The following is a 144,179-nucleotide window of genomic DNA, read 5'->3' on the forward strand; positions in this document are numbered from 1 at the left end:
AGGAACGCTGTACACTGCAATTAAAAAAAAAAAAAAACAATCACATTAGACACTTCCATGAGAAGTGTTATATAAAAATAGGGTACTTGTGTAATATCTGGGCGCCTAATGTGATTGATTGTATGCCTTAACTTAAGGCATACAATCAGATGCGATGGATGCGATTTTCCAGAAAAATTGCGTCGATCACATCGCATCGCGACCAAATCGCATGCGATGCGATGGACGCAATTTTTTCATAGAATTCAATGTTAAATGGTCCTGTTCATATCCCCACTATCCAAGTGGGCATGGAGTTGATTTTATATAGTGTGACGAGCGCACTGATCCCAAAGCATGGCGAGCGCATCGAGCCCCGTGAGGGGACGCGGATTACTTAAAATGTATTCCGCGTCCCCTCGCGGGGCTCGCTGCGCACGCCACGCTTTGGGCTCGCTGCGCTCGCCACGCTATATAAAATCAACTCCATGCCCACTTGGATAGTGGGGATATGAACAGGACCATTTAACATTGAATCCTATGGAAAAAATTGCATCCATCGCATGCAATTTGGTAGCGATGCGATCGATGTGATTTTTCAGACCCGATCAAAAATCGGGCACCCAGATATTGCACAAGTACCAGTATTGTTTGCCTAAATGTGCTAGTGGCCTTCTTCCACCTGCATTCTAGCAACATTCTGCAACAGATACTGGGCCTCATCCCATCCCACCCCACCCACAGGTGGTATTTCAGTGATTTTACTATGTGAAATTGGTGTAAATATAAAGAATGTCTACTTACAATTAGAGCATAATGGAGTGCTTTGATTGGGGTGCGCCATCTGACTGTTTGCTTCCACGGCATCATCTATGGCTACTTGGACGCTGTCAGAATGCATTGAAGAATCCATCATATTCTCTGCTGCGCCATCATCACCAAACAGCAGCAGTGAAGCCAGGCTCATGTGTGCTGACATCTGCGTGGCTTCAGAAGCTGGTGAGAACGACGGGGACAGCTGGGAAGCCTGGGCAGTCAGTACGTCATGGCTGTCCTGGCTATTGTCCATCTGGCTGCAATGCAGTGCAATGGAGGAGGACAGGGCTACTGGGTTGCAGAGTGCCGTGTTCCCAAATGCACTGTAGCACAGGTCATAGTGCACCCAATCGGGTCTAGCAGCACCGCTATTTTCTTGCGCTTCTGGTCGTTCACTTTGCTGAACTGCTTCTGTAGAGATTTCATGAATACCTCTGGATTCCAGTAACTCCGCAATATTGCAATACACCACCGCATACTGAACGGTGCCGGTCATCTGATGCCGAATCTTCTCATCTGCCCTGATTTGCAGGAGCTCACGTATCTTCTTATCAGACCAGTTGGATGTAGTGGAAATGATGGTGCAGGTCAGGTTTGGGGACTGCCAAATAGTCAGGCTGAGGGTGATGCTACGGGACACACTGCGTGAAAGCCAGCATGTGTAGCTGCAGATGAGGCTGTAAACCCACTGGGGAGAGTGCTTCCAGCACAGACTGTTGCTGTAGTGTAGGGTACAGGCTACAACCTGGTAACGCTGCTTCTGCTGTGATGCTCCATGCGCTGTCCTGTGCGGGTCTCCGGCAGATTACATTATCTGCCAGAGCCGCAGAAGCACCGCCTTTTTTCCATGCCAAATAACCCGGATAATGACCATTTATCCCGCCCGAGCCCCAGATAAGCCCAATGTCCGACCATGAACATTTGCCGGGTCAGATTACCGGGGAACAGTGCCGGCGTTATTTTTTTTTCAGCCCATTTACACCGCGCCCTTCCTCGGACTGGAGCGGCAATATCCCGGGTCCTTCCTCTGTTGTAAAAGGGGTATAAGATGTGTCTATTTGGCTATGAAGAAGAAGCTGATAACATGACAGCATTGGAAGTCATTGATCCAGTGGTAGAAGCCCCCCTGGGTGTCGCTCATGTACGCTTCTGCCAGTGGCGTAACTATAGTCCCGCAGCCCCCGCAGTGGCGGGGAGGCGCTGAGAGGGTGTGGGCGCCGGGGGGGCTGCGGGACTATTATTACTCACTCCCTTCTGCCACCATTGGTTTTGTCTGCACCGGGTCCCAGCTCTCCCGGCTACTGCTGCAGCACTAATACAAAAAGTGACACATGGAAAATGGCTGCCCCCATACTGCAGACAGTTTTTCATCTGCAGTATGAGGTAGCCATTTTCGTTAGCAGCAGTAGCAGGGACCCGGTGCAACCCGCATCCCTCCCCCCCGCACCCCTGCTCCCCTCCGCCGCACCCCGGCTTCCCTCCGCTTGCACCACTCATGGCCGCGGCTGCCTGTCCCACCACGCGGCTGGCTGCGCTGCGGTCCTCACCAGGGCACACTCTCATTGAAGAAATATTAATGAGGTAACGGCCGCATGGGGGTAGGCGGGGGGGGGGGGTAGGGAGGGTGCCCCCCTGCATTTTTTGCAGGGGGGCGCAGAATTATTAGTTACGCCACTGGCTTCTGCAATGACCTTGTACATCTGGATAAAGATCTGATGAGACTGTATTACTCTCTCAGAACTGTGGAGCAATTAACAGCTGATATGCTGAGTACAAAAAAATGTACCACTCTGGATGCCAAATGTAGATTAAGACAGATCACACTGGACAAGGAATCGTCTTTGCTCAACACAGTCATGACCCCAGTGGGAAGGTGTGACAGCAGGGGCAGCTCACCCAAGTACAGTTTGCGACGCCCCTGGGATTTGTGGAACTTTCCCAGCACCACCACAGAGTGCTCTAACAGCGAACCCTTCCCCTACCCCTCCTGAGCCCCTGTGCTTTTCACTGCCCCTTATATTTTATTCTCAATAAATTTCTTTGTATTACAAGTACCCTCTCATCTCATTTGCCTGACCTATACAGATTTGTACAGCCAAGCACTTATACTTACTGTCACCAGCATATTTAAGGGTACACACAATCCGTTAATCCGTTATTTCATTAGCGCAGGTCTCCATACCCCCTGCTTCCATTATTACCTATTGGAGGGTGGCCCCCCTCCCCTGGAGACCAGCAGCTGCAACAAGATCGCATTGGTGAGCGCAGTGTCTATACGCATATCTCCATAAATTATAATCCAGTTAAACCGTGACTAGTTTCATCTCAGTGCACATAAGTTTCTGTATGTTGACCATCAGAATAAAGATATATCCAGTAACACACAAACGCTTTGGGATTCACAAAAAGGTTCAAAGCAAGTGTTTCAATTACACGAATTAAAAACTTTAGAGTTCCAAAAAACATGAAATTGAAAATTCCTTTCATACGGTGAGTGGACTAGCAATTCCAAGATGACTGTATTCCCCATGGACAGTTTCTTAGACTGTGCAGAAAAAAATATTTGTTACTCACAAATCTAAAAAATGTCTGACCATTTCAAGACTATACCTGGCCATACACATCTGCAGATTTATTGTCCTATCTGGCTGGTTGGAACAAAAACCTGGCAATACTGTATTTAAATGACAGTTTGTCAGTTTTCCAGCATTTTTAAGCAAATGGTCAACTGTTATTTGCTCTGATCCATCACCAGGTTTTTGTTCCAACCAGCCAGATCAGACAATAAATCTGTAGATGTATTGCCATCTTAAGGGCTATGATGCGCCAATTAAGGAAGCAAAAGAAAAAGTTGATAAAATTAACAGAAATTACCTTCTTAGTATCAAGACAACTTCTAAATCAAATAGATATTTTGAGTGGTCCTTTTATAACAGATGTTAACCCTTTTTTTTAAAGAAAATTGAATACATTTTTTTGAAAGATTTGGGCAGTTCTGTTAAAGGATCCGGTTATTGGTGACCAATTCCCCAAGGCACCTGTTTTTATGTATAGAAAAGTACCTTTGGTAAAAGAAATGCTAGTGAAAAGCAGTCTGGAAAGCATCCCAAGATCGAGTGACCGTAGGACGGTCTTTCATAGATGTTGAAAAATTTTAACATCAATGGAATTTCTTACAAAATGAATGATTTTATTACTTCCGAATAAATTTTATTAATTCCGAAAATTGTATTTATTATTTGGAATGTAAGAGCGGATTAGTCTATGTTGGCAATACTACAAAAAAACTAAGGGTGAGTATGTCTGAGCACATCTATAATATAAGAAAAGGATTAGAAAACCACACATTATCCGCCCATTTTAAATTTAAACAAGAATCCAAAGAATATAATTTAAAATCTTTCTGTGGGATTGAACAAATCCTCCCAATTTGGCATACTAAGAACATTGAGAATAAATTCGCTCAAACAGAAAATTAGTGGATTTTTAAACTAAAAACTTTAGTCCCAAAAAGTTCTTAATGGGAGACTGAATAAAAATGTTTTTTAATCGCCTTTTCAGTACGGTCACCTTGCTTTTTATGTTCTTAATCTTGAATTTATATGGTCACAAAAATCTTTATGTTGTGATTAATTAAAATTGCTTTATAAATGTCACCCTTTTAATCATGAATGTAACACTATTTTATTTATTTTTATGTTTTGTGGAGTTTAATGGACAAAACTGACTAGTATATTATTTATTAACAGTTTCTTATATAGCGCACACAGATTACGCAGCGCTGTACAGAGATCATTTTGAACATTCACATCAGTCCCTGCCCCAGTGGAGCTTACAATCTATATTCCCTACCACATGTACACGCACACGCAGACATTCTAGGGTTAATTTTGTTGGGAGCCAATTAACCTACCTGTATATTTTTGGAATGTGGGAGGAAACCGGAGTACCCGGAGGAAACCCACGCAGGCACGGGGAGAATATACAAACTCTGCACAGTTAGAGCCATGGTGGGGATCGAACCCATGACCTCAGTGCTGTGTGGCAGTAATGCTAACCATTACACCATCCGTGCTGCCCACGGATTACTCCCTAGTATATAGGGAGTAATGCCCACGGATTACTCCCTAGTATATAGGGAGTAATGCACATCCCTAAAAGGATAAAAAGGAGGTGGTATTAATTTTGGTACCTCTATTGATCGAAATCCATAGAGGTCCTGATTACAATAAAAAAATCGCCAATTTTTGATTTAACGGAATGCAGAATGTAACGCATATTATGAGTAGCCACTTCTTTCTGGGTCTGTGAGGAGATGGATTGCAAGGTGAAATGCATGACACGTCTGCCATCTTGTTTCCGATTGCCTGATGATGCGCTTCTGCCTGACGAAATGCAGAAATGGTGCGGAATTTATGCTTTTTATCAATTAAAGAGACAATAAGTGAGGTTTAAAAACTCCTTCTGCCACACAGATCACGAAGCTTTTGAGGAAGGACGTGTGGTCTGAAATGCATCAATCCTGGTGATATCGTGGCAGGAGGAAATAAAGTGCTGTGTGAGAGCCATCCCTATCCTGGTGTTTCCGCAGGGAGAGCTGGCCTCACGGAGCTCAGTCAGTGTGGTGGGCGGGGCCAGCTCTGCTCCTTCCGATGCACAGTCACACCTTGGGGCAGATTTATTAAGCTTGGAGAAGAGATAAACTGGAGATAAAGCGGAGAAAAGGTAAAAAGAGATAAAGCACCAGCCAATCAGCTGTGTTTGAAAAAGACAGTTGGGAGTTGATTGGCTGGTGCTTTATCTTCTTTTACCTTTTCTCCGCTTTATCTCCAGTTTATCTCTTCTCCTAGCTTAATAAATCTGCCCCACAGTGACTTTCTGTCGGCGGTAACAGCAGCTCGGCCACTGCTACCCAGAACCTCGCGGTGGCCGGCTGCGAGCCCCAACCCCACCATTTACAGATGCGCGCATGCACAACCAGTAAGTTTGTGGATGGGGTCCCGAAAACCGTGAGGAAAGAGGGGGGGTAGGCAAGCCTGGTTTGTGGCCTCCTAGTTCATAGGGCCATTATAGTTCACTGTGATCAAGTGTTTTGAGGCTCTGCTCTTAAATTCTTAATAGTTCTTCTTTTGGTTTTAGCGTTCATGAAACAATCAGATGTGATCATTCCAGGACAAGCTAATATTGTGATTTTCTTTGTAAGATCCTGTTTTTGCAATTGCTGTATGATTTCCAGATGCCCTGGCCATCTATGCTTCATATGAATGTAATTATGTCTGTGTGTGCCTGTTCTTTTGAAAATGTGGAGATGATACAGGTATTCATTCACTTTGGCTCTAGCTATACGTTCATTGTGTTAGTGATGACTAAGTGCAGATGGAATGCAGTCAACATACTGACAATCAACAAAATACCGACCACCATTGACTGACAGTCAAAATACCAACATGTTCAAATGCTGGCATGCATTATGCCGACATGGCCAAAATGCCTACATTTAAAATGTCGAGATGTCTAAAAGATTTTTTGACATGTTGATATTTTATTGGACAGCCAGCATAGGTGTGTGCATGAGTTGTGAACCGTCACACCCTAATGTAGACAGCAAGCAGTGCATGAATTTGTGGTTTGGGTTTGGAAAAAGTGTGGCGCTCCTTGGGTTCTGCTGCCTTTTTCTCGATATCCTGGGATCAATCCCTATTGATCCTATCATAGGTTGGAAGAAGGGGGAAATGGATATAGAAAAGTGGCGCTGAAAGGAAATACTTATCTTTTTCTTTTTTCCTCTTTTTTTTCCTTCGCTGATTCTTAAATGATATTAGTGATCCTCTCCCATGTCACCGAAAATATTCGTATGAAAAAGATGGGATACAACAATGGGTTATTATTTTGTTGTGTTGTTCCAAAATTGGAAGGATTACATCCACTTCAGGTGCCAGCAAGGGGGCGTACCTTACTTACACAGAAAGGGGATGTATGACATATATAACGGTATCTTTTGAAGGTTGGGTGCGTACCCGTACTCACGATGTGTTTTGTTCTTTCACTCCCATAAAGGTTTCTTTTTTGTGTTCTCTGTCTGTTTTATGCAAAACTTGTATCCAAGTGCTTTTGTATAAAAAAATAATTTTATTAAAATACAGACAATAAAAAAGTACTAAAAATGTGTAAGTTCCAATCTTTCGGGCAATGAGGGAGGTATAGAGATAGGTTGGGGATCCACGGTGCTAACCGGTACACACCAAGATGTTTAAACAAGTTGGATCCTACCTTCTCTCCAGCCTGCACCTCAGAGACACCTCCTGATGGAAAAAACACCTTCCTCCTGCCAACGCGTTTCGAGCTGTTGCTCTTTATCAAGGCATGTATAAGGGTATGAGGGGAGGGGGGCAGGCCGCGAGGCTGAGGAGGAGCAGTGTGATTACAATGAGTGCCATTCAGGGTGTTTGGTGCATACATTTGACAATGATTCAACATTCATTGTATTGCATGCAATGCACCTCCCAACTCACCGAATGCATTGCAGCATTTACTAACACAGTATGCATTAAGGTGATCACAAAGGACAGCTCTTGAGCTTAGTCCTGTCTGCGCATGTATCAAGTGCTGACAGGGATCTGGTTGTATCCCCCTCAGAAGGAGAAGTGCAATAAAAGCCCCCAGGCTTCTATTGGGACACACTATCTGAAGATGGCATTTCCAACTAAATATAAATAACAGGACAGGGCAAGGCCCCCCCCCACACACACCGGAACCCGCCCCGCGATGTGGTCACAATACTTTGGGGTTAATGTCTTCCATTCATTTTTATTGCGTATGAAAAATACTTTTTCCAAATGATTTTGGCAATCTCCTATTATTTATGTATTTCATAATTACAACAAAGTGTTTTTGTTTTTTGTTTTTAACTTCAATGCTGTTTATTACATTTTTTTTTAAATTAATTCATTAAGAGGGTACAGAAACAAGAAAGGGGAAGAAAGAAAAACAAGGGGCAGGGGGGGTTACATACATATGAGCAGAATTATAACATTGCAATAGTGCATACAGATCCATCAAACAAATATAGAGGCTAAGTGTGCAATGATTATCATATTATGGCAAAAAAGACATATAATTATAATTGATAGAGGCAGAGTAAGAGTTAAGGTGCCCTTACACTGCTGCGATGTCTCCACACCTCTTGAAAGATCTGTTTAGTTTTACAGTAATATAAATTGTGTTATAATTACCAATATTTGTTTAACAAACCAGAATGTTCAGCCATAATATAAACATTATTATCAGCACCTATTCCACACAATACCCCATTGCACACCCGTCTGCTCTGGGATCTGATCCAGCCCACCACACCCTACTGTTGCTAATAGGAAATTGATGTGATCTCCACCATTCCCCTTTGGTGATAATCTGCCCACGTCCAAACATGCTCCTTTCATAGCCACTTATTGGCCAGTGTACCACGTGGCCTCTTGCCTTTAGATCCTCCTGGACATCGCTTGCGATCCCCTCCTCAAGATACAAGTGCCATTTGTGGTCTAAAAGAAACACAAAATATACATAATGTATCGATAATCGGAAATTGTTACTGGGCAAAGCTAAGTATTTTCCAATTGGCTACAATCATTTTAAATCCTACAGATTTATTTTAGGGGGTTTCATTGTCTGGTCTGTTTTCATGAAGAATTTACATTGCCATCTTGTCCACACAAATATATTCTAGGAAACTTGTGTCATGTATCACATCTCCATTCCACATTCATTAACAGAAATGGCTGCAGTTGTGATGTAATATAAACTATAAACCTACTTGTGCAATAGTGATATACATAAAGTGGTATACTGTACACAGTATAGAGAGTGCATGACATAAAGTCTAGGGAATTTTATTAAGGCCCATATTAATTTTCTCTAGAAGTCCCACTGCAAAAAAATAGCTCCACTATTTGTTTATCTTGAAACCTTCAATCAGACATCTCAACCGCCACATTCCATGATTCCATAACCATACCTTCCACTCACACCTTCCCTACTGCAAGGCACCCCCCAGTTGCAATATTTCCCCTCGAAGACTCCAGATAACCCACCTGCTAACTCACCCTCCATACTGCAAGACATCTCAATTGCTAAACCCCTTCATGCTTCCAGATACCAAACCTGCCACACTCACACTTCTTGCTGCAAGACACCATGAGGGTGTCTGTCCCTAGATACCCCCACCTGCCACACTAAAGAAATGCTACATTCTCTCCACTGGATGCCGGATGACTGCCTGACAGATTCTGATAGTCAGTACTCCGACATCGGAATCCCAACTGTTTAAACTCCCGACAGTCAGGATCCCGCCTAACAGGGGCTATTCTCCCTTGTGGGAGGTCCACGACCCCCATAGAGGGCGAATAGAACCTGTGGCGAGTGAAGCAGAGCCTGCAAGGGGCTTCTTTGCGCTCACCCCCGTCGGAGCACCAGCAGTTTGGATTCCGATGTCTTTATACTGACCGTTGGGATCCCGATTGTCAGACCACCATACCACACCCCTCCCCACTATGCTTTTAAATACCAAACAAACAACACTCACCCTCTCGGTGTCAAGACACACCAATTCCAGCACCCCCCCCCCTACATGCTGCCAAATACTTCCACATTCCCCCTCTTTGCTGTCAGAAGCCAAGTCTTTATATTCGTCCACTTTGCCAGTCACCCAAGCAATCACTGGCACAACCAACACATTTCTTCTCTTTTCTGCCAGACATCCCTGAATGCTGCTATTAATCTGACTCCTTTCTCCCATAATAGATTCTAGGCTGTTCCGCGCACCCTCCTTTCATGGCTGCATTGGTGAGAGATGAGAGAACAGAGAGAGAGAGAGAGAGAGAGAGAGAGAGAGAGAGAGAGAGAAGGAAAGAAGAGATTATCATACTTTTACTTTATATATTACTATTGTTCTATATACAGTACAGGTTGAGTATCCCTTATCCGGATATATGTTACCCAAATTCATCCTGAAAACCATAGTTTCCGGAATGTACTTTTATTTATTTTTGTTGTTGTTGCTAAAAGCACTACTGGGGACATGATATGTAAATGGCACTACCAGGGACATCTGTTACGGGCACTACTGGGGACATGATATGTAACTGGCACTACTGGGGACATGATATGTAAATGGCACTACCAGGGACATGATATGTAAATGGCACTACCAGGGACATCTGTTACGGGTACTACTGGGGACATGATATGTAACTGGCACTACTGGGGACATGATATGTAACTGGCACTACTGGGGACATGTGTAACTGGCACTACTGGGGACATGTGTAACTGGCACTACTGGGGACATATGTAATGGTCACTACTGTAGACATGACATGTAACTGGCACTACTGGGGACATGATATGTAACTGGCACTACTGGGGCCATATGTAACTGGCACTACTGGGGACATATGTAACTGGCACTACTGGGGACATATGTAATGGTCACTACTGTAGACATGACATGTAACTGGCACTAAATATGTACGCGAAAATGATTCAGTGCGTAAACACACTTTGTTTCATGTTTTGAAACCTTGGTTCATGCACACCTAAAATATATTTGTGTGTATTTTATTTTGTTCTTGCATTTTAGGTTCACACATGGGTCCCATCCTCAAGATTTCTCATTGAAATATAAAAATACAGCTTGAGTATCCCTTATCCAAAATGCTTGGGACCAGGAGAATTTTGGATAACGGATTATTCCGTATTTTGGAATATTTTAATATTTCAATGATGTATCTTGAGGTATCTTGCATTTATGTTGTACATATACATCAAACACATGAAATAAACACAAATATATTTTATTTGTGCATAAAACAAGGTTTCAAAACATGAAACAAAGTTTGTGTAGAATCTCAGACACTGAAATTAAATGCCAAACAATCATTGTCTTGCACATATATAGTGCCAGTTACATATCATTCCCTCAGTACTGCTGTTACAAATGTCCCCAGTAAGTTTTTAGAAAAAAATAAAAAAACTTTGTTCACTTGCTAAAATGTATGGTTTTCGGAATAATTCGGATAACGGATATTCGGATACGGGATACTCAACCTGTATTCATATGGAAAAATCTGTTATCCAAAATACTTTTGGTCCCAAGCATTTTGGACAAGGGATACTCAACCTGTATATATTTCTAAATTTTAGAAATAAAAAGCTTTTCAGTAGCAACATATTTTAAAGAAACACAATATACAACATATTATAGCAGCTACATCAATAACAACTATCAAAAAAAAAAATAGCTGAACCTCCTTTGGTACTGTAGGTGGCCAATAGTCAATGTAGTTCTTTATTGTTAGATTTTTTTGGTACTGTCTTTAGCCCCCAAAGTTATTTTTCTTGTAGAAAAGATAAATTCACTTACAGTATTTTTACATAGGTTAAAATTTAAAGCAGTCGAAAACTAAAAAGCTTTAACAACTTACGCTGAAGATACTTTTTACATTTTAAAATAAAAAATGTACGTTTGAGCTAGTGTTTCATACAGACTTTACTTCTCCATCAGAATGCTGGAAACCTTTTACCTTTTTTATCATATATCACTAAAATTCGAGGGGCATCAACAGCCTGCTGAGGATTCATTCCAAATTCTGACATGTTTAAAAGAACCTGAAAAAATCAAATAAAAAAATAAATCCAAAGAGTACAGTATGCAGTGGAAGAGGAGAAAAAGAACCTTCATATTGGAGTACATCAGAGAGCAATACAATTATAACATTATCCATGAACAAGAATGTCTATCTGAGCCTCATTTAAGGGCAAATGTATCAAAAATTACATACCTCCCAACTGTCCCGCCTTCCGAGGAAACGTCCCTTTATTGGGGACGTTCCCGCATCCCACCCAGGACTGGCAGTGTGCCGCAGTGTGGGAGGGGCAGTTCGGAGCCCTCCTGTCACTCAGCTGAGTGGAGGAGCACAGAGCGGAGGAGCATAGATGCTGTGCGCATGCGCACAGCATCTATTCATGCAGGCAGAGGGGCGGGGGGCAAAAAATTTAGTGTTTTGCATGTCCACCAAATCGGATCTACCTATTGACTGTATCTTTTTAATGTATCTATCAACCATATATTAAGATCTCAATATCTGCCATGGTCCCTCCATTTACAACAGCAGCCGCTGGAGTCCACTGGCAACTGCAGTAGCACTGCCAAAATCACCAGAAAAAAAGCACAGCTGCCATTTTTCCGGTGATTGGAATATGCACAGTGGAGTCTGAACACTGTAGCGCTCAGACCCCACGATGCAGAGCTGCCGACGGCATTCATGACTCTTACTGTTAGCCTTGTGGGGGTCTCAGAAAATTAGGGTTCATATCCTCTGGTAACTAAACATCTCCCCTTTCATAAGATCCCTGTTTTGAGCTGATTGGACCAACAAAATCCGAGAAATTAAGCTTTAAGCCCATTTTAATTCATTCATTGTTCGTGTTTTAGCTAGAGTAATGAGACGCTGCTTAATGCTGGCTGGTCACCCCCACCTCTCAACTCCCCCTTCCCCCTCCCCTGGGAGACTGCTCTTATCACAGTTAATGAAGTCAGTGTGAATACTCTAAATTGAATCCTATACCCCTAGCCAGAAATCCCTGCAAGCTGGGCAGATAATTGGAGGGGACCCCACCGCGGTTGCTTGCCGCTTCCCATCGTGGATCTCAATTTACAGTAGTGGAACCTATACCGATGCTAGCTGTATAGTTGTGGGCTCCCATGAAGCCCTGGCTGACACTTGGTAGCCGTTTTTTAACCCCTGTCTGACCTGCTCATACTATATGACATTCCTAGTGTAGAGTAAATCTGTATTTAACCAGTGTGGCGTGATGAGCCGCATGGACAGCAGTGCCCTTACACAAGTGGAACCTACAGTATGGATCCGCGGTTGTCGTTGCTGCTTTCGCGATGCAGCGACCCATCTTGGCGCGTCATTTGCCAAGAACGGGATGCACAAGCATCTCACATGCATGTGCCCCATTCTCTGCGAAAGTACTGTATACTCACTCACTTATCCACATAGCCCTTTATAAATATAAAAAAATGAGACACAAGTCTATGCAATAGTATTTTCAGAAAAAAGTATCTATGTAACATTCTGAACAGTACAGTAATATACAGTAAAGTAGTTCTTGCATTATAGTCAGGGCCGGATTAAGCCCTCAGGGGACTTGGGTCACGTTAGACAGGGGGGCCCCATCACACTTGTCACTACTGCCCGCAAACTGCACTGGAGAATATTACACTGTCAAAACACAGAGTAAAGGAGTACTGACCCCATCCCCCCCCCCCCCCTCTTTATCCGGCCCTGGTTATAGTACATTTCAATGGACACTTCACGCACACGCAATCCAGGTTATTCCGCTATGTCGTGTGCACAGTGGTGATTTTAAAAAGCGACATCTGGTGGATGATCACTGGTGTTGCACTCATTCTGTTACGCCATGCACCAAGCTGTGCTCCTTATTTTGCTGCAGTGTGACAAAGTGCGCTGTGACGAGCTGGTGGGCCAAATGCCATAGGCAGGCTAGATAAGCGTGGCTCCATCTGTATGTCAACATGGACACTGTGTAAATGTACCGAGTCCCCTTGCATAAGTGTACAGAGTCCCCTCGCATGGCACGCTACGCTTGCCATGCTTCGGGCACGGATAAAGAGAGTGTGTCGTGTCTATAGTCCTGCTGGGAGGGGGAGATAGCCACAGAAGCGATATAGACGGCTTTCAATTAACTAATTCAAACTCACAAGGGAGGAGAGGTGCCCCCTTGGGAGCAGGAGCCCGGCAGCAGGTGACTCCATTGCCTTACAGAGTTATGCCTCTGATGGAATGCTTAACTTGTTTGGGAACACACAAAACAAAATAAATAAAAACTTTAGGACAACACAATAGATGAGGGTTAGGGTCAGCTGCAGCGGCGTAACTATATCACCGCAGCCCCCGCCACCGCGCGGGGGGGCGCTGTGCATGGCGGGGCGCCGGGGACTGCGGTGCTATAGTTACACCCCCCCCCCAATCCCCCGCAGACTTACCTATCTCGCTGGTCCCGGCGGCTCCGTTCTTCTGCTGAGGACCACCACAAAATGGCCGCCCCCATATAGCACACAGTTCTCTGAAACTGTCTGCTGTATGGGGGCGGCCATTTTGTGGTGGTCCTCAGCAGAAGAAGAACGGAGCCGCCGGGACCAGCGCGATAGGTAAGGCTGCAGGGGATTGGGGGGGGGTTTGCATGGGCGGCGGGGGATTGGGGGTGCTTGGCGGGGCGGCGGCGGGGGATTGGGGGGGGGCGCCCCCCTAACGGTGGGGGGGCGCTCAAAACTTAGTTACGCCACTGGTCAGCTGACCCACAGTTTGGGCATCATCCTAATTTTCATAAATGTCAGTAGATATATCAATAAATGTGCCCAGCTGCCTAAAGATCTACACAAAACACAAAATAAATAAGTTATGAACAGTAAATAGTTAGAAATAACATATTGAATCTATTGTACTTAAAAATGAGCAATCTGTTTAATGCATGTATTCATTCATTTCCCCAACCGTCATGTTTCTGCACCTCTTATCTCTCATAATACTTCCTATTAGCATTGGCAGCAGTAATTATGTATTGAGCAAATATAAACAGTGTCACACAGGTGGGGCTGTAGTAATTATAGGTGTGTCATTACTGCAGGTGCCATTTTGAAAATGAATCATAAAGTACGTCACAGAGTTCACAGCTCTCTTTCAAGGTGCATACCGTGAAACAAACGGGGTTATTAATAATCTTATTAAGATTTGCAAGTGGTATGAAAACATGTTAACGAACATAAATAATATATAGTAAACAGCTTATATAAACTTCATGACAACTTATAAATGGAAGATTCTTATTGGCCCAATACATTTGCAGACAGTTATGTTTCATTTATTTAAATTTTTTTGTGAAATAAAGGATTGTTGGATTTAACACTTATTTTGCACAAAGCCGGAGGAGCCAGGAAGTGGGGGGATGGGGTGTTGCAACAGTGCCATGCCTTAAGGTTAGGCAATGTAGGTAGAGCCTCACCTGTCCTATTCCAGAGTTTTGCTGAAAAAATATTAGAATAAAGAAAATGTTTACATATTTATTACTTATAAATGAGTGAACAGAAAAAGGTCACCCGGTGCTCTATCTGGTGACTAAGAATGGTGTTCTAGCACTGCAATTTGTTTCTCAGCCAAAATCTGTTTCACAGACCGAGCTGTGTGGTGCATTGTACCGATAGTGGAAAAAACATTTTTCCACCACTCTGGCCCCTTTCTTCTGATTCTTTCCAGTAAAAGTTTCTAGAACATTTCTGTAGTAACAGGGTATGGATCAGTGTAAAGGTTATTAATCTGGCAGGGGATCCAGATTATAGTTTAACAATGTATAGGTCAACACCAAAAGACTGTGCAGTCTGGTGTAAACTGCACTCTCCATGGTGGCATAGAGATTCCAGGCTTCTGATTGGTCCTCATCCCTCTCACATTCTCACCATTTAAAAGTATAAATGACTCCACCTTATATTTTGGAGTTCAGTGTATTCTAAAAGCAGAAGAGAGGTGATCTGAACAAATACAGTTGTAAGGTTTAGAGCTAATAAAACAAATCCACACACAATACACATTGTATGTGGTGTGCAAGGGAGCTTGTCAAAATTATGAGCTTTTTTCATTTACATACACCGTAGCCCGGCTTACCTGCACGTGACCTTGTGGTTGCATGAAGCCACCCATCACACCAAAGGTGCATAACAAATCATCATTATGGGCAGCAGTGGCCAGAGCTGGGATGATTGTGTGAAAAGGACGTTTTCCCGGGGACAGACAATTGGGATGAGCAGGAGACAAAGAGAAACTGTTCCCTCGGTTCTGCAATATCAAAAAACAAATATTACAATAGAAATATTACAAGGAAAATGCTTGCAGTCTCTAGGATATCTATACAGTCATAACATGACAACGCATTACATACCTCCCAACTGTCCCGCTTACCGCAGGAACGTCCCGGTAATTTGGGGACGTTCCTGCATCCCGCCATTGTCCCGCGGTGGTGGGGGGCACTTGGGAGTCCCCCCCCCAGCCTGAATAGGATAGACACTGTGCGCATGTGCACAGCGTCTATTCAGCAGTGCAGAGCGGCGAAGAACAGGGGTGCGGCCTTAGGACGCGTCACCCAGTGAGACCACGCTCATTTTCGTAGGCCATGCCCCCTTTTTGTCCGCGCACCTATCCCGACCCAGCAGGACATAAAGTTGGGAGGTATGTGCATATGTTAAATCCTTTCACATGCATAGGAAGTGTTCAAAAAAAATAAAATCAGAGAAGCAGCATGGAGATAGCCTGCTACAACAGCCATACTGGCCAGGAAAGGTAAGAGTTTGTTTATTACCTTCCCCAGTGCCATTGTCTGCAGTTGTGTGTATACATGAGCCAGGTAGCAGGCTCACACACATGGGCCCTTATTCTGGTTCACTGGCAAAGGCAAATTTCTTCTCAAATGGACAAAAACCATGTGCACTGCAGGTGGGGCAGATGTAACTTGCGCAGAGAAAATTAGATTTGGGTGGGGTTTTCCTTCAAAGTGAGATCTATATTGCAGTGTAAAAATAAAGCAGTCAGTATTTACCCTGCACAGAAGCAAAGTAACTTACCCAAATCTAATTCTCTCTGCACATGTTACATCTGCCCCACCTGCAGTGCACATGGTTCTGTCCATTTGAGAAGGAATTTGCCTTTGCCAGTGAACCAGAAAAAGGCCCATGCAGTGTAGCTCAGTCCACATTAAATACATTTTCTTAATCTAAATTATTTAAATAAAAATATTAACATTATGAAATATTGATTTACGAGACCTGCTTTATTTTGCTTACTGTTAACAGAAGAGTATATGGAAATTGCTAAACTGAAATTCCCCATTCCCGGTACAGCTATGATTTATGTGAGTGGCCACCCTAATGTTGATTTGGCTGATGATGTATTCTGTCGTATATATTTATATAACGTATAACTTATACAATAACTCTCCTCACTGCTGGTCATATCTACAGAATGATATCAGACCACTCCCAGGTTCCAGCTTATCATGTTTATTTAACATTGCAAATAATGTCAATATACAGACAGGATGTTAAAGGAAAATTATAGGTCACAACCAAAGGCACAACTCAAAGTCAATACCCGGACTTCAGTGTAACCTATTATTACACCATGTCAATAGTAAATGTAGACATACTGTACTGTACAGCCCTGTTTCCTAAACCACACAATTACAGTCCAAGTTTTACCGATATCCATGCTTGAGCACAGATTAATTAGTCAGTTTAATGTGACCATCTAGACTCAAGCATGTATATCCTTAAAACCAGGACTGTACTGGAAGAGTGGAGACTGCAGGGATGGATTCAGTATGAAATCCCGGCAGTCGGGATCCCGGCGTTCAAAATCCCGACGCCGGAATCCCGACCGCCGAAATCCCGACAAGGGGGGGACGTGGATCGCTCCCCCTTGCGGGCTCGCTGCGCTCGCCACGCAGCGGGCCCGGTGCCTCGCTACGCTCGGCACGCTAACTTATTCTCCCTCCAGGGGTGTCGTGGACACCCACGGAGGGAGAAAGTGTCGGGATTTCGGCGGTCGGGATTCTGAACGCCGGGATCCCGACCGCCGGGATTTTAACTGCATCCCGCAGGGATGTAGCGTCAAGATACTTCTTACTGCTTCAGAATGTGGTTTATTTTTAGATGCACAAACATGTACATAAAGGTTCAGGAAATTATTAGAAAACAATTGAAATCCTGTATAGCAATGACATCTAGTATGGTATGAGAATGTGTCATGTTTATATATGTGTGACTCATGATGGAATAGGTGACACATTATCATACACTTCCAGTATCAGAACTGGGAATCCCAATTACAGTTTCCCTGTACACGTACCAGCCCCTGACCATGTGCTGGCCTTGAGCAGTGTTTTTACTAGATTTGTGGCGATGCTCCTTACCCTTGGCCTCACCCCCACCCCACTCAGGGGCAGATTTATTAAGCTCGGTGAAGTGATGGACTGTCTGGTTTTTATTACCGGCCAATCACCTCCTAACTGTGAAGTTACAGGCTGGATTTCAAAAATGACAGGTAGGAGCTGATTGGCCAGTGATAAAAACCAAATTATTTATCATTTCACCATGCTTAATAAATCTACCCCTCAGAGCTGGATTACAGTTCTGGATGGCCCGGGGTACTTAAGACAGGGGGCCCTGAGATCCAACAGGAAAAGCATAATACAAATATATTCATACTGTATAATGCAGGGGTTTTGCACTCTAGCTATGAAATAAAGCGTGACAAACTGTTTCTTTGATCCGTGCTTCGGTACTTATGTATTATCTGGGCTCCCATGTTAAATGCACCCCATTTTTTTCATACCCCTACTATCCAACTACGCATGGAGTTGATTTTATATAGTGTGGCGAGCGCAGCGAGCCACCGTGCCCGAAGCGTGGCGAGCGCAGCGAGCCCCGCGAGGGGATGCGGTCTCATAAGAAAAACGGGAGCCCAGATATTACATAAGTACCCGTGCTTCTTTATCTGTTCTATCATCAGGATACAACCAACATGAATGAAACAAACGTTATAATATTAATAATAATAATAATAAAGATATTTATATAGCACGTTTCTCCCAATAGGACTCAAAGTGCTTCACCATTGTCTTTACAGCTCAGAATACACAACAAGCTTAACAGTAGATGTCAGTAAAATGCGTGAGTAAATTGGTATGCCTTTAGTCTATTTTTAAGGGGTTCTACAGTTAGGGCTCCTCGCGCTATGCAAGTAAGAGAGTTGACAGCTCGACCCCCAGATGAATTTAGGGAAATTCTGGGTACTGTTAGTAGTCCTTCTTCAGTGGATCGTAGTAATCGAGTAGGACAGTAAGGAATCAGAAGCTGCTGCAGGTACCTTGGGCCCTGGTCATGTAGGGCCTTGAAAGTGAGTAAGCCAATCTTGAAAACGATTCGCCAGTTTATTATACACTTATATATTCATTGTACACCTTACTATCAACGTATCAACGTACAAGGATGCCGGGCGCTGATCTCTAAACCTCCAGTAAGTAGACAGATGTCATCATGTAACCCATTACCAAATCATTAACTAATTTCTTATTGATATGCAGCTAAAAACCTAAAAATACACAATGCACTGATGACATCATCTTCTGTCTGCTGAGTGGGAATTTTGAGTTCAGCGCCCGGCGTGCTTGTACATTGCTAGTAAGTTGTATATTGTTTGCTTCATTTATGTTGTTTGTATCCTGACGATAGTGCGATTAAAGAAGCACTAAAATGTTGATCAAATAGACAGATTTTTTGTGTTTTATTTCCAAGCCACACCACTGCGTTCTGTACTTGCGACACTGTTAAATATACATCATGATAAAAAGGCCTTTTTATCGTGGTGTATAGTGCATGGATGTGCAGATCCAGAGGGCACCGGAGCCAATTATCCCTTGCAGGAAACCAGTGTGCCAGAGGTTTGTGGTATATATCCTTTTTTCTTTAAAAAGGATACAGGAATATCTAAAATGCATTGACCCAGAAGCCTCCCAGAGACACAGCTAGAATACCCTGCACACTACACTGCTTTGTAAGAATGACAGTAATTTATTTCCGTGTGTCTGCAGCACCGGACTATCAGCATTATACCACTGTGCACCTGTTCTAGCTGCGCTGCTATTTTATATGTACCTGTTGTGTTGCTATAAATTCTGTTAACCTGTGGATCATGGTGAAGTGTCCATTCTCAGAGGGATATAAAAAGATACCTCGATATGAATGCCGGTTGGAAAATAAACGTAAGAATTTTCCTTGCAATGTCTTGTTTGCTGATTGATTTTGTGACCATCCTGAGCTGCAAAGATACCTTTACAATTACGTAAGTTACATGCACTCGAGAACTAAATGGAGAAATAAGTAATAATGCCACTGTATAGGTCATTGGTACAACCTCACCTAGAGTATTGTGTTCAGTTCTGGAGGCCATATCTCCAGAAGGATATAAATACATTAGAGACTGTACAAAGAAGAGCAACTAAAATGGTGCATGGCCTACATCACAAAACGTACCAGGAAAGACTAAAAGATCTTAATATGTATACTTTAGAGCAGAGAAGGGAAAGGGGGGACATGATAGAAACTTTCAAATATATCAAGGGCTTTAACAAGGTACAGGTGGGAGACATTCTTCACAGGAAGAGGATCAACAGAACACAAGGGCATGCACTGAAACTAGAGGGAGGAAGATTCATGGGAAATGTGAGGAAGAATTACTTTACAGAAAGAGTAGTGGATAAGTGGAATAGCCTCCCATCAGAGGTGGTAGACGCAAATACAGTAAAGCAATTTAAACATGCTTGGGATAGGCATATTTATATGCTTACAAAGAAATAAGAAATTTGGTTTGAGGTAACATGTTGAAAAAAGAGGCAGACTAGGTGGGCCAAGTGGTTCTTATCTGCCAACAAATTATATGTTTCTCTATGACTTACCTGCAAAGTAAACCCACAGCCTTCTGGTACTAGTCCTGTGCCAAAATCCATGTAGTTGCTATTGATAAATGAACAGGCATTGCCATGTGAATCTACCACAGTAAAGTAAACAGTGTCACTCCCCATTTCGAAAGGGCTTCCATGTTCATTGCCTTCTGATGCTCTAATGAAACAGAAGAGTACAATGTGAACATACTGTACTACAAACATACATAAACATATTAGATATATAGTATACATACATAAATAAAGTTATTAAATATACATACATTTATACATACATGAAGCTATCAAAGATACATACATGACATTCATTTAACAATTCTATTTGAGAATGTTCATTTACAGGACTTACTATTACAGTCAACTGTTTGCACTACTGGTGTTGCTTAGCGCTGTATAAAATTACATTACTAAAATACTTAAGACAGCTGCAGGCACGTTTACAAATTTACAAATAAACATAATTACGCCCCACACAATTACATTGATAAGACAATAGGAGAGGGGTCACAAGAGAGTTTACAGTCTTGTGCAGGCATTCCCAACCACGGTCCACAAAGCACACTATTGGCAAAGGTGCCACTTGCCCCTGTGACACCTGGGGTTAGATGCACAAAGCTTTAAAGGTGATGAAATGGAGAATGATAAACAACCAACCAATCAGAACCTACCTGACATTTTTTTAACACAGTATGTGACATAGCAGGTAGGATCTGATTGGCTGGCTGTTTATCCTCTCCATTTTACCACTTTTGAAGCTTAGTGCATCTGGCCCTTGGTGTGGCTGAGAGCGATCTACACCCTTTCCCCTGTTTCCATCACTCCCAGGATCCCCCTTCTGATGCTACTGACCAACAGTCCAGGTTTTAGCAATATTCGTGCTTGTGCACAAGTGAATTACTTAGTATTTCAGTTCTTTTTATTTAACTATTTGTGTTGAAGCCTGGATATCACTAAAACCTGTTAGTATGCCTTGAGGACCAAGGTTGGGAATTCCTGGTCTAGAGGAATGTACGGTACTTGTTTCCTAGCACGGCGCCCATCGCATACCGTACATAGTGGTATGCGATGGTATGCGATGCGATATTCGCGTAAATTAACAGGAATGCACAATTAAATATCGCATATCATCGCATGCCAGCAAATGGCATGCAATGTGATGCGATGCGATTTTTAATTGTACAAGCACCCTGATGGGTGCTTACAATGTTAAATGCACCCCCATTGTAAATGCCACCCCCACTATTAATGCCAACCCGAAGCGTGGCGAGCGCAGCGAGCCCGCGTGGGGCGGCGGTACGCGTCCTCCGACCCTTTTCATACCCCCACTATCCACGTCGGCGTGGAGTTGATTTTAGATAGTGTGGCGAGCGCAGCGAGCCATCGAGCCCGAAGCATGGTGAGCGGACGCCAATTACATGTAAAGTAATCCGCATCCGTTCGCCGCGCTTCGGGCTCGGTGGCTCGCTGCGATCGCCACACTATCTAAAATCAACTCCACGCTGACGTGGATAGTGGGGGTATGAAAAGGTCGGAGGACGCGTACCGCCGCCCCTCGCTGGCTCGCTGCGCTCGCCACGCTTCAGGTTGGCGTTGATAGTGGGGGTGGCATTGACAATGGGGGTGCATTTAACATTGTAAGCACCCATCTGGGTGCTTGTACAATTAAAAATCGCATTGCATCGCTATATTGCATGCAATGCGATGCGATGTACTGCGATGAAAATCGGGGGCACCGTGCTAGGAAACAAGTACCGAATGTACTGTACTTCAGTTGGCCATACACTACTGCGATGTATCACAGCAGTGTATGCCAACCTCCGTCTCCCACCCGATTGGGATGGGACCACAGATAGGATCGTATGGGATGTCAAACACATCCGATTTGGGCAGACTTCTGCGCCCAATCCGTCGGATTCAGATCAAGTCAGTCCAAATCAAACTAGATTGTGGTGGCCTTCAGAATCAGGCCACAACGAGGTTTGGGACCAATTACTTTTCAGATTGAAGGTGAGATATATGCAATGCATGAATGCGGTAACTGTAGTTCCAGAGAAATACTGTATCACTTATTTATCCCCATATGTATATTTAGAGCAGTATCATAGGGGTCATTGATCTGGCCATCTGTAATAAGTTAAGGAAATAGTTGCTATATCCCAAGAGCTAACTCCTATCGGCTACTTTTGACAAAATTTGGATCCTGCCGGTTCTAAATTTAGAAGCAACTTCATCGCCAGGTAACTGTATGGAGCATATGGCGAATATGCAACTCCATCTATATATGTCATTGAATATAGAAAACTATGGGCTTCCTTTCAGAAGAATGCCACAGAGAGGGATGCAAACAATCCCTTCCCATCCTCCACGCCTTGCTCATGTGATGGCCAATGGTTACACATGCACATTAGGACTCCAGGGTCATAAACCTGGAGGTCAATTTTTTTTGCTGCATCGACTCTCTATTGAATAAGCTAGTGAATACGGATGAGATGTATTTGCAATGCGTGATACATCCTGCCTTTAGACTTTTTCTACTTTGTTTTTAAAACATATTTATTTATAACCAAGCCTCGTAGTCGTACAGGAGACTGTTAGGATTCTCCTATCTCCAGCACTGATTGATCCAAAGTAATGTCTAAACTAAAAGTGATCGAGAAGAAGTAAGTTTGAAATTCTTGTGCCATTTTCTCAGAGATCCAATATATTTCCCTAGTAATTATTATAAAAGGATAACCCGACTCCTTTGTGAAATACTGCCATAGTGCTCCCTCTACAGGAAGCAGAAGCACATGAACGCTGCAAGCACTGATCAGCTACCCAGGCTGTAAAACAGTTTGTGGCCTATAATGCTGCTTTCAGACCGCAAAACTGGCTTTGACCAGGTATTTTAAAACATTTCTAAAAATGGGTCTGCCAGCTAAAACCCCTTTCACACCGCATGTCTTTAAACGGTATTTCAATGCAGTTTTTGTTCCTTCAAAACACTGAACCCGTTTTAATCCATAGAAATCAGTGGATGAAAAAAACGTGTCTGAAACGGTTAGGACCCTGCTTTATTACCGTTTAGAAATACCAGTTCAATAGAACCGGTAAATTCACTCTGCAGCTTTCAGACTGCACAAATTACCATTTTAAAACAGTAAAAAATAAACGTGAAAGGGGCAACACTGATGCCTCTGCGGTGAAACAGTCAGGTTCATTAATCCATATTTTTCAGCAATCATAAATATAAAGTTGTTTTAAGACATCTTTCAGGCAATCTTGATTTTCCTACTTATGACATAAATAAAACAAAGCACTGTACAACTTTATATATACAGTATAAACAAAGCAAATGTTTACATACAAATATTAAGAATGTAAAAATGAACTAAATGTTTCATTCGTTTGGGTGGAGTTCCTAGGTGGCACTGCTGTCTCATGTTTTGGCTCATCACAAAGGATGACTGTTCTGCTAGAACAGCAAAGAGGTTCCAAAGTCTGCGGTCCTTTTTTATGACCAGGTAATTTCCATGGTGCAACCCAGTTAGTTAGGTTGAGTAAACATTTTTATCTAAAGCACACAAAGCTGTCTTACACACACTGGTACCAGCATCACAGGGCAACCTGTGGTCATAAAGTCATCCTCCAGTACAACGTAACAGCTCTAAAGGGCAGAAGCTACAACAACAATTTACCTTTCAATAAGGCTTGTGTGTTTAGTGCAAAATGATGGCATTTATTGGCACTTATATTTGGTTAGAAATCTCTTTCCAGGACATGCAAATTCTTTCTTATATAGTCATTTATTTATTTTTATTAATTATTAGCCGCAAGACAGCAATTAAAATAATATAAAAGTACATAAAGGTGATATTCTGCAGCAATATGGTCCTAAATGAAAATAAACAGGTTGAAGACATTACAGAAAGTAATTACAGAAAGTACACAGCTTACAGCAGCTTCAGAGACCTTCATGGCACCGGCGTTACATGTTTCTAAACCAGAAATAGTCATCGGTCATCTGCAAATAAGTTAGCCGCCGCCCGGACAGAAAGAAAACCAGCCTGGTTTCCCCAATCTGTGCAAATGTAAGATGCTCTGACCGTCCAACAACTCGGCGGCAGAATCAAGCGGATTGAGGATGGCCCTGACATCACAAACTCTCACTTAAAACACCTGCCTGCATTTTTCCTGACACTCCCAAAAACCATCAGGTGTCTCCTGCAAATAGCTATGTGGGGCACCAATGCTGGGATCCGCACAGGACCACGCATTGCATCGGACCTGCGGTCATTCATATGCAATATTGGGTACTTGTGTACTAGCACAGTGCCCATCGCATCGCAGACCATAAGGCATACGATGATATGCGATGCTGTGCCATGTTACGCGATGGCAGGCGATGTTATACAATTTTAAATTGTATACTATCGCATTGTATGGCATTGTATGCCATTGTATCGCATATACAATGGTATGCGATTTTAAATTGTATAAGCACCCTAATGGGTTTTTCAATGTTAAAAGTGCCCACTATAAGATAATTAACCGTGATGGGTGCTTAGTATGTTAAAAGCACTCCCAATGGCACCCCCACTATGAACGCCAACCCAAAGCGTGGCGAGCTCAGCGAGCCCGCGTGGGGCGGCGGTACGCGTCCTCTGACCTTTTCATACCCCCACTATCCACGTCAGCGTGGAGCTGATTTTATATAGTGTGGTGAGCGCAGCGAGCCACCCAGCCTGAAGCGTGGCGAGTGCAGCGAGCCCCGCGAGGGGACGCGTATTACTTTTACATGTATTGCGCGTCCGCTCGCCACGCTTCGGGCTCGGTGGCTCGCTGCGCTCACCACACAATATAAAATCAGCTCCACGCAGACGTGGATAGTGGGGGTATGAAAAGGTCGGAGGACGCGTACCTCCGCCCAGGGGCGGATTGGCCATTATATCTACCGGGAACTTTCCCGGGAGGCTGACACTACAGAGGCCGCCGCCGCTGCAAGTTGCGCATGCACACTTGCACGCTGACCGTCACAAATTTAGTGACAGCCAGGGCTGCTCAGCAGCAGGAGGCCTTGCCCAGTGTGCGGCCCTTCATCCTAATTGGTGGGTGGCTGCCGTACATCAATCAGGTCAGAGATAGTGGCCCGCTCCTCCCGTCCACTGTACTAGGTGAAGTTGCGGGGGGGGGGGGGTCAGGGGAAGGGAAAGGGGTAGGGGTTCGGAGACAGGCAGGGTAGCTCAGCCGCCACTGCAGGAAACTAGAGGGGGGGGGTAGGGTACCACAACTGAGCTGTCTTGCCGGCAGCGAGGACACTGACAGGGGAAGAGGGAAGGCAACAGATATAGAGCTGCCCCAGCGCTGACATGGAGATGCTGGCAGCTTAGCACGGTAGCTAGAGAAACCACAGCTGCAACGAGTGCAGAAACGGGAGGAGGCCGTCACGTTGGAGAGCGGGTACAGCGTGGAGGACAGAGCTGCCGTGTGGCGCTGTGAAGAGACATGAAGCGCCTGACACTACAGGTCAGAATGGGGGATGAGACAGAGTTGCACTGCCCTAGCATACTGCAGGGACTGGCTGCGTGTTAATGATGTTACAGTAAAGTGGTATGGGGGCAGCATCATTGTTTGTTATTTAGCCTCCAGGTACCTTCTGCATATTAGGGGGTGGGTGTTAGGATGGCAGTGGGAGTGAGATGTTTGGTTGCGTTGCACCCCCCCCCCCTCACTGCAAGCTCCCCCCCCTGCCCATACCACTTTACTGTGGGGGAGCGGAGGTGCAGGGGGGCCACCTGAGTCGGATGTGGGGAGAGGGGAATACAGTGCCCCCAAGAAGAGCCAGATGTGGCCTCCTTCTGCCTTGCACTAGGCTAGGCTGCTGCTGTGACTCGGTATCTGGGGTCAGTATGGCCCTATACCTTGTTAGTAAGCAGCGCCCTTCTATATCCAGTCCCCACTACAGAACACCAAGCCCAGACCCCAGAGCTGTAATCCTCCTGGGCAACAAGCAGTTAAACACCCCCCCCGCCCCCCCCCCCCCCATGGCAAGGAGTATAAATGCCCTGACAACAATCATGTATTCCCCTGGGAATGAGGATGTATATCGGAGTATGTATGTATAAGAATGGTGGAGTATGTATGTATGTATGTATGTATGAGAGTAGCGGTGTATTTATGTATGAGAGTGGCAGTGTATACATGTATGTATGAGAGTGCCGGAGAGTGGCAGTGTATGTATGTATGTATGAGAGTGGCGGTGTATACATGTATGTATGAGAGTGGCGGTGTATGTATGTATGTATGAGAGTGGCGGTGTATACATGTATGTATGAGAGTGCCGGAGTATGTATGTACTGTATGTATGTATGTATGTATGAATGAGAGTGGCGGTGTATGTATGTATGTATGTATGTATGAGAGTGGCGGCGTATGTATGTTTGTATGTATGAGGGTGGTGGTATATGTATGTATGTATGTTTAAGAGTGTTGGAGTATGTATGTATGTATGTATGTATGTATGAGAGTGGCGATGTATGTATGTATGTATGAGAGTGGCGGTGTATGTATGTTTGTATGAGGGTGGTGGTGTATGTATGTATGTATGTATGTTTAAGAGTGTTGGAGTATGTATGTATGTATGTATGAGAGTGGCGATGTATGTATGTATGTATGTATTTATGTATGTATGAGAGTGGCGGTGTATGTATGGATGAGAGTGGCAGTGTATGTAAGACAGTGGTGTATGTATGTATGAGAGTGGCGATGTATGTATGTATGTATTTATGTATGTATGAGAGTGGCGGTGTATGTATGGATGAGAGTGGCGGTGTATGTAAGACAGTGGTGTATGTATGTATGAGAGTGGCGATGTATGTATGAGAGTGGCGGTGTGTGTATGTATGAGAGTGGCAGAGTATACATGTATGTATGAGAGTGGCGGTGTATGTAAGACAGTGGTGTATGTATGTATGAGAGTGGCGATGTATGTATGAGAGTGGCGGTGTGTGTATGTATGAGAGTGGCAGAGTATACATGTATGTATGAGAGTGGCGGTGTATGTATGTATGAGAGTGGCGGTGTATACATGTATGTATTAGAGTGCTGGAGTATGTATGCATGAGAGTGGCGGAGTATGTATGTATGTATGTATGTATGTATGTATGAGAGTGGTGGTGTTGTATGTAAGACAGTGGTGTAAATATGACATTGGTGTATGTATGTATGAGTGGCGGTGTATGTATGTATGAGAGTGGCGGCGTATGTATGTTTGTATGTATGAGAGTGGTGGTGTATGTATGTATGTATGTTTAAGAGTGTTGGAGTATGTATGTATATATGAGAGTGGCTATGTATGTATGTATGTATGTATGTATGAGAGTGGCGGTGTATGTACAGTATGTATGTTTGTATGTATGTATGAGGGTGGTGGTGTATGTATGTATGTATGTTTAAGAGTGTTGGAGTATGTATGTATGTATGTATGTATGTATGTATGAGAGTGGCTATGTATGTATGTATGTATGTATAAGAGTGGCGGTGTATGTATAAGGGTGGCTATGTATGTATGAGAGTGGCGGTGTATGTATGCATTTATGTATGTATAAGAGTGGCAGAGTATGTATGTATGAGAGTGGCGGTGTATGTAAGACAGTGGTGTATGTATGTATGAGAGTGGCGGTGTATACAAGTATGTATGAGAGCAAAGTATGTTTTAATACAGGATTACGGTTAACATTTAAGTTGCTTTGTGGGCTAGCATTAAAATCATAGGTAACACTAACAATGGTTCTTGTACGGCACTAGCCATAGTGCCGTAGTGTAGTCGTTAGTTGGGGTGGCCGGGGGCCTGGCACCAGCAAGCCTGGCAGGCCATTGTTGTATGTGGTATACTATGTAATGGGTGTGTGACGTGTGATAGTCATTACGGTGTCCATGTTGTCCCAATTTTACGGACATTTGTAAAGCCCTGACATGATGTGTAAGGGCATTACGGTGTGTTGCGGTGTGTGGCATTAGTTTTGCCTGTCAACAATGTATATAAGTATTGTGATGTAATAATCCTGCCTAGTGTTGTTGAATCTGCCCTTTATTGATTTGTTGCCGCCCACATGAGGCCACTTTCAGAAATTTTCCAGGGCCACTTTTAGTCCCCAATCCGCCCCTGCCTCCGCCGCTCGCCACGCTTCGGGTTGGCATTCATAGTGGGGGTGCATTTAACATTGTAAGCCCCCATTAGGGTGCTTATACAATTAAAAATCGTATAGGGGGCTTATACAATTTAAAATCGCATTGGTGTGCATCGGGTGTATGGCATGCGATGGCATGCGATGCGATGCGATTATATGTCGTACGACTTAATATCGTGGGCGCCGTGATAATACACAAGTACCCAATATTGTTTTTTCATGTGATTAATTGCCATAATCGCAAGAAAAAGGCCCAAATTGCCTTTATATCAAATTATAACATTTATGATTTGTAGGGTGTGTTAGTTTAAGTACAGTATGTGCTCAAATTAAAATACTACCATTATAATAATAATGCACACTGATTAAGGAAAGCTTGAAAGTAGTGGTAAAGTTCAATCACAGGATGTTAATTGGTGCCCGTGTCATAACTTTTATTTCTTCATGTATTCCTATTAATATGATCTTCATACTCTGCATATACTGTAGTTGTTCATCCTGCATTTGTGTAGATGCTGCTGCACTGTGGTAGTTACTAGACGTGTCCATAAATAGATGGTTTTGGGATCCTGGAGCTTGGAATGCCAGCGGTCAGGAGACCAACACTGGCATCCAGATGGTCAGAAAATCTAATACATTTAGGTATGTATGATAACCCTATTCCCCTTCAACCTTAACCCTCCCTACATGTAGCCTGACCCCACAGCCTAACCCCAATCAACCCTTAGTGCATAACCCTAACTGCCCCCACCCGCAGTCTTACCCTAAGAGTACCCACTTAGGGGTAGATTTATTAAGCTCAGTGAAGGATAGTGCATGGTTTTTATCACCGGCCAATCAGCTCCTACCTGTCATTTTTCAAACCAAGCCTGAAACTTCACAATTTGATCAGTGTTGGGATTCTGGTGTCAATATTCTAACTGCCGGCATCCCGATCGCCAATTTATGCTAACTGGATCCCCCATAATCAAGTGCAATGAAACAGTCATAAAATAAAGTAACAGTATTATCCTCATATCCTTTGGTGTATAATTGTGAGTAAAACATATGCATAAGTAAAAACTTTATATCCTGGAAAGAGTTCAGATATTTTATATTGAATGTAAACTATTCCATGTAGTTGCCTGTCATTTTCCTGTGTTGTCTGTCATTTAAATCACTAAAAATCAGGCAAAGTCTCTAATAATGACCGGATAAATTTGTAAAGAATATTAGTATAATTTTTATATAATACTTACTTTTTCAAATCGATACGTTTTGCCTGTCTTGTAGCGTACACCTTACTAATGAGGTCAGTTGTGGGCACCGGGTAAAATGCAGGATCGGCACAGTACCAATGACAATCTGAAATACTTTTTTTTAGAACTTCGGTTATGACATGAATATAATCAGCAGTATTATGTCCCATCTCTGCAAAATGACAGATTAAATAGTTATTACATTTACTGTATATTATGGAAGATGCTAAAATACAAATGTTATACTGTAAATAGAGATGTGCATCTAGGTTTCCATGCAAACTAAAAAACCACCCAAATTTCTGATTTCCAAATCTTTCCCGTCTCAGTATTTCCCACCGGGCTCTGATTCGAAAATGAGGCAAAAAGTAATTGTCCCTTCATCAGATTTTGCATGTTTTAGATTCATTAAAAGTCCTTCCCTCATGGTTTGGGTGCCAGTTCACATAGAGGGGCAGATGTATGAAGCAGTGATAACGGAGGTACAGTATATATTATACAGACCAGCTGATGGTTGCCACAGGCCACTTCTACACTGGCTCACTTCTCCTCCCTTATTACTGCTTCATACAGCTACCCCATAATGAGGTAGAGGGAGAAGGTGGAAGGGCTGCAGAGTGATACACTGTGACTGATAATAATACCATTATCCAGTTTGGCCAAATTAGACCAGATCCAGCTTGGTTCTTTGGCTAAATGCCTCACAAATGGGATTTGGGCCTGTAAGTGCATACTGGTCATCTTTGATTCACTTTTTTTTTACATCTGTAAAGGCCCATACACACTAGACGATATTGGTCAGAATATCGCTCAGGAACGGCTTTCTGAACGATATTGTGGACAGTATCACCTAGTGTGTACACTCCCTGTTGCTAACGATTCACACTCCCAGGCATCATTAACAACGCCGTCCCTCGTCCAAGCATGTCCGAATGAGGGAGGTCATCGTTAACGACATCCATGCTGCAGCGGTAGCAGGGCCTTCACTCCCCCCGCTGACGCTCACCTTGAAGCAGGTATTGGCAAGCGTCACTGGAGACAGGAGTACTGAAACGATTCCCATCCATGACCTCCGTACGCTGCACCAAGTTACCTCACTCCTTGCCCCTGTAATCTATCCTACCCAGTTTGTGATATTATTTAATGTTTATTACTGACTGTATGCTTTGTACTTGTGCAGTATCCTACAGCTGTGTGTTGTACTTAGGTCTGAATCTGTTCATTTGAAATGTTTCTATGTTTACCAGGGTGGTTATAAGAGAGAAGAAGGCCCGTGTCAATACCCCCTCCTCTCTAGCTACCAGCACTGTAGAGCCTGAGCACTAAGGGGTCAGACTAAAATGCATGCGCAGATCTCCCAAAAAATGGCGCAGTGGTCATTTGCCAGCATATTTCTCTATTGCACCAGTGAAGTTTACATTACACAGCACTGATAACATTTTGTGATGCCTTGGACATAAAAATGTATAATAATAATCTATGATATAATGTGTTTAATGCCTGTCTAGCACCTGCACGCTACAACCAGAGGGAGACCCTGCCCCCTCACAGCTCTGAGTGTCTGCTAGGGATGAGATGGAGTGAGACCCCGCCCCCTGCTTATGTACCCTGAAGCACTGCAAATTAAATGGATGCTTGATGCCTGAACACAGCCTCCCTTCTCCCCACAATTGTGTATAGATGTACAGAATTGTACCCTCCTGTCAGCACCTGTAAACCAGCTCCTCTATATCTTGCTCACTGCCCAAGTCCCTCCAAACCATAACACTAATAACATAGAGGAGAGTGAGTGTGAGATATGTGGGACAAAGATGATTCGGACAGGGGGGGCAGATGTAAGCCTTAACAAGAGATAAATGCAAGGGTAATAAAGAGAGATAAACGTCCAGCTCCTTACTGACTTTTTCAAACACAGCCTGTAACATGGAAGTTAGCACGTGATTGGCTGGACGTTTATCTCTCTTGGGGCGGGATGTTGTAACATCCGCGCCCATTATCGCCGGCTACCGCATTATTAATAACGGCATATGCTGTAACATATGCTGTTATTAACGCAAGGGACAGCTCTTGCGATAAGAGCTGTCCCTTGCGATGCGGTGCCGGCACTGGACTTCCAGGTCTGTGACCCGGGAGTCCATCTGCGCATGCGCAGACCCCGGCGCCGGCCGCAGGGCACGCTGGGAGGGATCAGTGACGGATCCCTCAAACAGCGCTGCGGTAAGAAGCCCATATGCTTCTGCAGGGAATCGCCAGCTTTTGCTGGCGATTCCCTCCGCAGCGCTGGCACTGCGGAGGGGGCATATAGCATATAGAAATGCGGTAAAAACCCCGAAAACTGGGTTTTAACCGCATTTCTGCTTTACAGAATCTCCCCCTCGATCACCCTTGTATTTACTAGATCTCTTGTTAAGGCTTAATACATCTGCCCCAGGGTGAGAAATAACCAAGGTGAAAGATGAACAGGGAAAGAAAGGAGAGAAAGGGCGGACCTTAGAAAAGTCAGGTAACAGAAATGAGAGAGATGACAGGAGGGGGACAGAGATGAGCGGGCAATCATGAGAGAGAGTGTGGCAAGGTGGGACAGAGATTAAAGAAAGGTGATAGACAGACAAGGGGCTGACATGTGATAGAGAGAAATGGGGTGAGGCTTGAATGATGAGAAAGAAAAAGACAGTTGAGCGCATAAATGGCAGAAAGATGGATTACAGAGATGAGAGAGGCAGAATTGAGGCAAAGATGAAAGAAAAAAATGGGGAGAGTGGTAGTGGGGTCTTAGATGAGAGTCAGACATACATATATAGGGAACAGGAAGGATAGAGATAAGATAGATAGAGAGAGATAGAGAGAAAAGGGGGCAGGGGACAGAGATTGGAAGATGGGGCAAGGTCAGATTATGTGACCTGTACATTTTAATAAGTAATAAGTATCAAATGGGGTTATAACTATCAAAGAGTAAAGAAAAACGCAGACAGCGCACATTGAGGAGATACATGCATCTGATGCATGTATCTGCTCCAGCACAGCTCCTGCAGCACCACAGGCTGCTCCATCACAGCTGAGACTTGCCATGAACTCAGGGATAGACACAGCTACTGTCGGCCATCATTGCTGCAAAGCTTGATGCAATGATGTCCCCAGCAGTCTCCACCCCCTCTTTTGTGACCTCATCCTTGTCATTCCTTAAAAAGGGCCATTTCTAATGACATCCATAGGGAAAAGCAAGGCTTACCCAGGATCAGTGTGAATGGGTCTTATATGACAATATGCCGGGTCGCAGTGCAGTGAAAATGTGTCGAAAGCCGTGTCCGTCTCTGGCCAAATTCCCAGGTCTGATCTGGGATTTTGGTGTGAAGCAGTATAATGGGCAGATGTATCAAGCTTCAAAAAGTGATAAAATAGGGAGTGATAAACAACCAGCCAATCAGATCCTACCTGTCATTTTTCAAACCTAGCCTGTAACATGGCAGGTAGAAGCTGATTGGCTGGCTGTCTATCACTCTCTATTTTGACACTTTTTGGAACTTGATACTGTACATCTGGCCCCAAGTGAGATACGGTAAGCTAATGTCCTGTGCTGCAGCTAGTTGCCTTGTGTTGGAATTCCTCTCTCATATGTGAGTCAGGATTTTTTGTTTAGCAGAGCTGATAACGCTCTTAACCCCCATGAAAAAAATACAGTGGTGAAAATTGTTAAAATATTTTAAGAAGCGTAAACTCTATTTTAGGACTGAGATGTACAGTACTACCCATTTTATTTAAGCAACACATTTTCCAGTTCATAACAGTGTACTGAAAATAGAAAACTTATAATAGTTGACAGTTGATTAAATATAATATAGCCTGACACTCCCTGTTCTCTCTGTGTCATATATCATCACTAGGATACTCTTTGCATTGTATATTGGTTACTTTATCTCTATATAAAACAATCTGGATGAGTCAGTTGAGTTTCGCCATCCAGATGAGTCTGTAGAGAAGCTTCAGGGCATTTGGACGTTTGGACCACTATCACTTTCCAAGTTAGGGGAAGTTTAAAGAACAAATCAACATTTACTGCAATGGTTTTTCCTTAATTGTATACCTTTGATGGAGAAGTTTTCCAACATATTCGAAGCCATTAGAGCAGTGATTCCTTGGCTGTTGGGTGGTACTTCCCATACTTTTATTCCCTATGAAAATAATACAATAAATATCAATATTATTAAGTTCTCTGCAGACAGGTATACAGTATATCCAGGCACCACACACACACAGAATACTACCCGGAAACACTGAAGCATTATATTGATGGAGCATTTGGGGCTGTTTGTTGTTGTTGCTGTTGGATGAATGGAGTGACTGAGCACCTACCAGGGGGGACACATACCTCCCAACTGGCCCGGTTATTGCAGGAACATGTTTTTTTGGGATGCTCCCGCATCCCTCCTGGGACCGGCAGTGTCCCGCAGCGGGGGGGGGGGGGGGGCAGTTGAGAGTCCCCCCTGCAAGCAGAGGGTCTGGAGGCATAGCCAGCAGCATAAGGAGCTGCTGGGCATGCCCCCACAGTGATAAAAATGGGGCGTGGCCTCGTGGCAGTATCGCGAGAACAGGCTACACCTCTAAAAAATTTGCGTGCGCCTAGTCCCTCTTTCACAGAATGAGAAGTTGGGAGGTATGGGGACATCCAATGTGATGTTCGCTCTAACTCATCAGTATAATGATTAGGTGGACTCTGAGACTCAGTGACGGACACTGGACCATCAGAGATGTGGAGGCCTTTATGAGGCACCTTAAAGTGGCGTAGATGGCTGATGCCGTGACTGATGCAGGCATCGGATCTGAGATGCTGACACTGGGTGCGTTGTTACACAAGGCGTCTCCTGCAGCATAATCATCTCTTCAGAACCCACCTCTGAATCAGGCTCTGCGTTAGTACTACTGGATCTCTTCTGTTCAATAGAATATTCTTCTTTATGATTGTGAACTTTAACGGTATGTGATTGTATCTTTACTGCAGCCTTTTCAATATTATACATTTATCAGCATGGAAAAAACTTCTGTTATTAAGAACAAAAGTGTAAAGGTCTAAAGATAATGCTAATGAAATTTCATTCCCTTCATTTACAGCACTATTCACTGACCTATTGTGCAATCATATTATCACAATACTACACAGATCATTTGCACGTGCTTAGTACAGTATATTAAGTTCCAGTGGCGTCACTAGGCGGGTGCGGGGGGGGGGGGTGCGGCCCACTGGGTGTCACCAAAATCAGCCACACTCACACACAACACCCACCTGCCACGGCATCCTACCTCAGTACGTGTCGAGCACCCTGGGCCTGCCCTGTCACTCAGTGCGCAGGGGGCACAGGAGACACACAGCGAGGCCAGGCACCAGCAACCAGGGAGCCAGGTAGAGTAGGTTGCCCAGGATGCAAGGGAGGAGCTGTGCCCTTGAAAGGTCTGGACTGCAGGCGGCGGCTAGGCTCGGGATTGGCTGGGAAGCTCTGGCTGCCAGACACTGGGGGAACTTTGAGTTGCAGATTATTTCAGACTAAGCAGTCTGGCTCTGCAGTAGCAAAAGCAGAGGATGTGTAGTTATGTTTCCATGTCACCTGCTGTACAGGCAGCGACTCATGCACAGGCCACGCCCCCTTCCGATAGACCACGCACAAGCCTCCCGTCTCCAGCTTCCAGAAAGTTGGGGGGTGTGACACCATGAGTTACTACACCAGGTGACACCAACCCTACTGACGCCACTGTTAAGTTCTAATATTTCCATTGTGGAACCTTATATTTTAAAAAGAAAAGTTATAAACTGATCATCTACCAAAGGAAGATATCCAGAAAAAAATACTATAAATCACAATACATTAGTAATTTAAAAGTAAATTTCTTAATCACCAAACCTACAAATCAGCAATGTTCAAAATCTAGCCCCAAAAGGCCATATAGATCAAAATTAGACGCCACTGATATTTATTTGCTAAATATAAAAACAGTTGAAACATTGAATGATTCAATTGTCCCAAAACTAATAACTGATTTATGGAGGTATTCAATCAACGCCGATATTTCCTGACAGGGGAAATATCGGCACTCACCTATTCAATGCTGCTGTTAATGACAGCATCGAAGGGTGTCAGATCTGCTTTTTAAAAAGATGGATCTGTTTTGATGGAAACAGCTGCAGATTCTCAAATTCATGGCTGTTTTTACTCGACAGCAGGAACATTGAATTCTAGCTGTCCAGATACAGTCGGAAGATACGAAAACAGCCCAGTATTCCGACTGTCGGGATGTACCGACAGTCAGAATCCCGGTTTAAATACCCCTCCTTAATATAGAAAACAAAAGCACTTGCTTACTTGCTTACAAGTAATATATGGGCAACTTTTTGGCAAAGCTCTAAGCTGTGTTAATTCCTCATTTACCAACATCAATTACTATATAATTTGTATAAACTGCAACATCTATATATATCAGGGCTCGGCAAAACTCTGGGGCCAGGTCACTACAGCGACCAGATTCTGCTTCCTGGCGACCAGATTTCCACGGGCAGAGTGGTGGCTTGTGATAATGGCAGCAGCCGGGCAGAGCGGTGGACAACTCACCCGGCTGCCGATGTATCAGAGCAGGTGCGCGGCTATGTCAAAACTCAAGGCGGTTCAGCAGCCAATCAGGAGTGAGCCAGCTTGAGTTTTGAAATAGCCGCCACGCAGACCTGCTCTGATATAATGAGTTGTCTACCACTCTGACGGGACACCCTCCTCTAGGCAGGGACGGTTAGAGGGGGCGCTGTGCAAAGCAGCCCAGGGTGATTTGGGGAGAGGTTGGGGGTCTCTCCCTGCTGCCACTCTACGAGGCCATTATCCAGCGCATCACTGCTACTACTGATCCAGCAGTGAGCATGAAATCTTCCCATGTGCTTGTATTGTGAAAGGGGATGGGGATGAGGAAAGGGGGAGGGTTGGGGTCTGAGGAACACAGCCATAGCTATATTGGTGGTGTATATGGTGATGCAGGTTTCTCTCCGTGCTCCTCTCTTCTTTCCATTATTCTGCTCTTCTGCTCTCTCTCCCCTCCGGCCTTTTCTTACCCCCTCTCTCTCCACTCCTCACTCTTCCTCTCTCTCACTGGCATCACATACAGTACCACCCCCTTGCCCTATAATGGTGCCTTCCCCTGTCTTTTTTTGTGGATCTGCCCCTGCCTGGCATTAAGCAAGGAACCCATAGCAACAAGCAAGTAGGTAAGAAGCACTTATGTGACATAATATGTAATAGGCATTCAGTGTGTGGTATTATATGTAATGGGCATTATGTGTTTGACATAACATGTAATGGGCATTGTAGCATGTGGTATAATATGCAATGGGGGAAATTTACTAAGAATACAAATACGATTTTTCATATTCAGATTCTTAATACAAATGAATTAATAATAAGAATGTTATAGCCATATGCAAATTCATATTCAAGAGGGTAATTTACAAAGCAGTCAAATACGACTGCTTTGTATTTACCGATGGCGTATGGATTCATATTAGCGGCCGTATATATGGCCGCTAATACGAATTTGTATAGGCAGCCTGCATGGATCAGTCAGATCTGTGCAGGCTGCAGTGTAAAAAATTATTGAAAAATAAATACATTTTAAAAACAGCGTGGGGTCCCCCCCACGGGCGTAACCAGCCCCAGGCTCAAAGAGCCGGTCCTAGTTTTAATAAATCTGGGAAAAATCCAAAGGGCTGGTCCTGGTTCCCAAAATATGAGGGACAAAATGACTAGGGGTCTCCCGTATTTTAAGAACCAGCACCAGGCCCAACCAGCCAGCAGGGTAATATCACAGCCGGGGGAAGGGGGGGGGAGAGTCCCCCCAGCCAAAATATTACCCCCTGACCGGTCAGCCTGGGCAGGGGTCCTGGGGAGTGGGGACCCCTCAAATGAAGGGGTCCCCCCATCCAGAATTTACCTACCCAGGCTGAAGCCAGGGGCTTTCCCCCGATCAGGGCCAGTGCAAGGCACTGGAGCGCCCCAGGCGGGGGTGTTGCCCCGGCGCTCACCCGCTCCACGAAGGGGGGGGGTGCCGGGTGATGCAGTGTCTGCTCACCTCCTGCTTACGGAGGCCGTGCTGCTGCTGCTGCCGAGTCACTCCACGGGGGGTGCAAAGCGGCGGGGGCACCTGCAAAGTCATTCCACAGGGGAGGGGGGGGGGGGCTAGGAGGAGAGTGTCCGCTCACCTCCTGCTGCCGGGGGCCCTGCTGTTGCCGCTGAGTCACCCCACGGGGGATGGGGGATGGGCGATGCGGCAGCGCGAGGTCACTACACAGGGAGGGGGCAGAGTGTCCGTTCACATCCTGCTGCCGGAGGCCATGCTGCTGCAGACCTGGTCACTCCATGGGGGGCGGGGGGATGGGCGATGCGACGGCAGGGACGACACCTGCTCCAACTTCCGCCCTTCAGTGGCCGGCGCCCTGGGCAAATGCCTAAAGCTGCCTAGTGGTGGCGCCAGCCCTGTCCCCGATGCCCCTGGGCTTTGGGTATCGGGCTACTAAAAGTGTAAAAACTATTGTATATTGCTGTGGAAATATGAGTCCCAGCAAGCCTCCCCCACATGCAGGGACTTGTCGTTCCACAGCAATACAAATAGTTAAATAAACACACTGACACACAAGAAAAAAAACTTTATTGCATACATAGCCCACTCATACAGATACTTACCTCTGTTGAGCCCATAGGTATATCTACATCCGTCCATCGGTGCGTCCTGAAGAAATCCCTGGGGTACCTGTGGAAGCAAATTATACTTACAAGTCTCCTCCTGCGTCCCGCGAGGGGATGCATAAAACGAGCCCCACGTGGTGACGTGGATTACTTGACGTGTATTCAGCGTTCCCTTGCGGGACTCGGTTTATGCGTGCGCTCGCCACGCTTCGGTGGCTCGCTGTGCTTGCCACACTTTATAAAATCAACTCCACCCCGACGTGGATAGTGGGGATATGAACAGGTCGGTAGGACGCTTTCGCCGCCCCTCGCCACGCTTCGGGCTGACGTGGATATAGGGGTTTTAAAATGGAGGCATTATGGAGCACTAGCAAATGCATCCTTTATTGTGCATGAGACGCAAGCGCGACCGAACCCCTAACCCTGACCGTCTCCTGGACACGGGCAGGGTTGCCATACGAATTACTGAGATGCACTTGTGTATTGAATGCTCGTGCGACTTAGGCAGATGGAGCGCCTCTCCACTGGTGCCCGCACGATTGCCTCTCTGCCGGTGTCCGCCAGCGCAGGGGATCTGCCCGTTACCGTGTGAGAGGCGCTCACTAGGCTTGCCAGGGATGCCGGGGACAGAGCTGCAACTCCTGAGGGGCACAGGGAAGGAGGTTTTATGTGCAGTTTGGTTTTTGTCAGAAGATGACCCTTAATTACAATACAGACAGGGCCGGTGCAATGTTTACTTGCACCCTAGGCAAACTACTTGCACCCTAGGCAAACTATCATCCGCCGCCCCCCCCCCCCCCCCCCCCCCCATTGCACCCTAGGCAAACTGTCAGCCACCCATCCCCCCTACCCCCCCCCCCCTCTCCAATACATGCAGCGTGGGGGTTCATATATGCTGGCAGGTGTGCAGACAGGCAGGGAGCTGCAACCGCCAGTGTCCATGCCTGGGAAGGGTGACACTGGTGCCCTAGGCAATTGCCTAAAGCTGCCTAGTGGTGGCGCCGGCCCTGAATGCAGATATTTAGTTTTGTGGACCTCGATCAAAATAATTAGAAATATAATTAGAAATATCCGGATGTTATAAATTACTTGCCTACCCCTGTCCTAAAGGGATCAAATGTTTCGAACAGCAAACCGTTGCTTGGGTGAAACTGGGCCCATCAGCTAGTTCCTATTAATTCTGTAATGTAATTGCAGCAAATGCTTTGTAATATTCATTACAAATCTCAGTGTTAACTGGTTGACTGAAAAACTTTCCAATCTGTACTGTGGTGGGAAATAAATTCTCCTGTAGACCCCAAAGTACACCAAAACACAAACTGCAAAAAGTGAAATATTTAGGGGGAGATTTAGCAAAACTTATAGATAGGTAAAGTGGAGAGGGGGAAAATTACCAACCAATCAGCTCCTAATTGTCATTTTTCAAACAAAGCCTGTAATATGGCAGGTAGGAGCGGACAGCTCTCTGCAGGCTTTGCTAAATATAGTTTAGTAAATATAAATGTAGTATTCACTGGACACATTTTAAAATATGTACAAATGTCCGATTATGATATAACTCTCCATTTGGCTTTTTATGGAAATGTTCTTATACACTTACATTTTTCAGTGGAGTAGAAACACCATTAAAAAATGGAGAACATTAAAACGAAGGTAAAAATATCCTAGGTTTATTTTAGGAGACTTAAACTCCTTTTCCACCAAAGTCCCAGCTCTGATCCAGGATTTGGAATATGGGCCCTTATTCTGGTTCACACGCAAAGGCAAATTCCTTTTCAAATGGACAAAACCATGCTCACTGCAGGTGGGGCAGATGTAACTTGTGCAGAGAGAATTAGATTTGGGTGGGGTTTTACTTCATAGGGAGATATATATTGCAGCGTAAAATTAAAGCAGTCAGTATTTAACCTGCACAGAAACAAAATAACTCACACAAATCTAATTGTTTCTGCACCTGTTACATCTGCCTTCCTGCAGTGCACATGGTTTTGTCCATCTGAGAAGGAATTTGCCTCTAAGAGTGAACTAGAATAAGGCCCATGATTTTGTCCATATGAGAAGGAATTTGCCTTTGCAAGTGAATGAGAATAACCCTCATGGTTTCCAAACAGGTCAGATGTGGGATTTATCCTGTTCCACTGCGGAGATGACCAGGTATAGTCCTGGCGGGTGCAGTGCTGGTGCTTGAAGATGACATTGTCTCCAAGCACCGGAAACCACAGATCTCCCCTGAATGCCAGACCAGGGACCTACAGATCAATGTGGTTGGCTATGCTCACTGCTTGCTCTTTTGACCCTTCTGGTGTCAGTCTGGGAGGGTGTATGATGTCACAACTGTAAGGGCTGGGAGAGATTATAGCCTCCTTGTATGAAGTGGCAAAGGGGTAAAAAAAAAACGCATGGTCAAAATTTATTTTGTGAAATGCTCTCTAACATGCCCTGATGGTGATACTTTATATAGGTGTGCCTATTGACATAGCAGGTTACATTGTGGCTCTAGAAGTCGATACTCTGACTCAGATAGTTTGTACTTAAGCCAAAACTCTCATTGTAATCAGGTGTTCTGTAATCTCAGAGTTATCTGGCTTTTAATATTCCTCCGTGGATATTGTAATGAATTCCAAATGGTTGTGGTGTTGGTTTTATATTCCTCTGGTATTCTGTCCTCAGAGACAGCAGTATCATGGGAATCAAGCAGGGTGTGTCTAATTACCTCATGTGAAGTGATCAAGTCAATAACTATTTTCAGGTTTATGCAACGTCAGAACCTTTCCCACGTCTGTAATGAAAGGATTGTGCTTTGCTCGGTACAGAAAGAAATAATTAGAGAAGAACGAAAAAGAGATTATTTATTTGGTACTCTTTAGCTATCACGGCGCCCATCGCGGGCATCGCGGGTACATTTATGTCTGGCCGCGACTCGACCGACGCGATGCCCGCGATTTCCCATTGAAACCCATGTTAAACATGGAAATCGCGTCGGTCGCGTCGCGGCCGGCCATAAATGTACCCGCGATGCCCGCGACGCGATGCACCCGATTTCCCATAGGAATCAATGTTAAATGGCCCGACCGACGCGATTTTACTGTTAAATGCCTCAATGGACCCGATGTGGCCATAGAAAACAATGTTAAATGGGCCACAGAGGCCAAATAGGCAACCTTGACTGGGAAATGCCCCCCCCAATTGTTACCGCCACCCCACGATCAACGTGAACCCGAAGCGTGGCGAGCGCAGCGAGCCCGCGAGGGGCGGCGGTACGCGTCCTCCGACCTTTTCATACCCCCACTATCCACGTCGGCGTGGAGTTGAGAATAGAATAGTGTGGCGAGCGCAGCGAGCCACCGAGCCCGAAGCGTGGCGAGCGCAAGGGGACGCGGATACCTTCACAGCTATACGCGTCCCCTCGCGGGCTTCACAGGTGTCCATGGCGACGCGGACACCTGTGAAGCCCGCGAAGGGACGCGTTTACCTGTGAAGGTATCCGCGTCCCCTCGCGGGGCTCCCTGCGCTCGCCACGCTTCGGGCTCGGTGGCTCGCTACGCTCGCCACACTATTCTATTCTCAACTCCACGCCGACGTGGATAGTGGGGGTATGAAAAGGTCGGAGGACGCGTACCGCCGCCCCTCGCGGGCTCGCTGCGCTCGCCACGCTTCGGGTTGACGTTGATCGTGGGGTGGCGTAAACAATTGGGGGGGCCATTTCAGAGTTCAGGGTAAGTATTTGGGCTCTAAGGCCCATTTAACATTGTTTCCTATGGTTAAATCGGGTCCATTCAGCCATTTAACATGAAAATCGTGTCCATCGGGCCTTTTAACATTGATTCCTATGGCAAATCGTGGGCATCGCGTCGCGGCCATCGTGTGCACATTTATGGCCGGCCGCGACGCGACCGACGCGATGTCCATGTTTAACATGGTTTTCAATGGGAAATCGTGGACATCGCGTCGGTCGCGTCGCGTCCGGGCATCTTTAGCCCGCATACGACGCGACCGACGCGATTTTTTACCTCACGATGCCCGCGATCAAGATCGTGGGCGCCGTGCTAGGGAAAGAGTACCATTTATTTTTTATGTTTGTCATAGATATAGCTCAGGACTGACTAGAAGTCTAAAGTCTGACAGAACTGCGATTTGGTCCGATTTGACCAGATTGCGAGGGATCAAGCCGATAAATCGGACCAAATCGCATGTGTTTGACAACCCATCCAAACCGATGCATAGTCCTGTGCGCATTGGATTGGACTCTGCAGGTCTGGGCAGCGGGGAGGGCAGTAGCTGCTAAGGCCCAGGCAGCTTAATGTATACGGGCCTTTATTCTTCATATACAAACTTGTCCTGTACAGGGGGGTCTTAAAAAAAAAAACATTTAAAAAATAACATTATTGTTAGGACATGGCACATCTGATGTTGGTGTTAGTTTACACAATTGATACATACATACACACACACACATATATATATATATATATATATTTATTCCAATTGTCCGGCACTCAGGACAAATAGGGAAACGCCGGGGTGCCTTCTTATTATTAGATAACTTTGCACTGAATGATGGAATAAAAAATATATCCTTAAAAAGTCTGTAGAGTGCCGTCAGGGGGTAAGGGACTGTATACATATACACACAGTATATATTCTATATATATTCCTCTATACAAATCTGACATCTGCAATTGCTTTAATAGAATAAAAATAGCAGGTCTAGACTAGACTTGCTGGGATGGTGTCACAGTGACATCACAGGGTTCCATAATAATAGTATATGTCCTATGAGTCAACAGGGTTATTTCTGACCTTTAATTCTATTAACAAACCATTTGTCTTATATTTACCTTGTATGTTGTACAGACTGGTTGCACTTCTTCTGTCTCATGTTTTGACAAGTCCTCGAGATCTAAAACCCCACCATTGCTCTGTACAACTTGGACAATGGCTTGCGCAATTCGTCCCTCATAGAATGCCTTTTTACCCCCTTTAGACAATGCCTGTAACAACAAGATCTCGGTGAATGGATGGAAATACATTTCACTTGAAATATTATTATTTGGTTTCTATTAATGTCATTATTAGTTATTATAATTCTATTATGTATACATTATATTGACTTACCAGATCCACAAATGTGACCATAACATTTTTAACTACTAGTATTTCCAATAGCAAATTACTAGGTACAGTAAACAAATATGTTGCATATAGAGGAATGATGTTGTACTGTAGCTATAAAGCCCATTTAGACTGTAGGGAACTGATACTGAGAACCAAATTCACTCCCCTTATGTCAGCCAATGAAAAGAATGACTGAGTCGCTGAAGGATGGAGTAGATAAAGGAGAACAGTGTGAAAGAAGATGATTGCTAGACAGATGGAAGAATACTACAGGACTTATAACCCCAGTGGCGCACTCAGGGGGGTTTCCTGAGTATCCAGAAAACCCTCCAGGAATCTAAGGGCACTAGTCTGAAAGCTGAGGGTCCCCTCTTTCCATGGGTACAAGAGTGTAAAAAAAATCGGCCCTGGGGAACCAGAGATATCTGACTTCAAAGCAGTGTTCCCCATCCAAGCCTGTTAATTGCTCTCCCCAGTCAGATATTTCAGGTTATGTCTGACTTAGAGTTTTTCTGAGGGTATATTCCAAAAGCTGGGACACTCCCCCTTTGATAGACACTAGATCTTGTATCTACTGTGCCCAGAACCAGAGATATCAGCCTTCCAGCAGCTGGTTACTGCTCCAGCTCCACTCACCTGGTATGTAGATTTATATACTCGTTGGCAGATTGCTCTGCCTCCTGAACTCTGATCCCATAGTCCCCAATACCATTTGGTAGGGGAGATTATCTAGTTTTTAATTCAATTAAAAGCTAAGAAATCTAGTTCCGGAAACTGGAGATATCTGCAGTCAAGCAAGCTGTCCTCCCACCAGAAAATCATGAATAATAAGCCCACCCCTCTAAACACCCCTCCTCTGCGTATTAAACATCCTCTACCACCCTGGAAGTTATGTATCAGGGCCACTTCGTTCAGCCCAATGCCCCCTTCTCCCACCTCATCTCCCACCATCTGTGCAGTAAAGAGGTAATTAGTGGAAATTACTGATCCAGGCCCTACATGCTGAGCGGTTGATATAATACCCCCTACCACCCGCTGGACATCAAAGCTTCTGCTCATAGCACCACCCACCCCTACCGCTGGAGAATAGGTAGGGTCACCAATACATTGCTATGCCCAGGGGGGTCTACACTACTGTTTTACATATATATATATATATATATATATATATATATATATATATATATACACACACACACAAACACAGGGGGCCCAGCACTCACTACAACCAAACTAACTCACCTTAACATTCAAATAATCAATGAAATAAATAATGGGGTTTTAGTTCATGAATTGATCAATGCATTTAAGCTTGCAGCCCGTCGCCAAGGGACCCCATTTCACTGCAAGTCCTACACTAACAACTGATTTTCATGGGAACCTGGCAACTGTTTGCACATCATAGCTAAAATGAACATGTGTTATTTTCCTGGGTTAAAGCTCAACTGCCATGTCCTTATGGCTTTTAAAGGTGAGACCATCCCAAACACAGCACCTGAATTAGTATTAAAGGGGCAGCTGTCACAGGTTTCAGGTAAATGAGCTTATCTAGTGTGCATGATAAAGCTATGATCACAGTAACAGAGGTTAATTAAAAATCAACCCAAATATATAGATACAGAAGTACCAACACACTCGCAATTCCTAAGAATGGGGTGCAAACAGCACCCACTTCCCAGGATGGGGTGCATTGGCCTGTGACCACACACTCTAGTAAATACAAACACAGGGGGCCCAGCACTCACTACAACAAACTAACTCACCTTAACATTCAAATAATCAATGAAATAAATGAATGTTAAGGTGAGTTAGTTTGTTGTAGTGAGTGCTGGGCCCCCTGTGTTTGTATTTACTAGAGTGTGTGGTCACAGGCCAATGCACCCCATCCTGGGAAGTGGGTGCTGTTTGCACCCCATTCTTAGGAATGGCGAGTGTGTTGGTACTTCTGTATATATATATATATATATATATATATATATATATATATATATATATATATTTGTGGTGTGCGGTCTGGCACTCCTCAGTGCGTTAACTGACCCTGATGCCCTCAAGTCTGGATGTGTAGTCTTGTGGGAAGAAAGAGGCACTCTTCATCCCATTCATTGGATGTCTTTGGCTCAAAGATCCTGATAAAATCGGTCACAGATTGTATGTTGAGCCAATCTGTAACCTCACAGCAACCATAGAGCTGATCCCTCTAGTGACATCCAGGACTTCGCCTGCCGTTTGGACTCCATCTAAACGGGACTGCTGCTATTTGCTATTTTGTTTTTATGGTACAATAGGGCAGTGGTTCTCAACCTATGTCCTCAAGGGCCCCCAACAGTGCACGTTTTCCAGGTCACCTGGCAGGTGAACAGGAGCACTCATTAGTCACTGACACATTTTAAAAGATCAAGGGTGGAGCTAATTTTCACCTTTGTGTGTAGAGACCTGGAAAACGTGCACTATTGGGGGTCCTTTAGGACTGAGGTTGAGAACCACTGCAATAGGGGACTGACCATCCCCCTAATAAGCAGCAGCTTTAAGTAAAACTCCTGAATTAAGCGCTCTCCTTTTAAATTCGAGTTAAAACCTTTTTCCTGCACTTTTTACCAATGTTAGCTTTGCTTTTCAAGGTTTAAATACATAGGTGTCAGATCATAGCCCCATTAATTATATAATAATGGTGAACTGTATTGCTAATTAGCATTCTGCAAGAGATTTCTGTGAAATCTGCTGCATTATGCTATTACATAGCCACAAACTACAAACATTTGCATAAACTTACATAATTTTATGGAAAAAGCTTCAAACAGATTGCTGTTATCTACCAGAAATGACTTGTTATCGATATCAGATATATAAATCATGCAAGCTTCCCTTGTGTCAATATTACATTCTTATTCATTGATGAGGACAAGGTATCTCCTGATAAATAGCTCCGTAACATACTGATGGAATGTGTTATTGCACCTTATATTATAAATCAGGAGTTGAAGGTGCAGATTATAATCTTACTATGTTTGTGTGCAGATGTGTTTCACCCAAGTAATGACTGATAATCATCAATACACAGAATCTAGTTCTAGGGACAGAGATGAACCGATAATCTCTTGCTCACATGGTAATAAAGGATGTGTACTCATTCTGATATCAGAGGAGAGACTAATATACTGATCAGCATCCTCCTTAAGGAGGGTGTTTCTGTTGCTTACGATGCACATAATGGCTGCCTTTAATTTTGTTTGCAAACATGTAGAGGACATTGAAATAGACATGCAAATTAGACATTAAAGTTTAATAGTACTAATGTAAGAGACGTGTACAGGCTGTATGATTAATGCATAATAACCGCACACTACATAGAAAATCCCATGTGGAAACAGAAACCAGCCACGGAATTTACAAGGAATTTGTTTAGAAACAGGTCAACATTCATTTGGTCGACAGGCCGTAGGCCAGCACCCTCAAAAGGTTGACATTGAAAAGGTTGACATGGGTTTTTCATGGTTTTTTTTAGCCGACATGTGCCGACAGGTGGTATTTTATACCCTACTATCCACTAGGGCAGGCATGGTTTAACAATTGCCCTCCAGCTGTTGTAAAACTACAAGGCCCTTTATGCCTTGGCACAGTTTTTCTATTAGGGAATGCTAAAACTATGGCAAGGCATGCTGGGATCTGTAGTTTCACAACAGCTGGAGGGCTACCGTTTGGCCATGCCTGCACTAGGGTGTGGAGGGAGAATAAAAGTGTCCGGAGCGTAGTGAGGAACCGTGCCCTAAGCATGGCGAGCACATCGAGCCATCCGAGGGGATGCGGTGCACCCATACGTTGTCCATGTCGACATTCGGGACAATAACCGTGAAAAACCCATGTTGACCTTTTGACTTCCCTGTGTCGACCTAATGGCCCTGTCGACCTAAACCCATTTGAGGGTGTCGTCCTGATGATCTAATGAATGCCGACCTTCTTGTGGTCAACCCAATGATCCCAACCCTTCTGGATGGGACTGCTTTAGATTTCCATATGAATCTTGTGCTGTAGATGACATTACCGATTACCCACTGCTGTCGCGAGAAGAATGGAGTCTAAAGTAAATAGGTAATATTTTACTGGCAGCACACAATGCACCCCTTCTGACGGTATGCTAAAGGGTGGGAATACAGAAATAAACTGTCACCTGACCATGGAACATGGCCCTTTAGGTGCAATAATTACTTTTTACTATTCACTAAAATCTCGACCCTCTTATGCTTGAAAACAAAATAGATTGGAGCGATTTATCTAGTAATGGTGGGGTTATTAGGGAAAATAATACATCTAGGGGCCTATTTATTAATTTAGTGATAAATGTCCTGAAACCCAATGTTCCTATTCACAGACAATTTGGTTGGGGTTTGGGGCTATTTATCATGCCCCTAGATAAGTAAACCTTTGCACTGCGGAGTTTTGTAGTGGAAGTGTTAGTGTGTATTCACACTAAGGGCATCAAGAGACAGAAGGCTCGAAATAGATTGATGCTCTTCCCATAGTGAGCTAATACCATCTGAAGGTGGCGCCAGAAGTGGATTTTCCACATAAGTGCTTGCCTAGGGCCCAGCAGGTCCCATGAGGCCCCATAAAGATATCCTGGCCATCCAAAATGTCCTCAGAAGAGCACTGAGCTCATGACATCACACGGCCCTGCCCAAGTCCCTTTGATGTTCTTTGATAGGATAAAAAGTATTTGGACACACAATGTGGTCAGTCAATTTACATTAAATGTGAGCTTACGTCCAAAAGACCTAGAGCCTTAATCAGATATGTACGCAATGCCGATAATCACGCAGCTGAGCATTAATCGGTAGACAATACATGTGCCAAGGTACTCTATCGATGCCACCTTCAATCAGTAGCAAAAATATAGTTCTATGGGTTGTTTGAGGAGGGCCTTAAACCAGTATCTTGCCTGGGGCCCCATGAGGTCTAAATCCGCCTCTGGTGGCTCTGGTTCCACAAGTCAAGATGAATAAATAGTACTACATATCCCATACATTGTATGGGGATTGCGGTGTGCTCCTAATGGCTGTCATTCCATCTGTATTTCTCTTACCTTTGATACCATTACTGTTTTGTAGCAGGCTCTTCATTGTGACATAGGGATATACGTATTTGGCTACTTTTATTTTCACCTGTTTTTAAATTGTTTATCATGTTTTCGGATGGAGAGTTCATGTTATATTATGGCCTTTAATATTGCTGTTTGTGTGTTCGCATCTTACTTTTTGCTAAATACAACCTCTCAAAGATTAATAGGTACTGTACAGTTATAATAAAAAAAAATCCCCCAAATAATCACCTTGTTATACATTTTGCAAGGCTTTATGGGGTTCTGTTTACTTGGTGCGTCTAATGGAGCTGTGGTTGAAGTCCTAGTACTAAAAGATTTGTCATTTATTGAAATTGAAAGTTATTCTTTTTCGAACATTTTATGTTGTGTTTTATGCTTTTTGTGAGTGTATCGTCTGTTTGGTATAAATATAGATTGGATGTATCCATATAAATTCAATGCAAGCATATTTATCATCCAGCCTGCTATTTTGTATATGGTCACACAATGCATTCCTCCCTCTATTCAACCTTACCCTCATCTGATAAGCATGCAATACTGCAGGGTACATCACAGTTGCTCATAGATAATCTAAAATATGTGACCGAGTGCATTCTTACTTCACTATCTTAAATTGTGTTGTATCTTTATTGATACATATATAATATCTTTAAAGATAAACGGTTATTCCTGGGCTGGTGCAAGGTTTCTCAATTTCGACACCATAGGCAAATCTTATGGCTGTTGTCCCCCACCCAATATTCACTTTCCTTCCACTTAGGTGAAATTAAATGATGGAGGGGCCACTATACAGGCTGATCAGGGTGATGAAGGATGTCTCTTTAATAGACTTCCTTCATTTATCTCCAAGAAAGCCTGAACATAGGGTCCCCCTCATGTCCTGGCACCTTAGGCAGCTGCCTATAGCTCGTTTTTGTCCATTATCCAGTGTTTGGGAGAAAATGGTTAATACATTTACAGATTTTTGTTTCAACCAGACAGATTGGACAGATACATCTGTAGGTGTCATGCGCCTTCAGCCGCTTGCCCCAAGCAAGTATAGATATGCCTGCTATAGCGGGTGTCCACCAGTTTTCAAGCGCATGCCCATAAGACGCTGGAAGGTCTCCTGTATCTGCCTCCCGCCCCACCCCCCCCACCCCCAGAGAGCAAACGCCATGGAGAGTATGAAACTTGAGGAAGGCGTTTGCTGCAGTGGTTTGCACATGCGCATATACATGCATGCACAAACCTGCAGCATTGCCCAGTGGAGCGAATTTGGCCCGCTATGAGCGGGTCTGACTCACTCTAATGATGTCACAGTAGCTCAAATAACTGCAATCTCTGCTTTTAAGACTGCATGAGATTCAATTTGGGCTTAAAGATGTGGAGGTGGCATCATCTCCATTTACAAGTGAGGGAGTAATACGCACATTCATTTAACTTTTTAACAGGGTTGCGGAAAATGCAAGGTTAACGTATTGGCTTTGTACTGTACATTCCCTTCATGTCTGAAAATAACAAGAGTACCTTTACAAATGTGGACTTAACTTGTGACCTTACAGGGGAAGCCGTTTTAGGAGGGTATAAATAGCTTAAACAATCTTGGAAACGTAATATTACATATCTCTGTAGGTATCAGTTACATCACTCCTTATACATAATCTGGAGTTTCCAAGAGAAAAGATGACTCAGTGCCTCATTAGTAGTTAGCAATTTACAGATAAAACCAGTTCAGCTGAGCAATGACATATGGCCAAACGATCGTCTTATTATAGGATGTGGTCATTAGACGTGTCATTGGTCTGACATTTACAGTTTTTTACTTGTAATTAAAATTTAAGTTTTCATTAGGCATGTGTACACTGTTGTAGCAGAGTAGTTACAAGTAATTAGTGTTAATTTGCTGCTGTTGAACAAGAATCAGATTTAATAGGCGAGACAATCTGAAATGTAGATGCCACAGCTGTCAAAATTACTGCTAGTGTGAAACCCAAGCAGAAACCAATATTGTTAAATGCAATATAAATCTGTGGTATATTAAAATATAGGAGAAGAGGCATCCTGCCCCCTTATGCCAGCATAGAAATTGAACACTGCCACCATAATATTCCCATTTTATTTCTTGTTTCTACTCCTCTCAAACCACCAGTCACCAAACACAAACAGGTATACGCTAGAAGTACCCTGGGGGTATAGACACAGGAGACACATACCCGCTGAGCTGCACAGTGCCTAGGCAGATATCAGCGGTGCCACTGGTTGTTGCAGCAGCCAGGTAAGTAACGATATAGGCAGAGACAGTACAGTTATTACACAGGGAACACATACCTCCCAAGCTGCACAGCCCCTACGCAGCCAAATCAGCAGGGACAGTACACCAACATAAAAACCTCATCCCAAATGTGAAGTACTGTATGGTGGAGAGGGCATCATGGTTTGCCTCAGTGCCTGACATTTGCAGGAGAACTTAAGGCCATCTGTCCACCAAGCTCAACATAAGATGAGTGATGCAACAGGACAAGGACAAAGCACAGAAGTAGATCAAAAACAGAATGGCTTCAACAGAAGAAAATACACCTTCTGGCTTGGCCCAGTCAGAGTCCTGAGCTCAACCCGATAGAGATACTGTGGCATAACCTCAAGAGAGCGTTTCACACCAGATATCACGATAATTTTGCTGAACTGAAATGGTCTTGTAAAGAGGAATGGTACAATAATCCTCTTGACCATTGTGCAGGTGTGCAACTATAGGAAACATTTGGTTGAGGTTATTGCTAATAGTTATTAGATCTAAGGGTTCACATACTTTGTCCACCCTGCACTGTGAATGTTTAGATGGTGTGTTCAATAAAAACATGAGAACATATAATTGTCCATGTGGTATTAGTTTAAGCAGATTGTGTTTGTCTATTGTTGTGACTTAGATGAAGACTAGAACACATTTTATGACCAATTTATGCAGAAATCCAGGTAATTCCAAAGGGTTAACATACTCTTTCTTGCAACTGTAATTAGGATGGGAAACTAATGCTGGGCAGTGTGTAAGACCTCTAACCAAGTTCAAAAAGTTTTGTCAAGATTAGACCTACCTAAAAGCGACTTCAAAACAATGTCAAATATATCAAGGTGTTTAACAAGTTACAGGAGGGAGACATTCTTCAAAAGGAAGAGACGTATTCGAACACAAGAACATACACTGAGACTGGAGGGAGGTTTTTTAGGGGAGATTTGAGGAAAACATTACGCTCTACTCTCTTGGCCTCTTCCACCTCTGGAGCAAATAAAACATGCTGGGGATAGGAATATGACTAACCTTACAAATAAAAAATAGAATACATTTGCCAAAAGAAAAATGTAAAAGTGAAGACTATATGGGCCAATAGGTGCTGCTCTTCCTTAAAATTATATGCCTATATGTTTAATGTTGGTTTGAGATTATTCTTCACATAAGAGTGAGCTTAATGGTTGGTGGGGGTACAGTAGGTAGACAGTTTACAAGGGGGAAGGACAAAGCTGGTTATTTTCTGGAGTAGACAGCAGGATGAGGTCAGTGACGATCAGTGAGAAGATTAGCCTTCAAAGGAGCTTGATCTCTGTGGTTATTGGGCATTATACAGTACTAACCAATGGTTGTCCAAGTACATACTTTATCGATTGGACATTCAACAGACTGATGCTTATAGATAAGGGCTTTAGCTATATTTATTTACATTTCGTAATACGATTATAGTGGCCATGCAAGGAACATGTACATTGGATTTATACTGTAGGAATGCGAGTGCTCTGCTAACTGCTGATATAAACTACCTAGGCGACAGCAGTAACGACTCCATGGGGTAATTCAATCAACTGCTGGCCTCACCACAACTCCATAGGCCTGTGGTTAATTGAATTCCCTCCTATGTAGTACACTTTAATAGAAATATTTAAAAAAATCTTTAAATAGACTTTAGCTACCAAATGTAATAACCTCTAAGTTCGGCGGCCATGCGGAATGCCGCCAAACTCAAAGTTTTCTTAAAAGGGCAATCATTTACCAGGTAAAACTATGTCCTTTGAAAAAACCTGCATGGCCGCCGACTTTGGATGTCAAATGCGTCAAAACTCACAACTATTTGCTGAACTAATAAGATGCTTTGCTCTTCTAATGTCTATAAATTCAAAACGAAAAATACTTTTAATAAACATGGTTAAGTATTATAAACCAATTTGCAAATACAGCTCCACGTCCATGTCCTCTTAGTGGGTGTGGTATGGGACTCTGACAGTCGGGATCCAGACTGCATGGCGAGTGCAAAAAAGCCCTTATTCTATTCTCCCTCTATGGGGGTCGTTGAGCCCCACGAGGAAAAAAAAGTGGGTGGCCGTCGGGAACCCTTCTGGCACCCCTCTTAGCTACATTCTATGTATAATACATAAAAAAAAAATAATCTGTGACATTTTCAAGTATGGGTGCACAGGTAAGTTTGCTGCTTTATGATGCAACCCACAGTGAATGTAATCAGTTAATTACGGATTTATCTATACACAGTCTTTCATTAACAACTTTATTTTATGATAGCAAATAATGGGGTAAGAAGCTTGTACCTTGAATGTGCTTGCCAGGTAGGGATTTCTGAAGAGTTGCCCATGTTTCGGAGCCTGCCCATTGATCAGCAGCTCTGCTCCATACTTGTTATTGGCAGCCTGGAGCTTGTAGGAAGCTTTGTTCCATTGGTAAGCAGCCAGCTCAGACACTGGGTAGCCGAATTCTGCTAATTCTGTAGCCGGTTGTAAAATCTCCTCCAGACTCAGCTATAAAGAAAACATGAAATGGAAATGATGGAACAGCTTGTGCAAATTATACCGCTTTCAGATCGCAACCTGGATTTGGACACGGGTCCGCCCCAAGAGCAACCCGGCTTATTTCTGCCTCCTCCATAGCAGTGAACGGGACCCGGGTTGCTTGAACCGGGTTACCCATTCAGACTGCCCAGCAACCTGGCTCTGACCGGGATACGATCACTAGCCCTGCGGTTCAGTGTCCATGTTGACTGTGTTGACATTCAGGACAAGACACGGTACTTGTTTCCTAGCACGGCCACAACGATCATAATCGCGGTCATCGGGGGTAAAATCGGGGCCATCGCGGGCATCGCATGCGCAAAAAAATCGGGTGCGATGGGCCAAACGCGATGCCCGCGATTTCCCCATAGAGAACAATGTTAAATGCCTCAATTTACCCGCGATGACCACGATTTCCCATAGGAAACAATGTGAAATGGCTCAATTTACCCAAATTATCATAGGAACAATGGTAAATGGGCCAAAAACACCCCTGAACATTGAAATGTCCCCCCAAAATATACCTGTGAAGCCCGCGAAGGGACGCGTTTACCTGTGAAGGTATCCGCGTGCGCTCGCCACGCTTCGGGCTCGGTGGCTCGCTGCGCTCGCCACACTATTCTATTCTCAACTCCACGCCCTAGTGGATAGTGGGGGTATGAAAAGGTCGGAGGACGCGTACCACCGCCCCTCGCGGACTCGCTGCGCTCGCCACGCTTCGGGTTCACGTTCATCGCGGGGTGGCGTGAACTACTTTTGGGGGGACATTTCACTGGTCAGGGGGGTTTTTTGGGCTTTTTGGCCCATTTACCATTCTTCCCTATGATGATTTGGGTAAATTGACCCATTTAACATTGTTTCCTATGGGAAATCGTGGTCATCGCGGGTAAATTGAGGCATTTAACATTGTTCCCTATGGGGAAATCGCGGCCATCGCGGGTGGACCATTTAAGCATTTTTAGGCGCACACGACGCGACCGACCCGATTTTTCACTGTTTTCAATGCATTTCAATGGAAAAATCGGGGGCATCGCAGGCCACTAAAATTACCCCCGATGGCCAAGATTTGTGGCCGTGCTAGGAAATAAGTACCCAAGACACAAACCAAAATAGGTTATTTTGACTGTTGCACACTTTAATTAACACACATTGCAGCCTTTTCCCACAAAAAAAGGAGAAAACACCCACTCCTTAGCATGTACCAAAGAAATAACAAGTGGGGAAAAATGGCGCTGGGGTGATAAACGATGTTCAGAAACGATAAACTTTGATTTTCTCAAAGTAACTAACAATTTTTATTTCACAATTTAAGAAACAACAGTAATAATACGGGACAGTAGGCCCGGCACCACCGCAGAGAGTTTTGTCCTCACAAAGTGCTGGTGCAGTAAAGTGTAGACTGGACAAAAGAATTGGGACAGCAGCACTGAGAGCACGGACACTTTACTGCACCAGCACTTTGTGGGGACAAAACTCTCTGCGGTGGTGCTGGGCATAACAGCCTGGCTCCACACTTGCCTCTAGACATAAGTCCATCGCAGCACCTTTTTAGGATGAGGTCTCCCATCTTTTGGGATTTTTTTTATCCGTATATGTGTCACAGCTTTATAAGTGCCTATTGTCCGGTATTATTACTGTCGTTTATTAAAGTATGACTCAAAGTTTTTATTCCCCCATTTGTTATTTCTTTGACATTCAGGACAAAAACTGTGAAAAATCCCATGTCGACCTTTTGACTGCCGGCCTTCCCACCTTTTGCCGACCTAATGCTTGTGTCGACATAATGACCATGTTGACCTAAACCATGTCGACCTTCCTGCATGTCGACATTCAGTCATGTCGACCTTCCTGCATGTTGACCTAGTTCATGTCTACCCAATGATCCATACCCCTTTGACCCGGGTAAAACCCTTCTTTTAACCTGGGTCGGAATGTCGGGTTGCTGGACCCGAGTTTTTCAAAACGGTGCTTTTACACTGCACATAGACCCGGGTTGACCCGGCAAAACCCTGGGTCAGACACAGGTTATTTGTGCGGTGTGAAAGGGGTATTACTCACGTTCTCATTACTACTTTCCCACTGATGATTACTAATGAATATAAGGCCTGATTCAGACCTGTTCATTAGAAGGCATGGTTTTGCCTTATAAAGGGCTGACTTAAAAAAAAAAAGAATCCGCACCTCCGGCCAACTTGGGCGTCATTAAATCTGGCTGATCTAATAGCAAATCGAATGGAAAATAGAATCGAAAAGGATTAGAAAAAACTTTAGAGCAGGTCGATATCTAATAGAAATAGAATCGAAAATGGAATTGAACCGTATGTACGCACTTTAAGGGGCATATTTATCACCGGGATGCGGTTAATTTCCCGGCGGTCGGGATCCCGGCGGTCGGAATCCCGACACTGGAATCCCGACCGCCGAAATCCCAAAACTTTCTCCCTCCGTGGGTGTCCACGACACCCATAGAGGGAGAATAAAATAGCGTGCCGAGCGTAGCGAGGCACCGGGCCCGCTGCGTGGCGAGCGCAGCGAGCCCGCAAGGGGGGGCGATCCATGTCCCCCCCTTGTCGGGATTTCGGCGGTCGGGATTCCAGTGTCGGGATTCCGACCGCCGGGAAATCATATCGGATCCTTATCACCATGCGCATCCCAGTTGCAGATGGGATATGATCAATACGACCAATTATGCAATGTGATAATTAAATACATTGCAACAATGTAAAAATTATCACATGCCGGGACAGAGGGGGTGATTCTGGTTGACATTTTTAGCCTGCCCGCCGCTCACACATGCCGCCGCCCCTTCGCAGAGCGAATTCGCCCAGACAGCTGCAAATGGATGTTTTGCATAAACATCCAGTTACAGCCCATGGGGTGACACCCACATTATTTGATGGTCTAAAGCTGGCCATACATCAGAAAGATCGATCTTAAGATCGATTGCGCTCATGATTGTGTACAATTTCCCTTGAAATCCCCGGCAGTCCTTGGTGGTTTTTGGACACACAATCTACACACAATCCATCTTACAATCAGTCATACAATCCATCTGCTGTATGATTATGTATACAAGATGTGCACACAATCTGCATACAATCCATCTTACAATCAATTGAGATTGTATGATTGGGTACAATATCTTTCGGATGTATGGCCACCTTTAGACACTCTCAGGTGTCTTAGGCTTGTGTGTATTTTGGGGGGAACATGGCGGGCAGCTGACATCAAGTGTACCGAGAATTTTGCTTACCTTCCTCCAGTTGCCCTTTAGCACATTCTGGTTACAGTAAAATAATGTTATTCTAGTTAAAATAGAATAATTTTATAGCTAGTCATTCCAAAGAAGAGCAAACTATCAGCTGGCCTACATATCTCTGTCAATTAACCACGCACCCACAGGCCTGCTGTCAAGGTGTAAAAAACCTTTTAGAGGTGATTCAGGCAATAATCTATGAGAAAGTTAAATGCTTCTTAGTGTTACCTCTCACGGAAAACATACAGGTCACAGATGCAGTGTGGCAATCCTTGAAGACATGGACATTGAAGCTCTACAGTCCAGATGCCACTAATGTAAGTATAACTTTTTGTAATTTAAATACCACTTTTCAATATATACTAGCTTATATAATTTAGAGAATATTTAAAAATTACATCTATTAGAAAATGAGAAAGGACATTGAACAGCTCATGTGCAAGCCGAAGTCACTAAGGGGTTAGCACCTCCATCTATTTTGCTACAAGATATGCTGGTGCATGTCTCCCCCTCCAACCTGTAGATTTTAATGGGATAACTTTCCTCAGGCTAGGTTTGTATATGTTCCCCTAAGATGTAACATGGCCAAAGGTTCTGTATTTGCATGTTGAGCTTAGCCATACCATATACATACCAAAGCCCATCTAAAGTACTGGTTTCACAATTTTTAATGGAGGAGTCTGGATGCCACCCTGGCAGACTTCCTACCCTAGACCGCCAGGCCTACGGTATGTGGGCTTCTCACAAATTTAGGCCTGAGCATCAAGTGTTGTTTAATATATTTTTCAGGTTATTGTAAAATCTAATGATTTAGTATTACTGTATACATTTGGTAGAACACATTGCACAGCAGATTACCTTCTTACTTCCAAAGAGAGAAACGGTGTCGGCCCAGGCGGCTGCAGCCCCTGGCACAGTGACATTGTGAGCATGAGTGGGAGGGAGAGGGTTGTCCCCAGTAAAACCTTGCTGTTTCAAAACTTCCAGGTTCAATGCCCTTGGACACCTTCCACTGTACAATAGACAAACACCTGGATTAGCATACAGCATAGACACAGCTGGCAGATATTGCTGCAAAGGCACAGTGATTGGAAGTAGCAACCATTCTAGCCCAAAACACAACTGTTTAATGACAACTGCCTAATTAAAATGACATAGTAATAAAAGTTGGAGACAAGGTATAAATGCATTATGTCAAAGCATGTAGCCGGAATTCTGATTGACCACCACAGCCAGATTTAGCACCACATGCCAGTGCAGCTATCCACATGGCGTCATGCATATAGTATTATGGCACTGCCCTATGTAATTTTTATTCACAGCCATAACCATCATGTTTGGTACTGACTACTACACATGCAGTCTAGCATAAAAATATTTCAGTGATACAGGCATCCCTTTGCCATATGCATGCCTTAGAACAGCACAGAATTTGGCTGCAGGCCCACAACAATCTTTTGCAAGTGTTTCCAATGTAGCTGCCTAGTTGACATCCAGAAATGTCCATTTCATGGATTGCAGACATGGGGTAAAATGTTTGAATGATCAATATGGGGGAAAGCTATCAGCTCACATTACATGCTTTGATACCACTTCTGCCACCATGTATTACACCGGCTATGTGCCCCTGTCTATATTGGGGGCTGATATCTGAAAGATAGCATCCCGATACGCAGGACAGTGTATGTAAGGTCAGTAGCTCTCAGGGTTTAAAGTGGTCATGCAGAGGTGGGGGAACTCATTTCTCTATGCCACCTAATGACCCCCCTCCCCTACCCCCATTAGGCAGAGACAGGTCTAGGGGTAGGGTTTTTGGCACCCCCCTGCAAACTAGAATGCTTTTCTGTTACAATTACTGTGCAGGGCCAATGTGGAGGTTAAAATGTTCCACCTCACCATTAGAGGTGGTGGAACTCAGTTCCACCTCGTTCCCCCTCACTTTAACCTCTGGTAGCTCTGACCAATCTGACAGTAAAGTTGCCACAGTGTTGTCCCTGGCTGTGGGATTCCGGCTCTAGGCTATGCAGGAGAACTCGCTTTAGTAGTGAGAACTCGCGCATGCCCAGTGGAGCCGGCTAAGCAAGGAGACACAATGCGGTAGCATTAGACTGATGTAATGTGTGCTCAGGCAGAGACCACCAGTGGAGGGACTTTTCACTTCCCCACTTAATACATCTTGTTGGTGGGGCTTCCAGCTTTGCCTGGGTAAAGCAGCGAAGCAGGAAGTGTTAAAGCAGCAGGATAGATGGCACTTTAATATATCTACCCCACAGTCTCTATATACAGAGACCCCTGCCAGCTTCTCTGATACACTGTCTGTGATTGCAGCATTGGATCATGTGCATGAACATTGGTCATCTGGGTAACCCTCAGGTTACTCAGTATGGAGGGAAAATCCTTGCTTTTGAAGCCAGTGGTACTGTATGCACAGATCAGGGCCAGATTACACATGGGGTGGTTGGAACTCCAGGTCTCCACATAAAATAGTTCCAACATCATGACAGCATGATGATCACCAGACACCATGTCACAGTCTCCCGGACCGCGGGAGTCTCTTACCGGGTCTGGGGACGTGGCTTCTGCGGGCAGCAGGCTGGGCGCTCCAGGCACTGGTTCAGGCAGCGCTCTGAGCAGGCTGGGCGACGCCGGTCTGAGGCAGGCGGTGGGCGGCGGTGTAACGGGCGGCTGGCGTCTCTCTCTGCACAGGTCCCGGCAGCGTGTCTGCAGCTTCCGGGTACGCGGGTGCGCGCTCACTAGGGGCGCGCGCGCCGCACATTCTAGTGTTTAAAGGGACAGGCAGGAAATTGAACTGCCTAGTCCACAGTATAAAGGAAGTCTCTGGCAGGCAAATCACTGCCAGAGTATAGGCTCACACCTACTCCAGCGTTACTGTGCTTAGTTCTTGTCTCCAGTGCTACTGTTATTGATCCGGCTTGTTACTGACGATTCTCCCGCTTAACCCCTTGTACTCCACTTGTGACCTCTCCGTGTATGACCCCAGCTTGCTCCCGACTATCCCTCCATCTCATCCCAGTGTACCGCAACCAGTGTCTCCCGTGTATGACCCGGCTTGTCTTGGACCTCCTTCGCCTCTCCCCTGGGCTCCTAACTGACCGCATAGATACCGACCCGGCTAGACGACCGCCTCTCCATATTATCTACTCCCAGCCTCCAGCTCATAAAGGGAAACCTAACCAGAGGACTGCGACCGACGTGTCGAGTGCCGCAGAAGCCCAAATCCCAATTGGTGGGGTCACTGGCAGAAAACCCTCGGCACGGTTAGACTCCGCACCTCTGTGTTAGGTCTAGCCAATTCCCGAGCTGAATAGGCAGGTAGTCCAGAACAACTTGTGACAGAATACTCTGGCCCATAAATATGGATCCAGCGGCCGGTCCATCTCCAAAGGAGCTTCTGGAGCATCTGCTAACCAGGGTGAATAAGCAGGAACAGGATCAGGCACAGATCATGCAATGTCTACAGACCTTGATGCAACGTATTGAAGCCCCCCCGGCTCCACCGCCTCCGGTACCACTTCCCCCGGTGGTCGCAGCAAGTGCTCCTTCACTTCGCATCCCGAACCCAGCCAAATTCGATGGGAATCCTAAGGAGTGTCGGAGATTTCTGAATCAGTGCCTTATTCAATTTGAAATACAGGCAGCATCCTTCCCGTCGGATAGAGCGAAGGTAGCCTACATGATTTCGCTACTCTCGGGTCAAGCTCTGTCCTGGGCCTCCCCACTCTGGGAGAAGGATCATGCGGTGATTAATAATATCACTGAATTCATCAATGAGTTCCGTAAAGTTTTTGATGAACCGGGTCGGGTGACGTCCGCCGCTTCAGCCATTCTCCGGCTGAGACAAGGAACCCAGACTGTGGGACAATACACGGTTCAGTTCAGGACCCTCGCATCCGAGTTAGGGTGGAACGAGGAAGCTCTAGAGGCCACCTTCACACAGGGGCTATCTGAGAAGATTAAGGATGAGTTGGCAGGTCGGGAGCCGTCGACTTCTTTGGATGACCTCATTTCCTTATGTACACGGGTGGACCTCCGTTACCAAGAGAGGGACAAGGAGAGGGAACAATCCCGGAAGTACAGTTTCAAGTTGGCACCCCGATTTATTCCTCCAACTAGCCCACCGTCGGCAACGGCTTCCGTGGCAAGTCAACAATTGGAGGAACCCATGCAGATTGGGAAAGCTCGCCTTCCTTTCGCAGAAAGAGAGCGAAGATTTAAAAATCGACTGTGTCTATACTGCGGGGAGTCAGGTCATCTCCTCTCTGCTTGCCCCAAGCGTCCGGGAAACGACAAGGCCTAACTGATTGTAAGGGGGTCAGGTTAGGCACACTATCATATGCCTCTTCTCAAGTATCCGCAATTGGGTTTACCATCGATGTAACCCTAACTTATGGGAACTCTTCCTTGGTCTTCAAAGCGTTCCTAGACTCCGGCGTGGATGGTAACTTTATCACCGCAGACACAGCTAAACGCTTGGGAGTTCCGTGTCACGGACTGACAAATCCCCTACACATCATAGGAGTAGATGGCAATAGGTTGCCCTTTTCAAGCATCCGCTCCAATACTTCAGCAGTACTGATGAGAGTAGGGATTCTTCATCAAGAGTCCATTTCCTTCTTTGTGCTCCCTTCAGCAGAGAATCCCGTCATTTTGGGATTGCCATGGCTGCAATTGCATTCACCTGTTCTGGACTGGAAGCGTCCTCAAGTGTTGGCATGGGGGCAGGGGTGTCAGGGGCGGTGCCTTGAACAGGTCAAAAGACATTCCTATTCTATATCTTCCTCCAAACTGGGAACCGGTCCCAAGCTTCCAATCGCTTATCAAGCCTTTGCGGATGTGTTCAGCAAGAAAGAAGCGGAGAAGCTACCAGCCCATAGGATCTGGGATTGTGCCATAGATTTAGTTCCCAGGAAATGTCCTCCTCGGGGTCGAGTGTTTCCATTATCCATGGCAGAGTCTCAGTCAGTCTCAGAGTATATTAAGGATAATTTAGAGCGGGGTTTTATCAGGGAGTCCAAGTCACCAGCGGGAGCGGGTCTGTTTTTTGTCAAGAAAAAAGACGGGGGCCTCAGGCCTTGTATTGATTATAGGGGTCTCAATGCCATCACGGTAAAGGACCGTTTTCCTCTTCCTCTCATTTCTGAACTCTTTGACAAAATCAAAGGGGCTCGTTTTTTCACAAAACTGGATCTTCGCGGGGCATATAATTTGATCCGAATTAGGTCAGGAGACGAGTGGAAGACAGCCTTCAATACGCGAGATGGACACTTTGAGTACTTGGTGATGCCGTTCGGCTTGAGCAACGCCCCGGCAGTCTTCCAGAGATACATGAACCATATCTTCCAAGATCTTTTGAACAAATTTGTAATTGTCTACCTGGACGACATCTTAATTTTTTCAAGGAACCTTCATGCACATCAGCAGCATGCTCAAGAAGTTCTAGTTCGTCTTCGTAAGCACCGGTTGTACTGCAAACTAGAGAAATGCTCATTCAAACAACAAGAGATGCCTTTCCTGGGATTCATTGTTACTGGGTCAGAATTACGGATGGACCCAAAGAAATTGTCTGCAATCTCTGACTGGCCACAACCGGTAGGGTTAAAGTCCATTCAACGCTTTTTGGGGTTTTGCAACTTTTACAGACAGTTCATAAAGGGTTATTCTTCTGTGGTAGCTCCTATAACCAAGCTCACTCGCAAAGGTGAGAATACCAAGGAGTGGTCTTCTGAGGCTAAGCAAGCCTTTTCATTACTCAAGCAACTTTTTCTTTCCGCACCCATCTTAAGACGGCCTAACCCTGACAAACCCTTCTTTGTGGAAGTAGATGCATCTTCAGTAGGGGTGGGGGCAGTTCTTTCTCAAAAAGATGAAGCTAACAAATGGTACGCATGTGGTTTCTTCTCCAAGAAATTTCAACCTGCAGAAAGAAATTATGCTGTAGGAGATAAAGAGCTGTTAGCCATCAAATTGGCCTTACAAGAATGGCGTCATATATTGGAGGGCGCAAGATTCCCAGTAACAGTTTATACTGATCACAGAAACTTGATGTACCTCAAGACGGCTCATTGCCTAAATTATAGACAGGCTAGATGGTCCTTATTTTTTGACCGATTCAATCTGGTGCTAACTTATCGTCCAGGAGACAAAAACATTAAGGCAGATGCACTTTCGCGAGTTTTTGGGCCAGCTGCTTCAGAGGAGTTAGATGACCAGAAGCCCATCTTAAAATCATCTTGTTTCATTGCATCCTCCAAGAAGATTAAAATTCCCGTAGGGAAAACATTTGTGCCATTAAAGTCCCGAACTAAACTTCTACGCTGGTTCCACTCCTCTCACTTCACCGGACATGCTGGCGTCAAGAAGACTACAGAGATCATTTGTCGTAGTTACTGGTGGCCATCAGTCAAAACAGACGTTAAGAACTTTGTAGCCGCTTGCGATACGTGTGCTCAACACAAGTCTATACCACAAGCTCCAGTGGGGTTACTTCAGCCTCTTCCAGTCCCGAGTCACCCCTGGGTTGATATTTCGATGGATTTCATCACTGAGCTTCCTGTTAGCCAAGGTTTTAATACTATCTGGGTGGTGGTGGATCGTTTTTCCAAGGCGGCTCACTTCATTCCTCTCAAGGGCCTTCCATCTGCTTCTCAGCTGGCCGAGAGTTTTATAAAGAATATCTTTAAATTGCATGGTTTTCCTCAAAGTATCGTGTCAGACAGAGGAGTCCAATTCACTTCCAAGTTTTGGCGAGCTTTATGTTCTTCCTTTAATATCAAACTCAACTTCTCTTCGGCTTACCATCCCCAGAGTAATGGGCAGACCGAAAGGGTTAACCAAGACCTCGAGAAGTTTTTAAGGATTTACGTGTCAGCCAATCAGGATGATTGGGCGTCTTTGCTCCCTTGGGCAGAGTTTGCCCACAACAATCTGTACCATGAGTCCACCGGTCAGTCTCCATTTTTCATTCAAAATGGATTTCATCCTAATCTTCCTGAAATTTTTTCCAAGTCTTCCAGTACTCTGCCAGCTGTCCAACACACGGTCAAAAAGTTTCTGAACATCTGGTCTGAGGTGAGAAGAAACCTTACAAAAACCTCTGATCGCTACAGACGCTTTGCCAATTATAAAAGGAAAGAGGCTCCTCAATTTAAACCGGGAGATAGAGTATGGCTCTCCACGAGACATTTAAGGCTCAAAGTCCCGTCCATGAAATTAGCCCAAAAGTTCATCGGCCCCTTTTATGTCCTTCATGTAGTCAATCCAGTGGCGGTAAGACTCAAACTTCCTAGATCCCTTAGGATCCCCAACGTCTTTCATGTGTCACTTCTGAAACCGCTTATTCTCAATAAGTTTTCTTCTTTCAAACGGCCTTATACACCTCTCCTGGTAGGTGGTCATGAGGAATATGAGATAAGACAGATTTTGGATTCAAGAGTTTCCAGGGGTCGTGTTCAATTCCTCATCGACTGGAAAGGATTCGGTCCTGAAGAGCGTTGCTGGGTTAAGGCCTCTGAAATTCACGCCCCACAGTTACTCCGCAAGTTCCATCAGAAATATCCCAGGAAACCTTTCATAGGGTGTTCGGTGCCCACCCCTAGGGTGGGGGATAATGTCACAGTCTCCCGGACCGTGGGAGTCTCTTACCGGGTCCGGGGACGTGGCTTCTGCGGGCAGCAGGCTGGGCGCTCCAGGCACTGGCTCAGGCAGCGCTCTGAGCAGGCTGGGCGACGCCGGTCTGAGGCAGGCGGTGGGCGGCGGTGTAACGGGCGGCTGGCGTCTCTCTCTGCACAGGTCCCGGCAGCGTGTCTGCAGCTTCCGGGTACGCGGGTGCGCGCTCACTAGGGGCGCGCGCGCCGCACGTTCTAGTGTTTAAAGGGACAGGCAGGAAATTGAACTGCCTAGTCCACAGTATAAAGGAAGTCTCTGGCAGGCAAATCACTGCCAGAGTATAGGCTCACACCTACTCCAGCGTTACTGTGCTTAGTTCTTGTCTCCAGTGCTACTGTTATTGATCCGGCTTGTTACTGACGATTCTCCCACTTAACCCCTTGTACTCCACTTGTGACCTCTCCGTGTATGACCCCAGCTTGCTCCCGACTATCCCTCCGTCTCATCCCAGTGTACCGCAACCAGTGTCTCCCGTGTATGACCCGGCTTGTCTTGGACCTCCTTCGCCTCTCCCCTGGGCTCCTAACTGACCGCATAGATACCGACCCGGCTAGACGACCGCCTCTCCATATTATCTACTCCCAGCCTCCAGCTCATAAAGGGAAACCTAACCAGAGGACCGCGACCGACGTGTCGAGTGCCGCAGAAGCCCAAATCCCAATTGGAGGGGTCACTGGCAGAAAACCCTCGGCACGGTTAGACTCCGCACCTCTGTGTTAGGGCTAGCCAATTCCCGAGCTGAATAGGCAGGTAGTCCAGTGCAACTTGTGACACACCAGATGGCCACTTGGTTGGTCATCAATCATAAGTATTAAAAGTAAATTTCTATATTACACATTTATGCAATTTTTGTATTCTAAAGGCTTATAGTGTATGGGTTCTACATGCCTACAGGGCACTGGCCTCACCCCCCCCCCACACTATTCATAATAAGCCCCTAAGACTTACTCAGTGCTGCGATGGCCATAGGGAGATCCGGGGTCCCTCCTTCCCAACTCCCACAAAACACTGGTGTACCGCCTGTTACTCATCTTGGATGGCAAGCCATCTCTAGCTTTGTTTGCAGGGAGACCTTTTGCACAGTATACCATGCACATGCCCGGTTATCTGATAATCACCAGGGCTGCGAATTGCCTTGCATTTAGATATAAATTGGCCCTTATGGATGGAGCGCTCTCCATCCAGCTGGGGGATGATGGTTGGATCGCCAACCACCAGTCACCGGAAGGTGATGCGTGTGCGTCCCTTTCCAATGGAGTTCGCCGCCGGTGCCTGTTGCTCACCCCCACTTCCCCCCTAACTCTGCCCGTCTTCCTGAAATGGAGACGGGCAGGGTTTGCATCCCAGGAACTGGGACGTGCATGCATATCCGAATCAGATGGAGCGCCAGCTCACCAGGGGGTAATCTGGCGAGCCCTGGTGCTGGCTGGGAGGCGCTGTATCTAAAGTGCCAGACATCTATTTGGCCATGTTATGCCACCTATTACCTATGTATTTGTGAATGACACAAGATACACCTTCATTATGAATCACATTATTCCAGGCTTCGCAGTTGCTTCATGTAAAACAAAGGCCTATTATAAAACTACAGGATTAGGGAACTGTACCTTCCGTTAAGTCCATAGACCTTCTTGGTGTCTGCTGCATAATACAAACAGAAGCAATCACCGCCGATTCCTGTGCTGTTGGGTTCAGTGACATTGAGGGCAGCAGCTACAGCAACTGCTGAATCAGCAGCATTCCCACCTTTCTTCAGAATATCTACAAATGGTAGAGAATAGCATTACTGTATAACCAAATTATGTACATGGAAAGTAATATTATTTATTGGGCAAGCAGAATAGACAACGAGTCGTTGTTTCCAGTTCATATTTATAGTTGGCAGAAACAACTGCAAAATGAGTTTACTGGTCTGTTTTTAGTCCTTCAATGACCTCTGTGGAAACAGATACAGTTACATCATTACGCTCATTATACAGGTTATCTGACGGCTTCTGGGATAGCTGCTGGCTTATGTTAAGCAACATTTTCTTTATTAGAACCAAATAAGCAGGAAACAGCAATGATACACAGTAATTGGGAAGTATGATACAAAGTAACAAAAACATCTAACATTTAGAGGCCAAGTATTTCATTATAGGTCAATAAGAACTCATTGAATAAAGCTTTACTACAGACTATTTTAGGTTTTATATAGTAACTTACAGGAGGTAACCACAGAACCGTGACCACAGAACCGTGAGCCTTATCTCTTGTCAGTTACTACATAAAACGGTTAATAGTCTGTTAGAAAAGTAGTAAGAAGTTATAAGTAAGCAATAATACTAGAGCCAAATCATCTACCAGGATGGAAACATTTGCCTAATAATAAGCATGTTTGTGTACCAACAGACAGGTAACGTGGCGGCTCTTGAGATCTGTTAATGTGGCACACCCAAACCTAGCATTGTGGCAAAATATTGCATACATCAACTTTCCTGGGGGAACAGAACACTTTATAGGTAGGTGAGTTGCACTGTACACCACGCAATACTTGCCTACTCGAATACAGTATGTTCAGTGAGAGTCCCCCATATCTTACGTGCCAGCTAGAAAAGTAGGCAAAGCTCCCAGAGTGTAGTTGGCAGTCCAGATTGATGACATGATTTGCTCTGAAACACTTCATTTAGGTCTTGTACCCCACATTTTTAACGCTAAATATGGCATTGTAAAGCAAGTATGTAGATACACTGGGCTGCAATAAAACAGTCACACAATGCCACAAGTTAAGAGCCAATTGGCCCCTAACTGTCATGTTATAGGCTGTGTTTGACAAATGAGATTGCTAGAGGGGGGGAGTTTGCACTGCCTGTCTTCGCAAAAGACAAGATGTTCATCCATCTTGTTGATGTCCCTTCCTGCTTTGCTTCGTTAATGAGGTGAAGCAGGAAGTGTTATAGTGGTATGATAAGCGCTGCTAGAATGCATCCCAATTTTTTTTAAACCAACCATCCACTGCAATAACCAATGCTGTTGATAATCAATATTAATAGCATGGATCTTTGTACCACAATAGGAACATTTCCTGTAAGAAGTAATGTATCTGCAGATTCCTATGGTGCTCTATGTGAATGCATCTGCATTCCTTGGATGCACTTAAAATACTCTACACCACCTAGTACAACACCCATTCTGTAACATTATCTGTCTTGTCAATAGAAGTGTACAGTATGTGGTGTGTCAGTACAAAGTAACAGGACACAGCACAGGTTGAATCATTCTGCTTGGATATATCAGAAGATAATAGGAGTCCTTTGTACTTTGTACATAAGACTCATTAATTATTAAGCTACCTGTCCACATTCATTTTTCTCCATAGAATGAAATCATGTAATTTCACACTGGGAACAAATGGCGCCTGGACTAGATTTGTGGAAAGGCAGCATAAGCCAAGGGCCAGAGCAGCAGAGTTAAGCCCAATACACATTACCTAACAGCGGTCGCGGCTGATATAGTTCACCATATCGGGCGCAGGCAGCCAATATTGTCGGTACACACTGAACGTATCGGCTGCCGATACCGTTCAGTGACATCACAGGAAATCATAGATCATGTGAGTTGTTTGGCTATATTGCCAAATTTTCCTGCATGTTCGGTAGATATCACTCATCTATAATGATATTGAGTGTCCACACTAGACAATATTGTGAACAATATCACTCAGAAGCTAGTGTGTGGGGGGCGTTGCAGAGGAGGGATGATGCATCTTGTGTCACAGTTTTATTCTTATTAGAGATGATGAAAAAGATCAAAACTGTCCCAAACTAATTTGCTAAAGTACATATTTGGCTGCAAACGGCTAAAGTACAATAACTTTAGAAGTGCTTACCAAGGCTGGTAGCTGACCCCAAGGGGCACATTTGCCAAAGCTAATCAGCTAAGGAAGACCCATCTGCAGGCGTTCCCAAAGGAGCGGGCATATTGAGCGAAATTGCCGCAGTACGGAACATTTAAACAGAACTCCCGAGGTCCGGGACCAACCATCGGGAGAATCGTCAGTAGAAGGTCCCACATCACAAGAATGGATACCAAAATTAATTGGGTGTTGCCCTACCATTGAGATCAAAGTGAATGGCGTCAGCAGAACAGGATACGTACATCAAAAGCGGGGAAAACCTAACCCAGCGTCACTCAAAATGTCTCAAGACAATAGTCAAGAAGAGATGCTTGGCAACGAGGACCAAGGAAATGCAACGGGTAGAATAAGTTCAACGGCACGCAAACCGGCAGTGATAACTATGCCCTATTACTTGGGGGCGCCATGGCTTCCCACTTATACCGGAGATAGTGGAATGACTGAAACCAATGCGTTCCGCGACTTTAGGGAACAAATTGAAACCATGTTCCAAGTATATAGATTAGATAAAAATCAACAAGTAGAGATACTTTTGGCTCAACTGAGAGGATTTGCAAAAAGGGAAGTAAAGTCATGGCCAGAAAGTCAGAAAAGATCGGCAAAAGACATCTTGAATAAGTTGGCGAAAGTGTTTGATGCAAAGACTCTCTCCGAATTAAAAACACAGTTTTATTCCCGAAAGCAGCAACCGAATGAAACATTGCGGGAATACGCAGTGGAGTTACAAGAGGCCTTACAGGACATTAAGACATGTGCTTCTAGGGAACCAATTGAGGAAGATGAAACCTTAACTAATCAATTCCTCGATGGAATCTATGATGCGAATACAAAAGGACAAGTAAAAATGTTGCATCGACAAGAATTACCTATAAGCTTTTCAGACTTCAAGGAGTTGATAACAAGGGTGTTAGGTAATAAGCCCAAAAAAGGAACTACCCTTGGATCCGTTGAAACCGTTTTTCAGCAAGTTCAATCTGTTGCCTCTAAAGACCCCATCGAAGAAATGAAAGGGCAAATTGCTGAATTGACACAAGGAATGACTGATCTTTGTCGAGAATTGAGAACCTTTCTATCAGTAGGCGCTTAATTGAAGGTGTAACTGCAGTTACGATAGAAACATTGCGAGACTGTTGAGGTTAAATCATTATTGCGCAATAATAAACTACAGTATAGTAATTGAATGAGTAGAGGCCTCTTAGAAATGGTACAATATATGAATTGTTTTTGCATTGCAACATTTCCGTATGCACTGTAAGCGAATGTATAATAATTTGTTTTCTTTGTAGCATGTAAGGTAGGGATAGTGCTGTATGTATTTAAAGTGAACTGGAGCACAGTGGCGGAGGAATCCATTGAAGGACCAACATTCGCTGTTCCAGCATAATAAAAATTGTTAACGCTTGTTGTTATTTATGTGGAAACAATTTATTGAATGTAAAACACTGAATTGCATAATACCTGTTCTGTGAGTAATAAATTGTTTAGTATTGAAAAGGAATTGTCTCCACGTGGAATACTGAACACATAGGTGTTCAGAAACACAGAAATACTTACCTGTGAAACCCTGTGATAGATTTCACATTGGCAGTTTAATATCATGAAACTCGGCGACTAACTGCTGATAGTCTGTTCTCTGACTATGACTTTGCTGGCTTGGCATGAGGGTGATGACAAACAAGTCTGAGCTGCCCTCAATAATTCAATACTGTTAGGCGAGAAGCTGATAGCACTTTACTGTCTAAAGTGCCTGTATACAACTTATGTAAAAGGTACTTTGATTTCCTCACTGTAATAAATGTGCTGTGGGATGATGGTAGTGATATTACTGCTTTGGTACATAAACATGCTTGAAGGAAAGTGTATTTGCCGCTGAATGCCTTATAGTCTCTTACACTCTCTGTCTCACTGTATTTCACTCTGTCTAATCTCCGCAGGCTCAGTGTAGCTACTTAGGTATGCCTCTCTCTCTTTCTATATCGTGGTAGGGAAGATAGGCTGTTCTGGGGCTTTACTCAGATGCTGTGGGGCTGGCTAGCACTCACCATTCCCCCTTGCTGTAGTTCTATTCCAGGTCTGTCAGTCAGCATTTCTATAGAGGCCGCTGGATCTGGCTCCTAATTGTGTGGGCTGGTCCAGGGCTGCACTATACTGCTTTGGGGCTGGCTCCATACTCACCACACCCCTCTCTCCTTTTGGGCTGCTGCCGGGCTCACTCCTACTCACTGCCCCTCTCCACAGAGACTCTCCATCTTCCCCTCACAGACTGCACAGCCCAACTGTTGCTCCCTCTCAACTATCTCCCCTGACCCTGGTCATGTGACCAACTCCTGACCTCTTCAACAGTTGCAGAGACTGCTGGGAATTGTTCATCACTCAGACAATGTCCCCTGTGGGGATAGCATATGTTTATAGCACAATGGGGCAGATGTATGAAGGGTCGTTATGGGGGAGAAAAGGTATCAGCGCACGTTATGTGCACTGATACCGCTTCTCCCCCATGTATGAAGGAGGTAAGATGGGTTAAAGGACAGGGGCGCTATGCGCCCCTGTCCATATCGGCGCTGCTATCAAAATGATAGCAGGCCGAATGTATGAACGGTCAGCATCGCTGACCGTTCCGCACGAAGCCTGCTTTGGCTTCGCCAGCATCAGGCTGGCGAAGCCCTATCTAAACAGCAGGGACAGCACTGTCCCTGCTGTTAGGTCTGGGCTGCGCTGGGGATCTCGCGTGAACAGCGAGATCCCGCGCATGCCCAGTGCGGCCGGCCGGGGGACAGGAGATAGCGCATCAGTATTAACTGATGCGCTATCTCCAGAAAGAGACATCGCCGAAGGGGGTAGTTAACGCTCCCCCGCTTCGGCAGACAAGATGTTAATACATCTTGTCGATGTCCCTTCCTGCTTCGCCTCGCTATTGAGGCGAAGCAGGAAGTATCATAGCGGCGCGATAAGCGCTGCTATGATACATCTGCCCCAATATATCTTATATTAAGAATAACTAGTATGGTATTATATCCATGTAATACATCAACATGTATACAATCATCACATTGTCAATCCTTTTCTAGGATGCAACAGAGAAATAATAGCTAGAATCTGATTGGCAGTGGTGGCTCTTACCTCTGTGGAGAAGGGCGGCTGCTGCAATGCTGCCCCAGTTCTCCGGCTGCTGGAACAGTGCCTGCTGGTACACGCCGGTGCCTGCTGGTCCCTGCTGCCAGTTCTGACCAGTTTCTTCGGAATTGCACATGCGCTGGCCCTCAGCCTCTATGAGCTCCTTTGGCAGCAGTCCATAGAAGCATATTCATGGTTACGGCTCAGGCGCATGCGCAGTATAGTGCTTGGTAATGCGAATGGGCAGAACCCTTTTTTTATGGGCTACCGCTGCAGCAGCCCGTAGAGGATTCCCAGAGGGAGGGAATGTCTTCCAATGATACTGCCTTGGTGACTGGCAGGTCAGCCTTCCAATAAGAAGTCACTGCCAGTCACAGTGAAGCCAGTGCAGTCTCACAGACTGCATCTGGCTTCACACAGTTGCTGATTGGTTACTATGAGCAACATCCCCATTTTCACTTTTAGAATCTTTAGTAAATTTACCCCTAAAGGGGTACACACGTGTTGAGATGTGTGCAAAGTATTTTTGGCAAGCTATTTATGATAAGCAATTTCCCAGTGTCTAGATCGCCCATAGAGAGCCACATGCAGCGATGTGTGCTAAGTGATTTTACAATTTTACAGGTAAAATGTATACATGGGTTTTTGGACCCAGATGTCGACATGGTCACTGAGTCAGTGCACCGCATCCCCTTACATGGCTTGTTGCAATCGCCATGCTTCGGGCATGCTTATTATATTTTATTCTACCCCAATGCCCTAGTGGATGGTAGGGCATGAAATCCTGCCTGTCAGCAAATATCGGCTCAAAAAAAAAAGAAGTGAAAAACCCATGTCGACCTTTTGACTGTCAACCTAGCCATTGTTACCTAATGCTTGAGTCTCCCTTCCATCCATGTTGACCTATGCCATGTCGACCTTCAGTTCTCAACCCAATGCATGTCAACCTAATGTTGGTCGAGCCAATGACCCATACCCAAAAATAAAACTCACCCAAATTCATGTTGACCCTTTTCAGGTGTCGACCTTCAGTGAACCTAACAACCATATACCTTGTTGTTTACACTGACATTTAGATTTCAGTTTGAACACACCGCACCAAAATCTAACTCTCTCTGCCCCAGTTACATCTGCCCCACCTGCAGTGCAGCATTGTTATGTCCATTTGAGAAAGATTTTGCAATCAACTCTGAATCAGGCCCAAAATACGTACACAAATGATCTACTAAGAAAACAGTGACAAGCTTGAGGAAGGAGGTGGTAAGACCTCCGAAACGCGTTGCTGTTAATCCATGCCTTCTGCACTTTGAACTTGGAGCACCTTGGCACAGGATCACTTTATTTTGGACGCACTGACACTTTTGGACGCATTTGTACTTTATCCATTGGAGATATCCATCATCTAAAGCTCACTGCGGTGGTGCCGCAGATTTGGACTACCAACATAGCCCACCGCAGTCCACATATATGGTGAGATACTAATCTGCACCCAGCATAAAGTGCACCCAGAAGTGAAGTGTTTGTCGCATCAGATTGTATGTTGCTTTTTATGAATTCTTTTGTTTGTTCTGCTAGATGTAAATAAAACTTTTTGCCATTGATGCAAAAGTGTATTGAACATTTTTTTGGAAGAGTTGCCACACAAATTTGTATTGTATCCATTCCACAGATCTTGGAAAGTGTCAGTTAGGAACTGGTTGGTTGGCATTTTATCACTTTTTAAGGCTGAGTACATCTGGTGAGAAAGAGTCTAATCCTGGAAGCATTTTGAAATGAAAATGGCAGGACTGCAAAAGGTACTGAATGTGTGGATTTAAGGATAGTGAGGAGTTAACTATAAAGGTGCTCATACACTTATCTGATTTGGGCCGGTTTCGCCCGATTTCGACGGATCGGGCCAAACAATCGGCCAAAATCGACATCCCCTCTGATCCCATGTGCGGTCCAGTGGGGAGGTCGGACGGGGTGCACATTAAATTTATCGCATCGGACCTTTTCAGATGGGAGACCGCTGATTGGCTGAGAGAATTCTCTCAGCCAGCAACCGTCCCCCTAGTCTTTTTAAAAATATATTTTCATATTCCCCAGCTGCTTCCCACCCCGCCTCCTGGGAAATGCCGCTACAAGCTCCCAGTCACCATTCCTATCCCACTGCTGGACCCCGCCGATGCCCGGGAGTTTTTTTGACATGCAATAAATCGCATGCGGAGTACCCAGAGTTAACCCACGCATGCACGGGGAGAATATACAAACTCCGCAGAGTTAGGGCCATCATAGGAATCAAGCCCATGATCTCAGCGCTGAGAGGAAGGAATGAATATTCAACTTTGGAAATCAGTATCCATCTCCATAATAAACAAATTAATGTTTCTTTTACATGTTTTAAATACAGATAATTTATCACATTTAATTTAAGCACATAGATTTGATTGTGATTATAATTTATAATGTATTAATATAATATATTCATTATATTATATAAACCTAGTGAGTTATGTGTGAGTTATATGTAGGATCCTGCATAGAGAAAACAAAGGCTCCTTATTTAAGACTGTAGGTTTTTCCTATTCCCATGATCTACTTATACAATGTGCTGATTGTTCTGCTAGAGCATAGACATCTAGGCCATGTTTTCCTGGCTCAATGACAAATACTAACAAATTCCTGTACAAATATAAATATACAGGACACCAATGCAATGTTATACTTTATTGTAGTGTTACTCAACCTTGGTCCTCGAGGCACACTAATGCCCCTTTCCCACTGCAGGTCTTAAACGGTAAATTGCCGTTTTCTCCCCACTATTTACCGTTTAAGGCTGCAGTGGGAAAGTGTTAAAGATAACCGGTATTTCAACACGTTTAAAAAGCAGAGTCCTACACGTTTCAGACCCGTTTTTTTGGCAGTGGGAACGGGTCTGAAACGATATTTAGGACCCCAACACCAGTCAACCCCCTCCCCTGGTACCTGGCTTACAACCCCCGTACCTGTCCATCCTGCACCCCCCCCCCATCCCCTGGTACTTGCCAGCTCGCTGGATCATGCAGCGGGGTCCGTTCATTGAAACCCTGTGGGTGACAGCTCCTGACTGATCTCTGCTTGCAGTCAGGGCTGTCTTGGGCAACCCTCCCCCCCGTGACCCAGTGACCCCCTGCCATGTATGACCTCCCGGCCGGGCAATGCAGGGACATAATGGGGATTGACAGCGTAGGAACAGCAACCCCACTGCTCATCACTCTCCCAGCAGCAGTCCCCTTACTACAAGCGCTGAGCATACAGCAGCTTCGGAGCACAGGTACCCGGGAGCGCAGGGATGCTCGGTGCTGGCTGCACATGCGGGCACCCGGCACAGCATAGCAATCCTAACCTGCAGCCTAGTATGCGATCTATAGGGGGGACATGGCACAGGTGCGTCTCGGGACAGCGGTACATCCATCCCATACACACATGCTACCGGGAAGCACGCACTTGGCTATAGCAGTAGCGGGGATGAGGGCTGGCCGTAGCCGCCGCAATACCCGGCACCCCCTGCTGTGTGGAGCCCCCCCCCCCCCCCCGCCCAACTATCAGATCCTGCTGCCAGCATACACGATGGTGCAAGCATGGGGGTGATACAGCCGGAGCCTCCACAGCGTCCAAAGGAGAGTGTGCTGCGGAGTCAGGAGCTGTCACCCGCCGGCACTGCAAGAGTCAGGAGCTGTCACCCACCGGAATTCAATGAACGGAGCACGATCCGACGCACTGGCAAGTACCAGGGGAGGGGGGGGGGTGTGCAAGACAGGTACGGGGTTTGTAGTTTGTAGGCCAGGTACCAGGGGAGGGAGGGGGGTGCAGGGCAGGTACCAGCGGAGGGAGGGGGGTGCAGGGCAGGAAAGACAGGCACTCTTTTTTAAACGGTACACTGCAGTGGGAATAGCACTTAAACAGTATTTAAAACGGTAATCTAGTGCATTGTGAATGCTAATACCGTTTAAAAAAACGTTTAAAAATACCGGTACTTTAACCGGCTCTGCAGTGGGAAAGCAGCATAAGAGAACATGTTTTTTCAAGTGATAGCTGTGCTTGAGCAGGGTCATCTTTTACACTGTGCTGGGTGATCTACTGCCCTCGGGCCCCACAAGTACATGGGCCCCATAGCAACCTAAGGCAGCGCAAATCAAAAAATCTAATTCTGCTGATGGAAATCCTATAAATCATCTCTCATATAAATCATCTCTCCTCCCACTGTCCTCTTCCTCCAATGGACACATGTAATCAGTGAGGAGTGTCAAGGAAAAAACAACTGCTGCTATGGACAAGTTGGTGTACTATGGCATGCTGACAGCCGGGATTCTAGCGGTCAGTATGCTGACATTGGAATCTCGACCGCCGGTCACCTGACGAGGGGGGGCGAGTACAATAAAGTCCCTTGCGGGCTTGCTGCGCTCGCCACAGGTTATATTCTACATTTCTCCATCTATGGTGGTTGTGGACCCCCATAAGGGAGAATAGCCCGACAGTTGGTGGGATCCCAAATGTCAGGCCAGCCCTCTGACGAAGTATGTGGTGACGAAACACGTTGTAACCGCTCCGACAAACCTGTGTAGGATACACAGAGATCTATGCTGATACTTTGCGGTTGCTATGCTTGGAGACTTTTATAAAAGAAAAAATTTTATCACTGATACTGCTCTATGGAGCGCTCCTGTTTCCTTTTCTAGATCGTGTTTACCTGGGGAATCCAGGCAATTGGGAGCAGCCGGGTAAAAATACACCCACAGTGCATTTAGTACATTGGATGGGGCTATTAACCCTTTTATTCGTGGACTGCCACTGTTTGTAACTCTCAAGGTTTTCGCGCACTTAATATCTTTTGTTTATACATACATTTATATTAACCCTCCCCCCCCCCCCCCCCCCCTGCAGTCACCTATTGACCAAGTTAATACTGCCATTACTCTGTGTTTTGACAGTGTAATATTCTCCCATGCAGTTTACGGCCACCCTGTCTAAAGTGCCCCGGGCCCCCCGAAGGCTTAATCAGGCCTGCATATTTGTCTACATATTTTATGATAGGCAAAACCAGTGTTCATGGCTACCAATCACATTGACAATAAATTTAATTTGATCCTGGACCATCAACTTGTGGCATCTCTACAAGTGCCCTGTGGGACCCACTTTGGGAACCACTGGATTGGAGTTTAAAATATGCAAGAGTTTTCACTTAGTTAAACTATATATACATATAAATAATATAGAATACCTAAGCCAATGTAAGTGGCAAGTGGCTGGCTGGATGCCACACATCCACCAGTGCAGACAATGGGAGATCTTCTGGAAATAAACTCATTTGTAGACGTCATTGCGAGTCAATTTGGTAAACTGGTTAGAACAAATCCTGAAATAAGTACAGAAAAAAAATAGAAACAATTACAGAAATTAGAATACATTCAAACAAAATATATTTTATAACTTATTATGGTAAAACAAAAATGTTTTATTATTTTTATTGCTTGTATTGTGTTGAAAATGTGGCCTTTATTCTGGTTCACTCGCTTAGGCAAATGCCTTCTCAAATGGACAAAACCATGTGCACTGCAGGTGGGGCAGATGTAATATGTGCAGAGAGAATTAGATTTGGGTGAGTTGTTTTGTTTCTATGCTGGAAAAATACGGACTGCTTTATTTTTACACTGCAATGTAGATCTCACTTTGAAGTAAAGCCCCACCCAAATCTGATTCTCTCTGCACAAGTAACATCTGCCCCACCTGCAGTGCACATGGTTTTGTCCTTTTGAGAAGGAATTTGCCTTTGCGAGTGAACCAGAATAAGGGCCTTTGTGTGGGATTATTAAGGCAGTGGAAGAACTTTGATGAAGAGGCCATTTTTTAGAGAGAAATACAATTCCAGCAATATAATCTTGTAGTTTGGGTTTTCAGCCTCTACACAATACAATTCTGCACTGTACGTGTTCATTCAAACTTTGTGGAATTTACAGTCTATGAAAAGAAATGGTGAATTTATTTAACAGTGTGTTGTGGATTGGGTAGGATTGGGAACACATTCTGCCAAATGCAATTGACAAAATATGCTTAATTTAGCAGGAATGTGCAGCATTAGTCTAAAAAAAAAAAAACATGAGGAAACTTGTTAGCTTGATAAATAGGCCTGTGTGATCCATGGCTATTTCTAGTGAAATGTGCTTTTCCCCGCTTATAGAACTGTGCAAAGTTAAAACAAGAGAATGAAAGAATAATAGCATACCTCCCAACTGTCCCTATTTCTGCGGGACAGTCACACATTTTTGAGACTGTCCCGCTACGTACCGGCAATGTTCAGCCCATGGGGAGTGGTAGTGGTGCAGTTTGGTGTCCACCTGCCACAGCAGTTAATAGATGCCTATTCACAGGAGACAGAGGGACAGGGGGCATGACCAGGAGCTCTCAGAAGGCTGGCCATGCCCGCCCCCCTCAGCATCAAAAGGAGGGTGTGGCTTTGCGATTGCAGACATTTCCACAAAGCCACGCCCCCGTTACATGAAGCCATGCCTCTTTTCAGGGGCTCCCCGCTCGTGGCATATTCAAAGTTGGGAGGTATGTTAACAGGTAATTAAAAATATTGAATTATAAACTGGGAGCACTGCAACATAAGGCTGTGCCTGCTGGCTCTGTAATTCTGACAAGTCTATTATTAATAATCAATATGACTGGGAAAACAAACACATACACATGAATTTGCACGTAGATCATTGTATTACCATTAGAGAGTAAAACAATGGTGATTTCAAAAACCATAAATGACTCATACCATTGTACAGTTAGGTACCTCTCAACCTAATTCATCTGCAGTGGTCTGATTTTATCACATATTTTCCAACTTGTCAACATATTAATTAATTTAATTTCTCAATCCAACCTAAGATAAATTAGTTGAAAACTATTATCACAATGCCAAAGTACATTTTGTGTCCTTACAAAATACTGTTAATTTATTACTACTTTATCCTGCTATCACGATTCTATTGCAATATCAGTGCCATGACAGCAAGACAGAAATGGGTATGAATAAAAACTAGAACCGGACAAAATCCTTGAAACACCGGACTGGCTCCATTCATCAATACAGGGTGCCTGTTTGGGGGTGCTGTCTGACATCTGTCACCAGGGGGAGGAGGAGGGAGGCTTTAATCTCCACTTCCCCATATCCCTGGTAAAAGCTATCACAGGCAATCCCCTGGAAATGACTGCCCTCTGAAAGTGAAATCCCCTGGATTGGACACTACAAGCTCCGGAATTTGATGTCTGGTCCGGCGTTCTGGTGTTTGGTCTGGTTCCGGGTTTTACTTAGTGCTGACAAATACTGTACCCATCTGAAAATATCTCACAGCTACATACTGTAACTCCCAACATGACCCTCTCCAGGAGGGACAGAATGCTCTGTTTCTGGACTTTCCTCTTAATTTAGGGATTACCATCACCTGTGCTGAAACACCTTTCTTAAACAGGTGATGGCAATCATAAATTAACATGGAAGTCCAGGAACAGAGCATTCTGTCCCTCCTGGAGAGGGTCATGTTGGGAGGTATGCGGTTAATGCAGTACATAGACATCTTTGAATGGCAGAGAGCTCACAGCAGGGGAACTGTAAATATACACACACACACACACACACACACACACACACACACGTGAATGCCTTTGGCAGTGTCAGAGACCTAGGCCTAGACAACTGCAAGAAGCAGCAACATCATAAAAGGTTTCCTAGGCTAAAACACAGAGCAGTGTCTCTCTCCAAATTATTCATTATCTGTGCTCTAGATTGCGTTCTGTGTTGTTATTGTGCAGCTCAGGCACTTTTCGTTATTTGTTTATATTTTTAGGTTACTTTGCATGCAAATACACATTAAAAAGCAACTTACCAATGTGTCTGACAGCAAAACCGCACTTTGCCCTTGTTTCGCGTGGTAAACTGGCAATGAGCAAGAAATATATAACTAATATTACTAGTATAACAGCTTGTTCAGCTTGTTCTGCTCATTGAACCACAACTTTATTCAGGATTACAGGATTATAGGCCAGCCCAGCAAAACTGATTTTGAGGGTGGAGAACTGATTTATTCCAGCAGTTTCAGTGAGCATCTGTTTTCTTGTGTAATCATGTGGGGGTATATTTTTGCAGACTGTCATGTCTGTGTAGTTGCTCATTTATGCAAACAGACATGAAGACCAGGAACTGAGATCAGTATGCTGCTTCAACTTTTACTTAACAGCAAATGAACATACGGTAAAGCAACACATTTTGCAGCACGTTGCAAAATAGCACTGAACAACAAAACAGTGGTGAAACATGGTACTGCAAGCATGAAATAGAAATGTAAAGTAGTGTGGGTTAAATTTACTAAAAGGGCCATTCTATTAAAGATGTATACTTCCCAACTGTCCCATTTACCACGGGAACGTCCCCGCGTCCTGCCCAGGGCCAGCAGTGTCCTGCGGCGGGGGCAGTTGGGAGTCCCCGCTACCAGCGGGTTGTCAGAGGTGAATAGACACTGTATGCACAGCGTCTATTCCACGCAGGCAGAGGGGCAGCAGTGGTGAACTGGGGGCGTAGCCTCACGCGAGTGATGCGATTTAAATGCCACGCCCCCTCTCTGTGAGGCCCCCAAAAATGTTGGGTGCACTAAGGTCCCTCTGAGCCACCAATGAAAATTGGGAGGTATGAAGATGGGATGTTGCCCATGACAACCAATCAGATTCTACTTCTTATTTATGTAACACTTTCTACAAGATAATAGAGAAAATCTTATTGGTTGCTATGAGCATCTTCAATATAACTCCCATCTTAGTAAATGCTTTATATGAAAATGGGTCTTTACATTATTTAACTGTTGCCATTACATTCTTCAGTTCTCCATGATAGCTACGTGCCCACACCGTCTAGTCTACAAACAAAATTTGCACTTACCACCTGAACTTTGAGACTGCTTCAGTTGCTCATCACGAATGAATCCACGAATATCTGGCTTGATCAAATCCAGTTGAGACCTCCCCAGGAACAGCATAGCTGGGGTTTGATTTGTTGTGGCATGAACCACATTCATGTGTGCAAACAAGAAATTGGACAGCTTATGCTGTAATGGGCCTTTGTCTGTGCGCATAGCGCGGAAAGCTAGTTTTAAGGTTTGTATGAAGCATTTAGCCAGTCCGTTTGTATATGGGTGATATGGGACAGAGGTAATTTGATGAATTCTATTTTTCTTCAGGAAAGTCTGAAACTTTTCAGCTGTAAACTGATGCCCGTTATCAATGACTGACTTCTCTAATATCCCTGTTCTGGCAAAAGATTCCTCAACACTTGCCCTTCTGTAGTAGAAGTAACTGTAAAAACTTGAGGCCATTTGGAACAAGGTTCCACCACCACCAGAAACATGGACCCTAGAAATGGTCCCTCACAGTCCACATGAATCCGTTGCCACTGAGTGGGTGGCCTCTAGCCATGCTGGAGCAGGCATATTTTGAACAGATTGGCACCCAGAACATTCTTCAACTGCTGATCCAATCCTGGACACCATACAATTCTTCTGGAAAATCCCTTCTTTTTTACCATGCCCAAATGGCCCACAAGAGTTCCTCTAAGACTTTGCATGCAGTTTGACAGGCATAATGATCTGCAACCCACAGAGGAGGTAGCCAGTATCAACTGCCAACTCACGCCTCTGAGGAAAGTAATGAGCCTGCTGCTGATGCACCTGTACAACCCACACTTTTTTTTTCTTGAAGCAAGGATGGGGTCTTGAGCAGTCTCACATCTGGTCATACTGGCAGTTATGGGAAGATATTGCACTTGCGTCATTATGAAAACATTCCATGAATCCTTTGTTGTCCGTGGCAATGGGGCAGCCTGTAAAGGCAACTGGGACAACCTGTCTGCATTAGCAAGTTGTGCAGTGTGCTTGAATTCTATAGTATAGCAATGTCCACCTAAAAACAGGGCCCAGTGCTGCATCTTTGCAGCCGCCATGGGAATACACTTCTGAGAGTTAAAGATGGACAAAAACAGTTGGTGGTCAATTATGAGTGTGAATTTCTTGCCATATAAATAATGATTTTTATAATTTTATGCCCCAAACCAGATTTAAGGCTTCTCTGCCCATGATGCAAAAGCTATTGGATGATCCTAAACATCTGGCATAGTATGTGATATGACAGCTCCAATACTGTAAGATGAGGCATCACAGGAAGTGAGGGGTTGTAATCGGGTAACACTGTGTCTGATGTATCCAAGTCCTTTGCCTTTGTTAAAGCATGCTGACTGTCAGGGGGAAATTTACTAAGATGTGAAATACACTTCACAGGTCATGTTGCTATGGGCAACCAATCCGATCCTGTCTACTATCTTCTAGAGGGTGGTAAATAAATAAGAAGTAGCTTCTGATTGGTTGCCCATAGCAACATGACCTGTGAAGTGTATTTCACATCTTGGTAAATTTCCCCCTCAGTGTCACCGGCAGTGTTTTTTGTGGATCCGGCTCCCTAACTGGGATTACTGGTAAATCCTTGGAAGGAGGTCTGAATGTAGCAGGTCGAATATACTTTCTGCTCATGCAGCTCCATCACGACGGTGAACTTGAACTCTGTAGGCCAGCCACAACTAGAATGACCAGAGAGGACGTAGGTAAAGGAATTCTGTAGCCAAAAGTTCAGTCTGCAAGTAAGCTAGAACTAAATGGGAATGGAGACCGATGCAGATGGAGAGTTGCTGAGTGAGAGCTGAGTTGAATCCTGGAATAGAATCGGAAGTGACAGGAATGCTGCAGAGAAACCGGAGTAGAAACCAGGAGTCTGGACCGGAGGCGGTGGGATTAGAGGGGTAGATTTATTATAGCGGCGCCTATCGCGCCGCTATAACAGTTCCTGCTTCGCCTCATTAGCGAGGCGAAGCAGGAGGGGACACCGACAAGATCTATTAAGATCTTGCCGCCGGAGTGGGGGAGCGCTAACTCCCCCCTCCGGCGATGTCCCTCCTGGAGACAGCTCATCAGTTAATACTGATGCGCCGTCTCCTTTCCCCCAGGCCGGCTCACTGCGCATGCGCGGGATCTCGCTAGTCTCGCGAGATCCCAGCGCAGCTCAGCACCAGCAGCAGGGACAGAGCTGTCCCTGCTGTTAGGTATAGGGCATCGCCGCCTGCAGCTGGCGAAGTCGACAGCTGCAGGCGGCGGAACGGTCAGCGATGCTGACCGTTCATAAATCTGGCAGGAGGCAGGGGCGCAGTGCAAAATATCACCCCTGCGCTATGCTTCCTGTCCCACACCGCCGGCGTTAGAGTAAACGCTTGGCGGGTGTGATAGATCAGGGGAAGCGCTATCCCCTGCTATAACGCACAGGGATAGCGCAGATTCCCCTGATCGCCATATAATAAATCTACCCCTGAATATGCATGTGTGGGGCTATCCAGCAATGACGTTCTGCAACCTTAAACATCAGGTGTCAGCCACAATCAAATCCTCATTCTATCATATAAGGAATATAGCCAGAATCAAGCACTTAATTCCCTCAGAAGACCTGCCTAAAGTCATACATGCATTTATATAACCACGGCTAGACTACTGCAATGCTCTCTACCTGGGTCTTCCAGCAAAAGAACTGCACCGCTTGCAGCTGATACAAAATGCAGCCGCCAGACTATTAACTAACCAGCCCCGCTCCTGCCACATAACTCCCATTTTCTACGCCCTTCACTGGCTACCTGTAAAATGGCGAATCGTTTTCAAGATTGGCTTACTCACTTTCAAGGCCCTACATGACCAGGGCCCAAGGTACCTGCAGCAGCTGATGATCCCTTACTGTCCTACTCGATTACTACGATCCACTGAAGAAGGACTACTAACAGTACCCAGAATTTTCCTGAATTCATCTGGGGGTCGAGCTTTCAACTATGTTGCACCAACTCTATGGAACTCTCTCCCTCGCACAGTGCGAGAAGCCCCCACTGCAGAATCCTTTAAAAATAGATTAAAAACATACTTATTTACTCAAGCATTTCACTGACATCTACTGTTAAGCTCGTTTTGTATTTTGAGCTGTAAAGACAATGGTAAAGCACTTTGAGTCCTATTGGGAGAAAAGTGCTATATAAATAGGTAATCGGTACATCTGTCAGAATGAACTTAGGTCTACAGTCATTAGGTCGACCCCATTAAGTCGACTGGCAGGAAGGTCGACCTGATTTAAGGTCGACATGGGCCAAGGTCGACAGGACTTAAGGTCGAATTTGCATAAAGGTCGACATGAAGGTCGACTGGTCATAAGGTCGACATGGGTTTTTCACTGTTTTTTTATCCAAATGTCGACACAGTCGACATGGACACAGTTGGCAATGAGAATCGGACCCTCGCTTCACTCGCAATGCATCGGGCACGGTGGCTCGCTTCACTCGCCACAGCTTTTATAACCTCCTCCACGCCCTAGTGGATGGTAGGGCATGAAATACCGCCTGTCGGCACATGTCGGCTCAAAAAACAGTGAAAACCCCATGTCGACCTTATGACCAGTCGACCTTCCTCATGTCGACCTTTATGCAAATTCGACCTTAAGTCATGTCGACCTTGGCCCATGTCGACCTTAAATCAGGTCGACCTTCCTGCCAGTCGACCTAGTGGGGTCGACCTAATGACTGTAGACCTAAGTTCATTCTAATAGATGACCGCTTCCCATTCCGGGATACTCCCAGCATTTTCTAGGCACGACTGAGTTATTCTTAACACTCCCACTAAACCCCTCTGGCCTACTTAATGTCAATCTCCTTGCATTTAGAAAAGGTTATAATAATAATAATAATAATAATAATAATGCTATTTATGGTCTACAGTCATTAGGTCGACCCCACTAGGTCGACTGGCAGAAAGGTCGACCTGTTTTAAGGTCGACATGGGCCAAGGTCGACATGACTTAAGGTCAAATTTACATAAAGGTCGACATGAGGAAGGTCGACTGGTCATAAGGTCGAAATGGGGTTTTTCACTGTTTTTTGAGCCGACATGTGCCGACAGGCGGTATTTCATGCCTTACCATCCACTAGGGCGTGGAGGAGGTTATAAAAGCTGTGGCGAGCGAAGTGAGCCACCGTGCCCGATGCATTGCGAGCGAAGCGAGCGATGCGAGGGTCCGATTCTCATTGCCAACTGTGTCCATGTCGACTGTGCGGACATTCGGATCAAAAAACAGTGAAAAACCCATGTCGACCTTATGACCAGTCGACCTTCCTCATGTCGACCTTTATGCAAATTCGACCTTAAGTCCTGTCGACCTTGGCCCATGTCAACCTTAAATCAGGTCGACCTTCCTGCCAGTCGACCTAATGGGGTCGACCTAATGACTGTAGACCTAAGTTCATTCTGACAGATGTACCGATTCCCCAGGAATATGCTAGGTGTGCCTGAGCATTTTCTAGGAGTGTTTGTGACCTCAGCTTCAGGAAAAATTTGCCTCCGCCTGTAATGACTTGTGGCAAATGTAAAAATCATTCCATGTGAGCCTGTTACAATGGCTTGTGGACATCCATAGACACAGCAGTTACATTAATATTAAAGGTGGGATTTCACTCTAGCAGGACGGTGGCTTAACTGCCGCTGCAAATTGGTGGCAAAGTATTCTGGTCTGAATCAGGCTAATGGCACTGTAAGCATAAACCGCAATGTAAAGCTGTGTGAATATGACATACCGTAGCCAGATTGCAATAACCAACACAGACCATACATTTTCACTTTACAATTTAGCCCTTTGCAAACCAAACTTTTGTTATTTATACTGCCTGAATATAGCTTTGTATCTTCTTATTGATCTGTGCTATGAAAAAAATACTGACAAGAGACTCACTTGTATAGATGCAGAACAATGGTGCATTGGTTCGATGGCCACTAGCATGTTCACTGCAAACACCTCTGTGAATCACACTCAGGGAGGGTTCCCTCCCTCCCCATGCAAACACCTCCGTCCCCATGCAAACATCCAGCATTTTATGGGCATCCCCATGAAAACACTGGGTGTTCTCCTGGGAACGCAGGCGGGACAATGCTTGCTCAGGGCCGGCGGCTGATGTCACATGACAGTGCCCACCTCATTTTCGGCAATCTCCGGCAGAAATATAACTGGGGGACCATCAAATGATTTGTCTCCCTTTCACCCACATGCGTGGGTTGTGTTCTCATACATCGCCACGCATGCTAGCGAGGGGAATGCGGGAGGCAGCGGGAGGCCGGGTGGCACCAACCTGTTCGCTAGGCTGGTAGTATTGGCAGCCTAGCGAGCAGGTATGAATCAGGCCCTTAATTTTGAATTGAAAGGATAATTGAAGACTGCTACTAAATAAAACATTATTTTTATTTACTCGTTTCAACTACATTCAAATGCAAATATATAACAAAGAGACCGTAATAGCAGGCACAGTAGGATTGCAGAGTACATTGTGCATATCACCAATCATAGTGCAAAGAGTTCACAACAATAAATACTAAAATGGATATAGCTTCCACAGATAGGGGAGGATTGGCCATCGGGTTCACAGGGAAGATTCCCTGTGGGCCAAAGTACCTCTGACATGTGGCCCTGTAGGACACACTGCCCACCACACTAATTACACAGTGTTTTATCCTTTCAGTTATTCCATCTCTGTAGTCATCCAGTGATGTCAGACACTTCTACAAACATTTTGCCGGGCCACTTTTAATTCAAGTCCTCTAGCCTCTGTTAGGGCAGTGGTTCCCAACCTGGGGTACTAGTACCCCTGGGGGTACTCTGCAGACCAGTTGGGGGTACTTGAAAATAATATTGGTAATGGCGGACGATGAAAAAGGTCTTTTCATGGCTGAAGAAGACCCATTGCCATGGAGACAAACCATGTTGTGTCATGTCAGCAATCCACTAGGAGCTTCCCATGCTGCCCTCAGACATCAGCAGTCATCTGCCCAGCACTGACAAAGGTGGAGGAAGCAGCGGCATTAATCCTACCGGTGTTAGTGGGAATCCTGGAGAAAGTACACAACCAGTGTCTAGACACAGAAGGGCATGATTCCTTGCTGTATACTACTCCTCCGCTCCTCCTTAATATAAGGACATGCATAAGGATCCGCATACCGCTAAGTACTGTCCATATTTCAAAATGAGAGGATGGGGTACTTATCAATGAAAAGCCAAATCAAGGGGCACGGGAGAGAAAAAAGGTTGGGAACCACGGTGTTAGGGGATAGCAGCATGCCCAGCGCTACCCGGAAGTGCGGATTCCAGAATCGGTGGGTGCTCTGAGCAGCAACCCCCTGACAACAAGCATGTAACACCCCCCGGCAACAAGCATGTAACACCCCCCGGCAACAAGCATGTAACACCCCCCGACAACAAGCATGTAACCCCTGACATTAAGTAAAAAAAATCCCTGTCAACAAGCATGTAATCCCAGCCAACCAACATATGTAACCCCTGGAAATGAGCATGTGACCCCTGGCAACAACATGTAACCCTTGGCAACAAGCAAGAAACCCCTGGCAATGAGTACATAACTGCTGGCAGCGAGCACATGACCCTGGCAACAAGCATGTAACCCCTGGCATTAAGCACTTAACCCGTGGTGATGAAGAAGAAATGAATGGCATTGGCACAAAACCCCTGACAACGAACATCATGTATCCCCTAGCAATGAGCACATAAACCTACAGTAGGTAAAAAAATTAGAATTAATGCGGGGGGGGGGGGGGGGGGGGGCACTTCTGTGTTAGCCTAGGACAGCTGGAATCCTTAATTAAGCACTGGATAGAACACTGTCTGCAGGCATAATGTGTCACAGGTATTAAGCCTACTTCCAAAAGACCTAGATTCAGACTTGTGCACAATGCTGATGTTGACGCAGCTGAGTGATTATTGGTAGACTGTGTGTGCACCAAGGTACCTATTGATGCCGGCTGCAATCAGGGGTGTCGATTATTAGGTAGGCCGTGTCTAGCTAGACAGTCAATAGGTCTACCCCAAAAGGTTGACATGTAATAGGTCAACAGGGTAAAAGTGTCCACATAGAAAAGGACAACATGGTCAAAATGTTGACAGTCAAACTGTCAACAATAAAAAGGTAAACATATGAAAAGGTCAACATGAGTTTATCAAAAAATGTCAGTGTTAATGTTGGGAACTGTCAACATGAACCCCCAGTTAGTGCAACGTGTACCCTTGCTGCATTCAGCACACTATTTTATTCTCCCTCCGTACCGACATGGATGGTGAGTAAGAGCAAGCCAATTTAAAAAACTCATGAATAACTCATGTCAAACTTTTCATGTGTCTGACTTTTTCTTGTTGATCTTTTGACCCTATCAACCTTTTGACCATGTTGACCTATTGGATGGCAACCTTTGTCTTGTTCACCTTTTTATCCAATCAACCTATTACATGTCAACCTTTATGGGGTAGACCTGTCTGTCTCGACCAGCCCTGACCAACCTGTGGCTCTCCAGATGTTGTGAAACTGAAAAATGGTTTGGAGTTTATAAAGTATAATTTGTCATAAACAAAGTTCATATTTCCCTTAAAGCAATGTAGAGCAGGGTTGCCGAGTTTGTTATTCTCCTCTCCGGGAGAAGCCCGGAGAGGAGAGTTTCAGCAGCCGCTCAGGGGGCGGGGCTTAAGCGTGACATCACTAAGCCCCGCCCCATGATGCTAAACTAGTAAATTTACGGATCTCCGTGGAGGGGGCGTGGCTAAAACGACGCGATTGTGTCATTTTAGCTCCGCCCCCTCTTCTGAGACCCGAGGATTGCGGCATTTTAATGCCGCGATCCAGGGGACAGCGGGGGTGCCCCCTGAATCCGGGAGGGTTGCCCACCCTTCCGGGGGACGGGAGAGGGGACCCGATTTTCGGGAGACTCCCGGAAATTCCGGGAGGGTCGGCAACCCTGATGTAGAGGTTGAGCAGTGCTGCAGCCACCAAAGCTATAACCAGGCAAGTCAACTTTTTGAGAATGGGGAGAGGGGCTCTGCCTATTTTGTCAATTCCAGGCTCCACAATTTCTGATGGCAGTCATGGGGAGGAGGCCCCACGCTGGTATTTTGCCAAGGGCCTCATGAAGTCTAAGCGCCAGATGTATCAAGCTGCAAAAAGCGATGAAACAGAGAGTGATAAACAACTAGCCAATCAGCTTTGAAGTGTCATGTTACAGGCTGGGTTTGAAAAATGACAGGTAGGAGCTGATTTATCTCTTTTTGAAGCTTGATACATCTGGCAATAAATCAGCCTCTGAGTTATGCATACAGTATGTGCCAGTAGGAACGTCTCAGACAGGCTGAGTACTATTAGTTTGTTGAATCCAAATAGAGTAGTACAGTATGGGCCAAATGTAATAGGGTGAGATTTTCAGAAAGTGAGAGATTTTGGGAGAGTTTTCCCATGTTTTTTAAAGCAGCAATCAATTACATGGCAAAATCAACCTGGTTTTGCTGTGTAATTGATTGCTCCTTTAAAAAAAAGGGGAAAACTCTCCCAAAATCTCTCACTTTCTGAAACCTCACATTATTACATTTGGCCCTATGTATCACCATATAACCATGCATTTTTAACTGTTATTTTAAAGCTGTAACCAGGACAAACTTGATGGCAAACTTTACTCAAAAACAAAAATTTAAATTAAACAGCATAAAATTAACTCTGCACATACATGGTTTCAGTTGTGAGAAGCAGGTGCCTAGCACCATATGACTCCCATATATCACATGGTTTTCCTTATCAAGATATTTATGATTCCTGTATAAGGCATTGTCATGTAATTTCCTTGTAAAAAAACATATATAGCTAATGACCTCTATGTGATAAGCAAAAATAGCAACAGATGAGTAATACAAATCCTGCACTGGGACATGTCCTTGACAGCTAGTCATACATTTTACCACAGTATTACTTTATCTGCTCCTTTATCATGACACAGGACACCAGGAAGACAATTTATACGTGCGGTTGAGAAATACAAAGGAAATATTGATACCATTGAAGATATACAATGCAATATAAAGGAGGATTGCCCGATGACTGATGATCAATATGCAGGCATGGCAATATGGAAACGGGTGTGGTATGGGACTCCTACAGTCGGGATCCCGACAGTCATTATCCCGACGTCGGGATCCCGACTGCCCGGAGTCAGACAGCATGGCGAGCGCAAAAAATCCCCTTGCGGGCACGGTGGCTCGCTCCGCGAGCCACCTATTCTATTCTCCCCCTATGGGGGTCGTGGACCCCCACGAGGGAAAATGGCGGGTGTCCGTCGGGCACCCGGCTGTCGGCATTTTGACAGTTGGGATCCCAATGTCGGGTAAATGACTGTCGGGATCCCGACTGTCGGGAACCCGTCCGGCACCCTATGGAAACATAGTGAAGAGCATGGCAGGAAGTATCTGCCACAGATTATGCATTCGCAGTACCTCTGGTAAAGGTATCAGTAAATAAATCGAGGGCTGAAACCCCAAATGGAAAGGTGCAGAAGTCAGTTACGCAGAATGAACCAGTAAAAGTTGCAGAGACAGGCTTGGGAAACAAAGAGGATCAATAGCACAACTTAGAAACTGGATTAATAACTGCAAATAGGCAATGCCTGGGAATATGTAATACGGAGGAGGAGAGGCATAACTATAAATTTTGCTCCCCCCTGCCAAAAAGTTTGTGGCGCCCCCGGGCTCCTCTCCAGCGTGTTTCCCCAGCATGTGGGAAGAGAGACCAGCAGACACTGCTGCTTCCCTTGGCTCCAACAAATCCCAGGCCACCCTAGCACGCCCATCTGCCCACCCATCCTGTACACATTAGCCAATAGCCAGCTCTGTGTACAGTCTATTGAATCAGTGGGGGGATTTGTCGTCTCTACCATTGACCGCACCCGTGCTGCGGCTGACTCGCCTCCAGTGCTCAGCCAGTGGGCAGCGGCAGCAGCTTGTCAGTGTGTTGAGCAGGTGCCGGTGCCCACACAGACCCCACTGCCGCTTGCTCAAGCGGCAGCTGGGGCTGCCTTACACCACTGCAGAGGAGTGATAGTATCAACACTAAGCCAAGCAGTCAGATTCAGAATCAATAATAGCCAAGGCTAATAATTAGAACAAGGGGCCAAATGTAATAGGGTGAGAGTTTCAGAAAGTGAGAGATTTTGGGAGAGTTTTCCCATGTTTTTTAAAGCAGCAATCAATTACATGGCAAAATCAACCTGGTTTTGCAGTGTAATTGATTGCTGCTTTAAAAAAAGGGGGAAAACTCCCCAAATCTCTCACTTTCTGAAACTTTCAAACTATTACATTTGGCCCCAGATGTCACCAAAACCCCAAACCAGTAATCATTTCCAGAAGTCACCAAAATCCAAAACCAATAGTTAGAGCCAGAAGTCAAGAGAATCTAAAGCTAGTCATCAGTTCCAGAAGTCAGTTGACCGCCATCTTCTCCAAAAGAACACATGCAAAGCTAAGACATCTCAGAGTGTCTTAGTTTTCTCATGTACCTTCCACATCGTAGGCTGCGAATGGATGTTTAAGCAAAACATCCATTCCCAGCTGTGTGTCCAAATTCAGGCTGGGAATGGGGGGGGGGGAGGGGTCGCAGCGCTGCAAACCCTACAGTGCTGTGTCAACCAGAATAACCCCCTTTATCTCTACTATAACTAGGGTTGCCACCTCATCCCTTTAAAACTGGAGACATATTAATTACACAGGTTCTCTGGCTGATTAAAAAGATACAGTTGGAATGAAGTCTGATGGCTGTTTTAAAAAAAAAACTGTTGAAATTGAGTCTTGAAGTGAGCCAGCTACAGAACCTGTGTAATGTATATGTCTCCAGTTTTAAAGGGATGAGGTGGCTACCCTAACTGCTGTATAACCCAAGCATGAGAAGGTGCAAGGAAGAGGCAAGGTTAGAGGCTTACAATAGAAGATCATCCACAAAGGCACCTACTATACTTAATAGAACAAATTCACTAGATTTCATCACTGTCTGTATGAAACTGTATCATTTTTTGGGGGGAAATCTAGGCAAAAAAAGGGATACTGTATTTGTAAAAACTTACCATACAGATCCCTTTCTATGAGTCCATCCTAGTGGTACAACTAACCATGGGATGTAGTGCTGCATCCCAGAAGACCTCAGTACAACTTCAAAAGAGACCACTAGGAAACATTACTCAGTACAACACCTGAACATATGAACATGCCCAATAAACATGAACTTTAACCATGAACAGTATAAAATCAGTATAATTACTTACTGAGTGCAAAGGGAGGGAGCACCGCGCCACCAGGATGGACTGGTGGCACAGCTAACCATCGAATGATCAAGATCCTGTCCTTTGGGAGGGTGTGCTCAGGTCCGCAGCATGTAAAAGTGCTCACCCAAAAGAACCATCCTCAGATGCAAACTCATGAAAACAGTAGAATTTGGTAAATGTGTGAACAGTGGACCAGGTAGCAGCCTTGCACAGGTGCTCCGCCAAAGCCCCATGACACACAGCTCAGGAAGAACCACTCTACCGACTTTTGTATAGGCAAATAAAATCACGACCTCAACCAACGAGCAATTGTCTGCTTCGAGGATGTCTGCTTATGAGCACCATATTACCCCAGCAAAGAATCAGTCTTGCTAAAGGAAGCAACCCTACCAAGGTAAACCCTTAGGGCCCGAACCATATCCAAATGCAACAGGTGGTCCCTATTTTAACCTCCAGCAGCATTCAGATAAAATGAAAACACAACCTTCAGGCAGAAAAGAAGGAACAGTTCTTAGAATAGCTCTATCATCATGCAAAACTAAGAATGGTGGCTTGCAAGACAATGGCCCAAACTCCAAAACACTTATAGCGAAAGCAATAGCCAGAAGAACAAGCTTTCAAGTGAGACATTTTAAGTCCACTGAATGCTCTGGCTTAAACAGAGCATGTTGCAATACAGAAAGAACCAAGGACAAGTCCCACGGAGCCACCGGAGTATGTTAAAGGAAGGTGGATACACACCATGCCCTGCAAAAATGTCTGTACCTCCGGTAAAAGAGACACGTTTCTGAAAGAAAACAGGCAAGGCCGAAATCTGAAACTTCAAAGTTTTAAGACTCAAACCCGCTGTAAGGCCATCCTGAAGAAACTCCAGTCCTCTAGACAGTTTAAAACGGGAAGTATGAACTTTCTGACACTCACAACACTGAATATATTTCTTCCACACCCTATGGTAGAAGAAACAGTCATTCGAGCCTGTAACATAGGGGTTTATTCTAGTTCATTCTTTCTGACAAAATCCTTCTTAGATGGACAAAACCATGTGCACTGCAGGGGGGCAGATGTAACATGTGCAGAGAGAATTAGATTTGGGTGAGTTATTTTGTTTCTGTGCAGGGAAAATACTGACTGCATGATTTTACACTTCAATATAGATCTCACTTTGAAGAAAACCCCCACCCAAATCTAATTCTCTCTGTACAAGTTACATCTGCCCCACCTGCAGTGCACATGGTTTTGTCCATCTAAGAAGGATTTTGTCAGAAAGAATGGACTAGAATAACCCCCATAGTCTGGATGACGGCCTCTGAAAACCCCCTCTTTCTTAACAAGGAGGCCTCAAAAGCCATGCTGTCAAAGCCAACTGAGCGAGGTCTTGATGCAGAAACGGACCCTGTCATAATAAGTCTGGTCTCAGAGGAAAACACCAGCGCAGTGCTGCTGACAACATGAGAATGTCTGAGTACCAAGCCCTCCAAGGCCATTCTGGACTGACAAAGATAACTGGAGACTTCTTTACCTTTAACCGTTTTAGCACTCAGCCTGAACACTCAGGGAACAGTCATGGCATACACTGCCCAAGCCCTGGGATCTCTGTCTCTGGAACAGAACTGAGGAACCTGACAATTCTTCCAGAAAGCCATCAGATTCACCTCCGGCAACCCCCAGTCCTGCTGAAAATATCTGCCTCTACATTCCAGATCCCTGGAATGAAAATGACAGACAGAGCCGGCACTTGGGCTTTCACCCACCTCAGGATCTGGGACACCTCGAGCATTGCTGCCCAGCTGTGAGCAGGGGCGTAGCTAGGGTGGAGCCGATGGAGCACAAGCTCCAGGCGCAGATCTGTCACCAGGCGCCGGAGCCATGCTCTCTGCCGCCGGCTCCCATGCTCCCCGCTGTGCCCGTCAGAGACAGAGCCTCCTGCTGCCGCACGCGCACCCACCCCCCTTTTTAGCTCCTCTCCCTTCCCGTGTGACCTGTAGTCCCCCATTAGATTCGTATAACAGTATACCATTTTGATGGAGCGCTGGGCCAGACGCTGCTGCAGCCAGAAACACCTTACAGCCGGAAGGCTCTCTCCCTGCCTTCCGGCTGTCAGTATGTGGCTGCCGCTCATAGGGGGGGGGGGGGGGAAATGGCTGTTAGTATGCGGCTGCCGCTCATAGGAGTGCGCACGGGGGAGGGGGCGTGACGGGCACCCCCTCACACTTGCGGCCACCTTGCGCCTGACCTAGCCCTCCAGAATTGCGGGTGCGCCGTGCGTCCTATGACATCACACAGCCCCGCGCCGGAGGACCCACTCACACTGCAAGTGCACTCTGCCAGCTTTACTACAGGAAGGAGGGACCGCTGGCGCAACACCGTCCAGCCTGAGCTCAGCAGCCACTACCTACATAGTGCCCCTGCTTTCCTGCCTGCTTGGTGCCGGAATGACTTTACTCCATCCCTTTGGCCTCCCCTCTCCAAACTGGTAGCTAACTAACCATGATGTGCTGAATTATTATCTTTGTTTTTGTGGGGGACTTATGTGCTATATTGTATGTGGGGTAGGGGAGCCCTTTGGGCTGTATCATTATCTGTGTGGGAGAGAACCTATGTGCTGTATTATCTAGGGAGAGGGTTATTTGCTGCATTATTCTCTGGGGGTCCTATTGTCTGTGTATTACTATCTGTGGGGGGGATCTATGGTATGTGCTCTATTATTGGGTGGGGGACTTATGTGCTGTATTTGACGGTATGTGCTATATTCATTTCTAGGGGGCATATAGTGTAAGGCCCATTACAGAATAGTTAAGTGGCATTACGTGTGTAGCGTATAGTGCAAGGCGCAGTACGGTGTGTAGCGTATAGTGTAAGTTGCATTACGGTGTGTGCCATATAGTGGAAGGTGCATTACGGTGTGTGGCGCGCAGTGTAAGTGGCATTACGGTGCGTGGGGCATTTAGTGTAAGATGCATGACGGTGTGCTGTATAGTGTAAGGGCCAATATGGCATGGAATATAGTGAAGGGTGCATAAATGGGGGGGCGCGCAAAACATGCCCTTGCTCCGGGCACCGTGGCACCTAGCTACACCACTGGCTGTGAGTCCCTTCCTGTTGATTCACATACGCCACCGCAGTGGCATTGTCGGACTGAATCCGAACCGGCAAACCTGTCAAAACCTCTTCTGCCTCCTGAAGAGCCCTCAGTATTGTACCAGTACATTGATTGGAAGAACAGTCTCTGCTGTTAACCAGAGACCATGAAGCCTGAGATGCATGGTTACTGCACCCCAACCCATGAGACTAGCAGGATAGTGTTCAAATTCAGCCACCACTGTTTTGTCTCTACCAATAATCATTGTAAGAACTGATCTCCTTCCCAAATGGGAATGTGTAAATAGGCATCTTGTATGTCTATAGACGCCAGGAACTCACCCAGTTCCATACTCTGAATGACCAACCTCAGACTCTCCATCCTGAAGTGATCCATTACAGATGTTTGTTGAGGGACTTTAGGTTTAAAATGGGTCTGAAAGACCCGTCTGGCTTGGGAACCAAAAAGAGGATTGAATAAAATCCTCTTTTTCATTCCTCTAATGGCACTGAAACCACCACTCCATTCTGCACAAGCAAATACATGTCCCTCAGGAGAGCCAGTCTCATCTGACGATCTCTGGGTAGAGTAGTGGGGAGGAAGCAGCATCTCTGGGCCACGCCCATGAGATTTATCCTGTAACCTTCTGACACCACTCCTCTTATCCAAAGTGGACTGGAACCAGCCAGTTCAAAAACAGAGACGTCAACCCCACATTGATTTGATCCCAGACTGAGGGGCACACACCCCATCATGCTGAAGATATGTCCCCGGACTTGGAGGCAGGTTTCTTTTAGAAGTCCCCAAACTTGGATTTAAAATATCTACCCCGACTAGTTGGGAATCTACCTCTAGTCATCTGACCCTTACCGGACGTTCCCCTATTTAAGGAGGTCCGAAAGGTTCGAAATTTGGAAGAGGCTTTTTTTTGCTGCTGGGACCGGAAGGAAAGTACTTTTACTGCAGCATAAGCACCTACTCCTGTGGGCACCTACATAAAAACTGAGGTCTTCTGGGATGCAGCAGGGTAGGAGCCTGCCTCTTAAAGCGACAGTATAGGTGCCCTGGCTCCTCCGGGCTGTGAATCCTTATTGGGTTTAAGCCAATGGTTCCCAAACTTCATCACGGCACCCTAGAGCATCAAAATCTTTTCATGGCACTCTGATTGACTTTCCCTATTATCTGCATTACCACTGTCCCGGTATCCGTAATTGCTACCCACATCTGATATACAGGGGCAGATTTATTAAGCTCGGTGAAGTGATAAAATGTCTGTTTTTCAGCTCCTACCTGTGAAGTTACAGGCTTGGTTTGAAAAATGATAGGTGGGAGCTGATTGGCCGGTGATAAAAACCATACATTTTATCACTTCACCAAGCTTAATAAATCTACCCCACAGTCACACCTGTGACAACCATGCTCCACTACAAACTATACTTTATGCCCTTTATAAATGAGACTAATGTGCCGACTACTGCTTGAGTTACTGGACTGGTCATTTGGTCAGAAACTAGGGGTGAGTTTGGTTTTACTCGGATCTCAAAGCGGGATTTTATTGCCTATCCAAAACATGTGAAAGCCAATTTGGTGAAAAGATCTGAGTAAATCTGAGTAAAACCAAATTCGCTCACCCCTATCAGAAATATTCCATTGTTGTGTACACTACTCTGCGACACCACTGCATGTACATTTCCAAACTACATTTTAACGTAATCTAATAACACCTAATTTATACTAAATCTATATGATGATACTCAATTGTAATACATCCAGTAATGGGCCTGATTCAGTCTGAGTTGTAGTTTTTTGAGGATTTGAAAAACGACAACTCTTGGTGACAGCATTCCGGGGGGAGGGGCGGCACTCAGCAGAAACTCTCCTAATAGTGATTGTTGGCAATTTGCGTTCGCTGATTAATCAAGCCCATTGTATTTTGCATAGCTGTGACAGTTGCAAAAGGGATCTTTAGATATTGACAAGATATAACAATACCTCCATCTCTGATATATGATTGGAGTGTTCTGTCTGCTCCAGTAGAATATTAACAGGGTTACTTATTAGTTGTCATGACAAATTATTGCTCTATACATTATCTCATAGATTTTGATCAACTAGCTATGTGACATCAATGAGCACATCGCCATAAAACCCCAGACTATAGTAAGCTCTACCTAAAGACAATTACATTACATTGGACCAACTCGCCCAGCACTGACCTGGTTGCTGAGGGCTAAAGATCTTATATTGGGAAAAGTTCTTTTACCGTCTTCAATCATGTGCTCCGGGGGCTGTGCGAAATGCCTGGGCATCACCCTAATCCCCTTAGCTATACTGTCTGTTCTGGCAAATATCCTACTGTTTTTCCCTGGTGGGAAGGTAGCAAGCAACACTAATTTCATCTCAGATGAAGTCTTTTACCTCGGGGGGCTCGCAGGGTCTGGAGTTCTGGTGAGTACATCATTTACTGGTATATTTATAAATGTGATTTTCATATGGTTAAAGGCTCCATAAACAACATAAGCAATGGGGGGGGGGGGGGGGTTACACAGCTAAACTCTGAGGCCAAATGCACAGAGCACTTATAAGATGCAATGCCAAAATAAAACTATATATATATATATATATATATATATATATATATATATATATATATATATATATATAAGGGGAGAACATCTCAATGGATATTGGGATCAATACACTGTTCAAGGGGCCTTGTGTAAATACCTTGTCGGACTCAACATCTGTCCTCAGTCACGTAGGGGTAAGTTTTCTATGGCTTCTAAAATTGAAAAGAAGTGATGTTGTCCCTAGCAACTAATCATATTCTATCATTTTTAAGGATGCAATCAAGACATTTTAGACAGAATCTGATTGGTTGCTATAGGCAACATCACATTTTTTTCATTTTTAGAAGCTTCAGTGAATTTACCCTTTAGTGAATAGCATTAAATATCTATAGATCTTTTTGCTATTGCTATAGATGATTTAGGTTTAATATACACTTATTCAGGTCCTCACTCTCCCCTGCGTATTCGTCCAGGGGAGCGATGGTGAGCGACTGCGCATATACATTTATGCGCATGTGCAGCCACTTGGTGGGAACCGGTGCGGCAAACTGCTTGATCGCCGACCCTTTAGCACCTAGAAGCACGGGCAACATTCGCTGCGATAAAGTGACATTTTCGGGAAATTACCGTTGTCACATCGCAGCGTTACTCCTCCTGACTTCGCCATATGCTCTGTTGTTTTCTTTTTTCACGTTTGAGTGCGTTATGGTAATGCTCCGTTGTTAGGGGTTTATTTTTTTTTCACTTGTGCGCATGCGCCCGCCCTATGTTGGGCGGACATGCGCAATGGCTTTTTCCGGACGCCGCCGGAAAGTCACTTGACTTTTAGTCAATGCGCGCATAACTTGCTCCTGGGCGCGGGGAATGGGGATCATTCTGAGGCGTGTGTCTCATTTCAGAAGGTATTTTTTTTTTTTTAGGTAGTTCTGCTCCTGCAGAAATGTTTGCTTTGAAATAGAGGTGTGCTTTAGCAATGTACACTATTTAAAACCATATTACTCTACCTCTCCGCTAGTTAGATGAGGCGAGTTGTAACTGAGAGAAAAAGATTGCGTCGGGTCTTTCAGCATAAGGTGCGCGCGCCTCTCAAATACAAGTCTATGGAGAGAGCAGCGCGCACCGAAAGACAGAAGAATGCGGAAGTGCTGGGAAAAACACAACACCACAAGGGGACACAGAATACGGGGATATAATAACGGCGCCGTTAAAGACATTACAACGCGGCGAAGCAGGTTAGAGCATCTCCCCCACAGACTCTTATAAGAGTCTGTCCAAAGGGTAGAGTAAAGTGTTAGCTGCTGCCAAGCATTTGCAATACCATGCAAAAGCAACAAACAGATTAAGGGGCATGTTGAAAGTTTCAGAGATTTACCAGCTCAGGCCGCCGCCTATTCAATGCTTATGGTTTCAACAGCATTGAAGGCAGATTCCGACAAAAATCGGACTCAGATTGTCAAATTCACGGCCGTTTTTCGACAATCCGCGGCTGTTTTCATTGACACACCCACTTTCTGACATCCAGAATACTGAAATTCTGCCTGACGAGTTCCTATCGAGCTGAGCGAAAACAGCTCGGGATTCGACAGTCCGAATCCCTGATTGAATACAGCTCCTTAAATTAGACATCAATATTGTATCATTAAATGAGTAATTATGCAGTTACAGATAGCCTATACAGATTGAGTATCCTTTATCCAAATATCCCTTATCCATAGTTTCCTGGCTGTAATTTTTTTTGTTCACTTAAAGCACTACTGGGACATCTGTAACTGACACTACTGAGGATATGATACAGTATGTACTCTGTAACTGACACTACTGAGAATATGATACAGTATGTACTCTGTAACTGACACTACAGAGGATATGATACAGTATGTACTCTGTAACTGACACTACTGAGGACATGATATGTACTCTGTAACTGACACTACAGAGGATATGATACAGTATGTACTCTGTAACTGACACTACAGAGGATATGATACAGTATGTACTCTGTAACTGACACTACAGAGGATATGATACAGTATGTACTCTGTAACTGACACTACAGAGGATATGATATGTACTCTGTAACTGGCACTAAATATCTGCAAGAAAATGATTGATTGGCATTCAAATTCAGTATCTGAGATTTTACACAACTTTTTTTGAAACCTTGTTTCATGCACAAATAAAATATATTTGTGTGTATTTCATGTGTTTGATGTGGTTGTACAACATAAATGCAAGATACCTCAATAAAATATAAAAATATTCTGAAATACAGAATAATCCGTTATCCAAAATTCTTCTGGTCCCAAACATTTTGGATAAGGGATACTCGATCTGTACTTACTCATTTACGTACAGTATAAGGTCATACAGTCTTACCAGCTGCCAACAAATCTGCAAAGCTTTCACTGCCACTACTTTCCCCACTTCGCAGGAGTGTGTTATGAAATTGTTACATATTTTCTAGAATTTAAACTATACATTACAGTAACCATATTTGTTGGTTCCATTATAAACTCTATATCATAGGCGTGCGCAGCACATTTTATTAGGGGGTGCACCATCAAAGGAGTGTGCATAGCCACACCAAAATATCCTGCCTATTTCAGTTTTAATCTTCTAATTACTCTGTGTAACAATACATGCAAATACAGACGTAAACATATATGGATGACGCAGGTGTGTAGTGATATGACAATGGTCTAGTTCAATTAACAATGCAAACACACATATAATTGATTGATGGACGCTTCTTTAAATGGAATACAGTCTAAATACTTCTTTAAATGGAATACAGTCTAAATACTTCTTTAAATGGAATATAGTTCTTTACCTGTGCACCCCTAACACTCAATGTGCGCACACCTACAGATGGGGCAGGCCTCTTCCTGGCTGGCGAATCGCCAGAACGTCCCCGCTGGCGATCCACCAGCAGCCTCGCCAGCCATCAGACTGAGACTCGCGTGCGTCTCACGCGCGTCTCAATCTCCGTCGGTGGGGCGACGGGAACCCTGTCCGTCTCCGCCTCAGGGAGACTGACAGGGTTAGGGGGGGTTCGGGCAGGCAGCGGGGACCCCGGGTTACCACCAACAAGCCGGAAGCGTCGGAAGCCCGACGGGGGAGATGGCTGCATTGCCCTATTCAATGCTGTCCTCACCGACAGCATTGAGCAGGGTATCTCGGCAGAATTAGCTTGTCTTCACAAGCAGTCAGGCTCCTTCTGCCGAGAACATCCGGGAAGTGACGAGCTCCTGGCTGCAGCTCGCCTCTTCCCAGCCGCAGCTCGTGGCTATGCCCCCTTCTCGTCCCACTGCAGGTGGGACATTGAATCCCACCTGAAAATTCTAGGTCGACCAGACTGAGAATGGGACAGGGTCAGGCTGTCGGGCCAGCTTGAAAGTCCTGACCCAAGATTGAATACCCCCCTAAAAATGTCAAATCGCATGTGAGAATCACACCATATTTGGGCACCTTAACTCTCTCTGCTATTTGCTAAAAAATGTGCTTTGTGATCAAGTCTAAATAACCCCCTTTGTGCCTTCAGTGTTAAAAACTTATACAAATCACTTTGAGCCAAGTTGAGTGTTTCTCAAAAGTCTTTTTAGATCTGTAGCCTACAATTTATAGACATTTATTCATGGACCAGAAAAGAAGGAGTACAAAAGTATATACTGTAGTGTAATTCTGATAAGTTATAATATAAGAAGTCTCATGCAAGATACTCAATATAATGAGTGAGTAAAAAACAAATACAGGAGGTCATTCATGTCTGTACATTTGCATGGAGCAGTGCGGGCGTGGGGTGGCTGGCAAGGGTCACGGGTCGTGCCCATGGGAATTCCCATGGTAATTCGGCCATGACGTAGGTGCTGGGGGTGGGCAGCTGACATCACCGGATGCCCACCCTGTTCTTGTAGCAGGGCCCCGCAAATCTGAGTCACCAGAGAGTGACTTAGAATTTCGAACGCTCTAGAAATCATTCAATGGTGAGCGACCATCGAATGATTTCTGCCCTGCACGCAAGCTATGATATTTGCCTTGTGAGGGGGGGGGGGGGGCGGACGTTCGTGCAGGCAGCATTTAGATGACAGCTTTGCGAGTCAACCAGAACGACCTGCCCAGGATGTAAATAAAGCACTCCAAAAAGTGCTAAAGTAATAGGTGCCTTCCCCAAAATAAATAAACACAATACGGGAGGAGGGCGGCACTCAAAAAGAATTTTCAACACATTTAAGTGATAAAAAACATATGTGTATTATAGCGCCTAGCGCTTTCGGGGTGTCCCTCATTCTCAGGGCAAATACACTTAAATGTGTTGAAAATTCTTTTTGAGTGCCACCCTCCTCCCGGATTGTGTATATATATATATATATATATATATATATATATATATATATATATATATATATATATATATATATATATATATATATATATATATATATAACAGGTAGAAATGAAGCGGCACTCACGAGGCTTTTCTTAATGTCGATTAACACAGCAGTTTATTCCGACATGTTTCGAGATGTCCTCTCGTCATCCCTGATCCCTGATCGGCACTTGGTCCTATTCAGAAGATATATATACCAAACTACATATAGGTACAATTGAATGGTTGATGTATAGTTACACAGGTGTCCTATCCGTAAAGGGTTCTTGCAGCGATATACAGGGAAGTGCCCATTCCCAAAATAAACATAATACAGTAGTACACAAAGTAAATGCAATAAAGCGCTAGAAGCAATGTATATAAAAATAAGTAAATAAAATGTATTAAACTACTATAATTCACTGGCCAGTGATATTAACAATTCACAATATAATTACAATAAAAAATGACATCATTTATTATCGATCATATAAATGTTATTCTTGTGTTAACTGCTGGTTGTTAGATGATTGCACATCCTGTTGGCTAGTTGTTAACAATGACCTACTGTAAATGGGGGAACACGAGAGTCCAATGGACTGTTGAGTCCTATAAAGGAAGTGAATCACAGATGTTGAATCCACTTAGGCCCTTATTCAGATTTGATTGCAGTACAAATTTGTTCTCAAAATGTGCAAAACCATGTGCACTGCAGGTGGGGCACTGCATGTGCAGAAAGAGTTAAATTTGGGTGGGGTGTGTTGAAACTGAAATCTAAATTGCAGTGTAAAAATAATGTGGCCAGTATTTACCCTGCACAGAAACAAAATAACACACACATCTAACTCTCCCTATACATGTTACATCTGCCCCACCTGAAGTACTGTACACATGGTTTTGCCCATTTTGAGAACAAATTTGTACTGCGATCCGATCTGAATAAGGGCCTCAGTGAAGTGAAAACAAAGTTCTCTTGTCCCCTATCTGGCCAGACAACATTTGAATGAAAAAATGCAAAAAAAGGGAAAAAGATTTTTTCCTATTGCCCGCTGGGTTTAGCCATCCAAACCCTTTTATACATAATTGTGTTGGGTATAAGATCACAGTACTTGCTTTTTAAAGGAAATGCAGGCTTGGAGGGGATCCCCTTATGTTGCAAAGAAGATGGTGCTCAGTACAATAAGTCGAATGAGGCATTTCTCCACCTCTTTTTGGGTGTGAGCGGCTTCCTCAGATAGAGAACTGCCACTTCACATGGAATATTTCAACTCCAATCAACCATTGATTATATTGTTGAAATAGCACCTGTCAAGGGGGTGGGAAAACTAGACAGAAAGTTGATGTGTTGGAAGCAAAATGGGTGAGCATAAGGATTTTACCAAAATGGTTAAGACCTCCCAAGGCTTATTGATGCACATGGCAGTGAAGGCTAGCCCATCTGGTCCTAACCTACAGCAGAGATACGGAGCACAAACCAGAAAAATGTTGATGCTGGTTATGAGACTAATTCAGCAAACCCTGCAGTTTCCGACATTTAAGGACGGATTGTTGTGGGAACAGCGACGCAATATTTTTGATGAGGTGCGGTTTGAACAATGTAGGCGGGTCTGGACCATTTAGGGGCGTGCCATGGTAGCTGTGTGACATCACATGCAGCCACTGCGACCCCATCCGTGGCCGGCCTGCACCTGGATTCACAGCTACACTGCGTGGGGTGGCTGGTATAGCAAAGCACTCACACAATAGCAATGTGACTATAACATTTTGTATGCACCTCGTGGGATGGGACCCGGAGTGTGGGGCAGTCTGCTAAAATTTGCAAAATTACAAATAATGTTGAAATAGGCGCTATTACAGGTGTCAGAACATACAATGCATGGTATTAAAGGAGCTTTTGCTAATGTCTTTGTGCCAGATACCACAGGACACCTTCAGAGGTCCAAGCCTTGATGGGTCAGTGGTGTTTTGGTTGCACAGGGGGACCTACACAATATTAGGCAGGATGTTTCTAATGTTATGGCTGATGGGTGCCTATAAATAGGTTGAGTATGAAATCCTGCTGTCACTATATCCCTGAAATAATGCCCGGTTCTGGTATTTGAGGTGACAATATGGCGAAGAAGTGTAGCTGTGAGGTGAGGGAGACACAACACATTGGGACAAGACCTGACCAAGCATCTTTATAAAGGTGTATTGATTGCCTTTGTAAAACACAGTAATCACAAGGGATTAACAACCTAGTAGGAACATTAATTCCAAAGATAATACAGTTGTTCTCATAAGTTTACAGAACCTAGCAGAATTTGTGATTTTCTGGCCATTTGTCAGAGAATATGAATGATAACTCACAATAATTTTTTTACACTCATGGTTAGTGGTTGGGTGAAGCCATTTATTGTAAAACAACTGTGTTTATTTTTTTTAAATCATAATGACAACAGAGACTACCCAAATGACCCTGATGAAAAGTTTAGATACCCCTGTTCTTAATACCGTGTATTGCCCCCTTTAACATCAGTGACAGCTTGAAGTCTTTTGTGGTAATTGTGGATGAGGCTCTTTATTTTCTCAGATGGTAAAGCTGTCTATTCTTCTTGGCAAAAAGCCTCCAGTTCCTGTAAATTCTTGTTCTGTCTTGCATGAACTGCACGTTTGAGATCTCCCCAGAGTTGCTCAATTATATTGAGGTCAAAAGACTGAGATGGCCACTCCAGAACCTTCAATTTATTCTGCTGTAGCTAATGACAGGTCGACTTAGCCTTGTGTTTTGGATCATTGTCATGTTGCTCATCCAAGTACGTCCTATGCGCAGCTTCCAGGCTGATTAGTGCAAATTTTCCTCCAGTATTTTCTGATAACATGCCGCATTCATCTTGCCATCAATTTTGACCAAGTTTCCAGTGCCTTTGTAGCTCACACATCCCCAAAACATCAGCGATCCACCTCTGTGTTTCACAGTAGGAATGGTGTAGCATTCTTCATAGGCCTTGTTGACTCCTCTCCAAATGTAATGTTTATGATTGTGGCCAAAAAGTTAAATTTTGGTCTCATCACTCCAAATTACTTTGTTCCAGAAGTTTTGAGGCTGTTTGGAGTATTGTAAGCTGGATGTTTTGTGGCATTTGAGTAGTAATGGCTTTCTTCTGGCAACTCGACCATGCAGCCCATTTATCTTCAAATGCCTCCTTATTGTGCATCTTGAAGTTCTCTTCAATAAAGATTGATAAGATTCCCCACTTTTTAAAAATAATTTGGAAAATGCTTCCATAAAATAGGCAATAACCCAACCTTCTTGGAGTGCATCCGCCGCAACTACTTTTTTTCTTCTTTTGTGTCCGAGTCCTGTATTTCAGCTGAAGTTATTTGTGGATTTTTCTTTACACGCTGAACAATTTTCCTGGCAGTTGTGACTGAAATTTTTGTTGGTCTACCTGAACGTGATTTGGTTTCCACAGAATCCCTCATTTTAAAACTTCTTAATTGAATACTGCTGATTCACATTCTCAATTGCTTGGATATCTTTTTATATCCCTTTCCTGTTTTATACAGTTCAATTACCTTTTCCCAAAGATCATTTGACGATTTTTTTGCTTTCCCCATGACTCAGAATCCAGACTTGTCAGTGCAGCACTGGATGAAAGATGCAAGGGTCTTTCAGGAGACCAGAAACCCTGATTACAAGCAAACAGATCACAGGTGAAGATGGTTACCTTTAGAAACCATTCAAACCCGTTTGTGTCAACTTGTATGCATGTTATCAGGCCAAAATCTTCAGTGTATGTAAACTCTTGATCAGGGTCATTTGGGTAGGTTCTGTTGTCATTATGATTTAAAAAGAGTAAACACAGTTTTTTGACAATAAATGGCTTCACCCAACCACAAAACCATTAGTGAAAGAAAAGTTGGTACTTGTGTATTATCACGGCACCGTAGTGAAATTGCATCACATCGTATGTTCACCAATAAGTAAATGCAAGCAATGTGATGCGATTTTAGTAGTTAATACTGTTTCTGTAGTGTTTTATGCATAACTCTGGTTTGTGAATTGACGTAGTCAGTCAGAGATACGTTATTTGCGTAGTCAGTGTTCTTCCCGCTCCCTGTCAGAATCACTCTGAGGTGAATCTGTGAGAGAATAGCAGCATCACTCAGAGCTCCAGGACATAAGTTGTAAATGATGGCTGCATCATCGGTGCCAAACATGTTCAGCCTCCCTAACAGCGAGGAGGAGGCTGTCGGGTTCCTTCAGGAGCATCGTCTTCTGCCGCAGACGCAGTCTTTCAAAAATGGGCACGCCATGCGTTTGGCAGTGAAAGAGGCGATGTGGGGGTGCCATATATAATCCTGCAGAAGTAAGGTGAGCCTAAGAGGAATTTCTCTGGAGGAAGTGCTTGGCAGGAGAGTAGCAATTCGATAGAATCCTTCATGCACTCAAACTGATTTAATGTGCATTTTCATTGTTTTCTCTCCGTTTTACTGCTTGTAATCATACATTTGTTCTTATTCTTGTTTTTCTTAATGCATTTGTAATTACTGTAATTATTATGCTCATTCTTAATGTTGTTATCATTAAATTTCAAAAGTAAATCATTGTCAGATGAATGATAATGAAGGTGCGAATGTGTCACAAAAACAGCAACACTATCCACGTCAGCCCAAAGCGCGGTGAGCGCAGCGAGCCCCACGAGGGGCGTCGGAACGCGTCCTCCGACCTTTTCATACCCCCACTATCCACGTCGGCGTGAAGTTGATGTTATATAGTGTGGCGAGCACAGCGAGCCACCGAGCCCGAAGCGTGGCAAGCGCAGCGTTCCCCGCAAGGGGACACGGATTACTTAACATGTAATACACGTGCGCTCGCCACGCTTCGGGCTCGGTGGCTCGCTGTGCTCGCCACACTATATAAAGTCAACTCCACGCCGACGTGGATAGTGGGGGTATGAAAAGGTCGGAGGACGCTTTCCGCCGCCACTCGCCACGCTTCGGGCTGACGTGGATACTGGGGGTGACGCAAACCAATGGCAGAGGTGATTGCATCACATGTCATACTAAGTACCCATCACATCTCATGCCATGGGTGCTCCATGGGCGCTAATACAATGAAATATCGCATCGCATCTCATTTGGTGCCATGAGATCCTAGGCGATATTTCATTGTATAAGCACTCCTGTGAAGTTAACATGGATATCGCATGCATCGCAGAGCACTATACACGGTACGCGATGCGATTTTCCTACGCAGAATAGCCCAGTAAGCTATTTGCTTACTGGGCACCGTGATAATACACAAGTACCGAAAAGTTTGTGAGTTATCATTCATATTCTGAAAATCACAAATTCTGCTAGGGTATGTAAACTTATGAGCACAACTGTATACGAAAACCACAATGTACTATAAACAATATGATATAGGTTTCAATGCACAAATATCAATGTACTGTATATAAAGCCCAGTACCCCAGAGCGCTCCTATATATATATGATCATTATCGGTGGCTGAGACATCTTCTGCTCGGAGTTGCTAGATATACAGTATAGACACGGTATACACACTGTCTGATCTCATAGTCAGTTGGACTACTGTATGTTGGCAAAGTGCTAGGAGTTTCCACAAAGAAACCATTTTGTTTTGTGAAATTAGTTCTATTATCCTGACAAATAATTTACTAGTTAAAGTCAAGAATTAATTTGTCGAAAAATTTCTAATTTTGGTTTTGCCTTTTGTAGATGATCTTCCCAGCTCTTGTTTTTCTGGGTATGAAGCAAAATGACTGCTGTGGATGCTGTGGTAATGAAAGCTGTGGGAAGAGATTTGCGGTAAGCATAAATCAATATACCTCACATGAAATAAGCTGGGGTTGTTTCACACGCTTGGGTTTAGTGGCCCTCCCCTATATATCCTATATTGTGTATTTGTATGTACACTTAAAGGCAAGAGACTCATTCAGCCTGGAGTAGCACCACTGCTACCTGTCCCTGATTGTTTTTAAGTAGGATCCTTGCATTTGCTGACAGCGTATTCAACAAGGCACAAATTTCGGAAAGACCTATTCATTTATAAAGTACTGTATGCCAGTTGTGGTGTGGGTTTTGGGCGCGGGGCCCCTGAACTTCTTTGACTGGGATGCTTCAAGCAATCACAATGTAACACTTATTTTAGCACTTTATAGCACTTTATTTGTTGTTTTTATCAATGTATCTATCTTTCACTTGATTTTATAGTAGCTGTTTTCATTCTTTTAAGGCAGGCATGTCCAAACTATGGCCCTCCAGCTGTTGTGAAACTACACATCCCATCATGCCTTGCCACAGTTTTGCTATTAGGGAATGCTAAAACTATGGCAAGGCATGCTGGGATATGTAGTTTCACAACAGCTGGAGGGCCAAAGTTTTGACATACCTGTTTTAAGGCTTCACTTGCTATCTCTCACTAGTGTGCTGCCTTGAGGTGGTTTGGTTGGGCTGGTATAGGGGTGTTCCACACCATTGATTTGAACCCTTAAGCTGTGTAAACATTAGATGACACACTGCAAATTATGTAGTATGCTGTTGTTGGTGTATCCTCAAACTGAGGGGAATGCACTGTCGACATAGGACTCATGGGAGCATGCATCGTTAGCCATATAGTAAGTGCACACTATGCACTAAAATGTCATTATGACATTATTGTGAGTATCATTTAAAAATATTGGTTAAAATGTACACAGTTTTAGAATGTTAGGGGCTTAACATGAGAAAAACGCAGCACAATGAGGAATACCAGAGCATATGAAAATAGCCAAATTGTAGAAAATGTACACAATCCAGGTTAAGCAGGAAAAACACAGGTCTGATACGGGTGATCCTAAAAACGCATGACTATGCTTGATCTGTGATATCATACTAATCCCTTTGTTAAAGTTACGTTTGGGTGGGCTTTAGCGCTGCCTATGTGTGAGATGTGTTCTTAAATTGGGGAGATTAGAAGGGGGGAGTTGTTGTGGTGTTTATGTGCTTTCGTGTGGGTGTGTGTAAGACTCGGAAGAAGATGATTGGTGTAAAACTTGGTGTTTTATTGCTCACAAATTAATAATAAAGATGGGGTGAATCTGGGTATTGATTTACTCAGTGTTTTAGATACACCTATTTGGGGTCCCCCCGATGGGGAATTTTCAGTGCCGTGTCACTCTAGGGAGATTCCCGACAGGGGTTCAGGTGATCCTTTGTAGGATTCCTTTAACCTCCGTAGGTCCCTTTTGGTGGGATCTACGGTCTCTCTGAGTGATGTGCAGTGAAAATTGTTCAAAAGTATCTGCTTTGTATTTCTTGGTAGGGTAGAAAAGGAGCCTGTGTGGGCTTAAGGCAGTTTGGGGAACTCCTCTACACTCTTCTTCACTTTTGTGGCAATAATGGCACGGAATCACATACACTGGCTTTTCTTTTGGAAGTACTATGCTGGGCTGTGGTGGAACTAGGTCCCCCAACCATTCCACCCTGTACCTCCCAACTTTTATCCCTGGGAAGAAGCTGTTTAGAAAAAAAAATGGTTTCAAAATAATTAAATACATAAATAAATATAAAACTAGTCAGCCAGTCAGCGATACTCTTGTAACATGTTATTATTATTCTTCTTTTGGGTTTTTTGTTTCAGATGTTCTCTTCTGTCATCTTTGCTGCCATTGGTCTAGCTGGAGCTGCCTACAACTTCATCATTGCTGCAGTGGCTATAAACAAGGGCCCAAAATGTTATATAGGAACAATAGCTGGTGAAGAGATTTGGGGTTATCCTTTTGCGGATGGGTATGTGCTTATCCTCATATTTGTGTTCAGATTCTGTCAAATTAATACAACCATAGAACTAAAATGCTACAAAAATTGGTACTTGTGTATTAGCTGGGCGCCCAGTATGTAGTTAGTGTAGCGGCGCTGTCAGAATCAGCGTAGTGTTCCCGCGGCCAGCGTAGTTAGCATAGTCAGTCAGAGCCTGCGTAGTTAGTAAGAGCCAGCTTAGTTAGCGTAGTCAGTCAGAAGTAGCGTAGTGTTCCCACGAGCGTCCCTGTCAGAATCAGCGTAGTCAGACAGTCAGTGTCCCTGTCATAGCTGAAGGTAAAGTGACAGTGTAATGGCTGCAGAACCTGTGACCATGTTCATTACTGTCTCAGATGTATGATATGGCAAATGTGAATGTGTTCCTGAAACACCCCACTATCCACGCCAACCCGAAGCGTGGCGAGCGCAGCAAGCCCCTCGAGGGGACGCGTTACGCATCCTCCCGACCTGTTCATACCCCCACTATCCACGTTGGCGTGGAGTTGATCTTATAAAGTGCGCTCCAGCTGTCTGTAATTATTAGCATGTGCACCTCATGCATAAAGGGGGTATGCTGGCACAAGTGCATCCTATGCACAATAAAGGAGGCCTTTTCAAACCCCCACTTTCCACACCAGCCCGAAGTGTGGCGAGCGCAGGGAGCCCCATGTGGGGCCGCGGATTACTTCACATGTGTTCCGCGTCCCCTCGCCACGCTTTGGGCTCGGTGGCTCGCTGCGCTCACCACACTTTATAAAATCACTTTATAAAATCGACTCCACGCCGACGTGGATAATGGGGGTATGAACAGGTCGGAGGGACTCGTAACGCGACCCCTCGTGGGGCTCGCTGCGCTCGCCACACTTCGGGCTGGTGTGGATAGCGGGGGTTTGAAAATGCCTCCTTTATTGCGCATAGGATGCACTTGTGCCAGCATACCCCCTTTATGCATGAGGCGCACGTGCTAATAATTACAGACAGCTGGAGAGCCTCTCCAACGGCGCCCGCATGATCCCCTCTCCGTCGGCGTATGCCAGTGCAGAGGATCTGGCGATTACTGGCGCTGTGTGACTCCGGGGACAGAGCCATGGACGCCGGGGACAGAGCCATGGACGCCGGGGACAGAGCCGGGCTGCCGCGGCGTCACTGTGCTAGGCAGCCGTTGGACTACGCAGACAACGTAGCTTACCCTACGTACGTATGCTAATTGGGCGCCCAGCTAATACACAAGAACCCAAAAAATTATCAATGGGGCACACAATAATTTTTATTGATTATGGGAGCAAAGGCAATTTGATCATAATTTTGCAATATAATAAGCTTTGCCCACATCAAAGTTAATTCTTACCAGATAGTTACTGTATTAAAAACATAAGTTTTTTGACAAACAAGACATTTGAATTTTGTTAACATGTTATATTAATGAATACACAAGTGGAATGCAGTTGTCTCCCATCCCGAAAAGCACTCTTATATGCTACTGTCATTTTAATGTATTCATATGCATTTTTTTTAAAGTTTTTCTTGTTCTTTGAAGGAATTATCTAGGAAACACTGATTTATGGAGCGTGTGTAGAGAAATAAACTCATTTAAAACTGAAATTATTGTTACTTGGAATTTGACCCTCTTCTCCATACTCCTGATAATGGCAGCAGTACAAGGAGTGCTCTGTGCTATACAAGTCATCAATGGTCTTATTGGGACAATCTGTGGGGACTGCAAGTGCGGATGCTGTGGTGGGGTATGTTGGCCAACATTATCTATTATACGTTATTACTATTGTCCGTTGTTTCTATTGTATTTATGTGGTGTCTATAATAATGGACCTTATTCTGGTTGACTCGCAAGGATGCAAATTAACTCGCAAGGCCAGAAGTAAAAAATAAATATAAAGAACACAAAAAATACATGAATTAGAAATAAAAACACAGGAATAAAAAAAGTACAAATCTGAAATAAATTCTCTAAAGGTGCCCATACACAGTACAATTGTTATGTGCAATGAGATGCGCGCTCCCGTCACACATCTCCTCACACAGCTCAAAAAGTATATGTGCTGCACATACTTTTTGTACTAGATCTCATCTCATCTCATTGCATTGCAAAACCTATGCAATGCGATGAAATGCGATATTGTATACAATAATTGTACCTTGTATGGTCACCTTGAGAAAGAACAATTATGTATCAAACTTCATAGAAATTGTAACAAATGGATTGTTCAAAGGGTCCAGTTTTACTTTATGATTTCTGCCCCGGTTGTCGTCTTCTCACTCACACAAGTTCATGATGGTGTCCCGTTTCTCCCGTAGTGCATAACACAGCACAGTTTATTGTAAACCACTACCAGATTAGTGTAGATATAGATCTGTTATAGATGTGTGATTATATAGCATGTCATGTATTGAATTCAGCCTGTAAACCTTTTCATCTAAGGCCAGATCTGGGAGGGAGGGTGGGCACGTATGCATGTTAGTCTACACTATAATGTACATCGCCTACTTTACACTGATGTGTTAGTTTTTAATTTGAGCATGCATCACTTAGTGAGGGAGTATAGAGAAATCCAGTTACCTGGTTGCCCCAGATTTCATCCCAGCTAATTAACAGATTTAGATTGGAGGCGATGCGGCGGTATGCGTCCTCCGACCTTTTCATACCCCCACTATCCACGGCGGCGTGGAGTTGATTGTATATAGTGTGGCGAGTGCAGCGAGCCACCGAGCCCGAAGCGTGGCAAGCGCAGCGAGCCCCGCGAAGGGCAGCATAATACCTGTGAATTAATGGGCGTGAGGGGACGCGCATTACTTCACAGGTATTACGCGTACGCTCACCACGCTTCGGGCTCGGTGGCTCGCTGCACTCGCCACACTATATAAAATCAACTCCACGCCAATGTGGATAGTGGGGGGGTATGAAAAAGTCGGAGGACGCGTACCGCCGCCCCTCACAGGCTCGCTGCGCTCGCCACGCTTCGGGTTGGCGTTCATCATGGGGTGGTATTAAATTACCCATCAGGGTGGGTATACAATCAAAAATCGGGTATGGTGGCCCATTTAACATTGTTCCCTATTTAAAATCGGGTCCATCGCATTGGTCACATTGTATGCCATTATAATGGCATACAATGGACCCGATTTTACATAGGAATTTAACATTGAGTACAATGCATACAATGTTAAATCACGTCGGTCGCATCGCATGCCATTATAATAGCATGCGATGGACCCGATTTTCTAATTGTCGGTAAAGGTTAAAAAAAGCCCATAAATCGCGTTGGTCGGGTCCCATCGCATACCTTAATTAAGGTATGCGATGAGACCCGATGGGCGCCGTGCAGTATGGTTTAGTCCTTCTCCAGGCCCTTTGTCCCAACACAGTAATTGTTGGTACTCAGTTGGTACTCATTGTTGTTTTAGTGGTAGTGACCAGAGAGAAAGGTTTTCTTAAAGCAACAGAAAAGATTGCAGTGCTCCGATTGGTCGAAAACAGTTCCCAATAGTACAGAAGATCTCCAGAATAATTTATATGTTTCCCCAATCACTAACTACGCTATTGATCAGAGGTTTAAATAAAAAAAGCCCTTTCAACAACACTATTTTTTTTTTTATAAATGAGCAACATTCAAACAGATTCCCCAGCAGATAGATGCATAACTGACCAATTAGCTGTTGGTGGAGAGGCCAACACATTCACTTCTACTGGGTTGGTCTCCATGGACTAGGACAGGGAACTCAGTAGATAATACAGCAATGTAGAAATATAATAGGTAAAATAAAAGCAAAACCAGATGATATTATTTTGTCACCAGTACTGATAATTATTTGAATTGATTATTTTACTAATACTTGTCTTTTTGTTCTCAGAATGATGGACCTGTTTAACGTCTGATGGATTTTCCGACATTACGTGACTTCCATTCATCAGCTAGCAATGTGAACTAATAGGAGGAAGACTAGAGATGAAGAGCCTCTATGACTTTGATTGAATCTTCTTTTGTACAAAACTGTAAACAAATAAAGCACTTTTCCATGTTTTATCATTTATATATCTTATAACGTACAGACTAGAGTGTCAGATATTAGATGATCACTCCTGTTCGGCCTACTGCTAGCTATGACCATAATATCTGTTTTGCACTAGAGTAGAGTAGATATGCTGTCACATACTGTATATACCCCACCTTGATAAAGAGAGGCTAGAAAATGCAGTATAAAGCATTAAAGTAGCACTAGACACACAACACTTCATATTAAAACTTATATTAAAACTGCAACATTCATACATTTTATTTTTATTGGAAAATAAAATCTCCCCCAATGGATAAGATGATTTGTAAATTGTTATAAATTAGTCTGTTTGCTTTTTGGTGGAAATAAAGTATTTATATGTATTACAGTGTCATTACTTGGCTCCCTGCCTTGGTTTCTTGCAGTGACGGAATAAAGGGAAAGCTTAATGCTGGGTACACACCAGCACAATCCTGCTCGTGAGCGGTTCATCACAGGAACGTACGACCTGCTCACAAGCTGCCGGAGCCGCCGACCCACACAGAAAAGGCACCTGATTGTGATCGCGATCCGATCGCAACCCACACCCACTACAATAGTCGTTTCTCAGAAAAGACCTAACGACCCGCGGGGCCGGGCATCCGCATCAAAACGGCAGCTAAATGGCCCAAAACATGGCCAATTTACATAAAATCGGTCGAGATTGTATCTAAATTGACTCATTTTGGGCCAAATTGTCCTGGTGTGTACCCCACATTACTCATATATTTTTAATGTACAAGTTTGCTGGGATCCTTCTATGGACAAGCAGGTGTATAACAAAAGCAGATTTGGCAAATCATTTCTTTCCATCATAAGACAACATACAATTTAATAGCAATAATCTATGATTCATTTTCTTTATTACTGGTTGTAAAGTACAGTATAAAGGAAAAAAAAATGATTGGGGTTGAGTTACCTTTACCTCAATTGAACTCGTTGACCTCTCAAAAGCTGTCTTCATACTGTAGTCCTCTTGTGGAAGAACTGTTTAAGTTTAAAAAATGTTTGTTTCTTATACATGTAAAGCCTGTTTTCTGTGTTAACTGCATAATATATTGATGGAAATGCATATATTTAATAATAAGAGATTTAAAAAAAAATTATATAAAATAATTGTAATATCACTTTAATGTAGATTTTTCAAAATGGGGAATCAATAAAATAAAAATAGTTTTGAGATATAAACACCAGATTGGCATCTTTTGTCCGGAAACAGGTAGAGAAATAAATGCCCGACTACTAACCTGTATGAGAATCTGCTTGGATGCATCTGTAGATTCCTGTCCCAAGTGCCCCAGCGTAAAATTGCCTGTCAAGCTCCAGCTGGTCAATAACTTCTTCTGTCTGTGCCTCATCTACCATGGACTCACTTATCCATGGATATTATTACAGATTTACCAGTATCTGGAAAGTTTAATACCATCTGGGTGGTGATTGACAGGTTCATCAAGATTGCATACTTTACTTCATTCCACTAACCAGTATTCCAGCAGCTATTTTTGGAATCGTTCTTCCGTCTTTACATACCAGCCAATCAGCTCCGAACTGCCGTGTTATAGGCCGTGTTTGAAAAATCACAGTAAAGAGCTGTCCATTTGTTCCACTTGAAACAAAATGAAAGGGAAATATATCAAACCTTCCAAAGTGTAAGTGGAAAAGTAATGTGGAAAGTAAGTGGGGAAAAATATGCCCAGGTAGGTACAAAAGCGAGAACAGAGCGGGTCGCAGAAATGCTTTATTTATTTATTTATTTAAATGTAAATAAAGTAATCACATGTTCTTTTATCCTTTTTTTCAATGTATTATAAAATCTGCAAAAAAGTTTTATTCAACAGGTGTAGAAGTCTCCCAGATTGGGTGTTAACATAAGGCACGGTCAGGGGTCATTAGCAGAAAACTAATCAGCCTAGCAGTTATCAAACCCTGCAAAAGCCAGGAAAGGTAACCCTTTGAGTGCCAAGTGAATTAGTCGAAATAGGTGTGAAATTTGCCAAGCAAACATTTTTATTCATCATAATGACCTGCAATGTTTAACTGATATAGGAAATATAATAATTTTTTACACAACATTTTTTAATTTGAATTTATATAACAAATGTGAGCGACGCTAACATTTTTGGCTGATATTTTGCCACCGGCTCTCCTCCCATTTCCCGGCGCCTGTGCTATGATGACAGGCGCCATGACTGGCACATGCGCAGTACAAACATCTGTACAGCGAATGTGGCCCGCTTCTATGGGCTGCTTCGGCAACAGGGAATCATAGTCCTGGCGCCTGCATAATACAAATGACAGGGACCGGCGTGTGTGCAGTACTGATGTAGGTACCATACCTCCCAACTGTCCCGCTAAACGCAGGAACGTCCCGATTTTTGGGGGCGTTCCCGCGTCCCTCCCGCGGCCGGCAGTGTCCCGCTGTGGGGGGGGGGGGCAGTTGGGAGTCCCCCCCAATTTCACAGAATAGACGCGTCTATTCGCGGCCGAAAATGAGGGCGTGGCCTAATTTGCATAATCCATGCCCTCTTTTGCATACACCACGCCCCCTTTTCGGCCGCTCGAGTGTCCCTATTCTACTCTTCAGAAAGTTGGGAGGTATGAGGCACTGCGCATGCGCAATCAGGGAATTTGCTTGGCAGTCCACAGAAAGGCATCCCGGAGGGAGGGAACACCTCCCAATGGGACTGCATTGGAGTCACAGTGAAGCCAGTGCATCTGGCGTCACTTCAGTGGCAGATTTTATCTGGGGGGGCTGCAGCCCTGCAGCCCATAGGTAAAAACCACCACTGGGTATGAGCCATTTACAACTAGAGATCTTTATATTTTATAGCACCCTGTTTGAGGTATACATATAGCAGCCAACAAAATTACTATGAAACCTGACAAAATAGCTGCTCTGCATATTGATATATTTACTCAAAACTGTTGATATGATCAGCATCCATGAAGTATTGCACTGTTACCAGAACAGCCTCTTTAAAACTAAAGGGAAAAGTACAGTATGGAGATATAATACTCTATATATATATTACCATTTATAAGAAATCTGCAATGTGATCATCATTTTAAAAACAAGATAGGATAAAGACTCTATCTGTTTCATACTTCAATGCCAAAGGGATGAGTTTGCGGAAACAATACCCATTTGTCTTCTAGTTATTGATGTGATATTACAATATTACCTAGCTGAATAAAGAAATATAAAGGGAGTGTTCTGTCTGCTTCAGTAGAATATTAACAGGGTTTTATTAGTTGTCATGACAAATTATTGCTCTCCACATTAGCTGTGTGACATCAAATATCACATCACCATAAAACCACAGGCCACAGTAAGAGTTAGAGGATTACATTTCATTGGACCAACTCACCCAGCACTGACCTGGTTGCTGTGGCCCAAAGATCTTCCATTGGGAAAAAAAAGTTTCTTCAATCATGTGCTCCGGGGGCTGTGCGAAATGCCTGGGCATCACCTTAATCCCCTTAGCTATACTATGTGTTCTGGCAAATATCCTACTGTTTTTTCCTGGTGGGAAGGTAGCAAGCAACACTAACCACATCTCAGATGAAGTATTTTACCTCGGGGGGCTCGCAGGGTCTGGACTTTTGGTGAGTACATCATTTACTCATAAAATTTTCATTCAAATGTAATTTGTAGGCTCGTGGGGTGCATGTCCAGGAGCCATGTACCAAGGGGGTTATTCTGGTTCACTCGCAAGGGCAAATTCAGTCTCTAATGGAAAAAAAAACCATGTGCACTGCAGGTGGGGTAGATGTAACATGTACAGAGATAGTTAGATTTGGGTGGGGTTTGTACTTCAAACTGATATCTATATTGCAGTGTGAAACTAAAGCAGCCAGTATTTACCCTCCACAGAAACAATATACCACCCATATCTAACTCTCTCTGCACGTGTTACATCTGCCCCACCTGCTGTGCATATGGTTTTGTCCATTAGAGAGAGGATTTGCCTTGGCGAGTGAGCCAGAATAACCCCTAAAGTTTTCTCGCAAGCTCTCTCCCCTGCACCCAAATATTATTGAGTTAATACAATATTTAAACATATTGCATTCAAATGTGTGTGTGAAATATTCTGCAGATGACTTTGCTATTGCTGCAGCCAATTTAGGTTTATGCTCACTATAACTAGTAAAAACACACAGTGAGACATCTAGAACCCACAAATATACTGGTAGGTTAATTGGCTCCGGACAAAATTAACCCTAGAATGTCTGTGTGTGCCTGTACATGTGGTAGGGAATATAGATTGTAAGCTCCACTGGGGCAGGGACTGATGCGAGTGTTCAAATATTCTCTGTAAAGCGCTGCGGAATATGTGCGCGCTATATAAGAAACTGTTAATAAATAAATCTATCATAAAGGGGATCTTTTAGTAATAGTATTCAATTTCCCTGTTGAGTACCATTTTGGATTGCCACATATCACGGCAATAAGAAATTATTTTAGTGTGATATTATTTATCAACCTTCTTCTATCCGAACACAAGCTTTGATTATGAAAAGGCACACGTGCCATAATAAAATGCATTTATATATCCAGGGTAGAGGATACCACTGTTCACCAGAACTAATTGTCACGGATTCAAAGATACCTTGATACAATTGTCATCTATCTTGCAGCTGTATTGGTACGCCATATAAATGTGTTGAAAAGAAACCCTTATTTGATTATACATCCAACACCACAAAATAGCTGTTTTCCAGGCTTGTCCATAGGTTTATTTACAGTATATGGCATCACCTAGTGACTGTCGAACTAGACATTGTCAACCCAGGGACCGCATGCGATACGATGTTAGCCGATGTTATACAATTTTAAATTGTATACCATCTAATTGTATGCCATTGTATGGCATATACAATGGTATACGATTTTAAATTGTATAAGCACCCTAATGGGTGTTTTCAATGTTAAATGTGCCCCCTATAAGATAAATAATTGTATAAGCACCGTAATAGGTGCTTACAATGTTAAAAGCATCCCCGCGCCACCCCCACTATCAATGCCAACCCGAAGCGTGGCGAGCGCAGCTAGCCCGCCAGGGTCGGTGGTACGCGTCCTCCGACCTTTTCATACCCCCACTATCCACGTCGGCGTGGAGTTGATTTTATATAGTGTGGCGAGCCCGAAGCGTGGCGAGCGGCCGCGGAATAAATGTGAAGTAATGCGCGTCCCCTCGCGGGGCTCGCTGCGTTCGCCATGCTTTGGGCTCGGTGGCTCGCTGCGCTCGCCACACTATATAAAATCAACTCCACACCGACATGGATAGTGGGGGTATGAAAAGGTCGGAGGACGCGTACCAGTTGGCGTTGATAGTGGCGGTGGCGTGGGGGTTCATTTAACATTGTAAGCACCTATTAAGGTGCTTATACAATAAAAAATCGTATGGGGGGACCATTTAACATTGAAAAAACCCATTAGGGTGCTTATACAATTTAAAATCGCATTGCATTGCATTGTATGCCATTGCATGCCATATACAATGGTATACAATTTTAAATTTAATACAATGCCGAACGACTGAATATTGTGGGCGCCGTGCTAGGAAACAAGTACCCAAAAAAGTAAGTGACTTGGTACATGTGTACTCAAAGGGAAACATACACAAACAAGTATATAACAAAAAAGTAAGTGACTTGGTACATGTGTACTCAAAGGGAAACATACACAAACAAGTATATAACAAAAAAAGTAAGTGACTTGGTGCGCTGACATCTTCCCAGTGAATAGGTGACCTTGAGAAGAAACACCATCTTACTTATTAATATGGGGTGAAAGTGAATGCATTGCATGGAAAGACAAACATTACTTTCCTTGTCTGACGTGTGTCTTCACCTCAATAGAGTTTCCATTAACCCCTTCAGTGGCAATCCCGAGAATTTTCCCGGGCTGTGCCTCAGTGCCCAGTCTGGCAAGCCCGGAAAATTCTTGGGATTGCCACTGTTTGGAGCCGGCTCCCTCCCCCCTCCCCTCAGGGTTTCTGACAAGCCGGCTGTCGGGGATAGGGACGTGGCGCGGGGGGCGCAGGTCCAGGCAGCCGCTGATTGACAGTGCAGCGGCGCTGCCCGGACCTGGGGAGGTAGTGGTGTTTTTTTTTTAAGGAAGCGCTCCCCATAAAAAAACTCGCCCAGTGGGGAGTGCTCTCCAAAAAAAAACCACCACTGAAGGGGTTAATATATATGATGGAGACATATGAAAGATAAGAAAATCGACATAGTATAGTGTTGTAAGGATAACACATTTATTAATACATTGATGAGAAAAACTACAATAAAAATACAATAAAATATAAATATAAAATTGTATTGCGTCCTGATCTGTTAGTAACGGAGGTTTACCAGTTGCTGGTGTTTAAAATGCCAGTGTCTGCCTGAGGAAGGGACCATTAGTTACCAATACGCGTTGCAGGAGACTGGAGTGTGTCATCTGTGGAAGGAGATTTCCAGTGTTGTGTCTTTGGAGCACTGAAGGCCTGGCTTATCCGGAGAACCAGGAATACCTTAAGGAAGAAAAGATCTTTCTACAGGCGTTTTAAAAACCAGCATCTGGTAAACCTCCGTTAATAATAGATCAGGACGCAATACAATTTTATATTGATATTTCATTGTATTTTTATTGTAGTTTTTCTCATCAATGTATTAATAAATGTGTTATCCTTACAACACTATACTGTGTCGATTTTCTTATCTTTCATATGTCTCCATCATATATATTAATGGAGAGCCTCTATTGAGGTGAAGACACATAAGACAAGGAAAGTAACGTTTGTCTTTCCGTGCAAGTTATTCAATTTCACCCCGTATAAATAAGTAAGATGGTGTTTCTTCTCACGGTCACCTATTCACTGGGACGGTGTCAGCGCACCAAGGGCCAGATTATCTAAGCTTCAAAAGTGATAAAATAGAGAGTGATAAACAGCCAGCCAATTAGCTCCTGCCTGACATTTTTCAAACACAGTCTGTGGCATGGCAGGTAGGAGCTGATTGGCTGGCTGTTTATCACTCTCCATGTTATCACTTTTGAAGCTTAGAAAATCTGGCCCCAAGTCACTTACTTTTTTGTTATATACTTGTTTGTGTATGTTTCCCTTTGAGTACACCTGTAACTGGCACAGTCTTCTCCTGGTTCACCTCATACCTCTCCGATCGCTCCTTCTCAGTCTCCACTCCGAGCTCCTCCTCTCCTACTACCCCACAGCCAGTCGGTGTTCCCCAAGGGTCAGTCCTTGGCCCTCTCCTCTTCTCCCTCTACACCACCTCTCTGGGCACCCTCATCAGCTCCTATGGTTTTCATTACCACCTTTATGCTGATGATACCCTAATCTATCTCTCCTCCCCCGACTTATCCCCATCACTCCTGTCCAAGGTCTCCGAATGCCTCACGGCCATCTCAGCCTGGATGACCCAACGCTTCCTGAAACTAAACATGGCTAAAACTGAACTTCTAATTTTCCATCCCCCGAACATCCCCTCTTCTCCCACTATCTCCATCAGCATTGGTGAAACCGAGATCACGTCCACCGACCAAACGCGCTGCCTCGGTGTCATCATTGACTCCTCCCTCTCTTTCACCCCCCACATTCGTGCTCTCTCACAGTCTTGCCGCTTTCACCTACACAACATCTCACGCATCAGACCATTCCTCTCCACTGACGCGACCAAAATTCTCATTCACTCTCTTGTCATCTCCCGCCTTGACTACTGCAACATCCTTCTCTCTGGGCTACCTCACACCCACCTCGCACCTCTCCAATCCATTCTTAACGCTGCTGCTAGGCTCATCTTCCTCTCCCGCCGCTCTACCTCCGCCTCCCCCCTCTGTCTATCTCTTCACTGGCTCCCCATTCCTTTCCGAGTTCTCTTTAAACTCCTCACCACCACCTACAAGTCTCTCCTCCTCCACAGCTCCCTACCTCTCTTCACTGATCTCTATCCACACTCCCTCCCGTCCTCTTCGCTCCATCGCTGACCGCCGACTGACCTCTCACCTAATCACCTCCTCCCACTCCCGTGTCCAAGATTTCTCTCGCGCTGCCCCCCTGCACTGGAACAACCTCCCGCCACCCATCAGGCTATCTGACTCCCTTACCTCCTTCAAGCGCTCCCTCAAAACCCACTTTTTTCGACTAGCCTATCCCTCCTCCTAACCTCTTTTGATCCTCCTATCCTGCCTCCGTTCCCCTCCGTTCCTACTTATCCTAATGTATTTCGTTCGTCCACCCACCTATTTTTAGTATGTTAACTCTTATGAGCAGGGCCCTCCTTCCTCACGTACTCACCCTACCTCATTACCTCACCTGTGCTCCTGTCCTGTTCTTCCCTTCCTCTACTTCATCTTCAGTCTCCTTGACAATTTTGACACCTACTTCTGAACTGATGCTGATTTTAGTTCTACCAGCTATACCCCTATTTATACTGTATCTTTCAACACACCCTGTACGTTACCTTGTAATTTGTTTTTTGTTTTCTATGTACGGCGCTGCGGACACTTTGCGGCGCCTTATAAATAAACGTACTACTACTACTAACTTCAGGGAGTCCCGTAAGGGACTATTGGCTTTGCTGCGCCCAACAGACTATTCACAGCCCTCTACCAGAGTCTCCCAGACCAGAGTTTGTGGATATTCTGGGAACCGATGATACAGGTATTTATCGGACTGGCTTCCAATGGTGCTGAGTGGTATCGGACTGAGTACCGGTGGTACTGGAGTATCGTGCTGGTTAATGATGGTCGGTCTGGGAACCCTTGATATAGGCTTATCGGACTGGTTACCGATGATCGGTTTGGGAACTGATGATACAGGCTGATCTGTGCTGGAGTATCTTGTACTGGTCACAGAGACAGGGAACTGTGCCGCAGCAGAATCCAAGAAGCTTGTAAACTGGAGAGAGCCTGGAGCCTTGGATGCAAACTCTGGCATAAAACTCACGAAGTAGACAATTGTTAAAGGCACTGGAGGACTCTGGGAGGCCTGATTATATCCCCTTGAGTGCTTGATGATTGGCTGCTGGCTATAGCAGCAATTAGAGCAGAACCAGGAAGAGAGTTTACCTGGTTCTATCTGTCATGTGATCACACCTGAGCTTACTGGGGTTGCTGGATAGGTGAGCAACAGTCATGGGCTGCACCCATGTCCAGGTCTGCTTGTCAACAATACCCAGTGACATGTAGCCACGTGAGGAACAGACACAAGGACATCATGCCAACTACCTCCAGCGGTAGCTCTGTGATGCAGAGTGCACCAGTGGGCTGTTAAGTGACTCTCACAGACAGTGCGATTACCATTATTACCATGATTCCTGACACTTACTTGTTAACACCTGGGCTGTTTATGATCTAAGGGCATCCACTGGTGTGTACATATCATTACCACCTGTACACACATATCCCAACAAAAGGATCCGTCTTGGCACCAGATAACACCAGCCACCTTCAGGATCTTGTGGGGTCTATGGAGCACATTCACAATTATATGCACGTGCATGGTAGTATATGTGCATGTCCCCCTGTTGAGAATGGATTACAGGCTCATCTACTTGCAGCCAAGCTGAGCTTGTCTACATCTGTATATACAGTGCAGAGGGATCTGTGCATGCATGGCCTGACTGAGTGCAATGGAACTGGAATCTCTGTTAAAACTTGAAATGTATGCGCCACATGGACTTGGCACATATCTTTGCCAGAGATTAGACTTTCACTAACTGAATGTAGGGTGCAAGCAGTGGCAGTTAGGAGAGATCAGGGTTGGAGCTTAGTCTTTAAATAGGGTCTGATTTCTATGGCTGGGGGAAATGATGCTAGTCTGGCCAGCTGGCTGATCAGATAGTCAGTTGGACTGTGTTAGCTTAGTGCCAGGAGTAGTGACAAAGAAACTGTTTTGTTTTAAGAAAGTTGTTCTGTCACCCTGACACATGAAACAGGCTGCTTTATCACCTTGTGAACATCATCTTGAAGCAGGGCTAGATTAAGGGGAGGGGGGGTGGGGGGCTCAGGGGGTCTAGGGGGCCCCTGTGTTGGCATGCATTTTTTCTTTTAGCTAAAGGTTTTGTGCATGGGAGTGGGGTAGTGCTGCTGCTTCACCTATCTGCCAATGTGACAATAATGAATGGTGCTGAGCATCGGGAGCTGACGCACACTGACTGCACAAGTGTGCCGTGCATTACTGGGAGTTGACTAAGTCCCATAAGACTTTGCACAAGAGGTCAGAGGCTAAGAGGCTTGTGCTGAGCTCTGATTGGTGTAGCTCATCATATGCTTCTCAGGCCCATGGAGGACAGCAGCGGCGACGTCATGGGAGGGTACTGAGGGACAATATACATATATAGATAAATAGTTAAGATTTTCTCAATTTACTAATCAGACTGACCATGTAGTGCAGTAGGGGATCACTAAGCACGTGTAAACATACATATTATCATGTTTGTAATATATGTGCTGGGCAGGGCCAGTGTAAGGCTTTTCTGCACTCTAGGCAAAACTTCAATCTACTGACCCCCTAACTTCTAAGCTGCCAAAATGTGGAGGTGGCGTCTTTGAGTTACACAGCCAGCCCCTTTATTAAGTACAACTAGGATGTGCTCCAATAGACATAATTTTGTAATAGGCAGACTCTGTGCCCCCCCCCCCCCCCTACACACACACACACCCCACACTCACACACACAGATCCCAGCACCTAGCAGCCTAATGGTAGAGCCGTGGATGGTTTCCAGGGGAACAGCAGCACTCTATGTATAGAGTAGCATGCAGCACCCAGGAATCAGCATAAGAAATCACACATTCTTTCTAAGCCTGCCCCCGGATCTCCATTGCAGACTTAAGAGTGTGATCCATCCAGCGCATATTTTACATAACATGTATGTTTATATGAAAACATGTATGTTTATATGTGCTTAGTACAGCCAGGCTTATCTTCCTTTCCCAATGCTCTACTTCTGCCACACCCCTTCAACAAAATCTGGCTCCCATTCCCCTACAGAATCCTCTTCAAACACCTCCTACTCACATACAGGGCCATCTCTAATTCCATTGCTCCATATATCTCTAACCTCATCTGCATTCATACACCCTCCCACCCTCTACGGTTGGCCAACGACTGTGGTCTCTCCTCCACCCTGATCACTGCTTCCCATGCTAGAGTACAGGACTTTACCCGTGCTGCACCCCTTCAGTGGAACGCACTCCCTCACTCCATTAGTCTCTCCCCGACCCTGCAAAGCTTCAAATGGGCACTGAAAACTCACCTATTCATCAAAGCGTACCCTTCCGCTACATTAACTAGTCCTAAGGCTGGTTCTCCGACCCCCTGCCTGCTTACATCCTGCTATCAAGCCCCCGCCCACTTGCTTGCACCTCATGTAATCTGTCTGTCTCCCTTTCCTACTAGATTGTAAGCTCCTCAGAGCAGGGCCCTCTTCCCTCCTGTTGTCACAGTCCTCTTCTCTTCACATTTCACTCACAGCTCTCCCATTCTCAGTGACCATCTTTTTCCGCATATACTCATCTCCATCATTGGCCACAAGCCTCTGGTAGCATGCTGATTGAGTCCTCACTACTTATTACTACTTACAATATTTAAGCTGTCATGTGTATTGAACTGTGGCGACCTTTACCTGTACTCTATTTTTGTTATTTTTTCAATGTAATGCTAAGTTTGGTCTCCCTGTACTGTTCCTTTGTACAGCGCTGCAAAACACTTGTGGTGCCTTATAAGGACCAAGCTGAGCAAAGCATGGGGCATAGAGTGTGCATGGGGTGTGGTGGCATAAGGTGACCCCTGTGTTTTTATTTTGAATGCAATAATTATTCTTGTTGAACAATTTCTAATTTTGTTTTTGTCTTTTGTAGATGATTTTCCCAGCTCTGGTATTTCTGGGTATGAAGAAAAATGACTGCTGTGGATGCTGTGGTAATGAAAGCTGCGGGAAGAGATTTGCGGTACAATAAATCAATATATTACATTAGGTATTTTGCTACATAGCCACCCCTAAGTACCTAGTTGATATGATGGCCAACAGGTGGAACTAGGTGGCGCTGTTGCTCTTGCCTATCAGTCCTTAAAGCCTCCTGTATGCTAAGGCTTCACCTAAAACAGTCACGTTAGCCCAGGGAATTAGGCCCACCAGGTACTGGGGTGCCGCCAGGTCTTAAGTTGGACAAGGCTGCTATAGGCAAGGCAACTACAGGACTGGAGTCAGACTGGGACACAGGAAGAAGGATGACACACACAGGACAAACAGGAGTGAACTGCGGAGCAGCACCGGTTACAGGCAGACAAACAGACTGGACCAGAATGTGACCAGCACCAGTTAAGGACAGGCAAATGGATAGGATCCACAGATTAGTCGCTAATCGCAACACCAGAATATACACATGAACTCAGCAAGAGCAGATACATACAGGATATGGGTTCATCCAAAGAGACAAAAACAGAAGCTGTTTCAGCAGGGACATGCAGGAAACAATTACCCGGTATTTCAAAAGCCGGGTAATTGCCGCTAATTACCGGGTTATTCGTCCACTGCTGTCTGAAAGTGGTATAAGTTAAACATCACTGTTTGCATGATAAGACAGTACGTAGAAGAGACAATTTAATTTGTATGGAAGTGGGTATAAGCTAGTGAGAATAAAATGTGTTCAATAAAACCAGTTCAAATAAATAAATAATTATAAAAATAAATACATACATATATATATATAAATACATGAATTAATACAAAACACATTTATATTAAAAAAAAAAGGCTACCAGTCAGTAAAATGCGTGTGAAATGTGAGTTACTGTTGTTCCTGTTTTGGTTATTTTGTTACAGATGTTCTCTTCCATCATCTTTGCTGCCATTGGCCTCGCTGGAGCTGCCTACAACTTTATCATTGCTGCAGTGGCTATAAACCGAGGGCCAAAATGTTATACAGGAACAATAGCTGGTGAAGAGGTCTGGAGATATGCTTTCGAAAACGTGTATGTGCTTTGTTTTAAAACCTAATATACAATTACATTCTACTTATTCAATACATATATTTAAATGTGAAATAGAACTATATAACTACAATTTTACAAAAACATTAGACAGTTTAACAAAAAAATTTTGCATTGTGTTTATTTTTTTTCATGGCAATTCAGAACCAACTTCACTTCAAAGATTAGATTTGCTAAAGGCCAATTTTGTCAAATTGATGTTTTTTGAGGTGCACCTGGCTCCTGGCACAGATGAAGAGCCAGCAGTACACAAAGCCCTCTCTCTGGGGGCAGCCAGCATCCCCGGAGATCCTGGTTGCCCGGAGTGAAGGAACAAAAATTCCCATGATTCCCGTGTGAGCCAGTGACACTTCTGCATAACACAACTGTAAATGTGGAAAATCATTATTGATTAATGCCAAAAAATAATATGCTAAGGGGGTATTCAATCTGGCATCACGACTCTCGGGCTAGCCCGACAGCCGTGACCAGGTCCCGTTCTCGACCGGCTCGACATCAGCTGGGCAGACGGGATTCAATGTCCCGCCTGCTGGGCGCCACTACACCAAGTTCCAGAATACAGCCAGAGCATGCTGGCATTTACTGAACTGCAAGCACCATCATATACTAATATACAGGTCCCACTGGAAATGTTAGTGCCACATAAGCAAAGGCTGTTAAATCACCAACACTGTTATACTTTTTCTTATCATTTAAATTAAGACACTACACATCCATGTTCTACCAAATTTTGTGTTCACCTTATCTCATGGAGAGGAGCCTCTCCTTCCTTCCTTCCTTCCTTCCTTCCCACTTTCAGTTAAGAAGAAAAAAAAAACAGTGGCAAAAACATAGTGGCATATCATTATCAAAGGTTGAACTCGATGGATGCACATCTTTATTCACCCTTAACTATTATGTAACTACAGTATTTATGTATATATCATGAGCTAATACAAAGTGGCTTCACTTCAGTAGGGTTTGACAGCAGTGAAAACTACATTGTTATATTGTAGTTCATTGTTAAGCCGCCCATACACGGTCCGTTTAACGGATCCGTTCATGACTTAAATAGTACACATTGCATCGCATAGCATGCCTTGTGCATGCAGTGTGCATGCAATGCGATCCGATGCGATGTGTAGCTTGTGCAAAAAGTATGTGCAGCATTACTGTACATTTCCCATATACTGTTCTGAAGCCTCTCTGCAATTCTGCACGCATCCAAATGTGTACTCTAAAATACTATTGCAGAACTTGTTTCCTAGCAGGGCGCCCACTAAGCTATTTGCTTATTGGGCTATTCTGCATAGTGAAAGCACATCGCACATCGCATCGCATGGCTTTTTGTGCCTTGCGATGTGTGCGATGCGATCTCAGTAGTTAATTTAGTTAATTTATTCACTGCACCCTGAGTAAAATCGCATCGCAGATGAGATGAGATGAGATCAGATGAGATGAGATCAGATGAGATCTCAGTAGTTCATATGGTAAAACACCTAAAACAGCACCACTCTCCAAGTCACCCCGAGGCGTGGCGAGCGCAGCGGAACGCATCCTCCGACCTTTTCATACCCCCACTATTCACGTCGGCGTGGTGTTGATTTTATATAGTGTGGTGAGCACAGGGAGCCACCGAGCACGAAGCTTGGTGAGCGTAGTGAGCACCACGAGGGTACGCGGATTACATTACATGTATTCCGCGTCCGCTCGCCGCGCTTCGAGCTAGGTGGCTCGCTGCGCTCGCCACACTATATAAAATCAACTCCACGCCAACATGGATAGTGGGGGTATGAAAAGGTCGGAGGATGTGTTCCGCCGCCCCTCGCGGGGCTCGCCACGCTTCGGGGTGACGTGGAGAGTGGTGCTGTTTTAGGTGTTTTACCATATGAACTACTGAGATCTCATCTCATCTCACATCTCACGCCACAAAAAAGGGCCATGCGATGCGATTTCACTCAGGGTGCAGTGAATAAATTAACTAAATTAACTACTGAGCGAACGTAGGAAATCTGGGCACCCTGCTAGGAAACAAGTACCACTGTTGCAAATTTTAATGCATTTATTAGCAATACTTTTTTAAGTTTTTCTTTTTGTTTTTAGGGATTACCTAGGAAAACCTGGAGTATGGGGCATATGTCAAGAAATAAACTCATTTAAAACTGAAACTATTGTCACTTGGAATTTGACCCTTTTCTCCATGCTCCTGATAATGGCAGCAGTACAAGGAGTGCTCTGTGCTATACAAGTCGTCAATGGTCTTATTGGGACAATCTGTGGGGACTGCAAGTGCGGATGCTGTGGTGGGGTATGTTGGCCAACATTGCTATTGCTATTGTCCATTGTTTCTATTTAATTTCTGCAGTGACTAAATAATGTGTAACCAGTGGCAGATTTTACCAGTGCCCACTCCCCCCCAGGTAAAATTTGCCAACCAGCTCAGTATTAATGTGCCATTGGCAGTCCTACCTGTCAGTCAAAGACACTCAAGGCCATTGGGAGGTGTTTTGTCCTTCTGGGACTGCCGGAGATGGCTGCGATAAGCACAGAGCTGGTTTCCGTTAGGAAGCCTCTCCCTTCCTTTCATGCAGGCCAACCCGAATTCCATGGGCTGCAACCTTTTGAGTCAATTGAAGCCGGGGGTTTGCAGTTGCACCACGACAACTGCGTATGTGTCAGTCTCAGCCCCTTCCAGACCCATTGCGCAGATGCTAGGACTCAGCTTTCTCCTCTCTCCCCCTCTAATAAAACAGTAAATTGGAGCTGCCGCTGTGTGTAACTGTTATCACATACATACCAGCTCCATAGGCAGCTCTGCCCACTTGCAGTGCGCACAGTGGCACCTGAAAGCAGGAAGTCATCCGGGTTGCCCATTATACACAGGGCAACCCAGGTTTAAACCTTCTTATATCCTGGGTCAAATTTGGTTATAAGGTTTGGTGCTTTTACAACACACCTCGATCTGGCAAAAACCTGGCAATAACCCTGGTTTGAGGTGTGGTGTGAATGGGGTGTTAGTTTATCCAGCAATAGATACATGTCCATCTAGCTTTCGGAGAGCTCAACACTGTAAATTCTGCTGCATTGGCTTCCTGCAGCTAGGACAGGAAATTTGCAGAAATTACAGCTATGGCACTGAAAGGGTCATATTACTTTTTATAATATGGCAGATGGTCTATGGTTTTATCTGGAAGAACATGAATGTTCAGTTTGTACGAGGTCATCCCAACATGTGCTCTGCCAGTCAGGACAGGTCAATTATACTCAATATAGAGATCCAATATAGAGATCCACTTTAGATCCAAAGCTCTCCTGGCTAAACCAGATAATATTATTTTGTCACCTGTCTTATTAATACCTGTCCTTTGTGTACTCAGAGTGATGGACCTGTTTAAGTTCTGATGAGTTCCCCTACATTCCAAGACTTCCATTTATCAACTAGCAATATGAACTACTCGGATGAAGAAGAGCCTCTATGGCTTCGGAGGAAGACGACACAAAGAGCCTTTATGACTTTAAACCTTCTTTTGTACAAAACTGTAAAACAAATAAAGCACTTTTACGTGTCCATAATTTATATATCTTATGTTATGACATAGAGAATGTGAGATATTAGGAGATCATCACTAAATATGAAATGGCACTAGACACACAAAATAAAACTACATAATAAATCTCTGTGGCATCTATTCATACATCTGGTTGTGATTGGTCATTATATATCCACAAATAGGTAAGCCTTTTGGTGGAAATACAGTATTTACATGTATTGGCTTCTGTGATGAACTATGCACCAGAGTGTAACTTCTTGGCTCCCTGTTTTGGTTTCTTGTAATGACAACATACAGGAAAAGCCTAACTCATATCTTTCCAATGTACACGTGTGATGGATTATTCTTTAGACAAGCAGATGTACTGTATATAAAAAAACTGCTTTGGCAAATCATTTATTTCCATCATAAGGCAACATACAATATAATAGCTGATTATATTACTGGTTCTGAATTAGAAATTAAGGGAAAAAATGGTGGGGTTGAGTCCTCCTAAAAAGTCTCATTTACCTCAATTAAACTATTTGATCTGTCAAAATATGTCTTCCTCCTGTTGTGCTCTTGAGGAAGAACTGTTTAGGTTGCATTAAGTTTGTTCCCTATGCCTATAATGTCTTTTTTCTGTGCTAACTGCATAACATATTGCTGGATATGCATGTACAGATGCAGGGCCGGCGCTACCCGCTCAGCAGCTCCTGCAAAGCAGGGAGGCGCCATGCTGAAAAGGCGCTGTCTCCCTCCCTGCTCTGTGCTGCCTCAGCCCTCACTGTCACTGCCTCCTGCACGCCGCCCGCAGCGCCTGTCTGACAGCGGGCAGGTGGCAGTATAAACACCTGCTCCCTGCACACAGCCTGCACACCGCCCGCAATTCCTGTCTGACAGCTGGCGGCAGTATGGAGAGGCTGAGCAGCTCTCTGCACCGCGCACACACTGTCCTCCTCCTGCGACCTGCCCCCCTCTTCCTCAAGGACACTTACGCTATTGCATTTAGCGCTGTCTGTGAATGCCTGGATGACATGTCATGTCCGGATCCGCCCCCTACCCATTGCTCCCTGCGACTGTCAGCTGTCAATCAAATGACGAACAGGCAGCAGCGCCGAATCCCCTTCCTTCCCTCTTCTCGGTGTGCTGTGCCAGTGCCACTGCCAGTCCTCAACACTCCTCCCCTCTTCTTCCATCTCCTCCTTCTCTCCCCTCCTTTCCCTCTCATTCACGAGAGGGGTGTAGTGGCGTCCTCAGCGTCCTGCCTACGCAGATAGAAGAGGAGGGACTGCACAAGAGTTAAACAGCAAAAGAACAGTGAGTCTTTTATTATACATGTTAATAACACATTTTTTAATAATTGTAGATTTTTTTTATTAATTTAGACACTTTTTAAATAATGGGCTGTTATGTGGGGGGTTATGTGCCTAAAGGTGGCCATACATGCTGCAATAGCAGCGTGCAATGCGTTGTGCGCTCCTGCGGGCATCGCATTGCACAGTACAAAAAGTATGTGCTGCACATAGTTTGTGTACTGCTTTCGGATCACATCGCACACACATGGTATGCAGTGCGATGCGATGCGATGTAGCCCATAAGGTATGCGATTCTCACAGTGTGTATGGACACCTTTAGTGTCTGCAACATTTTGCTGACACAGCACTGAGATGGTTTATGCATACATGTACATGCACCTGAGATCCTCCATAGGATCGCATGTTGCATTCGCTCCCACAATCGGGCTGCAGCTTGTTGCAATGGCAATGTGAAAGGGCGCAAAATTTATGGTTTGCAGGAGGGCGCCGGACACCCTAGCACCGGCCCTGTACAGATGTCTCCTTTTATATCTTTACTTGGACTGCAACACGCTGCTGCTGCATATATGCATTAACAAGGGTCCCACTAGTAGGCGTGTTCATGGTATTTACACCCGCAATCCCATAAGATTGCATGGTGTGAACGGTGTCCCAAAAATGCTGATCCAAACAGCCAGAACAATGTAACAGGACACATCAGTATGTATTACAAAGATAATTTGTAATAAAACTAAAATAATTGGTGTTACATCAATCAGGATCTTATGTCCGGTAACAGATGTTCGGCATTGTTCTGGTGTTGGAATTAATATTACTTTTTGAACATACCACAGTACTTTCATTCCATCAGCATGTGACAATGACTGCATTTAGAGGTGTAAATACTGAACTTTAGAGAGAGTCTTTAGCCCTGCCCTCTCCCCCTGAAAGCTGCAAAGTTCGCAGCTTACCGAGTCCTTGTGACACCGCCCCACCGAATACCCACCTCCACCCTTCGCCGTTTCAAAGACACATCCCCCCGCATGTGCTCGCAGCCGGAGAAATCATTTGATGGTCGCTGACCATCAAATGATTTCTCCTGCCATCGAAAAGATAAATAATTGGAGACTGACTTATATTTGTGGCACCGGGACGTCAGCCACCCGCCCCCGGCGTGGTGACATTTTAAATTGCCAAGGCCGTTCGCAGTCGGGGTTTCCACGTGCACAGAAACAATCGGGGCACGGGCTGAATTCGGTTCACTAAGAGTGAACCAGAATCGGACCCTATATTTGAAAAATTAGGAGTTGGATGGTTGGCACTTTATCTCTCTCCAAGGCTTAGTGCATCTGTCCCTTATTTCATTCTCACTGTTAAAAAGAAATATACATATTTATGGTTTGAAAATTAATTTTCGATGAAGTTCTATCAATTAAACATCACTGCAGTATATTGGTTACCCACTCCATCGGCTATTATATGCCTGCCATAGTCAGGTGATGCTCTCCACATCCTGAAGGCAGAAGAAAGGCTGCCTTGGCAGGAATGAGGAGAGACCTTGCTTGAAGGGTGGCAGCTCTTTTGCATGGCCACCACTCATCCAAGACTTTAACACAGTCCTCCTCCGTCAGACGGACTCTCTTGCTCTTGCGAAGGAGGAGTGTTGAACAGATAGAAGACAGCTTGGAAGTCCTGGATAGGTGTCGTCCATGCAAAATAGCTTAAAGGCCACCGCCCACCAGGTGAAGAGAAGTTGGCAGCCATGCAAAAGAGCGGTCATGAAAACTGGCATTGTGGCAATAGGCCATGCCCCCTCTGCCAGAGACCATGCCCACTGGATTTCAAGCTCCACATTATTCTGGGCCCATCTGCACCTTAGGTGTAGCTGGTCCTGATTTACAAAATACTAAAGTTGGGAGGTATGTAATGGGACTCAACATGGGTTTCTTCCATGCCCTACAAACACATTCGTTTTTACAATGTTGACATCTGTGTTTAAGCAGACCGGAAAGAGGGTTCGCTTAGCTGAATCTCTGCCTCGGGGGGACAGGTAACTTAGCCTCACCCCTGCCACTGGCTGTGTTTCAGCAGGTGTATTTGGGCTATTTTAAGGAACTTTGGAGGTTGAGTGAGTGAGTTAGTCAATGAGTGAGTGAGTGAATGCTCTTGTCTCTAAAATATAGACAAAATGTATTAGGGTGCAAGTTTGCCAAAGGTTTGCAATTTTTCAAACTCACACATGTAATAGGCTGTCAGAACATGCACACTTGCATATATAACATGCTGTGAAAACATGCAAACTCGCACATGTAATAGGCTCTAAGAACATACAAAGTTGCATGTAACTCACAATACCACTACTTGCATGGCCCATACTTGCATGCAGATGTTTTCCATTAAATACAAATGATTTGCACAATGTAATAGAGAGCAAGTGTATTTGCCTTCAGATAGGTGAGTTAAATAGAAACATGCACAGATCAGGGAGATCCGTGTAGGATTCTGTTTGAAAAGTAGTTATATAGTATATTCTAATACAGGGGTGGCCAACCTGTGGCTCTTGAGCCACATGTGGCTCTTTTCTTAACGAGATGTGGCTCCCGCACCCACAGCACTGCTGCATGCCTCCTTCGACTGTGCGCTACTCTGCTGTGTGCTGGCTCCCTCACCCACGGCATTACCCATTGCCTTCTCTGACTGTGTGCTACTTTGCTTTGTGCTCGACATGATGTCATAATGTCACTTCGAGGGAAGAGCATGCTGTACCCAGTGTCAGAAAGTGGCAACAGAGACCGTGAGGGGGTGAGAAGCTGGTTGTGGTGGCTGGACAGTGGAGCGGTGCAGCGGCCTGGCGGCAGAGCAGGTCTGCGGCTGCATATCAGAGTGGGTGTGGGCACTGTCTGAAACAAATGAAATCGTTCTGTTTCTACAGACACACATGTGAGAGAATTACTGTACTGCGAGTAGCTTCGCATACAAGCCAGAAATGTTAAAATATGATTGAAACCAAGGATTATCAAAACACCCACTAATAAAAAAAATTACAGCAAATGAAAATGGAAGAATATGTAAATTGTGCATTTTTTTCTTATATGTTAGTTGCCCCGCGAGGGGAGGTGGAAAACTAAGCAAATAGCTTAGTGGGTGCCCAACTAACATATAAGTACCGTGCATTTTCAATGTGCTTGTCTTACTTATAGCCTAACTAAACTGATGTTTTACTCAAGGTCATGCTCCTATAAATGTCATTCCAAAGGCGTGAACACAAAAATGGGGCATGGTCTTGTGCCAGCTATGCCACAACCCATTTACAAACAGGGCGTGACTTTGTGGGAGCTAAGCCATGCCCATTTTCTAATTGGTATTGGCTCTTTGACTTACCATAACATATTTTTTGGCCGATTGCCTCTGATTGGTTGGCCACCCCTGTTATAATACAAAAGAAAAGAAGGAAATGATGTTGGTTTCAATAAGACACTTGTGCTTTAATATTGGTAAAGTGCCAGTTAAAGGCCCCCATACACTTAGCCAAGTATCGCATGCAGCCTCGCATGCAATACCTTGGCACCGGCTCGTCGGAAAGGTTGCCGGACCCTCCATCGGCTATGATTGTATACGATACACCGTATATGGTCATTTTTGCATACAATGTATTGTTTGCGATCCTAGTCATGGCTGCAAAATCTGATGAAACCTTGAGGCAGCCATGACGAGCTCCGGATCCGATCCAGTGCGCACGGGCATTGGATCGGAATCGGTGATTAGCCACATACAATATGGTACCTTTCACATGATTAATTGGCCCGATGGGTTGTAATTGTGTGAAAAAGGGCCATATCGTATAAGTGTATGGGCACCTTAGCACTTATGTATTGTATCAAATCTAAACATTTGCAGCAGTGTGTGTGTGTGTGTGTGTGTGTGTGTGTGTGTGTGTGTGCGTGTGTGTGTGCGTGTATAAATACCATATTATAGGCAGATTGTTACAGTTATTCTTATTGAAAAGCAAATACTGTGAACACTCAAAATACAATAATAAAAGTATGTGATATTACCAATCTATCAGGTGTAATAAATGGCTTAAGCATCCTGTTATCTTTTCTCATATTTAACCTTTAAATTGTTAATGATTAAACTGTAACAAAAATGATACTGTGACTAAACTCACTGACGTAGTATTAGGGCTGTGTGAGCTGTAGAGACTCACTGTGGGGGTTGCCAGGTTGTGGAGAGCAGCCACTAGGACATATACATGAGCAGAGATACAGATATAGTAGGGAGGAGCTTAATCCCACTTGTACCATCTGGGCTAATTGCAGTGAGCAGGTCGGTATCTGGATAGCTGACAGCAAATGTCTAGGTCTACATTCAAAAGGTTGCCACCATATGGTAGAAAGGTCAACACAAGCAATAGGTCGACATGGCAGTTGCCTACACATGAAATGGACGACATTAGATTTTCGTGATATTGTTTCTTCATTTTTTGGACTTCTTCTTACTTGACCATCTACTTGGACTCTGATTGGGAACAGTAAAGTGTGCAAAGCACAGCAAGACACCTGGTCCGGAGCATGGCAAGTGACCCATGTGATTGTAAATATCTCATGTTGACCTTTTCATGTGTCAGCCTTATCCATGTTGACCTTTTGCTTCTGTTGATCTTTTTCATGTATCAATTTTATTCGTAACGACCTTTTGGGGGACAACCTATTTACTGTGGACCTAGACATTGTCTGTGATCTGTACCATTCTCAAGCAGATCAGTGACACTGGCATGGATGGCCCTCGATAGGTCAATATTTAGGTCCTGCATGCACAAGCCATTCAGAAAACCTCTATGGCTCTATGTTACACAGAGTGGGTTATTCTGGTTGGTGCGGTGGGACCGTACACGGTCGGATCGGGCTTTTTTTCATCTGCGCATGCGTATCTTTCGCAATGCGCATGTGCGGCGACCGCACACCGCTCACGGACGGGTCTCTCCGTGCGAAAAAGACCGGGCCGCAAGAGCACGGTCATTGTGGGCGGCATGTGGGCGTTTTTATGGGAGTGGCCGGAATAATGAGGAAAACTGGGCGTAAACATGGGCGTACACGGGGGTGTGCACATAAAAAATACACAGTGCCACAACCGCCTCAATCGACGAACGCACCGTGCATTTTGGCTCAAAAATAGGCGGACGCCAACGATACCTCCAGACCACCCCTAGAGATACCGTATGAGAGCGGACGCCTGGGTCTGCTAATTAATGCAGATTACTAGTCAAACACATACACCTGAATGTAATAAGCAATGCTGCAGGCTATTAAGTGAAAACCATTATTTCACTACCTGCAAGCCACACACAGCCCTCAAACACATTGGAAGCATATCTTTATACACTTCTCAACATGTAAAGGTTGGTTTCATTTTAGGTAATATTCATTCTAATACCTGGTTATATTGTAACACCCCAATAAGGGTTAATGTTTATACTTAAACTAAAATGCTATATGGTTGTGATACAATAGATGTAGCAGATATCAAATGTAATATTAATAGTTAATAAATTATTTAGGAAAGGTATTAATGTGTTAATGCCCCTTATTAATAGAATATTGTGGACTGAACACTGTTTATCCCTTTCCTGAACTGACAATGCACTTGTCCTCATAGCCCATTAGGGTGGACTATACCATAGACCAGGCATTCCCAACTACGGTCCTCAAGGCACACCAACAGTGCACGTTTTAGTGATATCCAGGCTTCAGCACAGATGGTTTAATCAGAATCCCTCAGATACTAATTAAGTCACATGTGCTAAAGCCCGGATATCTACAAAACCTTGGTTGGGAATGCCTGCCATAGACCCTGATTTAAAGGGGAGAACTGTGATGAACATTCCAGAAAGGAAAATATACTCTGACAGTTGGCAGAGCCCCTGCTCATCAGGAAACCCCAGAGCAGAGACTATAAATAGAGCTGCTGAGTAGAAAGTGCAGATGGTCCAGAGAAATTGACTAAGGCAGAGCTACGCAGCACATCAGCGACGGACAGCGGTGCTGGTTGAGGGAGAGACGCAGGAGATCTTACCTGAAAATTCTTTCGGTACTTGTTTCCTAGCACGGCCACAAAGATCATGATCGTGGGCATCGTGAGGAAAAATCGGGGGCATCGCGGCCATCGCATGTACTAAAAAATCGGGTGCGATGGCCGTGACGCGATGCCCGTGATTTCCCCATAGGGAACAATGTTAAATGCCTCAATTTAGCCGCAATGCCCCCGATTTCCCATAGGAAACAATGTTAAATGGGTCAATTTACCCAAATCATCATAGGGAACAATGGTAAATGGCCCAGAAACCCCCCAAAACATCCATGAACAGTGAAATGTCCCCCCAAAAGTCTTTTACGCCACCCCACGATCAACGTGAACCCGAAGCGTGGCGAGCGCAGCGAGCCCGCGAGGTGCGGCGGTACGCGTCCTCCAACCTTTTCATACCCCCACTATCCACGTCGGCGTGGATTTGAGAATAGAATAGTGGATACCTGTGAAGCCCGCAAAGGGAAGCGTTTACCTGTGAAGGTATCCGCGTCCCCTCGCGGGGCTCGCTGCGCTCGCCACGCTTCGGGCTCGGTGGCTCGCTGCGCTCGCCACACTATTCTATTCCGACGTGGATAGTGGGGGTATGAAAAGGTCGGAGGACGCGTACCGCCGCCGCTCGCCACGCTTCGGGTTCACGTTGATCGTGGGGTGGCGTAAAAGACTTTTGGGGGGACATTTCACTGTTCAGGGGTGTTTTGGGGGGTTTCTGGGCCATTTACCATTGTTCCCTATGATGATTTGGGTAAATTGACCCATTTAACATTGTTTCCTATGGGAAATCGGGGGCATCGCGGCTAAATTGAGGCATTTAACATTGTTCCCTATGGGGAAATCGCGGGCATCGCGTCTGGACCATTTAAGCCTTTTTTAGCCGCATACGACGCGACCGACCCGATTTTGACTGTTTTCAATGCATTTCAATGGGAAAATCGGGGGCATCGCGTCGGTCGCGTCGTATACCACTAAAAATGACACCCGATGCCCGCTATTGTGGCCATGCTAGGAAACAAGTACCATTCTTTCTGCGGTGGCCATCAAGGAGCTGACAAGTGGCTGTGGTCTGGCAGCATTTTCCTTGCGAGCCCGACATGAAGTTCCCGGAAGGCGGGCCGAGTCATCACAGAGGAGGCGGGCGCAGGGCGGATCAGGAGGTGGCGCTGAACAGGCCTCTGGTATACCAGAAAGGGAGTGGTGAGTCTGAAATCCCACCCCGGCAAAGCTAGCACAGCCTCCTTTGCTTAGTTACGCCCCGTAATCACAGTTATAGTCAGCAGAGGCAGTGGAGGAAAGGCTAAACCCGGCTCCTTTAGCCAGTGGATGCCCACAGAGAGTGATACGTATTTAGACCACGGCCTTGGAAGTGAGCTAAACCCGGCTGCAGGAGCCTGGGGACGCTCCTAAAATAAGTCATATAATTCAACAGCCGCCGAGGGAAAGTTACTAGCTGTAAGGACAGATCCATAAGGAAAATCCTGCTGGAGCCTGACTATAGGGACAGACTAGTTCATAGAAACCAGTGTAAAACTCTCATTTACGCAAGTTTTAGCAGAATACATTAATCCTAGAGCACTTCAGCCTTAGTGATTTATCATTGAACATAGTCTGTGCACAGTGAAAATCAGCTAATTACTTCTACCGTGTTTCCCCGATAATTAGACCCACCCCGATAATAAGCCCTACCCCAGATTTTGGACGCTGGTCCAAAATAAGCCCTCCCCCGAAATTAAGCCCTATCAATTTCCCCATGTAATTTTATGTACCGGTATTTGATAAGTGTAGCCCCCGCTCAGCCCCCGCTGACCCCCGCTGACCCCCGCTGACCTCCGCTGCCCTCCTCTCGCTCACCTGCAACACCGCAGCTCCCGTTCCCAGGGATGCATTGCGGTAGGCGCGGCGTGACGTCACGCCGCGCACATCGCGCCGCGCACATCACGCGGCTGCTGCTCACCACACAGCGCCGGCACAATACCGTTACAGTACGGTAATAATGCATTTAGAGAGATCCCCTTACACAACAGGTACGGTACGTACGTTACATTATGGATGACTGGGATGGCATTTTTTTAAAGGCGCAGTGGGGCATTTTTTTAAAGGCGCAGTGGGGCATGTAACATGTAACATGTAAAATAAGCCCTCCCCTGAAAATAAGACCTATGGTCTTTTTTGAGGGAAAAAAAAATAAGACAGTGTCTTATTATCGGGGAAACACGGTAACAGTGTCTGTCCTAGCAACTGCTAGTTCTCGTGAAAGAAAAGAGAGCTTTACTAACAGAAATACAAAGTTGCCATTTGACAGACTTGAGTGGATGACTATACATTGTTAATGGACTGTAACGCAAGTATCTGAATAAATTTAAAATGATTTATTTTTTACAATAATAAAAATTATTTCTACAATAATACAAATTATAAAAATTATTGGCTGGCTGTTTATCACTCTCCATTTTATCACTTTTAAAGCTTAGAGAATCTGGCCCACTAGCTGAAATGTTCTGGAAAAATGAGGGGCGTTCCAGGCTGGTGACTGGGAGGTGGCTAGTATTGAATATTTGTTGTTGTGATTGGTTTATGCTATTTTCTAATAACATCAATTGAATTGTCTTTGATTATATAACTTGTAATTACAACTTGTGAGGCCATTCTCGACCTTAGCAGTGTAAAGGCTTGTTGCACATATCGAACATTGATTACAATTAGTTTGCAGCAGTGACCAGTTCTTGAATAATAAAACCATTGTCATTGCTCATTGGTGTAGTCTTATTATCGTGGGGTCCTCTTTGGGGTGTCCGATCTTCTGCCAGAGGCTCCTAGTGAAGAGGCCATGACGTGTAGCGAATCCACCTGAGCCAACTCCAAAGAGCCAGATACAACACTACTCTGTTACAGAGGCCCTGTTACACAAGTGTGACAACTGCTCTTCCAACAGAGCTCTTCGGCTCAACTGCTGCTACTACATACTGTAGTTATCTGCTCTATCCCAGGAGGCTGTAATGCAGCAAGTGACAGGGCACCCACCGTTGCTGATCTGTGAGATGAGACCCACCGGTTAACACTGATTCTCCATGCTGCAGACGTCTGGATTACAGCATGGCTGGAGCCATGCCAATTCACTGTGGGCTCTGGTCATTGAAGATTGTCTGCGAGTGCTATCTGTAAATTTATGTAAGTCATGTGTGTTTATATGGGGTGCACCAAACTTGCCTCCGAGAGACTGTGATGAACTTATGCCCCTCAAAGTGAGAGAGAGTACCAGTCATTCAGCTCCTAACTGGCATTTATCAAGGGGAATAATAATTCTTCCTGCTTTGCATCTTTATTGAGGCAAAACAGAACATAGCAGAGCCAAGATGTATTAACATTTTGGATTCCAAATTAGGGGAAAGAAATCTCATTCCCCCGCATCTTTCCCGACTCCACCCTACTGCAAGGGAAATTTACAAAGATCTGCCATTTCTGTTGATTAGCAACTCAGCTGGATGTGAAAGGGATCAAGTGGAGGAGGTGGGATCCCCCAGGGCACCCATGGGCCAGGGCTGAAGCCCAAGACTATCCCTGGCAGCCCTGGGCTGTGAGTGCTGAGTTCATTGCTATTTATAAAAAGTTAGAAAAAATATTGTGTTTGTGGAAATACAAGTCCCAGCAATTCTCCCTCACATGCCAGTGCTTTAGAACCACAAGTACCAGCATGCAGGAAATAAAAGGACTTTATTCAGATAAACACACTGTTACAGTAAATCTTTAATAAACATCCATCCACACTCCTCACACATAAATATACTCACCGATATGCCCACATTACACTAGCATAGCAAAAAAAATACTATACTCACCTATATCTGTACAAAACAAAATCCCCCAAATTGCGCTGTAGACACTTAGTTCCCTACTAGTCGGAACCAACACCTAAACACACCTACAGTAGTGTCTTCAGCGCCCTAAAACATACAGGGTGAGATTTAATGGGATGAGAGATTCAGAAGGTGAGAGATTTGGTAAGAAATCTCCAGTTTTTTTAAAGTGGCAATCATTTACACTGCAAAACCAGTTTGATTTTGCTGTGTAAATGATTGCCACTTTAAAAAAACTGGAGATTTCTCACAAAATCTCTCACTTTCTGAATCTCTCATCCCATTAAATCTCACCCATAATGTCTTAAAACCGTTTCAAATATACCATAAAAAATAATACACTTATTGCTTCTTTGTTGAAGAATATATTTCTTTTATTTTCAGAGCTGTGATCAGTACCCAACGCGTTTCATCTCGGTTAGAGACTTCATCAGGGGTTTTGTGATCTTTAAATTATTATTTCCTATATAGGCTAAGAAACCATAACCTGGTGTACGGAAACTTCAATTGTAATATTAAACAGGATTTTCTCCTACTGGGATGACTCCATTCTTTAAAACGAGGTATATACCTTAAAAATCCTTAAGAAAAAGCAATAATTGGACTCCAATCCTACACAGACCTATTATGGTCTCCCTAATGCTTTCTTGGTCCCAGATCTCCAGATTAATATAGATTTGATATTTAAGGCTTATCATCCACAAAAATGGTAATATAAGAGAGTATTACCCTGCTCAAGTAGTGTGTGTGCTCATTGGAGTCCAAAACTGCAAGCTATATCTGTATATATGTAGATTATATTCCTCTTCAGTCCCTGTAGGCATCCAAGGGCTTTAAAATAAAAAAAATGCATGACCCGTACCACTACAAATTCAGAAGCAGCATCTGTTTTTCTATGCTGATCCTCCACGCAAATGACAGCGATTCCGCTGACTTTGGTCAATGGGAATCCCATGAGCCAATCACAATAGAGCTCAGGAAGAGTTCTGCCGGTGTTTGGCTCCCCAAGTCCCACAGAATTCAACGTTAAGAAAATAACATTGAGTTAGATGATGGGAACTGACAAATGAGGCTGACCGCAAAGTTAATTGAAGTTAACCACAAGGTTAATATGGGTCTCACTTGTGGTTAGCTTCAATTTATTTTAGTAAATTTCTGATGTGGGATTCCCAGCTCAGAACTGGACATTGATAACCATAAGTACTGTACCCATTCAATCTTAGTCAATTTCTTTCTGTCTCCAGCCTTATGCTCATGTCAATCCAACTTTCTGCCCCATGTTTTTCCAGCCTCTTTCCATCACTCAAAACTTTCTTTTTAGCCTTTCTTTTAAGCCTCCTGCCCCTGTTACTCCAGCCGTCACTCCAGCCTCCTGTCACCCCAGCTTCCTGCACTTGTCATTTTCAGCCTCCCGTCTTTTCCGACTCCAGCCCTAAGTGTCTCTTTAGCTGTCTGCCACATGCGTCTCTCCATAGGCCTGTCTATGTCTCTCTGTCCTCCTGCCCTATGTAATTCCAGCCTCCTATCCCCATGTAACGCCAGCATCCTATCCTCATGTAATTCAAACCTCCCACTACTATATAAGTCCAGCTACCTGCCTTATGTTTTTCCAGCCTACTGTCCCCAAGTAATTCCAGCCTCCTGTAGTACAACAAAGGAAAAGTCTCACATGCGCTTAAAAGTCCTGAAATATATACTGTAGGTGGTCTTTCACAGGGTTCCCAGCCTTTTCTCTCTCATTCCAACCAGTTCATGCATATGGAGAAACAAAGAGAAGAAATATCCAATTATGTATATATAAATTACAAGCCGTTCTCCTTCTCAGTGAATGGGAAGAGAGGAAGGGGTGCTCCCTTTGTTGTACTACAGTTTTTTGGGGTCCGGTGACCTCTTTTGAAGTCTTGTATGCAGCTCTAACGTTTGCAGCGCCTGGAGTGGAATTTTCTTTGTTAAAAAAATTCCAGCCTCCTGTCCACCTGCAGTGCCAGCCTCCTATCCCTATATAACTCCAGCATCCTGGCCCCATGTAACTCTAACATTTTCTCAAATGTAATTTTGTTGTCCTGCCCCCGTGTAACTCCAGCATCCTGGCTACATTTATTTAAAGCCTTCTTCCCCATGTAATTTCAGATTTTTGCCCCTGTAATACCAGTGTCCTGACCCCATGTAATTCCAGCCTCCTGTTAGCAGATATCTCCAGCCTCTTATCCTCAGTAATTCAGCTTCCTGCTTCCATGTAATTGTAGAATCCTGTCAGATAAAATTCCCTGGTCCTGACCCCATGTAACACCATTGCCCTGACATATAATTCCAGCCTCCTGCCCCCTGTCATTCCAGTATACCTGTTCTCCTTGGGTGTGGTACAGGAGTCCGACAGTCGGGATCCCGACAGTCATTAGCCCGATGTCGGGATCCCAACTGGCCGGACCCAGACAGCATGGTGAGCGCAACTGAGCCCCTTGCGGGCTCGCTGCAGGCACGGTGGCTCGCTACGCAAGGCGCCTATCCTATTCTCCCTCTATGGGGGTCGTGGACCCCCACAAGGGAAAATAGCAGGTGGCCATCGGGAACCCGGCTGTCTGTGTTTTGACAGTCGGGATCCCGACGTCGGGTAAATGCCTGTCGGGATCCCGACTGTCAGGACCCCGTCCGGCACCTGTTCTCCTTTAGCATAACAGTTTATCCTTTCTTAAAAAGGATATGAAGATCCTCATCACAAACATGAATTACATAATTAGTTGGCAACAATTACATATTTTCTTGTTTCTCCAAATGTGAAAATGTCTGCAGCACAATTTATCAGTAGATGAAAAAACAGACACTGGATAAAACAGAATACTTTAAAAAGTGCGCATTTTAATACAGAACC

General features: G+C 44.6%; 3 protein-coding genes across 3 annotated transcripts; 2 read left to right on the forward strand and 1 right to left on the reverse strand.

The window, feature by feature from the left end:
* Positions 1 to 7,708: 7,708 nt before the first annotated feature.
* LOC146064496 (glutathione hydrolase-like YwrD proenzyme) lies at positions 7,709 to 79,705 on the reverse strand. The gene is made up of 12 exons (XM_083178035.1): positions 79,368 to 79,705; positions 76,712 to 76,846; positions 66,068 to 66,221; positions 57,633 to 57,786; positions 53,282 to 53,488; positions 43,338 to 43,490; positions 33,873 to 33,960; positions 29,792 to 29,963; positions 20,380 to 20,542; positions 15,537 to 15,707; positions 11,373 to 11,457; positions 7,709 to 8,333 (listed from the first exon to the last, which is right to left on the reverse strand). The coding sequence occupies exons 2-12, from the start codon at positions 76,809 to 76,811 to the stop codon at positions 8,086 to 8,088; spliced, it is 1,695 nt and encodes a 564-aa protein (XP_083034161.1). The 5' UTR covers positions 76,812 to 76,846; positions 79,368 to 79,705; the 3' UTR covers positions 7,709 to 8,085.
* A 17,369-nt stretch (positions 79,706 to 97,074) lies between these two features.
* LOC146064497 (transmembrane 4 L6 family member 4-like) lies at positions 97,075 to 113,813 on the forward strand. The gene is made up of 5 exons (XM_083178036.1): positions 97,075 to 97,248; positions 107,464 to 107,553; positions 109,367 to 109,515; positions 111,062 to 111,266; positions 113,392 to 113,813. The coding sequence occupies exons 1-5, from the start codon at positions 97,075 to 97,077 to the stop codon at positions 113,407 to 113,409; spliced, it is 636 nt and encodes a 211-aa protein (XP_083034162.1). The 3' UTR covers positions 113,410 to 113,813.
* A 3,193-nt stretch (positions 113,814 to 117,006) lies between these two features.
* LOC146062727 (transmembrane 4 L6 family member 4-like) lies at positions 117,007 to 130,061 on the forward strand. Its single transcript, XM_083174769.1, has 5 exons — positions 117,007 to 117,180; positions 125,440 to 125,529; positions 126,405 to 126,553; positions 128,654 to 128,858; positions 129,928 to 130,061. The coding sequence occupies exons 1-5, from the start codon at positions 117,007 to 117,009 to the stop codon at positions 129,943 to 129,945; spliced, it is 636 nt and encodes a 211-aa protein (XP_083030895.1). The 3' UTR covers positions 129,946 to 130,061.
* The last annotated feature ends 14,118 nt before the right edge of the window (positions 130,062 to 144,179 follow it).

The sequence above is a fragment of the Crinia signifera genome, chromosome 3, assembly GCF_055691185.1.
Source record: "Crinia signifera chromosome 3, ASM5569118v1, whole genome shotgun sequence".
NCBI lineage: Eukaryota > Metazoa > Chordata > Amphibia > Anura > Myobatrachidae > Crinia > Crinia signifera.

Coding starts and splice junctions, on each gene's coding strand:
- LOC146064496 (XM_083178035.1), bottom strand. CDS start 76,811: ATGACGTCTACAAATGAGTTTATTTCCAGAAGATCTCCCATTGTCTGC. Junction 20,543..29,791: donor AAACGTATCGATTTGAAAAA/GTAAGTATTATA, acceptor CTGTTTCATTAG/AGCATCAGAAGGCAATGAAC. Junction 11,458..15,536: donor AACCACAAGGTCACGTGCAG/GTAAGCCGGGCT, acceptor TGATTTTTTCAG/GTTCTTTTAAACATGTCAGA.
- LOC146064497 (XM_083178036.1), top strand. CDS start 97,075: ATGTGCTCCGGGGGCTGTGCGAAATGCCTGGGCATCACCCTAATCCCC. Junction 97,249..107,463: donor TCGCAGGGTCTGGAGTTCTG/GTGAGTACATCA, acceptor TGCCTTTTGTAG/ATGATCTTCCCAGCTCTTGT. Junction 107,554..109,366: donor GCTGTGGGAAGAGATTTGCG/GTAAGCATAAAT, acceptor TTTTTGTTTCAG/ATGTTCTCTTCTGTCATCTT.
- LOC146062727 (XM_083174769.1), top strand. CDS start 117,007: ATGTGCTCCGGGGGCTGTGCGAAATGCCTGGGCATCACCTTAATCCCC. Junction 117,181..125,439: donor TCGCAGGGTCTGGACTTTTG/GTGAGTACATCA, acceptor TGTCTTTTGTAG/ATGATTTTCCCAGCTCTGGT. Junction 126,554..128,653: donor AGATATGCTTTCGAAAACGT/GTATGTGCTTTG, acceptor TTTTGTTTTTAG/GGATTACCTAGGAAAACCTG.